This window comes from Schistocerca piceifrons, chromosome 9 (assembly GCF_021461385.2).
Source record: "Schistocerca piceifrons isolate TAMUIC-IGC-003096 chromosome 9, iqSchPice1.1, whole genome shotgun sequence".
Classification (NCBI taxonomy): domain Eukaryota; kingdom Metazoa; phylum Arthropoda; class Insecta; order Orthoptera; family Acrididae; genus Schistocerca; species Schistocerca piceifrons.
Genome location: NC_060146.1, coordinates 219713797 through 219857975, shown reverse-complemented (window position 1 = coordinate 219857975; position 144179 = coordinate 219713797). Strand labels below are relative to the sequence as shown.

Sequence of the window (144179 nt, the reverse complement as noted above, 5' to 3'; positions counted from 1 at the left end):
TCATTCCAGCTCTTCAACAGAGTGTATGTGTGGATGGGATCATTTTTATGCAAGATGGCGCACCTCCGCACATCGCAAATCCAGTTAAGCAGCTGCTGAAGCGCCATTTCCCTCCAGCCTGGCCGTCCCGGTCACCTGATCTTAATCAGTGTGACTTCTGGCTGTGGGGCTATCTGAAAGATGTTGTGTTCAATATTTTAACTGCAAACTTAGCTCCATTAAAGGCACACATTGCGCAACACATTCTGAACTTGACCCCGGAAACACTTCGTTAAGTTGTGGAATATACTGTCTCTCGATTTCAGCTTGTTGCACAAAACGGTGGACAACCTATTGAACATGTTTTGCGCCAGCCACACGTAAATTAATAATCCGATTTGATTTTGACTGATGCTTTTTTTGCGGTTTTTGGCCTCAGGACAATTAAAAGCCGATTCTCCCCCTTTCGATGTGATATGACTTTGTCGTCGTAGACCTGCTTACGTAACTAACAGTATCACACCTGTACACCCATGCACACTGGGCAGTATAGTTCGTTTAACGTCAAACGTACACCTTGGGCATTGTTGTAGGACTCGTTTATCATTTGTAGTCGACCACTATTAAATTATGATGCTTACAGCGCCATCTATTGCTTCATTTTGTAACTATTTGTTTTTCTTCTGCCATACGTTTTCCCCCCTCACGGTTAATATTCCGTTGCAATTTGACGCCATTCTGAGCTGTGGTGTTGTTTCTACAGCGGTTTGAAACTTTAATTATAATCACCCTGTATTTAGGGACGAAGGTCACTCATTTTTATCTTTTTGAGCCGTATGTTTCATCTTCGTTTGTCTTTATAGAAAGAATCGCACATACTCGGTCCTCTCGTGATAGGTAGGCGTACTGCAACTACTGTTTGCTATTGCAACCATTTCAAAACGAGCTCGTTTTTTTTAAATCTGGAGATAATCAATCAGTCTACGATAAACGAGTCTTATCTACAGGTGGGAATTGCATACAGTCAATCGGTTGACTGGAAGCAGACTAAAGAATTTATGTAGCACTTGTCCCATAAATTCGTAGCAAAACAGTCACATCCGTTAGGCCTCAGATATTAGCTTTTTATTACACTGTCTTTATATTTTTCAACACACAAAGTGTGTTACATTAGCGTGATAACTTTAAAACATTTGTGGTTCAGCTATTTATCTTCGAAAAAGTAACATTTCCTCCTTTGTCATATTTCATTCTGCATCTGTAGCAGCACTATTGCTGACACTATAAATAAATATGCAAAAACGGGACAAGTAAATATAATACTGAAGTTTTAATGTCAGCGTAAGATATGAACAAACAACATTATACTGTGATGACGTGACAATTCGGATTTGATGTCGGCGAAGTGTGACATGCGCAGCATGGGTTTTTGCTTCTGTTTTATGTATTTTTTAATGGTGTTTTTTTTTTTTTAATACGTAAAGCAACCTACAACAGAAATGATATATTAACGTTCCTTCCACAGCTCTAGGTGACACGCTCTTCAAGGAAGTGGAAAAAGTTAAAAATATTAATATATTTATTTCATTCACATGTTAATTAAATAGCTTACCACAACCACCAGACTGTAAGTGCATATCGTAATACCAAAGGCTACTGAAGCCAAAAGTCGCCAAAACCACGTACTTTACAACAATTAGTTACGAAGATTGCACTAATGCACTCGAGCCTACGGAAATAAGTATTACGTGGGAAGGTAGCGGCAGATGTGCAAAGTGGTCACGCTAAGGGACAATAAGTTTTCATCAAAATGATGGTTATTCATAAAAGCTTCTCGCCTAAACATTCTGACTCTGCATATATCACACAGAACTGTAGACATTATTCTCGAAGTTGACATAGTAACCATTTTTCACTATCTATGGGGGTAATGTGATCATTGCCGCCGCAACAGGATCCCACGTTTGTTGTTCTGATTTCCGAATATACTTTCGAGGCCTCTTTTGGGCACTTAGTATCTATAACAATGCCAAGCCGGTGCTTTCCTTCCATCCGGTAACCCAGTGCTTTTTTTCATCTGTTACTATTTCTAACACATTACTGTTTTCAGTGTCCATCCTCCTTTGTTTCTCTTATATCTTGTGTTCGACTTCCTTTCACAGCATTGTCATCATTCCATCCTGGATTTGCCATAGTCTTATTAATGATGTTTCCTTGAGTATCACCTGACATCATCAGACTGATGACAACCCACCAAGTCAACTCACCCTTGCCTCTACATTTTGGTGTCATACGTGGTATGTCTGTAGCTGGACCAGGAACATCGTATCCAGCTGCAACTGAAAGCAGCAACATGCAGTGGAGCAAGTGCAATGTTTTATTTTTATTTTTGTGTGGTTTTTTGTTTGACTTTGAGTGTCATGGTGACTCAGCATACATTTTACCAGAGGTGAAGTTGTATTTGTAGGTTCAGTACATGACCGATAACTCAGTGTTCTTGGGTTTGTAATTGAAAATGTTAGTTTTTTCTGCTTAATATAGGCAATAGGTCTTCTCATAAACAGGGGCTGTGCGCCATTGTCCAGAAGTGTGTCAGGTGTTAACCATGTGTAGTTAATCAGGAAGAGAAGCTGAGTTTCATTGCCAAGTATTCTGATAGTCCTGCATTTAAGTTTCCTTCCCATCATTTGATTTTGTTTTTGTTGTATTTATTGAAAAGAGTTTCCAACACATCAGAGTCTGAGACTTGTAGCAAATGTGCATTAGTTTGTGCCATTTCAATTGGGTGATGTATTTTGTTCTGAGCAAGGAATACGGTTCATTATGTTCGAGTATGACAGTAGTAATTATGAGCAGCCATTTAGGAGAGAAGTTAAGTTGCTATTTTGTTACTACTACATTTAAGTGATCTTGTTGTTGTTCTGTTTTGTTCTCATCATTTGTTGCATTTGTGTAACCAGTAAAGAGTTAATCGTGTCACTGTCAATGCCACACAGGGCTACCCTGACAGGAAGGTTGTGAATTACAGCAGCTGAAGTAGCTCAATTGCAAGCACAGAATGTATGTGTGTTTCAGGAAATAAAGGCTGATGAAAAGAACAGAACTTTGCTCAGAAGAGTTACTCGAGTGTACATAGAGAAAAGGTAGAAAAGGTTTTACAATTGGTGGGTTACAAACAGACTTCCAGGAGAAAGGAATGTGAGGAATCTGGAGAAGTTGGAAAGAAGGAAAAAGGATAGTGCTTGCACAGATGCAGAAAGTAGAAACATTATGAAAGGTAAGGAGGGTAACGTGGATGTATGAGCCCCAATATCTTGTGAAAATGCAAGTCTGAATCATCTGTAGTGGTGAAAGCAGTAAATAATGATATATATTGCAACATAGGTGGTTTAAGTGTAGTAGTTTCTACCCTATTGGCTGATAGCAGGTGTCCTTTAAGGGACTGTCAAGCCTGGGCCAGATGCATGTAGAATTACAAGTGCTGAAGAGTTTTGTTTAATGGAGTGTGGAACTGCAGACAGCAATTTTGCTGTAGATATTATGGAGGATGCACGGGAAGCTATCACTAAAGCTGACTGTGTTACAGCTATTGAGAATAAAGAAGTGGTACAAACACATTTATTTCCAAAGAATGCAGATTTGGTAGTACCCGTGGCAGTACCACCTCTTCAGAATCTGAGAGAAAAACTGGAAGTGCATTTGTAAGGTTAATGATCAGGGTGACAGGCTGATTCTTTGGAGGAGTGTGAGCCCGAGAGTTAGAGGGTTACAGTAGCACAAGCACTAGGTCACTGTCTCATGGAGTGACAGAAATTGCACACTGCTGACACAGGCTGTGGGCTGTTTACAAAACAGACACGGTTCGTTGCACACGATGGGTCTAATAATGGTGAAGGGTACGGTACTGCGGAATCCAGGGGTTAAACTTTTAGTCTGATTGTCATTCCCATACTGACATTCAGCAATGCACACTGTAACTCAGGGGATGTTTTTCAGGCTGGGGGAAACTTCACCAGTGAAATATTTTCATAATACACATTTAACTTAAGGGCCAAATCAGTTAAACAGTGAACAAAATCAGTGAGGCTTAATTCACATGATAGGCACCAGAAGTTACAACAAATGAGGATGGGGAACAAAATCAGTTGTTGTTGGAGACAAGATATATGGAATTTCCAGAATGAAATTTTCACTCTACAGTGGAGTGTGCACTGATATGAAACTTCCTGGCAGATTAAAACTGTGTGCCTCACCGAGACTCGAACCCGGGACCTTTGCCTTTCACAGGCAAGTGCTCTACCAACTGAGTTCTCCAAGCATGACTCACAACCTGATCACTTGCTCACGAAAGATGAAGGTCCTGAGTTCGAGTTACAGTTTTACTCTTCCAGGAAGTTTTATGTGGAATTTCTTAGTGGACATCTTTTGTCTAGTAAAACATTCATAGCACTTCTTGGAGTGGATCTATCCCTTGTTATACTTTTTCATACATTCTTGAAGTAGTCATTAAATGCTTGGTCTATAGTTTCGGGGCTTCCTTATAAACAATCATTCCATCTGATTTCCTTGAGGCTATTATTTTTACATGTTGCCTAAGCTTTTCTGAACTAATTATCTAACCTGTTTCTGAATTAATTATCACACATACTGCTTATTACCAGTTGTCTGGCAAGGGAACTGCAGCTACTCCTTGTCACCAAAGTCATCCAAATTTGTGATACATTCAGGGCTCGGCCAGAGTAGCATATTTGGCATGGACTGGGCAAAGCAAGAGACATTTACGTTAGAATAATTTAAAGGTAGTGGTTAGCACTGTGGAAAGAATACAAAACAGTAATCCAAGGGACATGTGGTCAAATCCCAACACGGAAATTTTTTTTGTCTTTTTTGTTTTCAATTTTTATGTTACTTACACTACAAACAAACTGAAATAATGCTGAATACATTGTATTTATTAATATTTTCATAAAAGGCAAGATAGGGGAAAGCAACAGAAAATTTCGGACTGCAAATAAATTTCCAGGAAGGGATTGTAATATGTGCCTGAAAACACAATATTCTCAAATAATTCATGTTACTCAGATTTGAGCTAGCAAGGAATAAAATCTGTAACCATAGCTATAGGCTTGGGGTAGCGTCTCTGATTCATAATCAAAACATCTTCAGTCCTGGGTTCAAATCCTGCCACTGCTTAAATTCTGATTAATAACCAAGCATTGGCAGCTGAAGATTTCTGGCATAAGAAGTCACCCTCATTCTGCCAACGGCATTGTAAAAGAGGATGGAGGAGTGGACAGAGGTTCAGGGCACTTTCTTGTCCTAGGGGTGGAAACTGCCCCTGAAGGCAGCAGGATCAACAAAGATCAATGGCATGAGGATGCAGAAGGCAATGGAAACCACTGCATTAAAGACATGTAATATGTATTCACAGGGCAAGTGGCCTGTAATTGAAGAAGTGTCATGATGATCTCTCCTTTAGCAAAAGATTCTGGAATAGTCCCCCATTTGGATGCCTGGTAGGCGACTGCCAAAGGGAAGGTTACCATGAGAACAAGATTGAATAATCAACGAAATAATAACATTCTACAAGTTGGGGCATCGAATGTCAGAAGCTTTAACATGCTAGGGAAACTAGAAAATCTGGAAAGGGAAATGCAACGGTTAGAACTAGATATAGTAGGGGTCAGTGAAGTGAAGTGCAAAGAAGACAAGGATTTCTGGTCAGGTGAGTATAGGGTAATATCAACAGCAGCAGAAAATGGTAGAACGGGAGTAGGATTCGTTATGAATAGGGAGGTAGGGCAGTTCAGTGATATGGTTATTCTCATCAGAATCAACAGCAAACCAACATCGACAACGATAGTTCAGGTATATATGCAAACGTCGCAAGCTGAAGATGAAAAGATCAGAAAATTATATGAGGATACTGAAAGGGTAATACAATACATAAAGGGAAATGAAAATCTATTAGTCTTGGGGGACTGGAATGCAGTTGTAGGGGAAGGGGTAGAAGAAAAGGTTGCAGGAGAATATGGGCTTGGGAAAAGAAATAAGAGGGGAGAAACACTAATTTAGTTCTGTAATAAATTTCAGCTTGTAATAAGTACTCTGTTCAAGAATCATAAGAGGAGGAGGTATACTTGGGAAGGTCTGGGTGATACAGGAAGATTTCAGTTAGATTACATCATGATCAGACACAGATTCCGAAATCAGATACTGGATTGTAAGACATACCCAGGAGCAGATATAGACTCAGAGTAGGCTGAAGTTCAAGACATTAGTCAGGAAGAATCAATACGCAAAGAAGTGGGATACAGAAGTACTAAGGAATGATGAGATACACTTGAAGTTCTCTAAGCCTATTGATACAGCAATAGGGAATAGCTCAGTAGGCAATACAGTTGAAGAGGAATGGACATCCCTAAAGAGGGTGATAAAAGAAGTTGAGAAGGAAAACATACGTACAAAGAAAGTAACTGCAAAGAAACCATGGGTAACAGAAGAAATACTTCAATTGATTGATGAAAGGAGGAAATACAAAAATGTTCTGGGAGACTCAGGAATATAGAAAGACAAGTCGCTGAGGAATGAAATAAATAGGAAGTGCAGTGAAGCTAAGATGAAATGGCTGTGTGAAAAATGTGAAGAAATAGAAAAAGAAATGATAGTCGGTAGGACTGACTCAGCATACAGGAAAGTCAAAACAACCTGCAGTGACATTAAAAGCAAGGATGGTAACATTAGCCGGCCGGAGTGCCTGTGCGGTTCTAGGCGCTACAGTCTGGAACCGAGCGACCGCTGTGGTCGCAGGTTCGAATCCTTCCTCGGGCATGGATGTGTGTGATGTCCTTAGGTTAGTTAGGTTTAATTAGTTCTAAGTTCTAGGCAACTGATGACCTCAGAAGTTAAGTCACATAGTGCTCAGAGCCATTTGATAACATTAAGAGTGCAACGGGAATTCCACTGTTAAATGCAGACGAGAGAGCAGATAGGTGGAAAGACTACATTGAAAGCCTCTATGAGGGGGAAGATTTGTCTGATGTGATAGAAGAAGAAACAGGAGCCGATTTAGAAGAGATAGCGGACCCAGTATTAGAAACAGAATTAAAAAGAGCTTTGGAGGACTTAAGATCGAATAAGGCAGAAGGGATAGATGACATTCCATCATAATTTCTGAAATCGTTGGGCAAGTGGCAACTAAATAACTATTCACGTTGGTGTGTAGAATGAATGAGTCTGGCGACATACCATCTGACTATTGGAAAAACATCATCCACACAATTCCATAGACGGCAAGTGCTGATAAGTGTGAGAATTATTGCACAATCAGCTTAACAGCTCATGCCTTCAAAGTGCTGACAAGAATAATATACAGAAGAATGGAAAGGAAAATTGAGGATATGCTAGATGACAATCAGTTTGGCTTCAGGGAAGGTAAAGGCATGAGAGAGAGGCAATGATGTTGCAGTTAATAATGGAAACAAGTTTAAAGAAAAATCCAGACAAATTCATAGGATTTGTCGACCCAGAAAAAGCGTTCCACAATGTAAAATGGTGCTAGATGTTCGAAATTCTGAGAAAAATAGGGGTAAGTTACAAGCAGGGGCAGGTCATATACAATATGTATAACAGCCAAGAGGGAATAATAAGAATGGACGACCAAGAACGAAGAGCTCATATTAAAAAGGGTGTAAGACAATGATGTAGTCTTTTGCCCCTACTGTTCAATCTGTTCATCGAGGAAGCAATGATGGAATTAAAAGGAATGTTCAGGAGTGGAATTAAAATTCAAGGTGAAAGGATATCAATGATACAATTCGCTGATGACATTGCTATCCTAAGTGAAGAAGAATTACATGATCTGCTGAATGAAATGAACAGTCTAATGAGTACAGAGTATAGACTGAGAGTAAATCGAGAAAGACGAAGATAATGAGAAGTAGTCGAAATGAGAACAGTGAGAAATTTAATATCAGGATTGATGACCCAGGCAGATTAGATTAGATTAGATTAATACTAGTTCCATGGATCATGAATACGATATTTCGTAATGATGTGGAACGAGTAAAATTTTCCAATATATGACATAATTAAGTTAATTTAACAACATACTTAAGTTAATATAACAACTTTTTTATTTTTTTTTTTGCGGCTTTTTTTAAATTTCTTTTTATAATTTTTTTTTCTTACTTTATATCTAAAAATTCCTCTATGGAGTAGAAGGAGTTGTCATTCAGAAATTCTTTTAATTTCTTCTTAAATACTTGTTGGTTATCTGCCAGACTTTTGATACTATTTGGTAAGTGACCAAAGACTTTAGTGGCAGTATAATTCACCCCTTTCTGTGCCAAAGTTAGATTTAATCTTGAATAGTGAAGATCATCCTTTCTCCTAGTATTGTAGTTATGCACACTGCTATTACTTTTGAATTGGGTTTGGTTGTTAATAACAAATTTCATAAGAGAGTATATATACTGAGAAGCTACTGTGAATATCCCAAGATCCTTAAATAAATGTCTGGAGGATGATCTTGGGTGGACTCCAGCTATTATTCTGATTACACGCTTTTGTGCAATAAATATTTTATTCCTCAGTGATGAATTACCCCAAAATATGATACCATATGAAAGCAATGAGTGAAAATAGGCGTAGTAAGCTAATTTAATAAGATGTTTATCACCAAAATTTGCAATGACCCTTATTGCATAAGTAGCTGAACTCAAACGTTTCAGCAGATCATCAATGTGTTTCTTCCAATTTAATCTCTCATCAATGGACACACCTAAAAATTTGGAATATTCTACCTTAGCTATATGCTTCTGATTAAGGTCTATATTTATTAATGGCGTCATATCATTCACTGTACAGAACTGTATATACTGTGTCTTATCAATATTCAGTGAGAGTCCGTTTACAAGGAACCACTTAGTAATTTTCTGAAAGACAGTATTGACAATTTCATCAGTTAATTCTTGTTTGTCAGGTGTGATTACTATACTTGTATCATCAGCAAAGAGAACTAACTTTGCCTCTTCATGAATACATAATGGCAAGTCATTAATATATATTAAGAACAACCAAGGACCCAAGACTGATCCTTGTGGATTCTTGATAGTTCCCCAGTTTGAGGAATGTGCAGATCTTTGCATATTATGAGAACTGCTTATTTCAACTTTCTGCACTCGTCCAGTTAGGTACGAATTGAACCATTTGTGACTGTCCCACTCATGCCACAATATTTGAGCTTGTCTAGCAGAATTTCATGATTTACACAATCAAAAGCCTTTGAGAGATCACAAAAAATCCCAATGGGTGGTGTTCGGTTATTCAGATCATTCAAAATTTGATTGGTGAAGGCATATATGGCATTTTCTGTTGAAAAACCTTTCTGGAAGCCAAACTGACATTTTGTTAGTACTTCATTTTTACAGATATGTGAAGCTACTCTTGAATACATTACTTTCTCAAAAATTTTGGATAAAGCTGTTAGAAGGGAGATTGGATGGTAATTGTTGACATCAGATCTATCCCCCTTTTTATGCAAAGGTATAACCATAGCATATTTCAGTCTATCAGGGAAAATGCCCTGTTCCAGAGAGCTATTACACAGGTGGCTGAGAATCTTACTTATCTCTTGAGAACAAGCTTTTAGTATTTTGCTGGAAATGCCATCAATTCCATGTGAGTTTTTGCTTTTAAGCAAGTTTATTATTTTCCTAATTTCAGAGGGAGAAGTGGGTGAGATTTCAATTGTATCAAATTGCATAGGTATGGCCTCTTCCATTAACAACCTAGCATCTTCTAATGAACACCTGGATCCTACTATATCCACAACATTTAGAAAATGATTATTAAAAATATTTTCAACTTCTGACTTTTTGTTCATAAAGTTTTCATTCAATTTGATGGTAATACTGTCTTCCTGTGCTCTTGGTTGACCTGTTTCTCTTTTAATAATATTCCAAATTGTTTTAATTTTATTATCATAGTTGCTGATTTCAGACATGATACACATACTTCTGGATTTTTTAATAACTTTTCTTAATATAACACAGTAGTTTTTATAATGTTTGTTAGTTTCTGGGTCACTACTCTTTCTTGCTGTCAGATACATTCCCCTTTTCCGGTTACAAGATATTTTTATACCCTTAGTAAGCCATGGTTTGTTACAAGGTTTCTTACGAGTATATTTAACTATTTTCTTGGGGAAGCAGTTTTCAAATGCATTTACAAAAATGTCATGAAATAAATTATATTTTAAATTGGCATCAGGTTCATGGTACACCTCATCCCAGTCTAACTGCTGTAGGCTTTCCCTGAAATTTGCAATTGTTAAATCGTTGACTGAATGTACTACTTTGGAGGACTGTTTAGTATTGCTGAATGGAGTTATGTCATATATTGTAACTAGCTGTGCACCATGATCAGAAAGACCATTCTCAACAGGCTGAGCATTTATCTGGTTAAACTTATCTTGGTCTATAAAGAAGTTATCTATCAGTGAGCTGCTATCCTTTACCACCCGAGTAGGAAAATCAATAACGGGTGTCAAATTGAAAGAACCGAGTAATACTTCAAGGTCATTTTTCCTATTACCCTCTTTCAGAGAATCTACATTGAAGTCCCCACAAATAATAATTTGCTTCCCCCCATCTGACAGATAGCACAACAAGGAGTCCAAATTTTTCAGAAATAGATGAAAATTTCCTGATGGGGACCTACATACAGTTACAATTATAAATGTGCCTTTATTTAATTTAAGCTCACAGGCACATGCTTCTATATGTTTCTCTACACAAAACTTTTTTGTTTCTATACTTTTTGCACAATGATAACTTTTGACATATATGGCAACTCCTCCTTTCTCCATATTTTCTCTCATTACATGTGTAGAGAGCTTATATCCACTTACATTTACCTTATCCATATCAGTAACAATGTGATGCTCAGACAGGCATAGTATATCTATTTCATCCTCAACTTCTAAATCTTCTATACAAACCAGAAGCTCATCTATTTTATTCTTTAAACTCCCAATATTTTGATGAAATATACTTACATTTTCCTCAGGGAGTCACACCTAGTGATACGTGGCTGGCGACCACGGGGCCCCGAGCTGAGTCCTGGCATTGCTTCCACTTACTTATGCCAGGCTCCTCACTTTTATCTTTCCTATCTGGCCACCCTCGGCCAGCTCTTGTTCTTTTCTGACCCTGATGCTATTAGGTTTCGAGGGCTAGGGGTCTTTCATTTTCCTACCTATACTTCTCATGCAGCGTCTGACCCGGGGCGGGCAGCTGCAGAAGGCGTCTGTATCCCATGTTAGGGGCGGCCTCCAGAACTGCGGAAGGCAACAGAATACCACCGCAGATTATCTTCCCTCATAATGCAGTCTCCATTTTATGCACAAAAAATGGCTTCCTCTCATGTTAAATCAGTGTCCGAAGGTAAAATAGTCCCCCATTCGGATCTCCGGGGGGGACAACTTGAAAGGAGGCAAAAAATCAAAACGAGAATTGGTACCTGGAATGTCAGAACTCTGCTATAAGCAGGAAAACTGGAAAACCTTAAAAGAGAGATGGAAAAGAATCATATGGACCTCATAGGAGTTGCTGAGGTAAGATGGAATGGACATGGAGAGTTGCAGTCAGATGAATATGTATTCTACTACTCAGGAGGAGAAGTAAAAGGAATTACTGGAGTAGGAATGATTATGACAAAGGAATTGGCTAAATGTGTGGAATATGTAGACTATGCAAATTACCGGGTTATTGGTGTGAGGCTGAAAGGAGCACAAAAAGATTTACTGATTGTCCAGGTGTATATGCCAACTTCAGAACATGATGACCACATTGTAGAGGAAACGTACACTGTAATAGAGAGAATAATGAACAAAAATAAAAAATGCTGCAAAATAGTAATGGGAGACTGGAACGCCATTGTGGGAGAAGGGAAAGAGGGAAACATAGTAGGCAGTCATGGTCTTGGAAAGAGAAATGACAGAGGTGAATGGTTAATTGACTTCTGCAGGGAAAGGCAGCTGATAGCGGCAAACACATGGTTCAAGAACCAAAAGAGGAGGCTCTACACTTGGAAATCACCAGGGGATAAATACAGAAACCAAATCGATTTTATACTGGTAGAAGAAAGATACAGGAATGGAATCAAGAAGGTGCACACATTACCAGGTGCAGATATTAATAGTGACCACAACTTACTTATGGCAGAAATAGAAATAAGAATGAAAAAACTGAAAAAGGCGACAATGGTGAAGAAGTGGGATCTAGAGAAGATAAGGTTCAACAAAGAACAAATTACAGAAATGCTGTCTCAGGACTTTCTAAACACATTACGAGACAAAGAAGCACCTGATAATGCCAACGAGTACTGGAATATGCTGAAAGAAGGGATCATTAAAGCAGGACAGCAAAATATAGGATATGTAAAAGGGAAAAGGTCAAAAAAACCATGGGTCACACAAGAAATGATTTCCAAGACGGAGGAGAGAAGAAAATTGAAAAACAAGAACACTGAAGATGCAAGAAAGATATACCGAAGGTTAAATAATGAACTGCGAAGAGAAACAGAGCAGGCTAGGAAAAAATGGCTAAAAGAGGAATGTGATGAAATTGAAGAACTGGACAGGAAGGGAAGATACGACTTACTATACAACAGTGTAAAGACTATGACATGGGAACAAAACAGAGCAGGAAGTGCTACTATGGAAATTTTGAGTAAAGACGAAGAGGCAGTGTACAAAGACCATGACGATGTCCTCCAGAGATGGGAAGAATATATAAAAGAGCTATATGACACAAATAGCAAACCAGAAACTCTGGAACTTGAATCACACAACAGTGTAAGTGATGATGAGAAAGGACCGGCCATCATAATGGAAGAAGTAAAGTCTGCCATTGCTGCAATGAAAAATGGGAAAGCAGTAGGTACAGATACCATACCGGGAGAAATACTAAAATGCTTGAACCACAATGGAATAAGAGAAATATTGAGGTTATGTAATAAAATATATGACAGTGGTGAATGACCTGAGGACTTTTTGACAACAGTAATGATTCCATTACCGAAAAAACAAGGAACCAAGAAATGCAGCGAGCACAGGACAATCAGCCTCATTTCACATGCAGCCAAAGTGATGTTAAGAATAATTAATAAAAGACTTGAAAAAGTAATAGAGGAGAATCTCGGTGAGGAGCAGTTTGGCTTTAGACGGAATACGGGCACCAGAGATGCAATAGGGCTCCTACAAATCTTGGGAGAAAGGTTTATTGAAAAAGGAAGAGACCTATATATGTGCTTCATCGATTTAGAAAAGGCATTTGACAATGTGGTTTGGGACAAGCTGGCGACTATTATGAGGGAAAAGAGAGTGGACTGGAAAACCAGAAGACTTATAAACTCATTATACCTTACTCAAAAAGTTTCAGTTAAAGTGAGAGGAGAAAGTACAAACTGGATCAGACCAGGGAAAGGAGTAAGACAAGGATGCTGTTTATCACCTACTCTTTTCAACCTGTACTTGGAAAATACGATTGACCAATGCTCATTAGATGACAAAGGAGTAGAAATTGGAGGAAGAAGAGTAGGGTGCTTGAGATTTGCTGATGACATGGTCCTTCTAGCCACAGGGGAAAAATAATTACAGGATTTGGTGGACACCATTGCAACTAACGGAAAAAAATATGGAATGAAAATTAACACAAATAAAACAAAAGTATTGGCAATAGGAGGAAACAAGGAAATAAAAATTGTGCTGAATGGAGAAACACTAGAACAGGTGCAAAATTTTAAGTATCTTGGAAGCAGGATAGACACCGACTGGAAGTGCACCACAGAAATTAAAACAAGGATAGCAATGGCAAAAGAGGCATTTTATAAGAAAAGGAGAATCTTCTGCAGCGGTCTGGACAGAGAACTCAGAAAGAGATTCATAAAATGTCTTGTATGGAGTGTTCTTCTATATGGCGCTGAAACATGGACTATGAGGAAAAAAGACAGAGAAAGACTGGAGGCTTTTGAGATCTGGACATGGCGGAAGAGGGAAAGAATAAGTTGGATGGACAGAGTAAAAAATGAAGAGGTACTGAGAAGAGTGGGAGAGAAAAGACAGTTACTAGATGTAATAAAGAGAAGAAAAAGAAATTGGATTGGGCATATATTAAGAAAGAATGACGGACTGATAAAAACAGTTTTAGAAGGTTATGTAGAAGGGAAAAGGAAGAGAGGAAGGAAGAGATTCCAGATACTGGATGACATGATGGATGGTACAACATACAGCAGCCTTAAGAAGGAAGCAATGGATTGCAGAAAATGGAGAGGCAAAGGACCTGCTAATATAGCAGATAACTGGTGATGATGATACTTACATTATTTTTAATTATACTTTTATGAGAACCTTTCCTTATTCTAACATTTGCAGTACTCTCCTGTCTGAGTTTCTCATTGTGCTTAGGCCTAGTTCCTATACCAGTGGTCACATGGTGTTCAGAGAGGCAGATTATGTCAACTGGGTTGGGTGACTTTAATTCATCAATGCAATTACCTAGGACTGAGATACAACTTGATGGAGATAAAATTTCTGGTGATTGGTGAAAATTTATAATTGATGGCTGTGATTGGTGATCCAATGTGCTAGAATTGTGCTGTTTAATTTCTTTCCTAAACTGAAGATTTGTTTCAATCCTGACCTCTCGTAGAACTTGACATCGTTCTGTCTTACCTATCCTAAAAAAGGTGCTGCTCCAACACCTGTAACCACTGGTATTTTACCATTCATGGCAGTGCCTCCCACCCTTAAATTTCCTGCTATTACCCCAGCCAGTTTCCCCTTCCCTTTCCTGTTGAGATGTAGGCCGTGCCTGGTATAGTCCCACCTACTGAGAGAATCAACAGGAACCACACCAATATGAGCCTCTGCACCCGACCCAAGCAGCTGTTCCAACTCCAAATTAACTCTCCCAACAGAAGAGTTCAAATGAGGCTGGTCATAGCGTCTCAGGACAGATACAAATTCAACATTGGTGTGTCTTGATGCCGACGCAATCTTTACCAGGTCACACTCTATACTGTATCCAGGATCTCTGTTGATGCTATTCCCTGGCCCTCCCACAATAACCACGGTGTCTTCCCTGGTAAATCCTTTACAGAGTGAACCTAAATCCTTTGTCACCTGATCCAGACTAGCACTTGGTTTGAAAAAATTTGTGACCTGGTATTCTGGTCCTAATTCCTCCTGCAGAAGTTGGCCTACACCTCTGGCATGAGAACTGCCTAACAACAAAACTTTCTTCCTTTTTGATGACTTTCCTACATTCTTTTTCAATTTCCTATTGAAAGTTTGTTGTGTCCTGTCTACACCTACCTCTGCTTGAGGCTCATCAGTTTCTAAATGAAGCAACAGGTCAATAAAAATAAAATAACGAGTGACAGACGGAGCAGGAAGGACATCCTAAGCAGACTAGGAATGGAAAAAGGGCATTACTGGCCAAGAGAAGTCTACTAATATCAAATATCAGCCTTAATTTGAGGAAGAAATTTCTGAGAATGTGCGTCTGGAGCATAGCATTGTATGGTAGTGAAACATGTAGTGTGGGAAAATCGGAACAGAAGAGAATCAAAGCATTTGAGATGTGGTGCTACAGATGAAAGTTGAAAATTAGTTGGACTAATAAGGCAAGGAATGAGGAGGTTCTGTGCAGAATCAGAGAGGAAAGGAATATTTGGAAAACACTGATAAGCAGAAGGGACAGGATGATAGGAAATCTGTTAAGACATGAGGGAATGACTTGCAGGGTACCAGAGGGATCTGTAGAAGGCAAAAACTGTAGGGGAAGACAGAGATTGATGCTCCTGAAAAACTTTCAGATGTCTTCACCACACTTCTTGTTAAATTTCCTCACACATTTTGAGATCTTCATTTCCAAAATAAAACACTGAGTAGAGTATTTTGGTTTTTCTATCTTACCAGTGCTACATAAATCATAGAAAATTATTCAGTAGATACATTGTACCTTATCAACAGAAATGGCAATGCATAGATGCTGCTTGTTCTTTAAAAGTGAATGCCACATGCCTCAACTGCATTTCTGTATTTTGTAAATGCTAAGCAATGCTTGTAAAAGTTTAACAATGATATTTATGAACTTTTACTGATGCTATTATTTAACTAACTGTAAGTTATCAAGAATTATGCTGATGGACAGATAATTTGTCACGTTTACCTTAGCACTGCCCAGTGACCTCTTCCACTGTACTATTCCTGACCATTCAGAAAAAGAACTGTTACATGTTGTTTTGTAAATGTAGTACCTTTTTGTAAAACATTGTCAAGCTACTTTCATTAACTCTTCACTGATGAAACTGTTTTATATAATGTAATGATGAAAAAAGGTAGCTGTGAACAAACAAAGGCATCATGTGCCATGTAACTAATGTCACTCAGCTGTTTAGTCCACTTGGTTTCTACTAATGTGTTCACTGGAAGTAGTTTGCACATGCCTCTTGGTTGAGTATGTTGACGTGTTACCAGTGGCAGCTCATGAGTGTACATTCTCGATGTTCACAAAACTTTAGATACAGACAAATGGGAGAGTGTAAAATTAATGGTATCTGCTGTATAACAGTTATGCTTATCAACAGATTTATTCAACTACAGCCACTGCCAATAATAATAATAATAATAATAATAATAATAATAATAATAATAATAATAATAACAATAACAATAATAATGTGTAAAACTTATCTGACAAAAGGAAGAATTGGTTTTGTGGAACTTTGTTGTTTTGTATGAAATAATGCATAACCTTTCGCAACTCTCCATTTTGCATTTCTGCATAAGTGGGAGTTTTTGAGCTTTTCCATTTTTTCAGAAAAATGTACATGATCTTCAACAGATGTATTAGTCCACAAATTTATCATGTTGCACCCACAACAAATCATGCTAACTGTACATTTACTTATTAAATGTTTGTTTGTAGTCACACTTATTTGATCTTGTCACTCTCTCAAATAATGGATCTTGTCTCAGGGACCCTATTTCCTTTCTGGCTAACTTTTCATGATAATTTACTTCTCAGTTCCCAGAAAGAGATTTTAACCCTGCAGCAGAATGTGCATCGATATGACACTTTCTGGCAGATTAAAATTGTGTCCCAGACTGAGACTCGAAATCGGGACCTTTGCCTTTCATTGGGCAAGTGCTCTACTGACAGAGCTACCCATCCTCACAGCTTTATTTTCCTGTTAACATTTAAAACAGATTCGACATAATTCGTGCTTACACTGCACACAAAAGCCAATTCCTACACAGTAAGCAACCAACTCCAAACACAAACTGTCATTCCTGGAAATGATCAAACTCAAGTAGTACTGCCTACAAACACAGTCACTTGACTAGACTAGAAGTGAGGCACTGATATCCCTTGATAAGGGTGTAAAGCACACTGTCGTCTCAATTCCACATGTAAATGAATATCAGAGAAACCAGTGATACAGCTTATCATTAATTTTCACATACAAAATGTGGGCCTACAGCACAGATAAACCTGACTCACCATAAGATCAACAGATTTCAGAAACATGAATAAATGCTACAATCTCACAATCAATGGTGATGTGCTTTAGGCCCTTATGATTCTCAGCACCTCACATGAATTAATGTATGATAAAATTCAAAATTTAACTCATTCAGAAACCCACACAAAAGGTTGTTCTGTCAGTATAACATATACTGATAGCTGATCTAATTTTATTGTGTAGTGAGTGAATTTGCATATCTGAGGAGGGTGCTATCATCTAGTGGGATTTATGCCAAGAAAATGGGGGAAAAAAGTCTGCCACAGTCTGCTAAAACTTGGTGGCACTGCTGTAAACTTGTAGTTGATTGTGCACATCGTGAACCATGCACTTTGTTTATCAAGTCCATATGTATTTTGCCCATAAGGTAATTATGTCACCCCAGTCGTGCATGCACAAGAGCTCCTTAAAACATGCACAACCAAAGGTTGTCCACACTACCCTGATGCCAAGTTTCATGGAGTCTACATGAGCAGTAGCGTAGAAGACTTAAGTGCCGCCATCTTTAAGATGGCAGCATTTATGCTATGTTTAACAGCATTCAAAGGAAAATAACCAATAAATCCACTATGTGTTGAACGTTAGGACGTTCACGTGCTTTTGTGCTCTTACACAGCAGCCACTACTGCATGATATAATGTATGTATTGCACAATTTTCTATGACTAACCTTTGTGAGCTAAAAACCATTTTCTACTCATTGTACTACGTCTCTAATCATTGGTGAAATGTAACTTACTTCCATATTCTTTTATACCACCTTTTTATTGTATTTTGAAAAATTACATCATGGTTGAGACATCTCAAAGTTATTAATCTGTACATTTTAACTACAGTCCCTTCTTGGAAAGGTACCTGCAGAGTCCTTGTGGATGTTATAGATGCAGTATTCCTCAGAAATTTATTTGCAATCCTGTATTTTCCTTTGCTTTTATGAAAAATGCAACATTCTGAGCATTATTTCAGTTTATTTGTAGTGAAAGTAACGTATGAATTAAAAATAAAGGGAAAAAAAAGATTCCGCATAGAGATTCAACCTTACAACCATTGAGTCACTATTCTCTACACCTTCTTCTGCATCAACTGCTACACTAACAAAAATGCTATTTTTAGCAAGTGCTTGGCCATCTGAAATTCCCACTTTTGTCACTTTGGTTTCTGGCTATGCCTTACAGCACCATAAATCTGGATGAATTCGGTGAAGACAAGTAAGTTTGATCCTCTTGTGAGTTGACAATGACGATTTAAACAGCCATTTCCTTTGCTCATTTTATGACTTTGGTGCACGTTCTTTTTTTCTTGTACAAGCATTTAAAATGTGAGCAGCTAGTTTTACATTTAACATTTTTCTGCAATACTTTTTGCTTTTCACATGAATCAATAATGCCATTTACAATGCAATTGTTTTGTCTTTCATTACTTGGTAGGCATCTATTCTTGGTGGGAAATGCCTTCTTAATATATTATAATGGTTATGCATAAGATAAAGCTGTTTCCACTGTATTTGTCACTTTGGATTTCAGTGCAGCCTTCACTAGCCAGATTCTGATTGAAGGCACTTACATTGTCAGGCATTTCTTGGTATTTAATACAGAGCTTCTTGCACTTCAAATTTTGTTCTACAGAGATTACTTGGTCTCTTTCATAAGATGGGGAATTTTCAGTTATTGTTACTGTACATTTATGTGCCTGTATGTTAGTTAAAATATAACCCCTAGTAGTAGCACTGTTTGTAGTGACTGTGAATATAGTGACATCACAGTCACTGCTGGTGGCTGCAGGGTCATGTGAAGTTGATCTTGCAATGTGAAACATTTTATCCGCAGCATTTGTTTTACCTCCTTCTATATTAGCTATTTATACCACCTCAAACAACTCCTTGCTGTCGTTATTACATTCTGCCTCAGATGTGGTAAGTATACCAGGTAGCTCATGCTTCATATGAACTCTATTTATGTGTTCCATAAACTGGGAACTAATACACTGACAAGCAGGAACATCTACTGACAGCTACTTGTGAAAAGTATACTAACAACAAATAATGTTTAGTGCAAATCTGATCAAGATGATGGTTATGGTAATTACTATTAGATTACTTTATATATGCTGCTGGGAGAAAAACAGCCACTGCTCCTCCTCCTGCAGAGCCCACCTGCTGTTATTATCTAATTCTTTCAATGAGGTGTTGAAAATGAAAGCATAGCCCCCCTCCTCCAAGCCAAAGTCATAAATAAGCCACTGCACATCTCAGTGTTTGGAGTTAAATGGCTATTCCCCAGTTTTATTGGCACTATAATGTCTGTGACGGCCAGTTTCAGTTTTCCAATACACAGTTTATTCAGGTAGGGGACCACAGTTCTTTCTTTTTTACTATATTCAGAAGAGAGTAATCCAGTTATAATCAATGACACACTGTTCTTTGCATCTCACAGTGGTAAAATGTGCAATGGTAGAAATGTAAAATTCACATAACATAGTTTTCAGTAAAGTCACCACAGTGATAAAATCAACTGCTAAAAACAACATTATACATATCCAGAAGTTGAATGATAGTTATCAGAAAACACGTTAGCTTGGATATGTGGACGTCTTACACATATAGATGTTGACATGTTAAGAGTGGTATGGAAACTTCTCCATATTGACATAGTTGTTACTCTCATGAGGGCTTGCTGAAAAATAATCCTCCAGATTTTTTATGTCAAATTTTATTGACATTTTACAGCTTGCTTCTTCATGTCTAGATGTTTTTTCTCTACATAGTGATGAATATATTTCTCCCAAAAAGAGACCAGTTTGTTGATACTGTCACTGTAGAATGTTTGACTTTGTTGATGCAATCACAACCACAACTCTGCTTGCACTGTTTCATCACTATCAAAGTGAAGTCCTCAAAGGTGTTCTTTAAGGTATGGAAACAGATGAAAAATGCCAAAGGAGATGGTGCTCCATGTTTGGATGAACTCTTCTGTGGTGACCAACTCAATTACAGCACACTGTTTGTCGTGCACCGACATAGTTTCGTTACACATCACTGAGTGACATGCTACATTTCGGAGCTCTGTTGTGGCAGAGGGTTGGAAACTGCATCAGTGAAGCAGGAAAGTTAACCAATTAATGTGCATGACTTGTAATACATCAACCAATATTGAGGACAGAGTAAAAGATTCAGAGGCATTACTTTTAAGGATACCCTGATACAATTCCCAGTCACAGACTTCCTTATCAAGAACTTTCCACGTAGCATTACATGAATACTGAGACTGGGCTCTTTCTTGAGCCGACATAGAAGTGTTAACATCATGACTGGACTCCACAGACTGGTGATTTAGGTGGTGGGGTGCGCTATTTAAAGACTGGCATAAGTACCACAGACTGGTGATTTAGGTGGCAGGGTGGGCTATTTAAAGATTGGCATAAGAACATACTGCGATCTCAGAAACAATGCAAAGTTTAAAAATGGCTAGATTAGACTTTCATATTTTGAATGGACTATGAGTCTTAAATATTACTTGTTATATGGGATACGTTGAAGTTTAGTAAATTATAAAAGTATGTAGAACCATATCATGCTTTCACATTGCAAATACCCTACTTATTAGTATGATTGCCATTCATAATTTTATATTATTATAAATTATACAGATTCTTACTTAGTGGATTAATCAGTTAATGCTGTATGTTATGCTGTGCATAAAAGTCAACTCAAGATAACAATAAAATCAAATATAATTGTGTAGGCTTCTGTGGCCACAGTCAGTTGACATAAAAGTATGTAAAAAAATAAATAAATAAAAAACAAAAAAATAAACTGAACTGGAGAAACCAGTGTTTCAGTCACAGTTACAGTGGCCTTTCTTTTGACTCAAAGTTAACAATGTAACAAGCTCATAAGCAAAACTGGCAACAGAAAATTGTGAATGTCCAAACTTTCAATGTCAGTTATCCCATAAGTTGTTTCCAGTAATTCAAGGTATAGTACTGTAAAACTGGGATGCCCACTTTTTAATGATATATGCCACTTTATCCAAGTACACTAGTTACCTCACTAGATATTGTACCTTATGAACTGTAGTATTAACTTCTATTAGCCATATTTTCTAGTTAACAGGATTCTAGTAAAACTAATTGTATCTTTGGAATCAGCATGTTTAATATAATCAACTCAATAATAAATTGAAGTGGAATGGGTTTATATTATAATTTGACATACCTAAGTATATGTGACCTCTTATGTAGATAATTGTATTAAAAATATGATACAATCAGGAAAAGGGAGTAGAAAACATAACAGGTGGTGAGTATCCCTCTTGTTGCTTTACTTTTATGTTGTGTGCTGTACACTTTGGCTATTGCATTTTACAGGTTTCTTCACTGTTGAGAAGGTGTTTTTTGTAGAAATAAGGATGATAGTGATAACAAACCAACATAAACAAAAGTTAGCAGGCATGTTTCTACACGTGAAAGATGATTCCTTTTCAGATTTCATGCCAGTCACATAAGAGTGGCGCTAGTAGAACCACTGTTTGCTTTCAATACACACTGTAATGGTCATGAGCGGTAGTTCCCTTTGAGACTGGAGACGGTGAGTTGATGTTAGACAAGAATGCCATCGATGTGACAGAGATGCCATTATCAGTACATCACTGAGTTTGAATGAGGTCATGTAGTAGGACAGTGAAAGGCTGGATGTCCCTTCTATGATATTGCAGGAACACTTGACAGGAATGTAGCCACTGTACGTGACTGTTGGCAGTGGTGGTCACGGGAATGTGTGGTCACAAGAAGATTGGGCCCTGGATGGCCATGTGCCATTACCAATAAGGGAGACCATCATGTTTGGTGTATGGCTCTGGTATATTGTACTGCATGTGCAGCAGCAATTTCAGCAGCAGCTGGCACTACAGTGGCCCAATGAACTGTTACAAATTGGTTACTTCAAAGACAGCTCTGAGCCTGTCACTCTGTAGTGTGCATTCCACTAACCCCAAGCCACCAGTATCTATGACTTCAGTGGTGTCAAGCAAGAGCTGATTGGAGGGCAGGGTGAAGGTCTGTTGTGTTTCCTGATGAAAGCTGGTTATGTCTTGGTGCCAGGATACTTTCCGGGACTGGATCAGACTCCGAATGTGGCTCTTCAGCAGGGATACGACTTCCTCAAATCCTGCCCTGAAATGAGATCCATCCTTCATGAAATCCTCCCCACTCCTCCAAGAGTGTCTTTCCGCCGTCCACCTAACCTTCGTAACCTCTTGGTTCATCCTTATGAAATCCCTACCCTCTGGGTCCTACCCTTGTAACCGTCACTGGTGTAAAGCCTGTCCCATGCACCCTCCCACCACCACCTACTCCAGTCCTGTAACCCAGAAGGTGTACACGATCAAAGGCAGAGCCACATGTGAAAGCACCCACGTGATTTACCAACTGACATGCCTACACTGTGAAGCCTTCTATGTGGGAATGACCAACAACAAACTGTCCATTCGCATGAATGGACACAGGCAGACAGTGTTTGTTGGTAATGAGAATCACCCTGTGGCTAAACATGCCTTGGTGCACGGCCAGCACATCTTGGCACAGTGTTACACCATCCAGGTTATCTGGATACTTCCCACTGACAGCAACCTATCAGAACTCCGGAGATGGAAACTTCCCCTTCAATATATTCTCTCTTCTCATTACCCACCAGGTCTCAACCTCTGCTAATTTCAAGTTGCCGCCCCTTGTACATCACCTGTCATTCAACAACATCTTTGCCTCCGTACTTCCACCTCGACTGACATCTCTGCCCAACTTCTTTGAATTTACATAAGTCTGCCTGTGTCTGTATATGTGCGGATGGATATGTGTGTGTGTGTGCGCGCGAGTGTATACATGGCTCTTTTTCCCCATAAGGTAAGTCTTTCCGCTCCTGGGATTGGAATGACTCCTTACCCTCTCCCTTAAAACCCACATCCTTTCATCTTTCCCTCTCCTTCCCTCATTCCTGATGAAGCAACCGTGGGTTGCAAAAGCTTGAATTTTGTGTATGTGTTTGTGTTTGTTAGTGTCTCTATCAACATACCAACACTTTCGTTTGGTAATTTAATGTCCAACATTATAAAAATAAAGTGTGTCAGTGGTTTACATTTATTTAATTAGAACACAAGTGACATTACGAACATGATTTATTGTGGTTATGTATCATATCTTGTAATCAGTTTTATAACATTATGAAGTTTGAATAATTTTATTAGAAGATAATCCTTTCGCTAAGAGAATTTTCTGCACTGATTCTATGAATTACCTATTTTTATCATGTAGGCCTGTGTTGATATACTTTGAAGTGTATAAAATCTGCTTTATTCATATGCCTTAGTACAGAACAAATGATTAAATAATTTACTAGAAATGTAAGATACAAAAGGGAGACAGCAGCCTTTTTATTTTGCCGTATCACTTACCACAGTTTGGACATTAACCACTTCTTCTCAATGAATTGTAATCATGGTGAGCCCATTCAGACATGCCTCATTAGCTGTATTCCTTAGCCGTGTCTTGATTCTCTCAAGGGTGACAAAACTGCCTCATTTGTAACCGTTGTCACTGGGAGAGTTGCCAAGAGCTACAGAAAGTGATACACACTAGGATAAATCTGACTGCCACATACAAAGCTTCTACTTTTAAGGCAACTGCTCCAGTTGATTCAGATGTGGTATAATTTGCCCTCAATGTGTCATTTTTACAAGGACAGGCTTTTCCATGTCAGGAAAAGCCTGTGGGGCTCATGCATTCAGACAACAGGACTATACTTTAGTTACGTATTCTCATTGTGCAACTCAATTTCAAGTTGGTAGTTAGTGACACTTGCAACATTACACTTACCAGGAATTCACTAGGAACACTGGAAATTGTGCATAATTTCTTTGGATAACCAAAACATATGCAAATATTAAATGATGCCCTTGAATCATTAACCGATGTTCAAGTCAGCAGTTTGTAATTTACTACACTCACTAAATGGACTGAGTGTCTTCACAGTGCACAAGACTTCAAGAAAGTATAAAGATGTGTTGTTTCAGCTCTGGGGAAAATACAAAAATTTGTCAATATGACATCCCATGCTGCCACGACTCTGTTAGCAGCAACAAACAAGGGAGATTTTGTCACATGCTTGGTTGTACTTGCTGAAATGTTCATACTGGATGAGTCCATCTGTTGTCAGCTCCAGTGCTGAGATATACATTTTGCAGAGTTAATTAACATTGTCAGGCATCTCAAAAGGGAACTGGTGGCAATGAGAGAAAATATGGATGATACTTTCAGCTGGATTTTCTTAGAAGCCAAAGAATTAGCTTCAGCCAATGGAGTTGAAATCAAGCAACTGTGTGTTTCTACCAAGCAAGCACATCATACAAATCAGAATACTGGTAATGATGTTGAGGGCTACTATGAGTACAAAGTGTCTTTCTGGATCTCACCATTAATTCACCAAAGGATCAGTTCTTGACGCATTATGCACTTTTTAACAGCTTTATTGGTCTTCTACCACAAAAAACTGGAGACATAGGTATCATTGATGCAGTTACAAAACTCCATTCCTTTTGTGCTTCAGATCCATTAATCGCTGATCTAACAATGACAATGACTGATTTGAAACTTTTTTATCAAGTTTTCAATTACACATAAAGCTAATCCTTTGTCAGTCACATCAAACTCTGGAACAAATTGCAGGAAATCTTCACAAATCTTGAGATCCACGGAAATATAATGGGCACAAAGACAGAGTTTTTCTATTCCAGCAAGAGCAATTAAATGTTTGGCAACATTGATGTGCTGAACAATCCTTCCCAGTAGTTGGTTATTGATGCAACTGATAATCTGATTTTGAATGGAGGTACTAACTTACTTGTCCCATTTACCAACTACTTCCCTACTTCCTCATAGGTTTTATTCACCTTCTGTGTGGTATTTTACAACACTGCAAAACTTATCCAAGTTCAGTAGGCCATATGGTCTCTTAATGCAGTCTCCTGATATCCACAGACAATCACCACCTCAATGATAGGGACCACGCATTTCCTATTTTTTTTCCAACAACTGCACCAAGTCCTGGTCCAGACAATGTTTTATATTATTTGTTTTGTTCATCACTATGTGAAAAAAGTTGTCACCATTGATTACAGCAGCCCTATGGCAAGCATTGCTTGCACAGATGTTGAAATATTCAAGAGCATGCTTCCAGTTCAAAAACCTGGAGGTTACCACAGCTCCAATATTTCAGTAACTACCTTTACCTAAAATTGTCTTAGCAAAAAATGCACAGTACTTACTGACAGCTCCGCAATCTTTGGAAGAGTATACTAAGCAAAAATATTTCTACATCCATCTTCATTGCACTTATGATACTAGCCACTTTGCAAAGTGAGGGGAAATTTGTAAGTTGTGTCCAGCACAAAAAGATTTTCCAAATGATGCAGCTTCATGTGGTCATCTTCTGTTGTTTGATAGCAAACAATCAAAAGTATGATACTTACTGTCTGGTGGTGGACTGTCAGAGTTTGATGTGTCAATGAAAGATATGGATTTTGATCAAGGCCCAACAAACGTGATTTTGAGTTAGTAATAATGCTTCTACTGTTTGAAACAGCAGCAGTGGCAACTGCAGTGGATCATACATTTTCCTGAACCGTTCTAGACATTCTGAATTTGGAGAAGTATTCAAAATCTTCCCACGTTTTGTTTTGTGATGCATTGTCTTAGCTCTCAAAATCATACTAGCATCAATAACACTGGTTTTCACAACATAGTCATATTAACAATTTAACAGCTGGTAACACAGAGAATCACTTACAAAACAAATTACAGCATCTCCCGGTCAGCGCATGTTCTGGCAATGTGTTCACCACCTCCATAATGTGCAATGTTTCTGTATTCATTAATGTTCTATTACAGATACTGTAATATGTTGAGAATGAGCTCATAAACTTCGTATTCAATTCTCCATCAATGTTAAATTGATATATGTTACTAAAACAAAATTTAAGACATGCAATGTCACTACGCAATGGAGCATAAATAAGCTTTAATCCTTAAAAAAATATTTGTTAGTAAACCAATCACAACATACAACCATATCAGTTATCAGCAATTCTCTTTTCTGTGGAGATACATTCAGAAACAGTCTGTTGTTGGCATATTGTAGCAGCATACATCCCATTTCTTCACATACTGAAATCAGAGGTCTTGTTAACCCTTCTTTTCTACCCCTACTATTATGACATTGTGTGTAGGTATGTAAGAAAAAACATGTCTACAGTTTCAAATTTTGGGGGAAAGGGGGGTAGGGTGGAGTATTAAGCCCTGAAGGTTCCTCCCCCCCCCCCCCCCCCCCCCCCCAAATCTTAAAATATGCCACTGGCGACATGTACATCATTTCGCAAGGACCTTTTCTTCTTAAATCCAGTTTTCAGCATAATTCAGCAAGCAAGTTATGAGACTTCAAGAATCAGAGTGCCAAGGACAGTACAGGTAATGGGAATGTCACAAACCTCCACAGAAAACACATACACTTATCACAGTGTTCAAACTGTTCTGTCAGCTTACAATATGGCACATAACAAGTGCATAACTGTACTCTTACAGGTATTGTTCACAATTTTGACCAACATGATCACATTAGAGAGTACAGCAATACACCATCCACTACTTTACACATTCAAGAAGTCTGGGAGAGAGAGCACTGAGCAGCACTGAATGTAAACTTCTTAGTAACGAGTTAAAGCAGGCATTACTGTTGTCACCTACAGTTACTGTGAGTGAATGGAAACAGGCCATACAGTGCATACCACTGAAATTTGTACTCTTGTGCACTTCATCCTTACCATCTCAGGACTGACGCTGTGATACTGCTTATCAGTGTACCATCTACTCCTGTCTCTGACACCTCCCTCCATCATCTTTGTCAGTCTCCACCCTCACTGCAGGTGGGTCTTCCTCATCCTGGGCTTTCAGGATCTGCCCTTCTTTTTATCCTGCCCCTACCCACACCCCTCTCCTCAATGAAGAAGGAATTATTAGTTGTGAAGGCTAGGCCAATGTCAACAATTTTTACTCTGATGTGGTTCTATCAGCAGTACTACACATGTTATGTCCTAAAGGTTAAGTGCTGGTCAGAAATTCTGCATCAATTTATTAGTAAATGCTTCAGCATTTCAAAATGTACCTGTACCTGCAACAGCAACTTACAATATTTCCTTCAAAATTTTCTCTCACACTGCAAAACTCAAATTTTTCAATTGAAAATAATATTTTGATTATTTTATTATCAGATAGTTCTCTTTGTGGGTCTGGTTTTATATCTTACAAACCTTTTTATTTTTCCATTTTTCTGTCCATCAGAACAATACTTAGCTCTACAATTTCAAATCTCAGTTCCCCATACTCTCAGCTGTCACTGCAAACTGCAGACTGCAGAGATGGGTCTTCTCTGTTTCCACTGGAGTGTCGATGCAGTGTCACGTGTCAGTTAACTGCATGTTGCTTCTTATTCACCTCACTGCATCAGTACTCTTCCTTCCATTTGTACACTCTGTTGGCTTGGGTTCCTGTGAAGTGCACATTATTTTCTAATGATAACTGAAAATTTTAATGTTAGGGAATCTGAATAATATTATTTGGAAAAAAATTATTAGTAACTACTAATGCTTCCAGGGGTCTAGCTGGAATGAAAATTCTACTCTTGTCCATCCAGAATGACTGTAGAACAGAAAGAGAAAGAGAGAGAGAGAGAGGAGAGAGAGAGCAAGAAAGCAATTGTAAGCTAATCAACCAGAGTGCTTGACTAAGATCTCTACATGATTCATCAAGTCAAAATATTGTTCAGAGAAATAGAATTACTAATCCATCTTGACAAATTTATTCAGCTAACATAAGGATAAATAGTTTCAAGCAGTATAGTGAAGTTTATTGTTACTAAAACGAACAGGGGAGGTTTTTAAGATAAGCTTCTCCTTTGTTAATGTGTACTTTAACTTGCTCTCCATCTCTGGAGGTTCTCCTTTTTAATAGGCTCTGTGATGTATGATAAATGAATGCAAAGTGATTGAAATCCCACATCTCTGACAGGAAACAAATGTTGTCATTAGGAAAGAGATATTTATTAAACCATAAGATATCATCCAACTATGAACTAATTACATATGGTGTACCAAGGTTCTGTCTTAGAGCCATTACTTTTCTTGTGTATATCTATGACCTCTCATCAGTAACATTACCAAATACAAAATCTGTTTTGTTTGTAGCTGATAGAAACATTGCAATAAATAGCAAATCAATTGTTCTTGTAGGAAGATGAGTTAACGAAATTTTCATGGACATTAACAAATGGTTCCCAGCCAATACTTTGTCAACAAACTTTGAAAAAACACACTACATGCAGTTCAGAATATTTAAGAGGTTTCACACCAGTGTACCCCCAAAATATGATGACAAACATGTAGAAAAGTTAAACAGCGTTAAATTCTTGGGATCACAATTTGATAATAAATGCATCTGGGAGGAGCACACCACAGAACTGCTGACACGCTTACACAAATTTCTATTTTCAATGTGGGTGATGTCAGACACAGAGGAGATAAAATGAAAAAGCTGGCATACTTTGCTTCGTTTCATTCCATAATGTCTTGTGGGACTTTTTTGAGTTATTCATGAAACCGAGCTGAAATTTTCTGGGTCCACAAATGTGTAATAAGAATTATTTGTGGTTTGAACTCAAAACATCCTTCAGAAGTGTGTTTAGAGAACTAGGGATGTTAACTACAGCTTCCCAATATACACTGATTATGTATACTGCGTATATTGATCAGTATCCTGTTGGAAAACACCCTGTGGACTGTTGTTTATGAACAGCAGCACAACAGGTTGCTTCAACAGGAACTGTAGTCAGGGTGCATGGGATAACCACAGATGTGCTGCTGCTATCATACGAAATCTCACCTGGGGCCGTCACTCCCGGTGTAGGTCCAGTGTGCCTAGTGTGCAGACAGGTTGGTTGCAGGCCCAAACTGGCCTCCTTCTAACCAACACACAACCATCCCTGGAACTGAGGGAAAACCAGCTTTCATCAGAGAACACAGACAGACCTCCACGCCGCCTACCAACAAGCTCTCACTCGACACCACTGAAGTCACAAATGGTGGTGGTGTGACCTCAGTGCAGTTCACACTACAGGGCATCTGGCTCAGACCTGTCCTCGAAGTAACCAATTTGTAACGGTTCACTGTGTCACTGTGATGCCAACTGCTGCTCAAATTGCTGCTGCAGACGCAGTACGGTGCACCAGAGCCCCATGCCGAACGTGACGGTCATCTCTCTCGCTAGTGCCGTGTGCCCGTCCAGAGCACGGTCTTCTCGTGACCGTACATTCTCGTGACTACTGCTTCCAGCAATCATCTACAGGACCTAAATTCCTGCCAAGTTTTTCTGCAATATCACAGAAGGAACATCCAGCTTCGAGTAGCCCTATTACACGACATTGTTCAAACTCCTTGAAGTGCTGATAAAGGCGTCTTTGTCACCTTAAAGGAATTCTCTACTAACATCATCACATCACATCCAATCTCAAAGGTAACTGATGCTCACGACTGTTACAGTGTATATTTGAAGCAAACCTGATTTGCATCCTCAGAGTGGTGCTGCTAGTGCCACTCTCGTGTGACTGGCATGAAATATGAATACCCGTCAGCTTTCAGGTGTAGAAACACACCTACCAACTTTTTTTCTATCAGTGTGTTTATTCCTTAATGCTCAATAAAATATATCTCTTTTCCAAACCAATGACTTGTAACGTGCACGTGGGGCACACAATACTCATTAATGCCTGTACTATGGTAAGTGAGTGGGGTTTACCTTACGAGACAGGATTTTTGTATAGATATTGACCGCGTGTACCTGAATGGAGGCAAATCGGACTTACACCCACTCTGTGATAACAATGATATGTCAAGTAAGTTCAAAATGCAACTACACGTCAGGACGGACAAAATAAAGCACAGCAGATGCTCCCAATTTGTTAATAATACGGTCGCCAGCCTAATTAGGCATTAACTGAGTTTCTTCCCTGTACAAGTTGGTGTACATTCATGCAAAACAACACATAGTAACACTGCATAATATAGTAAATTTTAGAACCAGAAAATCTATTGAACTGATAGTTTCATTTTCTGTACTGATCTGGAAAAACCATAAATACATAACACTACACTATAATGCATACTACAAAAATTAGTACTGTCTATTGATCTGATTAAAATCGGGCATAGGTTACCCCAGAAATAGCACTTTGGGGCCACACACAAAATATAAGTTTTGGTAAAGATAAAACACTGATAACTTTTGACATATATATTGACTTTAACTTTTGCTAGTCAAACCAATTTAGAACACTTCAGAATTCAAATGAATAAAAAAAAAGGGGGGGGGACCTGAAACTGTTATGATCACTGTATTAAAAAAATTAATTACTGAAACCGTTATGCGCTCAAGATTTCCAATATATGAGTTACTACTCTCTTTATCTTATTTCCTACTCATTTAAATACCTTTATATCTGTCTCAAAATAATTAAACTTCATTATTATATCAATATTAAAGTTATCTTCCAACTTTGTCAGACCTTCGTTATTCATTTACTGGTTCATTAACAAAACAGTTCTTTAAACACCATTCTAACATAGCTAGGCCTGCAGGTAATTATTATTAACACAAACTTTAATTTTTTCATCTCGGGACACTCGGATTGCACAACATTTGGAAAGGACCCTGTCTAGGTCATTTGTGAGGATAATTAAATGATAGGAAAGATCTGGTAAAATTTAAGTTGTTATTGAACAGTATGGAACAAAAGTAACACTGGTCCATACGAATACAGTACTAAAAGTTTCGACCTGTTTGTATCAATGCGGCGGTTGGCGGGCGGCGAGATGGCGAGGCACAGAGCACACATACAACCACAGTTATGGCTCTTAATGTATCGGTACTTTATTTCTTCATAGCGTCGCAATCCTTTTCCGTTTAGTGCCTATGGAATTTTGCCATGCTGTATGGGTGTTGGAATGACATACCCAAGGCTCAATGAAACTACGTCTTCCAGGAGAGTCTCCTCACTCCAGAACGTGTTGCTCAGACCAATGCCAAACTCCAACCACCACTGCTGAGCCCGTTGTGCCGTACAGTGCCCGCGTGCATTTTCCCGCGCTCGCCTACCATTCACCTTTTACCGCTCCCCTTCAGACAGGGTATTCACTCGAGGTTTTGCATTCTACATATCCTAACACATTGCCTACGTATGGACCAGATGCACAGTTACAATTTCAAACATGTTAAAACAGTTTCAACATTTGTTACCTTTCAATTCTATTACAATATTGCTTGACATTTGACATAAACATTAATATTAACATTGAAATTTGTTTACAGTTTTCTTAACACAATGACATGAAACAAAAAAAGAAATGAAATCAGAACATCGATTACACTAATTTATCGAAAAATCAGATGGGAAAAAATTTACTTATATGTACAATAGTACAGCATTGTTGTTATTACAGACTCACTTCATGGAATCAATACTACAAAGAAGGATAATCTTCACAAAGATTTAAAGTCCCTTACTTTGATCCAAAAAGGAGTCCATTACTCAGGAACACATATTTTCAATAATTTGCCATCAGCCATAAAAAGTTTAACTAGCAATAATGTTCAGTTTATGTGGAGCCTAAGGGATTTATAGGTGGTCAAGCCATTCTACTCAATTGGTACAATCTGACTTCTGTACAAATTCAGTGCAGTAATGTGACAGTTGTAAATAAGTGTTGTAAAATGATTTTTCTATTTAGTGTTTATTACTTCAAAAATGAAAATATGTTACAATTATTTGGATTCATTTGAAATCCATGCTGACCATTCCCACTGGGAGTGGGATTAGCACGTTTTTCATTGAAAATATTTATCACCTATTCTTGTTTTTCTGATACATACTACATCCTAGAAGATCTCTTCACTATGGATCAACTGGAATGAAAACTACATCTAATCTAATATCACCATTAGCACTCAGAAACAATGATTTTTAATCAGGTAAAGGAATAAAGTTACCTAGAACTGAATACAGAATAGCCAGTGTTATGCGTTATAGAAACAACAAGTTTACTGTTGCCAGTCACAGCTTATTTATTTCCACAATACATATTAAATGTTTAAACATCCATCAGGTGGATATATGTGGATTAATATGGAGTGCATGTGTTGTGCTATGAGGTGTGGGGTAAACTGTGGTGCTGTTTCCAGCAGTCAGCATCCTTTCCTTATCCCGTTAAATCACATATGAGGCCTGGCTAAAAAGTATCCGACCTCTGGCCAGAAAATATATTTTGAGTATCTGACAGGATTTGGACCCTAATCCCCTTCAAAGTAGGCCCCTTGTGCTTGCAAAAACTTAGCCCACCAGTCCTTCCACTGCTGGAAACACCTCTGGAAGCCTTATTTTGGCATGGTGTTCAGCTCCGTCATCCTGTTCCACATTATCTCTTCTCTACTCTCAAAACAGGATCCTAAACAACCAGAAGTCGCAAGGAGCCATGTCCGGAGAGTAGGGAGGTTGGTGAACGGCTGCATTTCCATGTTTGGCCTAGAAATTTTGGGTCAAGTGGGATGAATGTGTGGGGGCATTGTCGTGATGCAGTTGTCAGTTTTTTGCTGTCCCCATGTCTGATCTTTTGCACCGAACTGCAGCACGGAGTCACCGGAGAACATCTTCATAGTACTCCTTTGTCACTGTTTGCCCTTCCAGTGTGTATTCATGATGCACAATTCCATGGACATCAAAGAAGACAGTCAGCACCATCTTGACTTTGCTCCACACCTGTCACACTTTCTTTGGCCTTGGAGACTAGGGATACTTTCATTGCAATGACTGTCTTTTTGTTTGTGGGTCATACCTGTACACCTATGACTCATATCCAGTTATCATGGTGTTCAGAAACTCATGATCAGTGTCGAAGGTGTCCAGAAGATCCTGTGCAACATCAAAACAGAGGTCTTTTTGTTCCAGTGACAACAACTCGGGCACGAATTTCGCAGCCACTCAGTGCGTGTTCAAATCGTCACACAAAATTGAATGTGCAGAATCTTTAATCACTCCAACCTGTTGGGCAATCTCCCACACAGTCAAATGACGATCTGCCGTCACCAAATTTTGCACCCTCTCAACAACAGCTGCACTCTAAGCATATTGGGGCCTGCCAGAATGCTGGTCACTCTCCACAGATGAGTGGCCATTTCTGAATTGGTTGAACCACTTCGTAATTTGTGTTACACACATTGCGTCTTCTCCAAACATCTGCTGTTATCTTATGAATTGTTTCACTCTGAGAATCGCCAAACTGCTGACAAAATTTGATGCAATATCTTCGCTCAACCCATTCAATCATCTTGAGAGAATAAATAATCCGACAAACATGTTGTGTAGCACCTTACTCAGACTGACAGGCAGTGACTGGCGTGCTGGAAGGAGGGGACAAAATTCACGTATGCACATAAAGGTCTCTTCCTTTACTGTGTACAGTGGCGCTGTGCTATCGTCTCTGTTTTGCATGGGAAAATCAAAAGTTGGATATTTTTTAGACAGGCCTCATATACCACCTACACCTACAACCACATCTATGTCAACATCTACAACTACAACTACATCTACATCAATGCTCACCAAACCAACGTGAAGGGCTTGGCAGAGGGTATGACTAATTGCACCAGTCATTAGGGTTTCTTCCCAATTCATTCACATATGGAGTGTGAGAAGAATGAATGTCTCTGTGCATCTGATCTTTACGACCCCTGTGTGAGTGACATTTAGGAGGTTGTAGTATATTCCTCCATCCCATGAACCATGGACCTTGCCGTTGGTGGGGAGGCTTGCGTGCCTCAGTGATACAGATGGCCATACCATAGGTGCAACCACAACAGAGGGGTATCTGTTGAGAGGCCAGAGAAACGTGTGGTTCCTGAAGAGGGGCAGCAGCCTTTTCAGTAGTTTCAGGAGCAACAGTCTGGATGATTGACTGATCTGGCCTTCTAACACTAACCAAAACGGCCTTGCTGTGCTGGTACTGTGAATGGTTGAAAGCAAGGGGAAACTACAGCCGTAATTTTTCCCGAGGGCCTGCAGCTTTACTGTATGGTTAAATGATGATGGCGTCCTCTTGGGTAAAATATTCCGGAGGTAAAATAGTCCCCCATGTGGATCTCTGGGCGGGGACTAGTCAAGAGGACGTCGTTATCAGGAGAATGAAAACTGGCGTTCTACGGAGCGGAGCGTGGAATGTCAGATCCCTTAATCGGGCAGGTAGGTTAGAGAATTTAAAAAGGGAAATGGATAGGTTAAAGTTAGATATAGTGGGAATTAGTGATGTTCGGTGGCAGGAGCAACAAGACTTTTGGTCAGGTGAATACTGGGATATAAATACAAAATTAAATAGGGGTAATGCAGGAGTAGGTTTAATAATGAATAAAAAAATAGGAGTGCGGGTAAGCTACTACAGATAGCAGTGAACGCGTTGTTGTGGCCAAGATAGACACGCCTATTACAGTAGTACAAGTTTATATGCCAACTAGTTCTGCAGATGATGAAGAAATTGATGAAATGTACAATGAGATAAAAGAAATTATTCAGGTAGTGAAGGGAGACAAAAATTTAATAGTCATGGGTGACTGGAATTCGAGAGTAGGAAAAGGGAGAGAAGGAAACATAGTAGGTGAATATGGAATGGGGCTAAGAAATGAAATAGGAAGCCGCCTGGTAGAGTTTTGCACAGAGCATAACTTAATCATAGCTAACACTTGGTTCAAGAATCATGAAAGAAGGTTGTATACATGGAACAAGCCTGGAGATACTGTGAGGTCTCAGACAGATTATATAATGGTAAGACAAAGATTTAGGAACCACGTTTTAAATTGTAAGACATTTCCAGGGGCAGGGTAGACTGACCACAATTTATTGGTTATGAACTGTAGATTAAAACTGAAGAAACTGCAAAAAGGTGGGAATATAAGGAGATGGGACCTGGATAAACTGACTAAATCAGAGGTTGTACAGAGTTTCAGGGAGAGCATAAGGGAACAATTGACAGGAATGGGGGAAAGAAGTGCAGTAGAAGAAGAATGGGTAGCTCAGAGGGATGAAGTAGGGAAGGCAGCAGAGGATCAAGTAGCTAAAAAGACGAGGGCTAGTACAAATCCTTGGGTAACAGGAGAAATATTGAATTTAATTGATGAAAGGAGAAAATATAAAAATGCAGTAAGCGAAACAGGCAAAAAGGAATACAAACGTCTCAAGAATGAGATCGACAGGAAGTGGAAAATGGTTAAGCAGGGATGGCTAGAGGACAAATGTAAGGATGTAGAGGTTAATCTCACTAGGGGTAAGATAGATACTGCCTACAGGAAAATTAAGGAGACCTTTGGAGGAAAGAGAAACACTTGTATGAATATCAAGAGCTCAGATGGAAACCCAGTTCTAAGCAAATAAGTGAAAGCAGAAAGGTGGAAGGAGTATATAAAGGGTTTATGAAAGGACGATGTACCTGAGGACAATATTATGGAAATGGAAGAGGATGTAGATGAAGATAAAATGGGAGATATGATACTGCGTGAAGAGTTTGATAGAGCAGTGATACACCTTAGTTGAAACAAGGCCCCGGGAGTAGACAACATTCCATTAGAACTATTGACGGCCTCCGGAGAGCCAGTCCTGACAAAACTCTACCATCTGGTAAGCAAGATGTATGAGACAGGCAAAATACCCTCACACTTCAAGAAGAATATAATAATTCCAATCCCAAAGAAAACAGGTATTGACAAATGTGAAAATTACTGAACTATCAGTTTAATAAGTCATGGCTGCAAAATACTAACATGAATTCTTTACAGACAAATGGAAAAACTGGTAGAAGCTGACCTCGGGGAAGATCAGTTTGGATTCTGTAGAAATATTGGAACACGTGAGGCAATACTGACCCTACGACTTATCTTAGAACATAGATTAAGGAAAGGCAAACCTACGTTTCCAATGTTTGTAGACTTAGAGAAAGCTTTTGACAATGTTGACTAGAATACTCTCTTTCAAATTCATAAGGTGGCAGGGATAAAATACAGGGAGTGAATAGCTATTTACAATTTGTACAGAAACCAGATGGCAGTCATAAGAATCGAGGGGCGTGAAAGGGAAGCAGTGGTTGGGAAGGGAGTGAGACAGGGTTGTAGCCTCTCCCCGATGTTATTCAATCTGTATATTTAGCAAGCAGTAAAGGAAACAAAAGAAAAATTCAGAGTAGGTATTAAAATCCATGGAGAAGAAATAAAAACTTTGAGGTTCGCCGATGATATTGTAATTCTGTCAGAGACAGCAAAGGACTTGCAAGAGCAGTTGAACGGAATGTAGTCGAATTAAGGCTGGTGATGCTGAGGGAATTAGATTAGGAAATGAGTCACTTAAAGTAGTAAAGGAGTTTTGCTATTTGGGGAGCAAAATAACTGATGATGGCCGAAGTAGAGAGGATATAAAATGTAGACTGGCAATGGCAAGGAAATCGTTTCTGAAGAAGAGAAATTTGTTAACATCGAGTATAGATTTAAGTGTCAGGAAGTCGTTTCTGAAAGTATTTGTATGGAGTGTAGCCATTTATGGAAATGAAACATGGATGATAAATAGTTTGGACAAGAAGAGAATAGAAGCTTTCGAAATGTGGTGCTACAAAAGAATGCCAAAGATTAGATGGGTAGATCACATAACTAATGAGGAGGTATTGATTAGAATTGGGGAGGAGTTTGTGGCACAGCTTGACGAGAAGAAGGGATCGGTTGGTAGGACATGTTCTGAGGCATCAATGGATCACCAATTTAGTATTGGAGGGCAGCGTGGAGGATAAAAATCATAGAGGGAGACCAAGAGATGAATACACTAAGCAGATTCAGAAGGATGTAGGCTGCAGGTAGGTACTGGGAGATGAAGAAGCTTGCACAGGATAGAGTAGCATGGAGAGCAACTCCAAGTAAGTTCGACAGCCAAGGGGGGAGTGTTAGTCTTGCACAGCAGTACCCGGATTCCACCTGAATTTCATTGGGTGTTAAGCTTTTTATGGCTGCTGCCAAGTTATTAAAAATGTGTGTTGTTGAATAATGCACATCTGTTTGTACTAGAGTAAGTGACTTTAAACCCTTGTGAAGAATATTCTTATTTCTTGTACTGATTCCATGAATTGAGCTATTAGTTTGAATAAGTGATATATTTTTAATGACAAATTTCATTAAGGAATAAATATATTGGAAGTAGTAGTTAGTATCCCTAGTTCTCTAAAGAGGCTTCTGCAGGATGTATTTGAATTCACACCACATATAATTCTTATTGCATGTTTTTGTGCCTGGGAAACTTTAGCTTGGCTTGATGAATTACCCCAAAAAATAATCCCCTATGACATTAAGGAATGAAAGTAAGCATAGTATGCCAGCTTTTTCACTTTTATATCCCCTATGTCTGACACAATTTGCATTGCAAACAGAGATTTATTAAGATGCTTCAGCAGTTCTGTGATGTGCTCCTCCCAGTTAAATTTATTATCAGGCTATAATCCCAAGAATTTAACACTGTCCACTTCTTCTATCTGCTTGTCATCGTATGTTAGGCATATACTTGTGAGCAGGGTGCGATTTGTGCTTTTACCAGTGGGGGGGATGTCTTTGGAGTTATTAGAATTATATATGTTACTAGCTTGGACCGTGGTGTTATGCATGGTTAAACAGCTATTTATAAATAGATGTTAATGCCGAAACTCACTATTCACGCGTATGCACTATCAGAAAAGCCATCACTTGTTATATCTTTAAAAGTACATTATAGGTAAAGCTTATTTACAAAATCCTCTACCTACAGATATACAAGGGGAATTCAAAACGTAGAGGCACATTTGTAAAAAGCTGTACTTATTTTGATGATAGAAAACTCAAACATATTAATAGTGTTAATAGTAAGACTTATTAAAAACTTTCAGTGTTCAGGTCCACAACTTTAAATTATATGTAAAGTTTTACTCCAGTGCTTGGGAAATAAACATCCCAGGTTGGGACGCATAAACTAAAACCAGAGGAGGGGATGGTCTGATGCAGAGGGGGGAAATCCCCCCCATCCCCCCCCATCCCCCCCCCCCCCCCCTGCAAATCGCACACTGCTTGTGAGACACCCCTTACAAGTTCTGAACTGCACGTAGTATGTTTTTCCAAAGTTTAGTGACAAAGAATTGGCTAGGAATCAGTGATTAATGTCCACAAATATTTTATTAGCAGATCTTTCTAAGACTACACTTGATTTGCTATTTATTGCAATGTTTGTATCATTGACAAACAAAACAAACTGGGCATCTGGTAATGTTACTGATGAAAGGTCATTGATAAACATGAGAAAAAGTAAGGGGCCCAAAATGGAACGTTGTGGGACCCCACATGTAATTAGTTCCCAGTTGGATGGTGCGTGATAGCTTGATACATGTCTCTTTCCTAGTAACACCCTTTGTTTCCTGCCAGAGATATAAGATTTGAACCATTTTGCAACATTTCCTGTTACACCATAATATTCTAATTTACTTAAAAAGTTATTGTGATTTAGACAGTCAAATATCTTTGACAGATCACAAAATATGCCAGATGCCAGCAATTTTTTGTCTAATGAGTTAAGTACATTTTCACTGTAAGTGTAGATAGCCTTCTCAATATCAGAACCCTTTAGAAATTCGAACTGCCACTTTGACAGTATGTTATTTGTGATACGATGGTTGTAAAGCCAATTGTACATTACCTGTCATAAAACTTTTGAAAATTCTGGCAAGAGTGAAATTGGACAGAAATTTGATACTATTTCTTTATCTCCCTTCTTAAACAGTGGCCTAACTTCAGCATATTTCAACCATTCAGGAAATATTCCACTGATAAATGACTGGTTACACAGATAGCTTAATATGTTACTTAACTCAGAATCACATTCTTTAATTGACTTTGTTGATATTTCATCATACCCACTAGATGTTTTTGATTTTGAAGATTTTATGTTCAAAATGTTCAAATGTGTGTGAATTTCTAAGGGACCAAAGTGCTGAGATCATTGGTCCCTAAACTTACACATTATTTAAACTAACTTATACTAAGAACAACACACACACACACACACACACACACACACACACACACACACATTCCCGAGGGACGACTCAAACCTCTGGCAGGACGGGCTGTGCAGTCAGTGATATCAGTGACATGGCATCTCTAACCGCGTGGCCAAAGATTTTATGATGGACAATATTTCTGCTAGGGTAGTGAGGGTCAAATTCATATTATTGAAGTCACTTGAAATGTCTGGTCTGAGGTATTCCATAGCAGCATCTACAGAACCTGACAATCCTATCTTTTCAGCAACAGTTATAAAATGTTTGTTAAAAAGTTCTGGAACACTATATACATCTGTCACCAATGTATCATTTACTCTTAATGCTATTTTCCCCTCTTGATTTCTGGTTCTACTGGTCTCCTCCTTCACTATATCCCACATTGTCTTTATTTTGTTATCTGATATGACTATCTTTTCCTTGTAATATATTTGCTTTGATGTTCGTATTCCAGTCTTTAATATTTTGCAGTATTTCTTGTAAGGTGCTATAGCATCAACACCAAAACTGTTTCGGATTGACAGATACAGTTTTCTTTTTGTTTTACAAGATACCCCTATTCGTTGAGTAATCCATAGTTTCGTTGCAGACTTTGCTCTAACCTTGGTTAGTTGTAGGGTCAAACAGTGGTCAAATAAGGTAAGCACTTTATTAGCAAAAGTGTTACATTTTTCATTCATGCCATGAGCACTGTAAACATCACTCCAGTGAATTTCTTGGAGGAGTGTCCTAAAATAATCAATTTTTGGCTTATTGATTACCCTCTTGAGCTTAGATTTAACAGATTTTATATCCTGTTCATTATTAACATTTAATGGAAGGAACTGCATGTAATGGTCTGAGAGGCCATTGACTATTGATTTTGTAATACAATTTTGTTCATTGGACTTTTCTATAAGATGTTATCAATGGCTGTTTGTGAACAATTTGCTACCCTAGTGGGGAACTTTACAGTGGGAACTAAGTTGAATGATAGTGCTACTAACTCAGATAAGTTCTTATTGGGAGAGTCTTCAAGGAAATCTACATTGAAGTCATCAGCAACTACTATTTTTTTGTTTTTGGTTGTTAAATGGGCCAGTACAGCTTCAACGTGGTTGATGAACAGATTAAAGTTACCTGCAGGTACTCAATATACACTTAATATTATGAAGGATTTTTTGTGAAATTCTACTTTGGTTGCATATACTTCCATATGCTGTTCTAGGCAAAATTTATGAATGTCTATCTTCTTAAATTTATGACAGTTCCTGATGAATGTGGCAACTTCTCTATTTCTGCTCTACAAAAGTGAGATGCCAACCTAAATCCTGTAACACTTAAAAGTCCTATACCAGTGGTCACGTGAGGTTCAGAGAGACAGATTATGTCAGCTGGGTTTGAGGATTCTAATTCATCTATGCAGATAATTAATTGATTAATTTTATTTCTCAGTCCTCAAATATTTTGATGCAATAATGATAGCTGACATTTCACATTAAGTGATTTAAAATTGGGTATAGTTGAAATTTCTGCTGATTTTAAAATTCTTAACCAACAGCTGTATCTGCTGATGCAATAAGCTACAATTATGTTTTTTTGTTTCTTTCTCAAACTGAAGGTTTGTTTCAATCCTAACCTCTCTTAAAACTTGATTTCTTTTTGTCCTTCCCACCCTAAAGTGAGATGGCATTCACTGGAGAACGTCACTCTGGACCACTGTTGCTGACCCCAACCAACATGTCTCTGCACCAATAAATTCTTTCTTGGCAATGATGTGGTTGAAGTTGGATGAATTCAACAGGCTTCTGAGCATAAAAGCAGCCTGATTTTATAGCTGTGAAACAGTTCTGGCAGAGACAAATGTACTGGTAGCAGATGCGAGGTCTGCAGCGATCTGCCTAGAAGGGAGATATCTGTTTCTCTTTGCCACTTGGGCTACTTATTGATCCTCTTGCAGTGTGTTGGTCCATTTATGACAAACAATACGCTTTCACATAGTATTTCCACCTTCAGCAGCATTTTTTAATTGCAAGATGACACTTTTAGACACATCCTTTACTGTGGCCATAGTAGTGACAACTTCACTGGCTTCAAGCATCCAACTGCTCATCAACGATCACACACTAAAATGATGTCTTGCAGACATGTTGCCATACCACATGAAATGTCTCACTAATCAGCTCCACATCAACCTTCACCAAACACCACCTGCATCAACTGTTGAACACATACAGAGTGTTCGTGTGCAAGTGTCGCTGCAGAAAACACATCTCACCCTCTAAATTTCCTTTTACTATCAATGTAAAACCACCTCAAGATGGCATTTCAAGCCTTTGAAGCACATTGTCAAAATAAATGAACAGTGACTGGTAACAGTTAACTTGTATCATTCAATGTAGGTTACAGTCATAGTAAAGTACAACTAATTTTAATAAGTTACATTCAGTGAGTGTAGTGGTAGTTCATTTACAATACTGTGTCCAGATTAGATTTCTGTGACTTGCTTTGTTTTGATGTGTTTTAATTTTTTAATGCATACCTCTATTCATGCATATCTCTGGAGGTGATTGAATGAAAATGAGCACCAGCAATTTGTATCTTTCTATGTCAAGTATTTCAGCACAACACTCAAAATATCTTTAAAAATTGTGCGCGCGCGCCCACACACACACACACACACACACACACACACACACACACACACACACACACACAGAGAGAGAGAGAGAGAGAGAGAGAACCCTCTTCAAGTTACCTGAGAAATAAAGTACTGATGACTGATATTTAACTAAAGAAATAAATAAAATACAATATATTACACTCTAATTGCAGTGGTAGTAGTTTTTTTTAACTTTATGCTTTCTGAGTGGCTTGTATGTTAAATGCTATTAAAATTCTGAGTTTGAGTAGAAGTAATAAGCTAATTAGAATGAATTTATACTGTTAACAAATGATCAAGGTGTAGAAATCACATTTTTTGTAGATGGTTTGGATATCTCCATAGGACAAGATGTAGTACACATTTTTTAAAATATTCGTGTCCATACAGGCTGTACAAAATTTCTTCACTTTATATCTTGTATTATATACAAGGACATCATGTTTTTTATTTAAGTGCTTTCATGTTTTCAAATTTCTGCTGGTAATATATAAATGCAGAGAAGTGAGATGAGCAACATCTTTTGAAAGAGTTGTGAGGGTTTTTTTTTCTTTTTTTTTTTTAAATCTCTTGTATGCTTTTCATCTGCAGTAAAATGCCTAAAAGCTTAGTTTCCAGTGAGGATGTAATTCTGACATAGTTTGTCTTTCACTGAGTAAAGGAAAAAGTATGAAAAAAGATTTTATAATAAACATAATTAACAACAAACATTATACTTACTGGAAAAATTGCACAGACTTCCCTCCAAAAATCATTAAGTATGGCAGTCTGGTTACCTTGGCTCTGGAAGACAACATATATCATCATTTTTCTTTAAGAAACAACACGTAAGGAGATACACACACACACACACACACACTCACACACACACACACACACACACACACACACACACACACACACACACACACACACACACACGCGTAAGGAGCTGGGGAGGGGGCAGGATTTGGGCCAGGAAATGAAGGGGGGGGGGGCATATAGGGAAGGATAATATATATCTGTAAATCATCAAATGAAATAACTATCACATACAATCTATGTGCTGTGTACTATCTTACTAATATCTCAGTGTGTTACTGTTCACTACTCTCAGCTTCCAAGACAGTTGATGCTCTCCAGTAAGGTGAAAGGGTAAAGGTGTCCTCAACCTGAAGGATGATTAGGAGGAATGCTACAGGGCTTTTTGGGGCTCCTTTTACTTTTGCTACTGGATGCAGTGATGCTCCTGCTAGCTTGCTGGACATATCGCTAGAGAGGCTTTTCCCTCGTACTTCGACAGGCCCCTACCAAACCTGTTAGTCAGGAGGCCCAGTCATATGGTGGGCAAACAACATCATTCCTGGAGCTAACAAGTGAAAGTTATTGTCAGATGTAGACCAGTCTGCACAATGCGATTAATTCCCTTAGCCCTCAACCTTCACTAGTCCCCGTCCTTCATTCACCTATCATCTCCCCTGCTCCCACTCCAACCTCACACATGCCTCCTGTCCCCCCAGCACACCTCCACACTCCCTTATGCTTCTCTCCTCTCCCCTTTACCTCCACCATAGCTTCCTGACACAGCACCTAGGAGATCACCGTCCCACCCTGCAGTGACCCTCCACATTCTGACAGGCAGCACTACCTTCCTCCACCCCTACCTGTCTTCCACACCTCTTCTGTAACCCCAACAACCACCCCAAGCATGGTTACTACACTCCCCCGTGTGGCCACAGTGGCCATGTGTGCATTTACATTGTGCATGTATCAATGTCTTTCCATCTCATCCCATCTGGTAAGTTTTGGTCGCCCGAGGTGCTGTGTGACTCTTCCATAAGTCTCGCCATTTCCTAAACCTCATCAGTCCTTTGCTTTCATCCCTGTTTCTTTCCCTTCAACCCTTAGGTGAGAAGAAGGAGCCACTGACTCTGGAGGTTAGCACATTTCCATATCTACTATATTAGGAAAAGGACAGACTGCTGCTCATAATAGGCAATGTGTTGAGTTGCAGACAGGCACAATGGAAAGATTGTTACACATTTAACTTTTGGCATAAACCTTCTTTAGAAAAGAAAACACACACACACACACACACACACACATCCACACAAATAATCATGCCTCATACCCACATGACCAGCAGTGATGCTGGTCATGTGGCTCAAGCCATTTCATTGTGTGTAGCTGCAACTGAAAGTCTCATATTTACAGTGAGTAGCAATCTATCCATTTCCTAATATTGTGGAAACTGCTACCTGGAGTTTCCATTGTCTGATTTGTGGCTCAAGCCATTTCATTGTGTGTAGCTGCAACTGAAAGTCTCATATTTACAGTGAGTAGCAATCTATCCATTTCCTAATATTGTGAAAATTGCTACCTGGAGTTTCCATTGTCTGATTTTTGCATTTCTATATCTTTTATATCTGTTTTCTCTCGATTTCCTGTCTATCCAATTATATTATAATTTCAAATATTTATTAGTTTCACTAACATTCATACTGTGATTTTATCATGGATTTTCCACTGTTTGACTAGCTTTAAAGATACAGTGATACCTTCATTCTGTATGTCATAGCCTTAAAATGTGGCATCTCTCAAGCAGTATCTTGGATATTAAGTTTTTTGTACACACAAATGGTAAAAATCCTGAGAGCAAACTGACTGCCACAGAGAAATATTTAAAGCTCTTGACACCACTAAAATTTACTATCCTATTTACATAACAGCTTCGGTACCCACATGTGCACAAAATCATCAGGATGTGAGGGAAGAGCATTTCTGTGATCATACTTCTCTTATAGATCATTTTCAGTTCTTTTACAAACTACTAACAGGGTTTCAATATTATTTTTTGAACAACAAAGGTAGTTGGAGTGCTTATTATGAAAGTTACATAATCCACATGCTTAATTAGCTACAATTACAATATATTAGAATATATCCAAGGTATGTAAATTTCAGTTAACACAGATGGTCATATGAAGCAGATTTTAACTTTTCCATTACTTTAGAATCATCTAGGCTTATCTGGGGGTCTTGATTCAATCACTATGGACACTTTCTAAATGTGTGTATTTATGCCAATGTAATTAGTTACTAGACATCTCTGCTGGCTTCTAGCTGACTGATAAAATTTCTACGTTGACCTCACAAGGGTATGCGAAACAATCTATGAGTTGTTGTTACCAACAGCAGAAGTAGTAAAAGAAATAATGTGTTAAACATTATTATTTTTTTTGGTCACCAGTCTTCTGACTGGTTTGATGCAGCTGCTGCAAATCCCTCCCCTATGCCAACCTCTTCATCTCAGAGTAGCACTTGCAAACTACATCTTCAATTATTTGCTGAATGTATTCCAAACTCTGTTGTCCTCCACAGTTTCTCTCCAATCCTGTGCAGAACCTCCTCATTGCTTACCTTATCAGTTCACCAAATTTTCCAACATTCTTCTGTAGCAACCACATCTCAAATGCTTCAATTCTCTTCTGTTCTGATTTCCCCAGTCCATGTTTCACTACAATACAATGCAATGCTGTGCTCCAAACATATATTCTCAGAAATTTCTTCCTCAAATTAAGGCCTTTGTTTGTTACTACTAAACTTCTCCTGACCAGGCATGCCCTTCTTCCTAGTCTGCTTTTGATAACCTCCTCGCTCCATCTGTCACTAGTTATTTTGAAACCTAGGTAGTAGAGTTCCTTAACTATGTCTACTTTGTGACCTTCAACCCTAATGTTAAGTTCCTTGCTGTTCTCATTTTTGCTGCTTCTCACTACTTTTGTCTTTCTTCATTTTACTCTCAATCCATATTCTGTACTCATTAGATTGTTCATTTGATCCAGCAGATCTTATAATCCTTTTTCATTTTCACACAGGGTAGCAATGTCATCAGTGAATTGTATCAGTGATATCCTTTCACCTTGAATTTTAATCCCACTCCTGAAACTTTCTTTTGTTTCCATCATTGCTTCTTCAATGTATAGATTGAACAGTAGGGGTAAAAGACTACATCCCTGTCTTACAACCATTTTTAATCTGAGGACTTCATTCTTGGTTGTCCACTCTTGTTATTCTCTCTTAGCTCTTGTAAGTACTGTATATTAACCATCTCTCCCTATAACTTACCACTATTTTCCTCAGAATTTAAAACATTTTGCACCATTTTACATTATCAAATGCTTTTTCCAGTTGGACAAATCCTATGAAGGTGTCCTGATTTTTCTTTAGTCTTGCTTCTATTATCAATTGCAATGGCAGAATTCCCTCTCTGGTGACTTTAGCTTTCCTAAAGCCAAACTGATCGACATCTAACACATCCTCAGTTTTCTTTTCCATTCTTCTGTGTATTATTCTTTTCAGTAACTTGGACGCATGACCTGTTAAGCTCATCATGTGATAATTCTTACACTTGTCAGCTCTTGCAGTCATTGGAACTGTGTGAATGACATTTTTCTCTGAAAGCAGATGGTATGTTGCCAGACTCATACATTCTACATACCAACATTAATAGTAGTTTTGTTGCCACTTTCCCCAATGACTTTAAAAATTCTGATGGAATGTTAGCTATCCCTTCTGCCATATTTGATCTTAAGTCCTCCATAAAGCTCTTTTAAATTCTGATTCTAATACTTGATCCTCTTTCTCTTCTAAACGGACTCCTCCTTCTTCCATCACATCAGACAAATGTTCCCCCTCATAGCGGCCTTCAACGTACTCTTCCCACCTATCCACTCTCTCCACTTCATTTAACAGTGGAATTCCCATTGCACTCTTAATGTTACCACCGTTGCTTGTCCTTCTGACAATCACTTCTTTTTATTTTGTTCACATTTTACATGCAGCAATTTCACTTTAGCTTCCATGCACTTCCTGTTTATTTCATTCCTAAATGACTTGTTCAAATGTTCAAATGTGTGTGAATTCCTAAGGCACCAAACTGCTAAGGTCATCAGTCCCTACTTAAACTAACTTACGCTAAGGACAATACACACACCCATCCCCGAGGGAGGACTCTAACCTCCGGCAGGAGGGGCCGCGCAATTCGTGATGTGACGCCTCTAACCGCACAGCCACTCAACACGGCTTAATGACTTGTATGTCTCTATTCCTTAGTGTCCCTGATCATTTTTGTACTTCCTTCTTTCGTATTTCTTTTGCTACCAATGGTTTCTTTGCAGTTACCTCCCCTGTACCCATGTTTTTCTTTCCAACTTCTATGGTTGTCATTCTTAGAGATGTCCATCCCTCCTCAATTGTACTGCCTACTGTGCTGTTCCTTATTGCTGAATATATAGCCACAGAGAACTTCAAGCATACCTCATCATTCCTTAGTACTTCTGTATCCCACTTCTTTGCATATTGATTCTTCCCGACTAATCTCTTAAACTTCAGTCTACTCTTCATCACTACTACATCATGATCTGAGTCTATATCTGCTCCTGGGTATGCTTTACAATCCAGTATCTGATTTCGGAATCTCTGTCTGATCATGATGTAATGTAACAGAAATATTCCTGTATCACCCATCCTTTTTCAAGTATACCTCCTCCTCTCGTGATTCTTGAACAGGGTATTCACTATTACTACCTGAAATTTATTAGAGAACTCAATTAGTCTCTCTTCTCTCTCATTCCTTGTCCCAAGCCCATATTCTCCTATACCTTTTCTTCTACTTTTCTCCCTACAACTTCATTCCATCCCCCATGACTATTTCGTTTTCATCTCCCTTTACATACTGTATAACCCTTTCAATATCCTCATATGCTTGCTCTATCGCTTCATCTTCAGCTTGCTACATTGACATGTATTTGAACAATCATTGTCTGTGTTGGTTGCTGTCAATTCTGATAAGAATAACCCCTGTCACTGAACAGCTCACCAAAACACGCTCTCTGTCCTACCTTCCTATTCATAACAAATCCTACTCCTGTTATACAATTCTCTGCTGCTGTTGATATTATGGTATAACCATTTGATCAGGAATCCTTGTCTTCTTTCCATGTCTTCTTTCCATTTCACTTCAATGACCCCTACTATTTTTAGAATGAGGCTTTATGTTTTCCTTTGCAGATTTTCTAGCTTCCCTACCACGTTCAAACTTCTGACATGCCATGCCCCGACCCATAGAATGTTATACGTTCATTGGTTATTCAATCTTTTTGTTATGGTCATCTCCCCTTGACACTCCCCTCCCAGAGATCTCCCAGAAATGGGGCAGTATTTCTGACTCTTTTGCCAATGGAGAGATCATCATGTCACTTTTTCAGTTACAGGTCATATGTACTGTGGATACACATTATGGGTATTTTCCATTGCCTTCTGAATCCTCATGCCATTAATCATTGTTGTTTCTTCAATCTTTAGGGGCAGTTTACCCACCCCAAAGACGAGAGAGTACCTGAACCTCTGTCTGCTCCCGCGCCCTCTTTGATGAGGCCGTTGGCAGAATGAGGGAGACTTCCTACGCCAGAAGCCCTTTATCAATTTAACCCTTTTAAATATATGTGGTGTTTGTACTTTCTGACATGTCCAAAAGAACAGACATTGTTTTGATGCAGCAGCCACTACGAATTAAGACACATAGGAATTACAGACATTGGCTGCGACCAGGTACTGATTGAATCAATAGTTTCAATTCCGGCCCTGTTCAACTTTCTCCTTCCATGTAATCAGTGCTCACTTGTAACCAATATCTGTAATTCCTTTGTGTCTTAGCCCTTTTAAGCTGTGCTGTAATATAAAATAACAGTATTTCTATAATCATGATTTCCATTCTAACAAAATATTACAACAAAAATATTTTTTTCAAGTTACTGAAACACGTCGCAAGCTGAAATAGTATTCAATTACGGAGATGACAAGGCATCTGACAAGGCACAACAGCTGCACTGGTTATGGTGCGATTTCATTCTGCTACGAAAACCACTGCTGCCTTGCTGTGCTTTCTTTATTTTCATTGTCAGTCTGCTCGTAGTGCAGTAGGTGATGGACATCTCTCCTAAATACCCACCTTTTGCTAAAGTTATTAAAGATATAAAGTCAAATCCATTACAGCTAGAAATTTTGCAAAAAAGTATGGAATTACATGAACAATGGTCAAATAGAAAGAAAACTAAGTGCTCCTGTCCCTCTGGAGAAATGGGGAGTTTTAAAATTTGCTGTAAATATCTGGAGCATTGGTATTAATTTGGAATTTGCAAAGACGTAAACCAATATTACATTTTCAGCACCATTGCATTATTTCATTAATAATAATGATGATATTACATGTAGGTTTGCTGTTATGTTTTCTATTATATTCATGAACATGAACCTAATGTGTGCACTTAACAAAACGTATTAAATTTCACTTTTTCTGATCCTAAAATTTCTATTAAAAAATAAATAAATACAACTCAGTAACAAATTAATCCAGTAGGGAGACTCATATCAACCAGCATGTGTACAAATGTTCATTTAGGTGGGCTGGAAGTTGGCTACACCACACAGTACACAGCATGGTATCAGCTACAGTGTCTGCATTGACTTTTCTGTGCAAGTACCTATGATATTGTGCTGCTTTTCTGTCACATATATCTTCTTATGGTATGACATGCCGCATGCACTCTTCTTCTTAGGCAGAAACCACTCCAAAGTAATTCGGCCTTGAGTTTGTCTTAGGAATGTCACTCAGGAAGTGCAGCTATTACATATTCGACTTTAGCCACATAATGATGATCCAGCTGGATCACCGCTAAGGCAAATTTAGGCAAATTCCAGTTATTCCAGTGAATTGAAAGCACACTTCTGCATATCTGAACCACAATGCAGGATTACGAGGCCAGCATGGAGGCAGTCCCACAGTGAGTCACAATAATGAGGGTACTTCAGCAGCTGGTATGGGTTACATTTCATGAAAATACTGTATTGGTTTTTGAAAGTTAGTCTTGCTCCTTATGGTTACATAGACTGAACATGCAGGTTGATCACATCAGGGTCACCAATGTTGGTCCAAGTAGGTATGAGCTGTCTGAACAACTATAATTTTGTGTTCAACATACTCCCAGCTGTATGAAACATGATCCTCCAGTATTCCAGGAATGAATAAAACTTATTCACCAATAAACACAGAAGGTACATGATAATATTTGAGACTAGTTAGTGTTATAGAAGAGTCTGACAGGAGCTGTTTACCACTGCGAAGAAACTAGTGTCCTTTGTAACAGTCATGGAACACTGTGCTGCACACAGAGAACAAACCAAAACCCAGTACCTCTGGCAGCTGGAGTGAGAACTCTTAAACAGCTTACATAAACACAGCAGCCAACAGTAACTGGTGATCACTACAGATCTATGAAACAGTATTCCTTTTCTTCTTCCTTATGTTTTATTGTCATGTTCCAAGAGAAGCAATCTACCATTTTAATAATATTGCCTTTTTTCATCCAGGACTTTCCACTGTTTGCATAACAAATTGCAGTGCATTGGGAAGAAAGCATTAGTTCTAGCAACCACTGATGAAATTATTCACACTAAAACTATTAGGGTCCTTGGAGAATGCTATAAGTATGTTTTATCATCTCTCTTATTGATGCATAACAAGCCTAGAGTCCAAGGAAAATTTAAAATGTGATATGCTGAAAGTATGGAAGTAGTAGTCCAATTAATGTACAGGGCTATTACAAATGATTGAAGCGATTTCATAAATTCACTGTAGCTCCATTCATTGACATATGGTCACGACACACTACAGATACGTAGAAAAACTCATAAAGTTTTGTTCGGCTGAAGCCGCACTTCAGGTTTCTGTCGCCAGAGCGCTCGAGAGTGCAGTGAGACAAAATGGAGACAGGAGTCGAGAAAGCGTATGTTGTGCTTGAAATGCAATCACATCAGTCAGTCATAACAGTGCAACGACACTTCAGGACGAAGTTCAACAAAGATCCACCAACTGCTAATGCCATTCGGTGATGGTATGGGCAGTTTAAAGCTTCTGGATGCCTCTGTAAGGGGAAATCAACGGGTCGTCCTGCAGTGAGCGAAGAAACGGTTGAACGCGTGTGGGCAAGTTTCACGGGTAGCCCACGGAAATTGACGAATAAAGCAAGTAGGGAGCTAAACGTACCACAGCTGACGGTTTGGAAAATCTTATGGAAAAGGCTAAAGCAGAAGCCTTACCGTTTACAATTGCTAGAAGCCCTGACACCCGATGACAAAGTCAAATGATTTGGATTTTCGGCGTGGTTACAACAGCTCATGGAAGAGGATGCGTTCAGTGCAAAACTTGTTTTCAGTGATGAAGCAACATTTTTTCTTAATGGTGAAGTGAACAGACACAATGTGCGAATCTGGGCGGTAGAGAATCCTCACGCATTCGTGCAGCAAATTCGCAATTCACCAAAAGTTAATGTGTTTTGTGTAATCTCACGGTTTAAAGTTTACGGCCCCTTTTTCTTCTGCATAAAAATTTTTACAGGACACGTGTATCTGGACATGCTGGAAAATTGGCTCATGCCACAACTGGAGACCGACAGCGCCGACTTCATCTTTCAACATGATGTTCGGCATTTCTTAAACAGGAGATTGGAAAACCGATGGATCGGTCGTGGTGGAGATCATGATCAGCAATTTATGTCATGGCCTCCATGCTCTCCCAACTTAACCCCATGCGATTTCTTTCTGTGGGGTTATATGAAAGATTCAGTGTTTAAACCTCCTCTACCAAGAAACGTGCCAGAACTGCGAGCTCGCATCAACGATGCTTTCGAACTCATTGATGGGGACATGCTGTGCCGAGTGTGGGAGGAACTTGATTATCGGCTTGATGTCTGCCAAATCACTAAAGGGGCACATATCGAACATTTGTGAATGCCTAAACACACTTTTTGAGTTTTTGTATGTGTGTGCAAAGCATTGTGAAAATATCTCATATAATAAAGTTATTGTAGAGCTGTGAAATCGCTTCAATCATTTGTAATAACCCTGTAATAAGTCACCAACTGAAATGTTTCCTGGATATCTCTTTGACAGTTTTTGGCCAAGTAATGCAATACATTAGCTGGAAGGTAGGAATGTAACACCTCGGTTCAGTTTACAGTGATAAAAGCTATAGAAAGAATAATTTAAAATTAAGAATACAATTTTTAGAGGGGAAAATAGTGTAGAATCAGAGTTTGGTAATTGCAGATCAAAATTATAGTATATCAGCAAGTGGTTTAACATCTAAGTACAGCAAAGCCACAGAAGCTCCGTCATGGAGAAGGCAGTGACGTTAAACTCTTGTGACGAAAAACCTATAAAAAGGCGTGATTGTCATTATTGCCGCCTTTTTTCCTTGATTGTTTCATTAAAGGGTGGGGAACCCATGTCAGTCAGTGAGACAATAATTAGATTGGACTTTATCGTGTTAAGATTCACGATAAACTGTTAGAATATTATGGAGATTAAAAGTGATGTAGTGTACGATCTCTGACTGTTGGTAGCAACGGAGTATTAAGGGGATTTTAGGACTTTAGTGCTAGATTGGAACTTTACGGACATATAGATGACAGAAACTCAAATTATCTGCTGATACAAGTGAATTCAGAGGCACCGGTATTCAGATATTAACATGTGAAAGTGTCGTGTGCCATTAGTTGCGAATCTGGACGTAGAGTGCGTGCATATTGGCATTTGCAGACTATTTAGATTCCTCCAGGCTAGGAACCTTTTAAATAGACCATCATTCATCACCATCTTAATCCTTGAATATAGAGTGAAAGTGAAATACGAGAGTGTTGTACTTATTTCATTTACCTAGTACTAATCAGTGAAGGTTTTACGGAACCAAAGCTATTCAGCAGTAAGTCACCACCATCTAGCGGAAAGCGCAGGCATTAACTAACACACTAACTGTAGTGAACATTTATGTGTTCTACAGACTGCTTAATATGAACTTTTGTGACTCTTTGACGTCCCCACTCCCTCTGAAAGGTGGCACAGGCTGTCTTAATCATAAGAGGGGAGAGTTTTAGCCGGGCAAATTACTAAATAAAAGCGATATTTACAAGACTCACAGTAATAGCAAAACACAAGGCCCGCACCTCATCGGAGAGTCATCACTGCCATGTCGGGAAGTAAAGCCAGAAAACCTACTGATGATATGTATCTACGAGCAGACGTCGACGTGGAGTACCTAAAAAGGGAACCACAAGAGAGTTGGGGATGCTTCAGCTGCTAATGTCAAAATGCCTCTTTGTTGTTACCTATGTCTTAAGTTGAAAATCTCTATCTCTCTCTCTCTCTCTCTCTCCCCCCCCCCCCCCCCCCTCCTCTCTCTATTTCTCTTCCTCTCTCTTTCTCCCCAAATCAGTATCCACCTATACCATGCATGCCTCAAATCGTTGACTTCTTATGCTTTTCAGCAAGCTGCTGATTGCTGAAAACCTGACAACATACTCCTTCTCTGCACGCTACTAAATGACATGTTTCTCTTCTTTTGTAAACCACATAAAAAACTTTTTACACTCAGAAAACAACTTCACACAGTACCCTGTCTGCTTGACAAGTACAGTTCAAATACATTCACAATAAACAGGGTCACAATTCACAGCAGACCCTCTTATGTCGAACTTAATTTTGTTCCGTGACTTCCTTATGCAATGTCATGGCCATCTTCCTCCACAGAGGCCAGTGCAACTCTGATGACCCATCAGCTGAAGGAAACACTAAGAACAAATATCACCAAACATTAGCTGCTGCCAGCATTGGCCTGTTCAGTAACAACATTGTCTCCATTACTATTCAATCAATGCGCACATTCCGAGAAACCCCATGCTCGATGCACATTCTCCACATTCCAATCTACATTAAATAAATTTTCTTCAGCAGTCAATGATCATCACTCATCAGTGCTAAATACACTGTGCAACACATCACTTTAACAAAGTGATATGTCACAATATACAGCTCAAGTAAAAACTAAACTGAGTGCAAGATTGTCTCCCACAAAAATGTGTCCAATTGATCTTTCGCTGTGTGATCATAACTGAGTTTACAGCATTTCGTCTTAAATAATAGTAATATTTACAGTGTGTTAATGTATCTAAGTCTTAAAATACATACCCCATTTAATGTCACTGTTGGTACGAATGTTAAACTAGGATCCAATGAATGGGTAGCATCTCCACATCTTTTCAGCAGCCCTGTTCCTTCCAGTCCTCTAGAACACTGCAGGATTGGTCTCCATGTAATGTTGAGCTTACTGGCACACTGAAACAAGTACCGATATAATCTCACAGTGAGGAGAGAAGATTATCTGAGCATGAAAAGTAGAATTAGCAACTAAACAGATTCAAAAGACCTTGCTTTAAAAACTTAAGAGATACATTTGAACATCCGCAATATTTGCCATGTTTGACATAGCATTTCATGGTTTCAGAGACATGGAAATGCATCTGTCAGTTCTGCAACACAGTGAAGCATACATCAAGTCCAAACATTGATTAAGACGAGCTGTAAAATATTTTCCAGCTGATTACTCTAGCATTACCATTATAGTTTCTTTGTCTCCTTTGGTGTGCCAGTTTCTTTAACATTAGTTTTGTTGTGTTTGGTTTACACATTTATTTTATCACTTTTTACTGTACAATTTTTCATACTTCTACTTTCTTGGTGTTTAGTACCTAGAAAAATAATTTCAAAATAAAAATAGACTGCAACCAAATATACAGGGGAAGACAAAACTTTGCCAACGGAGGTTCAGAGAGTGATCAAAATCATTTGCCAAATGTTTTGACGTGAAGAAGTAAACCAGAATTTAGATTTTGTAGTTGAACAATTGAACTACAGTCAGTGGCATATGGGTCTTTTTCCCCTTCAAAATATCCAGCATCTTAATTTAGGAACAGAAAGTCAACTTTGGTCATTCATTCATTCATGATGTTCCATAGATCATATCTAGATGAAGAGGCTTCAGAGATATGGAACTAGTCAAGATGAACATTGCGAAATTACAAGAAACTTGTATAAACTTCATTTGTTCATTACATTGACAATAAACTGCCATTGCACCAATTCATATTATTTATGATTTTGCTGGCTAAATGTAGCCTATTAAATTAGTATGAAAGCCACTACTAAGAAAAAACTTCTGGTTCCTCAGTTATTTTCCTTAACGTTTACACACACACACACACACACTGGCCATTTTCAAACAAAAGTGTAACCTTCATCCGGGGCCTATTTACAAAATAGAACTAAGTCATCATGAAGTATTGCAATGCACAATGCTTCATTGCATGTAGTTAACAATAATTTTAGTCTGCAAATATATGTAAAAGATAATTTGTAGTAGTGTTGTAGTGGCTGCTGAAGTTTCTTTTTTTTCCTGCCAGCAATATCTTGCTTTGTGCTAGATGGGAACTGGTTGAAGACATTTGAACTGAGTATGTAACCCTTGAATATAGATGTAAACTGCCCTGAGAAGGCCTGCTTACAAAGTTTCAAGTACTGGCTTTCAACGATGACTGTAGGAAATACTGCTATCTCCTACATGTCACTCACATAGGGATCATGAAGACAAGATTAGATTCACTACAGCATGCACAGAAACATATAAACAGTCATTCTTCCTGCACTCCATACATGAACGGAACAGGAAGAAACCCTACTAACTGGTACTTTGGGATGTACTCCCTGCCATGCACTTCATGGTGGTATGCAGGGTATATGGGCTGAATCACCTAAAACTTGCATTGCAGATATTGTGGAATTGGAAAGAGCTATTGATGTGCAGTTTTTATAGAACAGTTTCGTAGTCAGGGACTCATATTGTTAACAAATCAACAGATTTTAATAACACTGAGAAAGTGTATTTTTTCTGCAATTTTTTAAATGGAAAAATGCCTGTTGGCATTAACAAAAAACTAAAGGTACAGTAAATTAAAATGTCAGTGGTGTTTTTTGGAGGATTCTAGTGTGACTCATTAACGAGATATCCTATTTTTTTAAAGTTTTCACACCAACACTTGCTTGTGCCATTCAACCCACCTAGTTGCTCGGTTCAATGTTGTTACGTTTGCTTACAGTGTGCTTGTGTGTTCCTTGAGTGGATTACGACTTAACAGACGGTTAGTTTATGACAGTCCAAGCAGTAGGTCACGAGTGGACAACAGGATTTACCGATGCAGATAAGGCCAACTTACTCACAGTGTATGGAGAGTCTAGGAAGAATTCAATTCATTCTCGTACATGTATGCGGCAAGATATACCACCAGACATCACCCATCTCAGCAATTATTTATTAATCTCTTCAACCAGGTATGTGATAGAAATTGTAGTGTAACACCTAGACAACATAACAGAAGGAAACAAGTGGTGATAGAAGAAGCAAAAATTACTATTCTTCCTGCTGTTGCAGTTAACCCACATGTTAGCTCCTGTGCAATAGCACAAGGAAGTGGCATGAGTCAGGCAAGGATCCTATGAATTCTCCAGTGACATAGGGTCCAGCCTTACCACATCTCTCTGCATAAAGAGCTGCATGGAAAGGATTATGAGAATCATGTTAACTTCTGCACATTGGCATTAAGACAGATACTCCAGATGTATCACTTGCCTTGGTTAGTGAGAAAGCCACATTTATCAATTACAGGCTGGTAAACCACAAAAATATGCACTATTAGTCTGCTTAAAATACCCGTTGGCTTTGCCATGTGTAATGTCAGCACCCACAGAGTCTAAATGTCTGGTGTGGGATAGTGTACCATCAACTCACAGGCCTGTTTTTCATAGACGGAACACCGAACTGACAAAAGTATCGCAGTGTCCTAACAGACCATTTTCCACAGATGCTAGAAGTCATTCCTCTGCAGACTAGGAGGGAGCTGTGGTACGAACATGACGGCCGTCCGGTACCTAGTACACAAAGCAAAGAACTAGCCGTGTCTTCACGAATTGTTTCCAAATTGTTGGATTGGACACAGAGGACCTGCTCCTTGGCCAGCCCATTCACCAGATTTAATGCCAGTAGACTTTTTTTCTGTGGGAAAAGTCGAAAGACACTGTCTACGAGGACATGCCGACTACACCCGACGATGTGCGATGACGTATTATTGCAGCTTGCTCAGACATCTCCGCCGTAATGCTAGGGGGTGTGCAGCAGTCTTTCTGTACTGGCACGAGTTGCCACTGCCAGTGGTTGTTTTGGACACAACCTATGACGGTGAATTGTCTCGTTTCTGGTCAGAATCCACAGAAACAAGGGATGCAATTGTGCAGTTCTTTGCTGTGAGCTACTGCAGATTTTGTACAAGTGTCACTGTGTGAACTTTTCAAAACACAATATCTCATACATGACTTGCACTAGAATCCTTCAGAAAACACCACTAACACACTATTTACGCTACTGTACTTAACTTTCCAGGATTTCTTAACCTCAAACCTTGCCTCACCATAATTCCCCAAATCCCTCAATGTGCGAGGTAATTTTACATCTGCAGAAAGAACCGCAATCCACCACCTAAAATCTGATCCCGAGCTTATTATCATACCAGCTGACAAAGGCTGAACCACTGATGTTTTGAACCACAAGGATTGCCTGGCAGAAGGACTCCACCAGCTGTCAGGGACATCCACCTACAAATCCTGCCACAGTGACCCCATTCCAGAAATCCAGCAGGATCTCCAGTCTCTCCTCAAATTCATAGATCCATACCAGAACCTCATCCCAGAGACTATCTCTCTCCTCACCTCTACCACTCCTTGCTCTCCTACCGTCTACATGCTTCCTGAAGTCCATAAACCCAACCACCCAGGATTCCCCATTGTGCCTGGTTACTGTGTCCCTACTGAAAGGATCTCTACCCCCGTAGACCAACACTTTTAGCTTATTACCCACAGCCTACTGTCCTACATACAAGGGTAATACCAATAGTAAGGTCACCTATTTATAAGTACATGGACCTGTTTATTTCTACAATGGTTTACACCAGTTTACAGCTTGAACACTTAGCTATTTTTCGACACAATCACAATTTCTGTCAATGCATTTTTGTAGACGCTGTGGCATTTTTTGTATGCCCATGTAATACCAGCTCGCCACCATGCTATTCAGAAAGTTATGAACCTCTTCTTTCACCTCGTCACTGGAGCTGAATCACTGGGACCACAATTAATGCTGACAGGTACTGTGAGACTCTGAAAAAACTCAAACAGGTAATTCAGAACCAGAGAAGAGGAATGTTGAGTAAGGGCGTACACATTCTCCATGACAACGCTCGCCACACATCGCTTGGCAAACCGTTGCTCTCCTGAAACAGTTTCAGTGGAACATAGGGTGGGTGCACCTTATACCCTGACTTGGCACCCAGTTTCCTAGGTTAAAAGAACATTTGGCCAGAAAGTGATTCAGCTCTGATGATGAGGTGAAAGAAGAGGTTCATATCTTTCTGAACAGCATGACGGCAAGCTGGTATGACACGAGCATACAAAAACTGCCACAGCGTCTACAAAAATGCATTGACAGAAGTGGTGATTATGTTGAAAAATAGCTAAATGTTCAACCTGTAAACTGATGTAAACCATTGTAAAAATAAATATGTCTATGTACTTATAAAAAAATAGGAGACCTTACCTTTGGGATTACCCTTGTAAAATACACTGTCTTCTCCACTGACTCTTTGCAACTCCTGTTCCTATACCACACAGTACCCTGCTCATCACAATTGATGTCACCTCCATTTATATGAACATCCCTGTTGCCCATGGCCTAGCTGCTGTTGGAAACTATCATTCCCAATGCCCAACAGATTCCAAACCTACAACCTTCAGTCATCATGACAAACTACCCACAATTACTTCTCCTTTGAAGTCATCACCTACAAACAAATCTCGGGTATGGCAATGGGCACCAGCATGACACCATCCTTTGCCAACCTACTCATAGGCCATGTAGAGTAATACTTCCTAACCACCCAGAATTGCAAACTCCCACCTGGTTCAGATTCACTGAGTACATCTTCATGATCTGGACTTAGGGTGAGTACACCCTATCCATCAATATTCCTCCAGAACCTCAATACCTTCTCCTCCATTCGCTTCACATGATCCTCCTCAACCTAACAAGCCACCTTTCTGAATGTTGGCATTCACATCAAAGATGGATACATCAGTACCTCCATGCATATCAAACCTACCAACCACCAGCAATACCTCCACATCAACAGCTGCCACCCATTCCGCACCAAGAAGTCCCTTCCATACAGTATAGCCAGCCACGGCCATTGCATCTGAAGTAATGAGCAGGCCCTCTTGAAATATACCAAGGGTCTCACACAGGCCTTCGTAGACCATAATTCAACTCTCAATTTGTACAGAAACAGACCTCCTCTTCCTTGTCCCTTCAGTCTCCCATTACCTCCCACAGTACCATCATCCTCATGAATCTGTACCACCCAAGACCAGAGTAACTGAATCACATTCTCCGCCAGGGTTTCGACTGCCTCTTGTCATGGCCCGAAGTGAGGAATGCCCTACACATTAACCTCCCCATCTCTCACACAGAGGTATTCCACCACCCACCAAATGTTCACAATATCCTTTTCCATTCCTTCACTACCCTTGCTTCCAATCCCTTACCTCATGGCTTGTATCCATGTAATAGACCTAGATGCAACACCTGTTCCACACATCCTCCGACCACCACCACCTACTACACTCCGCTCATAAGCATCACCTATCCCAACAAAGGCAGGGCTACCTGTGAAACCAGCCATGTGATCTTCAAGCTAACCTGCAACCACTGTGCTGCATTCCATGTGAACATGACAACCAACAAGCTGTCTGTCTGTACGAATGGCCACCGACAAACTGTGCCCAAGAAACAGCTGGACCACCCTGTTGCTGAGCTCACTGTCCAACACAATATTCTTCATTTTAATGACTGGTTCACAACAGGGTGTGACATCTGAATCCTTCCTATCAATGTCAGCTTTTCTGAATAGCACAGGTGGGAACTCTCCTCACAATACATCCTATGTTCCCATATGCTTCCTGGCCTCAGCCATCATTAGTCACTGTCCTACACCCACCTCTTTACTTTTCTCATCCCCCCCCCCCCCCCCACCCTCCCACAATCCAGTGTTTAACTATCCAACTGCATCTAGCTATCACAAACATCACTACATGCTCTAAAGAGCTGCACTTTAATGTCCCCCACCTGTACTCTGCTCTCTCTCCCACTCCTTGCCCCACAATCAGACTGGTTCTCCCACCAAGTGCAGCTGTTTACAGTATGGCCTTGGTAGCCAGAGATCGTGCTGAAATGTGCATGAGCTGCATTTGTGTGAATGTTATCTATTTCAGAAGAAGGCATTTTGGCCAAAAGCTTACATGTTTAGTAGTCTTTCTGTAGTGCTTGTCTGTGACTTAACATCTCTGCACTATGGTAAGTAGCAATTTATCCTTTTCATAAAACTTCCATTATTCCACCTTGCATTTTTCATCGTTCGGTTCCACCCTACTTTTGTATGTCTGCACAAAAGCAAAGTATTTCTACAATCTGTTTATTGGCTAACGATACGAGCCCTTGACTACAAATCCATTCTGTGAAAACTGCACATCAATAGTAACTTCCATTCCCACGATATCTGTGGTGCAAATTTTAGATGATTTACCATGTATATTAATTTGGGTGAAGACATAACTGGAATCTGAATCCTAGATAATGAGGTAAAGTCTATAGAACAATATTTTTGAGCAATTGACAGCCACATTAAAAAGTAGACTTCTGGATAAGCTATCAAGGTCTTTTGTCAGATGAAGGAAAAAACACACACACGCAGCCATTGTTGTCTTCAGGTGCTTGGGCAAGCAGCATTCTTTGCTGGGGGCTGAGGCAGATAATGGTGCTACCAGAGAGTTGTCAGACAGAGAGTGGGAGGGGGGATTGATAGCACATTAGGGGTGGGGGAAGATGCTGAATGGTACCCACGGGAGTGTGCAGGGATGTGGAGGGAGAGGGATGACAGGCTGTTAGGTGCAGAGTTGGGAGGCTGTGCTGAGGGTGGAAATGGGGGAGAGGAGGGAAGCAGAGAAGTGGAAGGGACTATGCAGGCGCACTGGTGGCAGAAAGGAGGGCGGAGGGGGGGGGGGGAGGGGGGGTAGAGGGTAGCCAGCATGTGTGAGGGTGGAGTGGTAGTAGGGAAGGGGTAGAAGACACATGGAGGAGGGGGACTAGAAAAGATTGAGGCTGATGGAAGGTGGCTTATGGGAATGAAGGATATGTTGCAAGGAGAAATTCCACTTGCATAATTCAGAAAATCTGGTGTTGCTAGGAAGAATCCTAATGGCATGGGCTGTGAAGCAGTCATAGAAGTCATCATACCATTTCAGGTGGCATACTTGGCAACTGGACGGTGCAGTTATCTCTCAGTCACAGTTTGGTTGTGGTCATTCACGCGGACAGACAGATGTCAGTGGTAATGCCTACGTAGGATGCTCCACAGTGGTTACTGTCGAGTCGGTAGACCCGTGGCTGCTTACGCAGGTGGCTCTGCTTTTCATGGGGTAGAAGATGCCTGTGAGATGACTGTAGTATGTGATGGTGCTGGGATGTATGGTACACACTTTTCATCAAAATCTTTGATAGTGAACACCAACAAGCCTTGATTGTGAAAGGAGACTGGAGATTAGGATAGAACATCTGTTTTTAATGTATTATCTGTGTTTATGTCCATTTATGTACTTTTATGTATTCTTGATTGTATTTCATCTGTATTGGTATATGCTAAACAAATACATTGATATAAGCCATGGGGAAGAGTGAAGTAGGGACAGACAATGATATTGTATAAGTTGGGTGGACAGCAGAATACAACTATAGGAGTGGCAGTGGGGAGGAGGAGGGGAGGTTAGTGGGTAGGATATTCCTCACATCCTCAGGCACAATGAGATGTAGTCAAAATTCTGTCATGAAACATGATTTTATTGCTACAATCCTGGATGGTAGTGACTCATGAAAGGGGTAATGATTTGTTACGGGTAGAGGATATGTAGGTGATAGTAGGGGACTGGGGAGACCAGGCGCAGGAGATCAGTTTCCGGACAAGGTGAGGAGGGTAATTTCTGCCTGTGAAGGCAGATTCAGAGGGGACTGCTAGTCCCTGAAGATGCGATGACCACAGGTAGCTAGAGGACTTTCCAGTGTGAAATGGGGGCAACTGACAAAGTGGAGGTATTTTGGGTGGTTGGTAGGTTTGATGTGGACAGTGGCTTCAGATGTAGCCATGTGTGAGGTCGATGTTGGCATCAAGGAAGGTGGCTCGCTGGGCTGAGGTGGACCAGCTGAAGTGAATGTGAGAGAAGGTGTTGAGGTTCTGGGGGAATGTGGATAGGGTGGGTGTACTCACCTTGATCCAGACCACGAAGAGGTTATCAATGAATCTGAACAAGGTGAGGATTTGGGACCCTGGGCAGCTAGGAAGGATGCCCTAGACTGGCCACAAATAGGCTAGCATAGTGTTTTATTTATTTATTCTTGTTAGTGCCATGTGGGTGCCTGTGCCTGTTCCACAGATATTTTTGTAGATGATGGTTTCAAAAGAGAAGTAATTAGGGGTGACAGTACAGTTGGTTACCTACTTGTATGTGTGGCTACATGGTGAGTAGCAATATATCATCATTCATAGTGTTTTTCCATCACAGATTCTATATTTTTTGAACATTATTTTTGGACCTTGCATTGCACTTGTACAAACAATAATTCAGCTGAACTGAATTTTATTATCAGAAACAAAAACAATTAAGGCGAAAAGGTAGAGGAAATTGAGTAAGAATTCAGAGACCATTAAAGAGATCTCTGCAAGATGACAATCTACTTCATAAAATTTCTTCTTGCTGACTTCCACTGAATAAATATTTGATGTGCTTTAGGTGTCCTGCCCTAGACGATAATTCCTTATGACAACAGGCAGTGAAAATGTGCACAATAAGCTAATCTATCAGCCTAGTTTTTGGCTCAACACAGTGAGAGGAGGGGCCTGCCACTAGCTGAGCAGAGGACAAGTAGGGCCACACAGCCCAAGTGTCAGGTTGAGGAGGCACGAGGGCGTTTAACTGCCTTACTGACCTAAATCATTTACATAATTTTTTCGTACAATATTGATTCTTTGTACCAGTAATTAAGCTATAAACTGACATTCCAACTACTTCACATAGAATATAAGGACATGTAAGATATTTCATATTCAAAAATATACATGTCAAGTTGTATTTTCTGACTTTGCAAATGTCATTGTGATCATAAATGATTCAGATTCTTTACCCATCATTTGACATCAGTACAAGCAATAGACTTTATCAGTATACTTTTTAATTACTTGCGATGTGAAACTAAAAAGAAAAACACATTTTTACAGAGTAATGTTCACATTGGGCATTTGTAAGGATTCTTCCACTGACTGCTCGTATGTCATTCAGCTTTTTCTTAAGCAGTTTGACTGGCACATTTTGAGTGTGTTTAGAACATTTGGTATACACTTTGATTTCCCCATAAACATGGCTATTATGAGTTTCCTCTACTTTGTTACATTATAATACCAGAGATGTTCTACAAGTTCTAGTATTACTTTGATTGTATTAGGTAGTTCAGATAGTATGTGATTAATACTCTCAACAACATTTAAATTTATTTCTGTTAAGCTCCTATATTTAATGAACAAAGGCTTGCAATTTGTTGTCTTATGTACCCCTGGCATTATTCTGTTTACCTTTTCCTGCATTACAAAAATGTCATCTACTCTTTTGCTCTCTGCCCCCCCCCCCCCCCCCGCCCCCCTCCCCCCAGTGTAATAATCCACACTTTAAACAAATTTAAAAATGCCTAATATTGTATTATTCCTTGTTAAGTTTCACAGGCCATCTGTCTCTTCAGCAGATGTCACTCTGCCAACTTGAGAGTTCGAAGTTAGTTTCTTATCATGTATAGTTCCACAATATTTTACATTTATTTTGTCCATATTGGCAATCTTTGCTACACTGAACCATATATTACAGGTCTTTTTGTGTTTAACAGCAAACCATTTGCATCAAACTAAGATACTGGACTCTCTTTCACCAAATTCATATTGTTTATAATGTCCTTTGATACAGTGATCTGAAAAAGAGAAGTTGTACCATTTGCACATGTCTTTACATCAGTATTTTCAGGGAAGTCATTTATTTATACAAAGAACGAATGTGGTCCTAATATTGGTGTGTGTGTGTGTGTGTGTGTGTGTGTGTGTGTGTGTGTGTGTGTGTGTGTTTATGCAATCATCTATAGGAGAGTGGTGTACCTTCTTTGTTTTTGTTTATTGTTTCAATCCTTCAATCCTAGAGCATACCCAGAGCACAATGTACCCCATAAATCCAAATAAAAATCAAATCAGATCAATAGACAAATAACCCTGATTAGCCCCTGAAAGTTCATCAGGAAAGATCAAACTCACTATGAAGATTGTTTTCTTGCTAACAGACAGCAGTCAAAAATCAGATAAAATATTTGTGCAAATACTTGATTTCGGTAGCTGATGTACCTTCATGTGGAAATAGAAAATAAATTGGGGGGCACAGGGGAAAACAGGACTGTTCAGGGATGTTCATGGATCAGGTAAGTCACTCAACTAAGACCTCAAATCTTTGGAGGTAACAGTAGATATTGTTTAATCAGAGAGAAGTTGTGAATGTGCTCAGTTAGACAGAGACAAAGAAGATCAGAGAATACAAGCTCACATAACACAGAAATTGGCAGCAAGGAAAGTTAAAGTATACAGCTAAGGAGATTCTTTCATTCATTGTACAGCACTGGTTTATTTTCCACAACATCACTGCTCAACTGTTTGTCAGTTTGGCTTTTATAAAGCATTCTCCTCAAAGCAACCACACATCAGCTTGAAAACATAGTCATACAACAGCTAAACAGCCAAAACTATCATTTTTATATTTTGGATGCTGCCAAAGACTACTTGGGTATCTAAAATGATATTGTATTACTGGGATTCCTCTTGTATGGACTCAGAATGGAACACAACGGTAAGCGAAAGGCCACACTGACAGCACACTACAAAGAGTTAAAATACTCAAACTCAGGATACGTAATTCCACAAGGTTTGATACTGGCTCTCTTCCTGTTCCCAGACTACATAATTACATCTCAATCACTTTAACATACTGTTCAATAAATGTAATACTTGCTGACGACAAGTACACTAATTGAGGGTCAAAACAACCATACATAACACAATCCAAATGAAACGTGAACAGACATATGGCTGCTTTATAGCAAACAGTTTAAGTCTTAACCTCATAAAAACATATCATGCAATTTCAAACAAACAGAAAAAGCACCTGAAGTAGACAGTAAAGTGCTGAATGAAATAAGAATTTAAAAATTTCCTTGTGACTCAACTGGGTAACAAGTTAAACTGCTTTTCAACAATAATACTATGCACTGATCATTTAAAGTTTATTATCACATTGTGTATCATGGGAAAATTCAGTTGCAAAAACTAATAATATATGAGACAGAACTTATATCATAGTGTCAATGTCCTTCAGGAGGCAAAATGTGTATTACTGTCGAGCAGAATGTGACAATATTATGAAAAGGAAAGTTGCTACTCACCATATAGTGGCAATGCTGAGTTGCAGACAGGCACAAAAAAAGGTAGGCACAACAAAAAGACTGCCCCTTTTGTGACAGTCTTTTTGTTGTGCCCATCTGTGACTCAGCATCTCCACTATATCGTGAGTGGCAACTTTCCTTTTCATAGTATTATTGATTCAGAAAGTGACTTCTTTTTAGGCATAACATCAGCCTCCATGAGTTTTAAGATCTTTGTATTGACTCACTTCTTGTCCAGCTGCCTCTGGAACTGTGTCATTTCTGATCATACACTCCACAAACCTAAGCTGCTGCTCTTTGTCCTGAACTATCACAGCTGCACATGCATGGATCTTGTTTCCTTGACATTCAGTCGGTCCATGCTGGCAGGTAAACACATAACCCCATGGTGTCAGCCGAGTCTGCAAACAGTAAAAGAAAACATCACAATGTTGAGGAGCAAGATTTTGGGACACCATTCCACACTGTGGCTGACTGATCTGCACGATATGAGAATATCTGTTTGGAAGAATAAAGATGCATCAGAGAAATTTCTATTCTGAAAAAGGGATTATAGGCTTGAGCTATAAAGTAATGCACTCAGACCTGGTACAGAAGCAAATAACCAGAGCCACTTCCTCATTCCCTCAAACCCAGAACCTCCCTCAGAAGAACCCCGAAAGTGCCCCACTTGTGACAGCATACTTTCCGGGACTGGATCAGACTCTAAATGTGGCTCTCCAGCAGGTACACAACTTCCTCAAATCCTGCCCTGAAATGAGATCCATCCTTCATGAAATCCTCCTCACTCCACTAAGAGTGTCTTTCCGCTGTCCACCTAACCTTCATAACCTCTTAGTTCATCCCTATGAAATCCCCAAACCACCTTCCCTACCCTCTGGCTCCTACCCTTGTAACTGCCCCCAGTGTAAAACCTGTCCCATGCACCCTCCCACCACCACCTACTCCAGTCCTGTAACCTGGAAGGTGTACACGATCAAAGGCAGAGCCACGTGTGACAGCACCCACATGATTTACCAACTGACCTGCCTACACTGTGAAGCCTACTATGTAGGAATGACCAGCAACAAACTGTCCATTCACATCAACAGACACAGGCAGACAGTGTTGGTTGGTAATGAGGATCACCCTGTGGTTAAACATGCCTTGGTGCACAGCCAGCACATCTTGGCACAGTGTTACGCCGTCCGGGTTATCTGGATACTTCCCATTGACACCAACCTATCAGAAATCCGGAGATGGTAACTTGCCCTTCAATATATCCTCTCTTCCTGTTACCCACCAGGCCTCAACCTCCGCTAATTTCAAGTTGCCACCCCTCGTACATCACTTGTCACTCAACAACATCTTTGCCTCTGTACTTCTGCCTCGACTGGCATCTCTGCCCAACCTCTTTGAATCTTTGAATTTACATATGTCTGCCTGTGTCTGTGTATGTGTGTGTGTGTGTGTGTGTGTGTGTGTGTGGTTCAAATGGCTCTGAGCACTATGGGACTCAACTGCTGAGGTCATTAGTCCCCTAGAACTTAGAACTAGTTAAACCTAACTAACCTAAGGACATCACAAACATCCATGCCCGAGGCAGGATTCGAACCTGTGACCGTAGCGGTCTTGCGGTTCCAGACTGCAGCGCCTTTAACCGCACGGCCACTTTGGCCGGCTGTGTGTGTGTGTGTGTGTGTGTGTGTGTGTGTGTGTGTGTGTGTGTTTTTTGTGTCTATCTACCAGCGCTTTCTCGTTTGGTAAGTTACAGCATCTTCATTTTCTATATATATTTTTCCCACGTGGAATGTTTCCCTATATATATATATGAGGGAAACATTCCACGTAGGAAAAATATATCTAATATCTAAATATATCTAAAAACAAAGATGATGTGTCTTACCAAATGAAAGTGCTGGCAGGTCAACAGACACACAAACAAACACAAACATACACACAAAATTCAAGCTTTCGCAACAAACTGTTGCCTCATCAGGAAAGAGGGAAGGAGAGGGAAAGACGAAAGGATGTGGGTTTTAAGGGAGAGGGTAAGGAGTCATTCCAATCCCAGGAGCGGAAAGACTTACCTTAGGGGGGAAAAAGGACGGGTATACACTCGCGCACACACACACACACATATACAGACACAAGCAGACATATTGGAAGACCAATATATAAATAATACATAAATATAATATAATATAATATAATATATAAATAATACATAAATATAATATAATATAATATATAAATAATACATAAATATAATATAATATAATATAATATAATATAATATAATATATATGTCTGCTTGTGTCTGTATATGTGTGGATGGATATGTGTGTGTGTGCGCGAGTGTATACCCATCCTTTTTTCCCCCTAAGGTAAGTCTTTCCGCTCCCGGGATTGGAATGACTCCTTACCCTCTCCCTTAAAACCCACATCCTTTCATCTTTCCCTCTCCTTCCCTCTTTCCTGATGAGGCAACAGTTTGTTGCGAAAGCTTGAATTTTGTGTGTATGTTTGTGTGTCTGTCGACCTGCTACCACTTTCATTTGGTAAGTCACATCATCTTTGTTTTTTTTATATATATATATATATATATATATATAGACACACACACACACACACACACACACACACACACACACCGGGTGATCAAAAAATCAGTAAAAATTTGAAAACTTAATAAACCATGGAATAATGTATATAGAGAGGTAAAAATTGACACACATGCTTGGAATGACATGGGGTTTTATTAAAACAAAACAAAAAAAACCATATTGGTAGATACGTGAAAGATCTATTGCCCACATCGTTTGGTGATGATCATGTGCTCAGCCGCAACTTTCGTCATGCTTGGCCTCCCAGGCCCCCAGACCTCAGTCCGTGCGATTATTGGCTTTGGGGTTACCTGAAGTCGCAAGTGTATCATGATCGACCGAGATGTCTAGGGATGCTGAAAGACAACATCCAACGCCAATGCCTCACCATAACTCCGGACATGCTTTACAGTGCTGTTCACAACATTATTCCTTGACCACAGCTATTGTTGAGGAATGATGGTGGATATATTGAGGATTTCCTGTAAAGAACATCATCTTTGCTTTGTCTTACTTTGTTATGCTAATTATTGCTATTCTGATCAGATGAAGCGCCATCTGTCAGACATTATTTGAATATTTTATTTTTTTGGTTCTAATAAAACCCCATGTCTTTCCAAGCATGTGTGTCAATTTGTACCTCTCTATCTACATTATTCTGTGATTTATTCAGTTTTCAAATTTATACTGGCTTTTGGATCACCCGGTATATACATATATATACATTAAAAACGAAGATTCCATGACTTACCAAACGGGAAAGCACTAGTAGATAGACACAATAAAAAAAACACACACACATAATTTCAAGCTTTCGCAACCTAAGGTTGCGTGTGTGTGTGTGTGTGTTTGTGTGTGTGTGTGTGTGTGTGTGTGTGTGTGTGTGTGTGTGTGTGTGTGTGTGTGTGTTTTTTTTTCCTAATTCGGAAAGAGGTCTTTTGGCTGAAAGCTTACTTCTTTAGCAAGTTTTTGTTGTGCCTGTCAGCGACTCAGAGTCTTTACTATATAGTGAATACACTGATCCCATTGAACAGAGTTAGTAACAAAGAAATGACAAATTTAGATGTCATACACAATGCGGAAGCTCTTCAAGCATCACAGTGTTTGTGACATCGTATCTCCTTGACTATATTTTATCTTGTAATGTAATTTTTTAGGTTTATTTAGCAAAATATGTGGATACTGTCAGTCAAATTTATTGCAAATGGAGTTAGTAGCACAGAAGTAATAAATTTAAACACTATGCATGATGAGGCAAGTTTTTCTCGCACCTCACTGCTCATATTCTTATATACGTATGGATTTATTGCAATGTATATACCAGTGTGTGTGCGGGGGGGAGGGGGGGGAGTAGTTGGCATGTTGTAACATTACCCACAAAAGGTCATGGACACACACAGACACACACATACACACAAGAAAAAGTAAGGGCCCAAAGATGGAACCTTTTGGGACATGACATGTACTTAGTTACATGTTGAATGATATGCTATAGCTTAATACGGGACTCTTTCCTACTGCCATCCATTCTTTCCTTTCTGAGAGGTAGGATTTGAACTGTTTTGCAGCATTTCATGTTACACCATAATATTGCTGTTTACTTAAAAGAACACTGATCTACACTGTGAAATGCATTTGAAAGGATGCAGTAATTAATTATTGTCTAACGAATTAAGTTATTGTAACTGTACATGTAAATAAGATAATGTGCTAATCTACTGACACTTATAATTTACCTCTATGTGCACAGTTTGAAAATAACTTTATAGTGAATACTAGCTGTTACACATGGCTGTGCTCACATAGCAGTAGTTTTGTTGTGATAGTTGATTGTGAGAAAGTAAGATGTTGTACATGTGATAACATCAGCTGTCCTCACGTGTGTGACTGACTGGTTGAGTACACAGTGAGATGTGCCCCTGCGCACACCCAACTGCTCCAGCACACGACAGGGCAGCTCGTGCAGTGTCACTGCCGAGCCGTGTGTGTGGAGGGACACTGGCAGGAGGGTGCATCAGTGTGTCAAACTATTCAAGTAGCCATAAATTGTACAGTGTGTACACTATGCAACAAATTTAATAATTTTAACGTTATGCAAAACATCAACCAATAATAGCATTTTAACACATATGATAAATTTCAAAAGTCAAACAGTAAATAGCTTTTTAAGATGGTAAATATTTTTCTATAATTCATGTAATATTGTTAAAATCAACAAACATCTTGTACTAGACACTTTCTAAATTATATCTCAGTACCAAACTTCATCAAAATCAGTTCAGTGGTTTAGTCATGAAAAAGTAGCAGACAAACACTCTTTCACATTTATGATATTAGTATGGGTACAGAAGTACGAATGAACAGAAAAATAGCTACTTTGAAAAAATTACTGCTCTTTCTCTTATACTTCTCAGTTGATATTTTTGCAGTCAATACAGGTACTAGCTTTTTGTCTGCATGTTCTCCTGCATACACAAGTCACACAAACCTCACACTTATGAGCTTTTAATCTGAAACCCTGAGAAAATGCTGCTGTGCTCATTTTTGCAATCTGGCTGACATATTGACAAACATGAATGAGAGACAAAATGTACATCATATTTTTAAAGTATTCCAAGACAACTAAAGACGGCAATGAAATACCAAGAAGTTACTTTAAAGCTTTTCGCGTCAACTCTCCTCATTCCTATCCCTACCACTATGGGTAGTAGGAGTGTATCACTCCCACAGTATTTTTATGCAGATAATGATTCATGTGAATATAAAGTTTGGGTGAAATTGGTCCAAGCATTCCCGAGTTATTCTTCCATGTTATTGCCCTTCAACCCTCATCATTATGGAAGATAGTTGGTTCCTACACTCACAGTGATTCTTCCAGACAGTAAGTGATACCACACCAAGATTGGTTGAAATTGATTCAGTGATTTAGAAGGAGACATGGACTGTACGTTGCACATACATACAAGGAGTTTTATAAATGTAATACTGTGTAGTTGACATTTAGTTACATATATAATTAGTCTCTTGGTATGAGACTAGACTGTACTTTTTCTGGATGAACTAAGGAACTGCCAATTACTCCTGCTGACTTTTAAAACAACCTTTCACGAGTGACTGAAAAGAGAATGTTGAGAGGGGGAAGACGCTGGTTGGTTGGTTGGTTTGAGAATTAAAGGGACCAAACTGCATAGGTCATCGGTCCCTTGTTTCATAAACACACAGAGCACTGTGAAACCATCCATCAGTCATTCGAAGCACAAGATAAAAATTCTAGGGGAAGAAAATCCCCAAGGTCAATAATAAAGAAACATGGAAAACGGAGCACAGCAATAAAAACAACAAAGAGAAGAAAGGCAGAAAGAATTAAAACTGTACAGCAGAGGATCGTGGCTGGCTGATCACGAAAATAATAGGATGAGCCAGCCACTCTGCAACACGTTAAAACCTCCATCCTAAAAGATTAGGGTGGAGTTGAATTAAAACACAAAACTAAGTAAAAGATACAGCTCAAAAGAGGGTGATGTAATAAAATTAAATGGACCTATAAAAGCCGGTTGCGCGAATAAAACTTAAAACCCGATCTGCCATAGAGACATTGTCATCTAAAAGAGATGATAAATCACCCTGGAGATTAAAAGCATGCCTGAGAGCAGTTAAAAGAGGACATTCCAACAACAGATGGGCCACCGTCATGGTTGCACCACAGCGACAATGAGGGGGGTCCTCTCGACGCAGCAGATGACCATGCGTCAGCCAAGAGTGACCAATGCGGAGCCTACAGAGAACAACAGAATCCCTGCGAGAGGCCCGCGTGGAGGAAACCCACACGGTCGTGGCCTCCTTTACTCGCCGCAGCTTGTTGGGTGCAGACAGGGTGCGCCATTCGTCTGCCCACATCCCAAAGACCCGACGGCGTAACACCGATTGGAGATCAGTTGCCGGGAGGCCGATCTCCAACGGCAGTTTGCGGGTGGCTTCTTTAGCTAACTTGTCGGCGTGTTCGTTTCCCGCTATCAAACGTGTCCCGGGGTCCATATGAACACCACTGAACGTCCACGCTGGTCAAGAGCGTGAACGGAATCCTGGATGGCAACAACAATGGGATGGCGTGGGTAGCACTGGTCAAGAGCCTGCAGACTACTGAGCGAGTCACTGCAAATGACAAAGGACTCTCCAGTGCGGGTATGAATATGCTCAAGGGCACAAAAAAGGGCTGTCAGTTCGGCGGTGTAAACACTGCAGCCATCCGGCAAAGAGCGCTGGTCGACATAGTCCGCATGAGCATAAGCGTACCCCACATGGCCATCAACCATCGAGCCATCGGTACAGATAACCTCTGAGGCATGGTAGGTGCCTAGGAGAGCAAGGAACTGGCGGTGCAAGACTGCAGGAGGAACTGTTTTGATCAATTCAGCCTGTATAGTTGACACACGCACTTGGTCCAAAGTTACTTAAGACATTGCTTGCATGTAATAAAAGACTTTTGGCTCAGAAAAGTGTGAAAGTGATGTTTTAAGAAGTCTAAACATCCCCTGGATGGTATCAGAACCTCTTTTTTTTAAACTCATACCGACAGTAAGTACTGGGTCAATGCCTATGTCTGTGCGATTCTTCATAAGGGTAGCACCACTGCATGGTGAAGCCTATGTATTTTTTTTTTTATATATATTCAACTGCTTTGCTTCAGTTTGGAGTTTGACTGCTGCAAACAGGTGCTTGTATTTTGTTAACAGCTCATTTGGCCATTTACAGACCTAATAAGTCAGGAATTTCAAGTAGAACTCCTCCAAGCTGTGTAACTCTTTGAGTGTTTCAATAATCCAGCACTGAAGCAGCTACAAGCAGAATTGCTAGTGTATACCAAAGGGAAGCATTTGCTGAAAGGATGGCACAGAAATTGTTTTCTCATTTATGAGAAGGAAAATTCAAGTTGTGTGATGAACCACATTCTGGAAGATGTTCTCTTTTTGACGAAATTCCCCTACAGCAATTGTTTCACAATAGCTCTCAACAGACATCATCAGAATTGGCACAAATTACGGAATGCCATCGCATTACCTTTGTTCCTCTTGTGCGTTCACTGGATAAAAAGCTAAAATTGGGCACATGGGTTCCACATGATAAGTCACACTAACAAAAGCCAGTGAATTACTTTGTGCTCATCTTTGCTGGACCATTACTTTTGGCTTTTTAGTATCCAGCAGCAATTCAGATTCCCCACTTGCCTGAGAACTGATGTGCAAAACACATGAGAGATACTCGGGCTCCAGCCTACTGCTGCATATGGTGCCCACACATGGAGCATCCACCACTGTGAACACATTAGGTGGTGCCGCCATCTGACGAGTGTGAGCTGCTAAATACTGAGGCCCAGCTCGGCTAGCCAGTCTCTCAATAGTCTCTGAAGCCTTTAGTTACACCTCATAGAATAACAGACTTTTAACTGATTTATGTTTGTGATATGGATCATTCCTTGGACCATTGTATATGCTTGAGACCACTTTGCTACACTCTAGACACATTCAGGTTATCCATTCACTATCTGAACTCTACTGTCAGTGACCTCAGGAACCGCCCGTTTCATTCTGCCAGTATTTGCACTGCCATCCAACCAAATGATTGTAAACTGTTTTCTACACGTGCAGAGCAGGATGGAAAAGGCTTGTTGCAGGAACAAGCCATTCCTTTGGAACATTGTTAAATGTGACAAGAAATTTTGTGTGTGTGATTCAGCCCATCAAAAAAAGCAAAATCTTTAAAAAAATCATGTGGTTTCTTTGGTGGAACCAAACCGGCATTCTTCACCATGCATGGATACCCAGGAATGAAATGACAATGGCTGCCGCATATACTGAACAGCTAAGATGATTCCTTGTATCTATTGAAAACAAAACACCTGGTGGAACAGTCTTGTCAGTCTATGATAATGCATACAGCAAGAATCACCACATATGCAAGTGCTGAACTTTGCTGGGAACCACTTCCATATTCACCAGACTTAGTCCCTTCTCATTATCTTTTCTGGTCTCTCTCTAGCAACATTTAGGGAGAAGTATTTCATGGTGAAGCTCTCCTCCAGCAAATGGCTAACAGATTTCTTCAACTCAAAACCATAAAAATTCCACGGGAGAGGCATAGGACTGCTACCTGAAAACTGGCAAGCAGTCACTAATGATGATTGTGATCATATTACTGAGCAGTGTGTCAGTCCTGTTATTGTTTACTGTATTGTGACATAATGTAGTGTACTTTACACTAACAAAATAAAACCATAGCATGGTAAAAGCTGCATTAAGCTACACATTGACTCAATATAAATGTAACTTTACATAGAATACAATCTGTTGTCTGTGCGCTGGTAATTTATAGACTGTTTAATGCCAACATTAGTATTAATTGGAATTTACATCCCTGAACCCAGATACTCTGATAAGCTGCACTAGGGGTGGGTAATAAGGGACTGGTAATCTTACTTTGGCTTTGAATATTTTGCAGCAGAATATAAAAATTCTTTTTGAATCCTACATGGGCACAGATTGCATGGAAATTGTTCCTACCTTTAGTATTGTCTTTGTGAATTTCGTACTTCATCCTGACTTCACTCTTACTACCAACCTAAATACCATTAGGAGGCACATATAATGATATGTAGATTTAATATCACAAAAGAAGCTTTTGCAAGGCATCTGGTTATGAACTCTACACATTTTCCCAGAATATTTTGTCACAGATGATACGCTACCAGTCCCACATGCAGGTCAGTGCAGTTATGAATTTGGAAGTATTACATGTATGTCTCAAGTTCAGTTGCTAATGGGTGTGCTTTGAGCAATGGATTTAGCCAACATTTGCAGTTAGTGGTCCTCATTGTGTTTTTTATTGGGTGGTGCTCAGACATCAAGAAAGATTTGCAAATTATAAACTGCATTGATAAATTTAATACAGACATGGGTTATGCATTAAGAAAGCTGTAGAATTTAGTACTTGATACAGAAGCACCAAAGAGAAGCAACAGGACAAAACTTTTTAAATGGCTACTGCCACTGCTCCTCATAAATGAGGGAGGCAGGACCCACCAGTGAAGAGAAACTGAGTGAGGAATTTGTTGAAAATCACTTCAGAGACAAAAGAAGTGATGGTTTGGATACGACAAGAGCAACCAGAGCATGTCATAACAGTGTCAAAGAGTGAGAAGGCTCCAGGTCCTGACAAAATGCACACTGCAGTACTAAAGCTGCTTAATGTTGAATGATCTCTGTCTTGCTTGTTTACTTTAACATATTTATCAAAGCAGAATCATTCCATATGACTGGCTCTAATAAGCATTTGTACCACTTCTCAAAGGGCCCAATGCAAAGTGCTACAGTGGCTTCAGAATGGCCATTTAATGTGTCCTCAAATTGTTCTTTAAAATATAGCATCTGAGAATATACTGTAACTGTGAAGACAGCATTGGAGCCTCTCAATTTGGATTCAGGAGTGGTTTCAGGACTTTGGAGGCATTACTCAGTATTCATGTATTGTATCAACAACATTGCGATGTTTATGAGGTCTGTTCAAAAAATTCCCGAACATTTGTAATTTCACACTAGTGGTGTGTTGGAGTGAAATCACAGTTTTTAATGTGTAATTGCCAGAAAACCTCTATGGGGCTAAAAGAAGTTTTGAAAGCATGGCAAGAACACTTCCACAAACTACATGAAGGGCAGGATGAAACAAATACCCATGATGAAAGATATCACCGTTACAGTGGAAATAGAAAGAGAAGACCTGCAGATGTTGGATGTGGAGAAAGCTGTGTTAGAAATGATAAATGGCAAAGCTCCTGGAATAGATGATGTCACAGTGAAAATGATCAAAGCCACAGGTCCTATTGGAATTCAGTGGCTGTACAGAATAATGAGGACAGTATGGACATATGGAAAGATTCCTGGTGACTGGACAAAGGCAATTACTGGACCTATCTTTAAGAAAAGTGTCAAGGCACTCTGTGAGAGTTACAGAGGAATAGCACTACTGCGCCACTGCATTAATATTTATGAAAAGATAATTAAGTAAATATAATTAATTAACTAAGGGAGGAACAACAAGGATTTCAATTTGCAAGGTCGACTATAGATGCCACATTTACAGTCAGACAGTTGCAGGAAAGAAATGGGAATTTTGGGAAAGACATTGTAGTTGCATTCATAGATATGAATGACACTCTTAGAAAGGAAGAGATATATCAAGATTTGAATACACTGGAACCATGAAAAGGAATGCAGCTGAGAATAGTAAACATATAGCCTACAAAAATGTTTGAATTATATTATAATAGAAGGCAAAAAATCAGAATTGTTTATAACAGACAGAGGGGTCTAGCAGGGAAGTGTGCTCTCATCAGGGCTTTTTAATATAGTCAAGGACAACATCACAAGGAAAGTTTACGAAAGGTCAACAGCAGACAATATAAAAACCATAGGATATGAAAATGATGTGATGACTAGTGAAGAAAATGAGCAGAAATTGGAAGGACAACTAAACACCTGCAGAGAATAATAGAAGAAACAAGCATGGAAACAAGCTTAACAAAAAGTGAAATAATGAAAATCAGTAGGAAAAATTTTAAAAAATGAAGGATGTAACTTGTAAAGGAAAAATTATCAAAGAAATAGATGCTTTCAAGTTGCTAGCAAGTAAATTAACCAAGAAAAGAAACATTAAGGATGAAATTTCTGAGAGAATAGAAAATTTCTCAAAATTTAATTATCACGTATTAGACATACTCAGAAATTGGAAAATAACTACCAAAGCAAAGACGAATATGTATATGTCATATTATCCGCTAATTTTGGACAATGAATCAGATTGTTGGACTTTGACAAAGAAGTACAAGCAACAGAGTACAAGCAGAGTACAAGCAGGGTACAAGCAACAGAGACACACTCTCTACAAGGGAACCTCAGTAAGACAAGAAGGAACAGGATAAGGAATGAAGCAATATGAAACACACTGAATGCCAAGAATCTAAAAGAAACTATGGGGGGTAGTAGGCTTAAATGGTTTGGCCACATTAAAAGAATGGGACCAGAAAGATTTCCCATGAACAAAGTGGAGATGAAGTTACTAATAAATTGCTGAAATAATGCAGAACTTCTTGAGAGTGTTACTTGGCTTTTATTGTTTGACTGCACCCACAAAACACAATTAAATTAGCAATCACACAAAAACTGACAAAATAATTCCAGAAACCAATATGAAGTGGTCAAATACAAAAACTAAGAATAATCGAGGAACCAAAGGGGATCCATGTGCAGTCATACTTGTCTACGTTGGATGTCTCTGCTTTCAGCGCAACCACTCAAAATCACTGTTGTTCGCCCCAAAGCCTCCCTGCTGTAAGTGTGAAGCACCCGGGACATATGGGTACTTGAAGCGTAACCACTGACCTGCTCGTGTATGTCTATGCAGTACTTTCTTGGGTGATGTCTGCTGTCTGGACAGTGGAGGCACAAGAGAGATTGTTTTCTCCAATATCCTCGGTGCTAGTTTGTTTGCCGGGTGAGGTTCTTCGTTACCATTAGCAGGCATGTAAGCTGGCTTGACTATTTCTATTGACACCACTGTTGACTTCTCATTGTAGGAGATTTCCATCGTATGCGTGTTTCGGCGCAAAACGTCATAAGGCCCCGAATACAGTTGTTGCAATGGTGGTTTTATGATGTCTGATCTCAACATAATGTGAGTACAATTGCTCAAGTCTTTGTGCACGAAAGTTGGTTGATGCCGATGCCTAGTGTCTAGAATTGTGCCCAGACGTGACACTTGTCATAGCTGCGCTATGAATGTAGGTGATGTATCAAATTCTCCTGCCATAGGACTCCTGTCTTCAATGAAGTCCACTGGGACGTGGATATTCTGGCCATACACCATTTCTGCGGTAGACATGCCTGTCAGGCTTGCAAGCAGTACACAAACCAAGTAATACCATAGGCAGAGCCTGTGTCCATATATCTTCATGACACATAAAAGCCGCTTTTAAAGTCCGATGCCATCTTCCAACCATACCATTACTCTTGGGATGATAACTGGTAGTCTTGTGGTGGTTTGTTCCACACAGCTTGGCTAACTGTTGAAACAAAGTTGACTCAAACTGTTCCCCTCTATCCATGTTTACATGTACAGGACATCCAAAACGCGCTTTCCAAACGCCCATGAAGGTCTTTGCTGTCGTGTCTGCTGAAATGTCCGGTATCGGCACGGCTTCTGCCCAACGGGTATATCGATCAATTACCCTAAGAAGGTAGCAGAAGCCATCTGAGGGCGGTAATGGTTCTATCAAGTCAAAATGGACATGAGTGAATCTTTCGCAACTGTCAGGAGAAGTCCCTAATGGAGGATGAGGGTGACGACCCACTTTGCTTCTTTGGCAGGCCAAACCTTCTTGCGCCCCTCTCCTGCATTCTTTGTTTACCCCGGGCCATATGAAACGCTCTGTCACCAGGCGGACCATGCTCCTGATGCCACGATGGGCCAGATCGTGAACACTATGAAATGCTCGTCTGCTATAATTTGTTGGCATAAATGGGCACTTTCTACCTGTAGAGACGTCGCACCAAACTTTGAGACTCGAGCTCGGTAATCTAATTTGCACTAGATGGACACCTGTATTCACGTTCAAGAGGAAATGCTGCAACTCTGCATCCTTCTCTTGTGCCACTGCCAACTCGTGAAAGGTTGGGATATGCAATTTAATAGGGAAAAATAATCTGCAGCAAAATTGTCTGCTCCTGCTATATGCCGTACGTTGGTTATGAATTGAGCTACAAATTCAACCTGTCTGTGTTGCCTCAGAGAACTGTGTTTGCCTGGCTGTTTGAAAATAAACTTTAAGGGTTTGTGGTCCATGAAAACGGTGAAGTCTTTGGCCTCTACTGACGTTCTGAAATATTTTACTGCCTCTAAGACTGCCAGCAACTCACGATCATATGTGCTCCAATTTCTTCGCCGCGCATTTAATTTTTTGGAAAAAAAGTGGCAAAGGCTGCCATGCGAAAGTAAGATATTGTTGCAGGACTGCGCGTATGGTTGCCTGACTTGCATCGACAATTGCCAAAGGTGCAGTCGGATCAGGGTGTGCTAGAAGCATTGCGTCAACTACACTTGGTTTCACTGCCTCGAACGAGCGTTGCATTTCCACAGACCACTGAATTCTGCGCTTACCTTTAGCCTTGGTACATGCGAGTGCTGCTGTCAACGGCTCCTGTTTCTCCGCCGTCCCTGGTAAGTGCGCCTGTAGAAATTTACCAGTGCAAGGAATCATTGTCATTCTTGGTATGTGGTCGGGGGTAATGCTTGCTGTAATGCTTGCACCTTCTCCGGCGTTGGAGTAATTCCTGCTGCCTTAATTAAATACCCTAAAAAGTCACTTGGTTTTGTCTTAGGACACACTTCTTGAAATTAATGGTCACACCATAATCACTGAGACGTTGAAAAACCTGTGTCAGGTGATCCTTATTCTCGGTTGTAGTTTTAGAAAATACTAGAATGTCGTCATTGTAAGCGAAACAAAAATGAAGGCCACGCAAAACCTCGTCGATAAGCCTTTGCCATTTCTGGGTGGCATTTTTAAGTCCAAAAGGCATACACGTGTTCGAAAAGGCCAAACGGGGGAGTTACAGCTGTCTTTGGGACGTCTTCTGCCGCCACTGGAATTTGCATATAAGATCTCGCACAATCCACTACACTCAACACATGTGATCCTGCTAGCAAATTGTTTAACTCCTGTAAATTCGGAACCCGGTACTTATCTGGTATTGTCCTTGCACTTAGTGCCCGGAAATCGCCACAAGGTCTCCACGTTTAATCTTTCTTGGGAACTAAATGTAATGGCAAAGCCAACGGGCTGTCAGATGGATGGATAATGTTTTCCTTCAACAATTTCTAAAATTCTTGTTTTGCTGTTACAAGGCAGTCAGGTGGTAATTTCTGTGGCCGTGCAGACACATGGACTGGTGCGGGTTTGATGAAATGTTGCGTATTATGTTTCACGTCTTTCTTCTCGTATTGTGGGAAAAGTGTTGAAACAGCTGTGTAAACTCATTTGTGATGAATGCTTCTCGCACTTGTTTCATGGGATGAGGTGCCTTGATGCCTCTTGTACTGCAACCAGAAGTATTGTCGATTAGACAGCCATTCCTGACATCAGGCAGCAAGCTGAAATTCGCCAGGAAGTCTGCTCCTATTATCGGTTCTGCTACATTAGCTGCAAAAAACTGCCACAGATTTCTCTTCCCCAGTCCGAAATCTAATGGCAGAGTTATTTCACCAAATGTCTTAATCACTGAATCATTTGCTGCAGAAAGCTGTAAGGGTATAGGCTGCACACGAACACGTAACATCTTGTGCGGGTGTAAGGAAGCATCCGACCCTCTGTCTATGAGGAACTTGCACCGCGAAAAGTTTGCCACAGAGAGTCTGTGCGAGAATGAATTGTTTTGTTGGAGCTGTAAGTAACTCACCGCCAGCTGCGCCTATTGCCTGCTGCTTGAGAAGTCTGGGTAATTGAACGGTGGTGAGAATCGTGTTGCACGTTCACCAAAACGCTCGTGATACCAACAAAACTGACGTTGATGTGGGCTCAGGCTGTTGCTCCTAGCTGGTGATTGAGAAAACGTTTTCTGATGCCTCTGAATATTTTTCTCTTTATCATCAACTTCCGTCTGCTCATGCTGCACTGCTGAAACCTGCCCTGTACATCTATATGGTATTCCGCTGTGTTGCTGCGGCCATCTCTGTTGACGCTGCTGTATAGTGTCGTGGAAGCTCTGCGATTGGTGGCAGCGGAAGTGAAATTGTTTCCTGTACTCGATCAGCCATCTCTGCCAGCTTATCTAAATTCAATTCCACGTGTGAATGTACGACGGTTTGCATTGATACAGGTAGGCGACTTGTCCACAGCACTCGCAGCACAGAGTCTGGATTCCCGGCGGGGTCAGAGATTTTCTCTGCCTCGTGATGACTGGGTGCTGTGTGAGGTCCTTAGGTTAGTTAGGTTTAAGTAGTTCTAAGTTCTAGGGGACTGATGACCTAAGATGTTAAGTCCCATAGTGCTCAGAGCCATTTTAACCATTTTGAACAGAGTCTGGCATTCCCGTGTCCGCCTTCGAGGCTTCTCAGGTGTCGGAGAAATTGCAAAGGCGTCTTGACTCCCACCTCTTAATGATGCAATAAATGTAGGATTTGTTGCTCAACCAACTTGGAAACCCGTTGCATTAACGCTGACTTCAGGTGTTGGTAACAGTTTTCAGATGATGGGCTGACAATTACATCTTCCACCAAAGATGTGTAGTTTTGGTCCAACTGGTTTACCACATAGGCGAACTTCGTTTTCTCGTTTGTTATTCCACTATACATGGAATTTGCTTCTGCCTGTGCAAACCAAATTTTTGGGCTCAGTGGCCAAATCGGCGGTAAACGTAAAGCCACCCATGAGATTAAACCTGTATCAGATTCGCCACTGTTACGAAACAGCGCGGATTAATTTTCAATTGGAGTTGCTTGAACTCTGCTGCTTTCGGCTTCCTGCTGTCCAATTTCTGTACGTGATTGAGTCCCTTCCATTCTTGTGGTCACTTTTTCTTGTGACCTAATTTTCGTGTTCGTAATATCGGGGTCACCACTGAAGTTACTAATATATATTGCTGAAATATTGCAGAACTTCTTGAGAATGTTACTTAGCTTTTATTGTTTGACTTTATCCACAAAACACAATAAAATTAGCAATCACACAGAAACTCATAAAATAACTCCAGAAACCAACATGAAGCGGTCAATTACAAAAAATAAGAATAATCACGGAACCAAAGGGGTTCCGTGTGCAGTCATACTCCACTGCGATGGACGTCTCTACTTTTAGCGCGACCACTCAAAATCACTGTCGTTCTCCACAGAGATACCACATGCAAAATGATGTAAATCAAAGAGGACTGGAAAGGAAGGAGATGCTAAATTCTAGACTGTGGGAGGAAAGAGAAGCTTGGAAGAGGCATTGACCTGCATAGGCACAAACATTCCAGAAAGAAGAAGAAGAAGAAGAAGGAGAAGACTATATTGGTTGAATTTCTAAGTACAACCTCCTGCTTTCTTTTGGTTATATGTGACATTGTCTACTGGTTGACTATATCATCAATCGTATAAACGTTCAATTCATCTAGGAGAATGCTGTGATTCACACAGTCAAATGTCTTAGAGAGGTCATAAAAAATTCCAGCTTGTGTTATTTTATTATACAATGCTTGTAAAATTTGGTGAGTGAACACATAAACGGCATTCTCAGTAGAGCCACCCCTTCTGAAACCCAAACTATGATTTGTTGAGGATGTTAATGTCGCTAATGTGAGGTACTATTCCAGAATATGTTACCTTCTCAAAAATTTTGAAAAATGATGTCTGCAATGAAACAGGTCAGGAGTTATTGACATGTCTCTGATCACCTTTCTTAAAGAGTTAGTTAGTTAGTTAGTTTAGAGTTGCATTGATGAATAGCATGGAAAACTGTTCTGATGTGGAACATGTCAAATGCACAAGAAATGCGCACAGGAAACAAGGTTTTTTTTTTTTTTTTTTTTTTTCTTCATTGTAGTGTTATTCCCAAATATTTCTATTACCTATCCCATTCCCTTAAATGGCACAAAATGCATATATTATATCTCCAGATTTATTTACTCATATTCAATAATTCATCTATGGTATAGAAGGAGTTGTCAAGGAGGTATGATTTCAGTTTTTTTTTTTTTTTTTAAATCTATTACTGATGTCTGTCAGACATTTTATTTCATCTGGTAATTTATCAAAAAGTTTTATAGCAGCATATTTTACCCCTTTCTGTGCGAAAGATGGTTAAGTAAAGGATAGTGTAGGTCTTACTTTTTTCTGGTATTGTAATCATGAATGTCGCTGTTGATTTTAAACTGGCCCATGTTGTTGAGAAAAAATTTCATTACTGAGTAAATGTACTGTGAAGCAATTTTAAGAATTCCTAACCCTTTAAACAGATGCCTACAAGATGTGCAACTACGAACCCCACACATTATTCCAACTACTTTCTTTTGACCAGTGAATACCTTTTGAAGTGTAGAGTTGCCCCATAATATTACTCTGTATGACATCAGAGTGTGGAAGTATGCAAAGTATGTTAGCTTACTAATTTCTACATCCTCAAAATTGGCAATTATTCTGATGGCAAAAGTTGCTGAACCTAGTCGCTTTAGGAGATCCAAAATATGACTTTTCCAATTAAGATTCTCATCTATATGTATACCCAAAAACTTAGTATGCTCTACCCTGTCTACTGACTTCTTTTGATGTGTTATATTTATTGAAGGAATTTTACTTTTTCCAGCAGAAAATTGGATGTACTGCGTTTTTTCAAAGTTCAGAGCAAGCCCATTCGCAGAAAACCAATTAATAACTTTCCAAAAGACCTTATTTGTATCATTTCCTATTGGACTTTCTCTTATGGGATTAATAATTATGCTTGTATCATCAGCAAACAGTGTCAGTTCAGCATCTTGTTTCACATAAGAAGGCAGGTCATTCACATCTCTCAAGATTAGATTGGATTAGTTTTTCGTTCCATAGATCCATGCTGAGGAGATCCTCGTAGATGTGGAACACGTCAATTTTTTTAAGCTGAAATAACAGTACTAATAGTATGGATATATACATCATTTGTTTCTATTAAAAAATTCGTCAATGGATTAGAAGGAGTTGGCCACTAGTAAGTCTTTCAGGCTCCTTTTAAACTGATCTTTATTTGTAACTAAATTTTTTATGTTTGCTGGCAAATTATTGAAGATAAGTGTTCCTGAGTAGTGGACCCCTTTTTAAACTAAATTAAAAGCTTTTAAGTGCCTGTGCAGATCATTTTTGTTCCTGGTATTGTATGTATGAACTGAGCTGTTTGTTGGAAAAAGAGATATATTATTTAGGAGGGGACCCATGATCAAACCTTGTGGAATACCTAATGTAATTTCACCCCAGTTAGATGAAGTGGCAAACTCCTTTGAATCACTTGAACCATATAGAGAGACTTTTTGCTTCCTGTTCTGTAGATATGACTTAAACCACTCATATGCTGTTCCATTTATAACATAGAATTGTAATTTCTCTAACATTATGTCATGGTTCACACAATTAAATGCTTTGGATAAGTCACAGAATATTCCTACTGGTGACATTTTACTATTTAAAGACTCTATTATGTGAACAGTGAAATTGTATATTGCTGTATCAGTGGAACAGCATTTCTGAAATCCGAACTGTGATTTACTAAGTATCCCATTACTGCTGAGATGGCTAACCACTCTTGAGTACATTACTTTCTCAAAATTTTTTGAAAATGCTGTAAGCAAGGATACTGGCCAGTAATTGACATCTGTGGTTTCCCCCTTTTTGTAGAGAGGCCTGACAATGGCATATTTTAACCTCTCTGGAAAAATACCCTGAGTCAGTGATGCATTACATATGTGACTCAAAACATCAGCTGTAATCACTCCACATTGTTTTAATAACTTGTTAGATATGGCATCTACTCCAACAGAACATTTATTTTTCAGAGATGTAATAATTTTTCTTATTTCACAAGAGGTTGTTACATGAAACTTAATCTGATTAAATTTTTTCAAAACAGACTCTTCCATGTAGTGCCTGGCTTTTTCTTTTGAACTATTATCGCCAATTTTTTCTCCTACACTTAAGAAGTGATTGTTAAATACATTGGCTACCTATGTACTGTTAGTTAAGCTGATCTCATTCTCTTTAACAGTAATATTACCTACCCCAGTGGTTACTTTTCTTCTCTCCCTTTTAACAACATTCCATATTTATTTGATTTTATTGCTGGAGTTGTTAATTTCTCCTCTAACATATATATTTCTTGATTTCCTTACAACTTTTCTCAGTATGCTACAATAATTTTTATAGTGTAAAACTACTTCTGGATCTTTACTAGTTCTTGCTGTCTCATACAGTTTTCTTTTTCTTTCTGAAGACACTTTAATACCTCTAGTAATCCAAGATTTCTTTGAAAAGTTTGTGATGTTACATTTGGTAATTTTCTTTGGAAAACTATGTTCAAAAAGGGATATAAATTTAGCAAGAAATATGCTGCATTTATCATTAGCATTTGGCTCATTATCTACATCTTCCCACTTTACATTTCCTAAACTTTCTCTGAAGTGATCTATAGATACCGGGTTGAGCACCCTCACACTTTTACTTAATGGTTTCTGAAGTGTACGCCCTGTTACGTTTTGTAAGTTAATCAGGTGTGCATCATGGTCAGATAATCCATATACCACAGGGAAAGCATGTGTTTGTTCTACATCCTCTTGCTGTACAAATACATTATCTATTAGAGTACTACTGTGCTGAGCTATAGGTGTAGGGAAATTGATCACTGATTCTAAGTTATATGTTGTTAACAAGACTTCTAGTTCACTTTTCCTATCAGAATTGCTTAGAAAGTTAACATTGAAATCATCACAGATTAATAACTACTTCTTTTTGTCTGAAAGACAGCATAATAGGGAGTCAAACTTTTTTATGAATAGCTCCCAATCTCCTAGTGGTGACCTATACACTGTTGCTAATATCAACACAACATTATCTACCTGAAGTTCACATGCACAAACCTCAAAGTGCTTATCAACACAAAATATGCTTACTTCAACAGTTCTGTATTTATTCCCTTGTTTTATGAAAATGGCAACTCCTCCTTTATCCATTCTAGATCTACAAGTGTAAGATGCTAAATTATACCCATTTATACTGACATTTTCCATCCCTACAGTTACATGGTGCTCAGACAGTCAAAGTATATCAGTCTCGTTCTAATTTCTGAGACCATCTAATCACATTACCAGCTCATCTACTTTATTTTTTATTCCCCTGATATTTTGGTGAACTAAGTTGATACCACCCTTAGCTTTATCCCTATTTGCTGTGTATGAAGTTTCTTTTCTTCTATTTTCGTCGGTTGTTGTCTGTCTGGAATTTGGCTTTAACCTACAAAAAAGCCTGTCTGCCTGGTCCTAATATCCACAGGTATCTCCTGTTGTGTGACTGTGGCCCCCCTTACAGTGTCTGCTAATAGAGAAGCTAACCTATCTTTCCCCTTCCTATTAAGGTGCAGGCCATGTGTAGTGTAACCCCACCTATCAATAGCATCAACTGAAACAACACTCATGTTAGACTTTCCCGGTGTCTGGAGCATCCCGTTCAGCTCAGTGTTAACACACCCTACAGCAGTTTTTACCCAAGGCTGATCATGGCGCTGAAAGACCTCCACACACAAGAGAGGTGCAACAAAGCATATTTCTGTGTCTCTGAAAAATTCTGTGAATTAGTGATGCATTACATATTTCAGATAAGACTGGACTTATTATATGGGAACAAATATTTAGTACACTAATTGAAACACCTTCAAAACCAGATGAGCTTTTATCTTTGAGTGAATGTATAATTTTCTTAATTCCAGAAGGAGAAGTCAGTGATACCTTCAAATGACTGAATTTTATGCCAGTCTTTCAGCATACTGCTGCGATTTTGCTCTTGAACCTATTTTCTCTATGCTTTCTACTATATTTATGAAATGATTATTAAATGAATTTGTTACCTGTGACTCGTCATTTATAGCCCTTTCATTCAGTTCAATAGATGTTATCCTATTCTGTGGCTTACATTAGATGTATTCGCAATTGCGAATAATGACAACTACTAGTTGTAGAATGGAATGATAACAATCAAAATTTGTAAATTTGTGCCAGTTGAGGATGTGAACCCAGATTTCCCACTCATCACGAGCAGTCACCTTACCATTCGGTTATCCGTGCACAACTCACAGCCAGATCCAAACTTCCATATGTTTTCAACCCTGTCATATTCTGTGGCTGGTCGTCCTGCCTCTTGTTTCACTACATTCCACTAACCTTATGTCTGTTGTTGGAATTACTGATTTCTGACATTATATATTCGTTTCTTGATTTTTTAATAATCTTTCTCCATAGTTTTGAGTAGTTTTTGTAGTGTGCAACTACTGTACAATCTCTACGTCTTCTTGCCGACAGATGCATGTTGACAGTCAGCTGACACGCTCCATGTGTCCTCACAGCTCCACTTGTTAAATTCAGAACAGCAATGTGAGTAATATCAACTGTGAAAGGAGTTTGCAGGACTGCTTAATCTCCCCATTGCTTTTCAGTATCTATCCTGAAAACATTTTCTGAGATGGTATCGATGAAAAGTGTCAAGGAGTGATGATTAATGGAGTTATCATGAATAACACTCATATGCTGATGACACCATCTTACTTTCACAAGGCTGGAAGCCCTGTAACAACTACTAAACACTGTTACTGATGACAGCACTGACAGGGGGGTTAGGTTTAAATGTCAAGAAGACAAAAGCGGATGATTGTAGAAAGGAACAGAGATGAAATTCAGGCCACTCTTGCACTCGTTATGATAAGATCCAAAGGATTCCACCATACAAATATTGGGGGTTTCAAATCAACTATGACTGCAACTTCTCTCAACAAATTCCCATTATATTTCACCCTTAAGTACTTAAATGCTATGTTTTCAGTATTCTACTCTATGAAACTGAGTCGTGGACACATGCCACGGTATGAGTATTAGGTAAGAAATGGAGGCATCTGAAATGTGGGCAAATTGAAGTATATCAATGATAACATGACAGATGAAGTCACAAAAGTGGCTTACAAGCAAAGATTTAGAAATTCTCAATACCAGCAGGAGAGAAAACTTGAATACTTTGGCTATATAATACACAACAACAAAAATCACCTGTTGCAATTAATACTTCTAGGAAAGATTGATGGCAGATGTAGTCCAGAACATAGAACATTATCCTGGCTAAAGAACTGGAATCTATGGTTTGGAGTGAGCACAAAATCACTGTTCAGAAAAGCCATGGAAGAACAGCAGAGATATGCTAGTGATTGCTAGTGTTCTTGCAGGATGAAACGCTTAAAGAAGATTACAGATCTGGTACCAATAAACTGGTTACAACCATTTATTTACTTATTTAATCAATAAGTCACAGTTTGTTATTTAATTGCCTATGAGGACCATAATGGTTTATGTAGTGCATTGCTACTGGTAGCAGGCTGCCATATGTGCATTTATGAGTTCCTGTGTTGCTAAAGCTCCATGTGTCCTCACAACTGAACTTGTTACGTATCAGAACAGCAAGCCAAAAATCCAATTATCTCAGCTCAGTTGGATCTTTTAACTTTGTTGACACTTCTTTTCTCTCTCTCTCTCTCTCTCTCTCTCTCTCTCTCTCTGAGTTTGGTCTGTCACTCACCTGTGCTTTTCCGTAAGGAATCAGAGTAACGTTGAGCAGCTGAGGTCCTTTTAAGTAAGATGGAAGTAGCTGCTGGATGATAAAGTTACGTGAATCTGAGCACAAAGTTTCGTAGTAGACAGCAACATCCACTGGGGTGAAGTTTGCCACCACAGGGAGAATACTTTCATGACTTTCTGTAATTCGCTGAGGATTTTCAGGTTCCTAAAACAAATGACATCATTTCTTATTGGCTTATAAGCTTACAGCTCCAGAGGTGAGCAATTCACATTATGTATCAAGTGACAATCACAATGTACGTGTCATACAGACAGCAGTTGTCAAATTAACCTAAACCGTAAGTAAGCCAAAGGTTTATTTTGAAGAACTGACTGGTATTGTCAAACCAAAGGCTAATGTAACCGACAATCGAATATTCAATGATGCATTACACAACGTGAATTACGTAAATTCACTAGTCTTAATGCACACTATTTGTAATATCGATACAAAACATATACTCATTTTCACAGAAACATTTGTAGGATTATTTACAGGCTTCAGAATGGGTTCTCGACACCCGTAGCTGACTCTAAAGGAACAAAAATATGATAATGTACCATTTACAAGAGTACCAGTAATAATAATAATAACAACACTATACAGCACCAATGATTTGATATATGCCCAAAAGTGGCAAATACTTCAGTTTTCAGCAAACTTAATTTCTCTGAATACTGTTACTTCAAGTATTAATATTACTTTTAAGTTTGCATGAAACTTCACTGCTCAGCTCTTACAGAGAAATACATTCCATGTTTGAATGACACCTCCACGTAGACAAGCATGGGGCATGTGTGTGTGTGTGTGTGTGTGGGGGGGGGGGGGAGGGTGGGGGGGGGGGGGTTTGGACTTCATGGGTACTCAATGGCAAGGTTATCAATGCTGTAACACTCATTAAAACAAATAAATGTGAATAAAATCTCATGCACCAAATTGACCACACAATCTCTCTACCTCATACGCACTAAACAATGGAGAAAGAGTAGAAGTGGCTATATATGAGATTTAAACATAAGTAAAAAGAGCTAAAAGAAAGGCACAATGAAACGTAACTGGTTGACCACTTACAAAAATCATTGGTGAGTAAGTCATCCTGTTAACACTTTACAGCCATCTCCCTACAATCTTGAGAAAAACGTTGGTCAATTCACAAAACTTTAAAACTCAAACTACATTGGTCTGAAAGTTACTTAGAGCTGAGAGTAGATCTGTCGGCACAAGCATGGATTCTGGGAACATTTCTCAAGCAAAACCCAACTTAACCTTGCTTCACATTAGATTCTGAAAGCTGTTGATCAAGGAAATCAGGTAGACATAGTATTTCTTGTTTTCTTAAAAGCATTTCACTCAGTGCTACACCTACACTTGTTAACAACAGTACAACCTCATAGAGTATCAAGTAAAATTTGGGACTGGACTGAGGGCTTTCTGGTAGGGAGGACACAGCATGTTATCTTCGGTGGATAGTCACCAACAGGTGTACAAGTAACTTAAAATGTGAGCAAAGGAAGTGCATCAGATCCTTGTTGTTCTTGTTTTATACTAGTGACCTGACAGACAATATTAATAGTAATCTCAGAATTTTGCAGATAATGCAGTTATCCATAGTGAAGTACTGTCTGGAACAAGGTACACAAATATTCTTTTAAATCTTGATAAAAGATAAATCTTGATAAAAGCAAAGGACTTGGAAGAGCAGCTGAACGGAATGGACAGTGTCCTGAAAGGAGGATATAAGATGAACATCAAAAAAAGCAAAACAAGGATAATGGAATGTAGTCAAATTAAATCTGGTGATGCTGAGGGGATTAGATTAGGAAATGAGACACTTAAAGTAGTAAAGGAGTTTTGCTATTTAGGGAGTAAAATAACTGATGATGGTCGAAGTAGAGAGGATATAAAATGTAGACTGGCAATGGCAAGGAAATCGTTTCTGAAGAAGAGAAATTTGTTAACATCGCGTATAGATTTAAGTGTCAGGAAGTCATTTCTGAAAGTATTTGTGTGGAGTGTAGCCATGTATGGAAGTGAAACATGGACGATAACCAGTTTGGACAAGAAGAGAATAGAAGCTTTCGAAATGTGGTGCTACAGAAGAATGCTGAAGATAAGGTGGGTAGATCACGTAACTAATGAGGAGGTATTGAATAGGATTGTGGAGAAGAGAAGTTTGTGGCACAACTTGAGTAGAAGAAGGGATCGGTTGGTAGGGCATGTTTTGAGGCATCAAGGGATCACCAATTTAGTACTGGAGGGCAGCGTGGAGGGTAAAAATCGTAGAGGTCGACCAAGAGATGAATACACTAAGCAGATTCAGAAGGATGTAGGCTGCAGTAGGTACTGGGAGATGAAGAAGCTTGCACAGGATAGAGTAGCATGGAGAGCTGCATCAAACCAGTCTCAGGACTGAAGACCAAAACAACAACAAAAGTGGTGCAAAGTTTAGTAATTTGCTGAAAATGTTCAGAAATGTAGAACTGTGAACTTCACATTAACAAATAAAAAATGTAGAGTCCTGTAACTAAAATATCAATGAGTCGTGGCTGGAATCAGTCAAAATATAAAATAACAGTTTTTAGGGATATGAAGTGCAATGATAATCTAGGTCAAAGCTGAACATACAGGTGGCAGACTTTAGTCCAATGGTAGAACAGTAGGGAAATGTAGTCAGTGTACAAATGTGATTGATTACAAGACGCAGTTGCAACTTATCTCAAAATTTTGCTCAAGTGTTAGGTATTGTACCAAATAGGACTAACAGAAGGTATTGAACATGTACAGAGAAAGGTGGCACAATTTCACATGTTTCTTTCACCGGTCAGAGAATATTGCACAGATGCTGCAAAACCTAAAATTTCTGATGCTTCAAGACAAACATAGATTATCCTTTGAAAACCTATTTACAAATTTGCAAGAACTAGATGGTAGTGCACTTCTAGGAATATATGACAACCTCATACATACTACAGAGACAAGAATAGACTAATTGGAGCATGCTAAGAGGCACTTAAGTAATCATTCTTCGTGCACTGCATATGTGAATGGAATGGGGAGGAAACCCTAACAACAGGTATAATGTGAAGTACCCTCTGCGACGCACTTCACAGTAGTTTTCAGAGCATAAATGTAGATACAGTAAGATAAAACATGTAATTTAATATTCACCAGGCCACAGTAAAATAAAAAAAATCTCACTTATAACTAAGTGGCACACTTTTTACCAACATAATATAATATGTCCTACACTCTTTCAGGGTGCAAAAAGCGTTCCTGGTAAGTATTACATTGGTGTACAAATTTGTAACATTTTTGTTTTGCATGTTGGTATTCTAGTTGTTATGAATTTATTTACCTGCTGTCATGTTTTATTTGTAGTTCACTATTGCTGCTTGAGTTTACATATTGCAATTTTGTGATTTGTAGATACAGATTGGAGCTGTGAGCGCTAGGAAATGGAGTGTCCAGTGGAGAAAACATAACATTTTTGACATATTCTCCTCTCCGAGTTCAATAGGGGTGTGGCACCAGTGGAGACAGCCAGAAACATTTGTGCCATGTATGAAGATAATGTCTTTGGACAGAGCACAGCAAGAATATTATTTTCTCATTTTAAGGAGGATCGTTTTGACATTATCAGCTCTCCACATTCAGGAACTCCTTCAGGGTTTGATGAGGATGATTTACTTATACACATTGATCCACAATGATCCATGTTAGTGTATCTAGGACTGGCAAATGTGACGGACTGTGATCATTCCACCATTGTGCGCCTTGCATGCAATGGAGAAGGCCCAAAAACTGTGTGTATGCTCTAAGCTAAAAATCACAAAAATTAGTGAGTGGTCATATGTGTATCTCTGCTTGCCTTTCATCAATTGGCTCATGAACAACACTGACAGTACGTATCCTGTATCATTGCTGGTGACAAAAATGGAGTCTTTGTGCTAACATAACGGAAAGAAAGGAATAAATCAGCCCAAACAAAGCAGCAACTTTCCATACAAAGCCCCGTGTGCATCTACAAAAGACTACGATATGCATCTGGTGGAACAGCAATGGTGCAGTATACAACAAACTGCTACCCCGAGATGTAACCATCACTGCTGATATTTATTGTCAACAATTGGGATGTCTTGCAGATGTAATCCAAGACCAGCAATGAAGAAGACTGTGAAGTGATGCTACTCCACGACAGCGGCTGCCCACAGTCAGCAAGAGTGAAAAAAACCATTATACAGGTGTCTGGTTCGGAAGTCATTCTGCACCTACCTTATTCACCTGATCTTGTGCCCACACATTTTCACCTTTTCCACTCTCTATTGAACAACCTGCAAGGAACTTACCTTCTGGATTAAAATGTGATCCGAAAGTGGTTCTTCACATCAAAACCACACAATTTCCACAGTCACAGAACTGAAAATTAACCTCAGCATTGACAGACTGTTGTAAACAGTCTATGTTTTGTGTATCTGTTGTGTTTACTGAACTTACGGAAAAATGCTACAAACTTATGCACCAACCCTATAGTTTTGTAAAGCAAACTTTCAGTTTCAATGTTGGAAGTCGTAAAACAATACCAATGCATATGCTAATCTGATCCTTGTATGCAGTGAGTTCTTCCCATACAGTCTACCGTTTATATGTTATTTATTGTTGGTTCAAAATTGAATTTTTCAAATGGCTCTGAGCACTATGGGACTTAACATCTATGGTCATCAGTCCCCTAGAACTTAGAACTACTTAAACCTAACTAACCTAAGGACAGCACACAACACCCAGTCATCACGAGGCAGAGAAAATCCCTGACCCAGCCGGGAATCGAACCCGGGAGTGGGAAGCGAGAACGCTACCGCACGACCACGAGCTGCAGACTATCGTTGGTTCATATCTCACGTTATTTCTAGGAAAGTCCTATTTTGGATTGTCTTGAAAATACTACTGCAAAAAGACTAATTTCACTTATAGAGACAAATGACGTAGTGTAACCTGCCAGGATAGACAAGCACATACTTCCAGGACTCTGGGAGGTGTGCTAATCCCACACTGTATCTGACCAGCAGATTAATGAAGAGTGCCGGTGTGTCGACCAGCCTGGATGTGGTTTTTAGGCAGCTTCCTACATCTGACTAGGTGAATACTGGGATGCTACCCACATGCCGCCTCACTTACACAATTCGCAAACATTTATAAAACACTCTCCCTCTTCCCTGTGGGATGACACTGGTTACAGACAGATGATGTACACAATTCCATACCAGGTGGAAGCTGTGGCATCAGGAAAGGGTATGCACCCAGCCACCCCTACGACTAACAATCCCAAATCCAAAATAACATGCCGACCCCATGGAGACAAAGAATGATATACAGAGTCCACCAGAAAAAGGTACACACTCTTTGTCAGGCTCTATCGATTTGAGTTAGGAGTGTATTGTAGTGTGGTCTTTGGCTCAACAGATGTTTGTTAGTACTTTCATCTCGGTACTGAGAAAACAAGATGGCTGGAACACGCTTGACATTCGAGCAATGAAAATGTATTGAGAAGTGGTTTTTTAAGTTTGATAATGCCATTGAAGTGGAACATCAATGGAGGCAGGAGTCTGAAACAGAAACGCCAACTCGCCTAACAATTAAACACAACATAGACAAGGTTGAACTCCATGGAACGATTTGTGATGTTCGCAACGGAAGATCAGGTAGACAGCGTACAGCTACAAGTTCCGCTTCGTCGACTCTCGTGTTGGAAACGTTTGTTAATTCTCCACAGAAGTCTGCTACGCAATGTGCATGTGAAGTGGGGGTTAGTAGTACAAGTGCACAAAGTATTCTGAAAGCTGCAAAGTGGAAAGTTTACGTTCCACGATTAGCGCAGGTGATTAATTACGATGACCCTGACCGCCGAATGCAATTTTGCGAATGGTATCAGCAAATGGTAACTGATGACGAACAATTTGTGACGAAGGCAGTATGGAGCGACGAGGCACAATTTAAACTTAATGGAATCGTGAATCGGCATAGCAGTGTGTGCTGGGCACCAGAAAATCCGCATGTTTATGTGTATGATGCCGTCAATCTAACAGGGGTTCATGTGTGGTGTGGACTATCATCTAGGGGCTTAGTAGGACCTTTTCCTTTGCTGCTACTGTCAGTGGAGAAGTGAACCTGGAAATGTTACGCACATTTATTTTGCCAGGTGTACGTGTGCTTTACGGAGCTGATGAAGAGGTCTTCCACCAACAGGACGGGGTGCCACCACACTACCACCTAGCTGTACGAGCTTTCCTGGATGACAGTTTTCTGGGGCATCGGATTGGACGAAGAGAACCCGTCGAGTTCCCTTCACGGTCGTCAGATCTAACATCTATAGGCTTTTACTTGTGCGGAAGTGTGAAAGATAACGTCTATCGACGTAAGCCACGCACGCTGGAGGAACTTCGCCAGGAGATTACAGCGACACGTGCCGCGATCTCCACTGTAACATTGACTGACGTACTTACGGCGACCGCTCGTCGTTCTGTTATGTGAAAAGCCGCCAACGGTGAACAGTCTGAACATTTAAAGTAACCATGTGCTAAACTGAAGGTTGTACAACATGTGTGATCAATTATTAAATGTGAAATAAACACATAAAAAATACTTTTCGTTTCTTAAAGTGTGTATACATTTTCCTGGCGGACTCTGTATTATCTATATCTCAGGGTAAAATCAATGCAGATGCATTGTGTCAGTGGTTTAATAATATCAACAATATTTCTTGTAAAGGAAAGGATAGGTTGCTACTCATGAATCAGGTACTGAGCTGCAGACAGGCACGATGAAAAGAATGGTAGAACTGTTCAGCTTCAGACTATGTCCTTCATCAGAAAGAGAAAAAGCACACATGTTCACACAAGCAGAACTCATGTACATGTGCCCACCGTCATCTCCAGGTGCTGAGGCCTTAACAACTCTAGACAGCAGTGACCACATGTGAGTAAGTTCTGCTTGTGTGAACATGTATGTGTTTCTCTTTCTGATGAAGGACATAGTCCAAAAGCCGAACAGTTCTAGCATTCCTTTTTATTGTCTGTCTGCGACTCAACGTCTGTTCTACATGATGAGCTACAATCCATATTGTCCATACTACTTCTGTTCCTTCCAGGACAAACATATTTGTCCTGCCAATGATCATTCAAAAATTTGTCTTTGATATAAGTGCATGTACAATCTTAACACGGTTTGCATGCTATTACGGAACACACCAGTTTCGATGATTTGAAAATCGGTCCACATACCACAAAACTACACATCAATTATGTAACAAAAACTTGTAAATCTGGCTGTTTTGTACATCATGTCTTCTTAGTAAAGGAACATTCAGAAACAGAGTTCAGCATTGTTACCCTCAATTTCACTTCATTTTCAATATGGACACTAAGGCTTTGGCATTACTGACAGCTTTTACATATGAGCAGAATTTCTTTGGATTTTGTAAGAGATTCTGTTACAGTAGTCATTGCAGGCTTCACACAGTGCCCTCTTGACACATTTCACTCAGCATCTTTCTACCCATAAGCTCACACTTTGTCTGGCACCTACACTATGCGTTTAAAATAGCTACACCACGAAGATGACGCGCTACAGACGCGAAATTTAACCGACACGAAGAAGATGCTGTGATATGCAAATGGTTAGCTTTTCAGAGCATTCACACAAGGTTGGCGCCGCTGGCGACACCTACAACGTACTGACATGAGGAACGTTTCCAACCGATTTCTCACACACAAACAGCAGTTGACCGAAGTTGCCTGGTGAAACGTTGTCGTGATGCCTCGTGTAAGGAGGAGAAATGCGTTCCATCACGCTTCCGACTTTGATAAAGGTCGGATTGTAGACTATCGCGATTGGTTGAGATCCAATGACTGTTAGCAGAATATGGAATCGGTGGGTTCAGGAGGGTAATACGGAACGCCGTGCTGGATCCCAACGGCCTCGTATCACTAGCAGTCGAGATGACTGGCATATTATCCACATGGCTGTAACGGATCGCGCAGCCACGTCTCGATCCCTGAGTCAACGGATGGGGACGTTTGCAAGACAACAACCATCTGCACGAACAGTTCGACGACGTTTGCAGCAGCATGGACTATCAGCTCGGAGACCATGGCTGCGGTTATCCTTGACACTGCATCATAGACAGGAGCGCCTGCGATGGTGTACTCAACGACGAACCTGGGTGCACGAATGGCAAAACGTAATTTTTTCGGATGAATCCAGGTTCTGTTTACAGCACCGTGATGGTCGCGTCCGTGTTTGGCGACATCGCGGTCAACGCACATTGGAAGCGTGTATTCGTCTTCGCCATACTGGCGTATCACCCGGCGTAATGGTATGTGGTGCCATTGGTTACACGTCTCGGTCACCTCTTGTTCGCAGTGACGACACTTTGAACAGTGGAAGTTACATTTCAGATGTGTTACGACCCGTGGCTCTACCCTTCATTCGATCCCTGCGAAACCCTACATTTCAGCATGATAATGCACGACCGTATGTTGCAGGTCCTGTGCGGGCCTTTCTGGACACAGAAAATGTTCGACTGTTGCCCTGGCCAGCACATTCTCCAGATCTCTCACCAATTGAAAACGTCTTGTCAACGGTGGCCGAGCAACTGGCTCGTCACAATACGCCAGTCACTACTCTTGATGAACTGTGGTATCGTGTTGAAGCTGCATGGGCAGCTGTACCTGTACAAGCCATCCAAGCTCTGTTTGACTCAATGCCCAAGCGTATCAAGGCCGTTATTACGGCCAGAGGTGGTTGTTCTGGGTACTGATTTCTCAGGATCTATGCACCCAAATTGCGTGAAAATGTAATCACGTGTCAGTTCTAGTATAATATATTTGTCCAACAAATACCCGTATATCATCTGCATTTCTTCTTGGTGTAGCAATTTAAATGGCCAGTAGTGTATATTATCCATACTGTTCTTGTTCCTTCCTGGACAAACATATTTGTCCTGCCAATGTTCATACAAAACTTTGTCTTTGATATAAGTGTATGTACAATCTTAACGTGGTTTGCATAGTATTACGGAATACACCATTTTGTCAGTTTCGATTATTTGAAAATCGGTTCACATAGCCCAAAATTACACATCAGTTACGTAACAAAACCCGAATCTTGTAAATCTGGCTGTGTTATACATCAAATCAATATTAAATCAATAGTAAAGAAACATTCAAAAACAGAGTTCAGCATTGTTACCCTCAATTTCACGTAATTTTCAATCCATGAGTATCTGGACACTAAGGCTTTGGCATCACTGACAGCTTTTACATATGAGCAGAATTTCTTTGGATTTTGCAAGAGGGTCTGCTACAGTAGTCATTGAAGGCTTCACACAGTGCCCTATTGGCACATTTCATTCAACATCTTTCTACCCATGAGCCCACACTTTGTTTGGCACCTGCTACCCAGAAGTCTCAGTTTCTTATGAAGTTTCCTTACTGTGACTGTATAACACATAAGGTCCCTTCCATCACAGACTATTCTACTACGTACGCATCTGTCCAGTGCATGGTTAACTACTCTTTTAAACTTGAGTCAAAGTTCCTCTAAATGTTTAGAGTTCCTCTTTGAAATATGGCATGAGTTTCTTTATCTAGATCACCGATCATTTACATGTTCTACAAGTTTTAGTTGCTCTTTGTACTTTTTAATCATTGTTGCTGCAACCGCCTCATCGTCACCGAGGCCAACATAGCAATAAATAATCCTGACTTCTTTGAACATGACCCTAAGTATTAAATGTAATATATTTCCATCACGAGCAGACTTCTAAGCTATGTATTCCATGTAGTTTTCAAAGGACGGATTTAGTAGCATTTCATAGGATATCTTGTTACATCCACCATTTACAAAACTGTAATTATCCCAATCAACTGGACCGACGACCTAGCTGTTTGGTCCCCTCTCAAACCAACCAATCCAGTCAATTGTTGGATGATAAAAGTTTCCTCCAACGACGATAGAATGATTATGGAACATATGTTTAAATGAGCACAAGATTCCTCTAAAGTTTTTGGTTACATCGGGGGTTAAATCTCGTGGTTGATAGGAAGATCCAGGAAGTATTGATTTGCCAACTTCGAAGGATTTGAATGTAGCTGCAGCGGAAGACACATGAGAGTACCACACGGCGCAAGGAAACCACAGCTTTCGTTCAACTGACTGTGCTTCTAATTTAATTCGAACATGTTCTGAGAAAAAATTTAGATGTGCTTGTACAAAATCCCAGGCTGTTGTAAATGTGCTGGGACCTATGGTGATGGATGATTTGAAAGAGTTTTTTTGTGAACCCCGCTGCATATTTTTAATAATGAATTCTTTAATTCGGTATCAGTAAAATTATTCCCTGTTTTGTTTCGATATTTTTTACCTTATGAAGATGTGAAAATCAGTATTTTATATTTTAGAGTTTCAAGAGCAGCCTGTTGAAACATCGGACACTGTTGTCGATTATTTGAAAAAGATATTATCGTGCAATGTTTTAAGGAAGGGAATTGTGGCATTTTATTAAGGAATTTTACAGGTAACGATAGAAAAGGGACTAATACTGTTCAAGCAAAACTGAACCTATCACTTGGAAGGCAACTTATTGGGATCGGGTATGGAGCCCACGTAGTTCATAAAGCGATCAAAACATCATCCCCCCGTCGGAGGTTCGAGTGCTCCCTCGGGCATGGATGTGTGTGATGTCCTCAGAGAAAGTTAGTTTAAGTGAGACTAAGTAGTGTGTAAGCCTTGGGCCCACTGACCTCAGGAGTTTGACCCATAGGAATTTACCACCAAATACAGCTTCAAATTGTTTCCCTGAGGAGTTTGAATTTATCATTGTGAACATTTACTCATTTTTTTACAACTACAGCGTTCTAATGGAAGCTCTCACAAGAGTTCTGTGATTTCAGTGATATCAAACTGCTGGGCTACAACAAAACCAGGTGGTTCGCTTTAATGCCGACGCTTGACGAGATTTTAATAATATTTCAGCCCTTAAAAAGCTATTTTCTGAGAACCGATAAATGAAAGCATTGTTCGAAAATCCATCCCATCTCTGAATTATGGTTATACTTTTTGCGTACACAGGCAACGATTATCCACCAAACGGTTTTAAAAACTGAAGCACAATGTGTGTCTCGTGTAGAATCTACGAAGGAAAGGGCCTCCGGGATAACTTGGCAGGTAAAGACAGCTTACTTTTTCTTCCTCACACCGTCCGTAATCTAATAACAAAGCAACAAGAAGCTGATGGTGTCGTCCAGGGTGTAGAAACTGCGGCGGCTGGATTTTATAAGACTAGCAAAGAATGCTTGGATCAGTGGTGCCAATTAATTGAAGACTTGGAAGTGTTGGTATGAGTAGCTTTGACAAAAGTACATACGTGGGAAGACATAAAGAATGTCACGGATTTACTGATTACACAAGGATTTCTTAGCAGCGACCAAGATATGACCGTATTCGATGAGTTTTTGTTTACTTCCATCTACGTCACAGATGAAAACATATCAAGCTGGAACGCTAAAAGTGTTGCTACTGAAGACCGCTGGCTGGAGTTGTTCACACATCTTCGTGGCAACAATCTGGGCCGTACGAAATTTCATATAATTATTGAATACTTTTTATTTTTGCCTGGCGAAAGTCTTTCTCTAATGAATAAAATATGGGCAAGTGACAAAACACTGTTCACTGTTGCAGTTTTGAAAGCCATTTTGATTACCACGACGAACATCAACAAATCATGTGATAAGGTACATTCCTACTTGAAAACTACAGCCGACATTTTGAAACTGATTTCCTCCGCCAACAAATAAAAACAAATGCATCTGCAACTGCAACCTAATGTTGATTAATTCAAATTATATATAATTAATACATTGTTATCACGTCGTTGCTTTTGAATAAAATATAAATAGTAAAATAAGTATTTTCCTAAATTCTGCAAGCGACCCAGCGACACAAAAAAAATAAACGGTCACGTTATGTATGCGTACAGCGTGCTCTAAGGGAAAATAACAAAAAGCAGCGGATCGTCGTATGTGCATCTCTGCTTGCTCGTGAACAACGTCTACCATTCCTATCCTGCGTCGTTACTGCTCACGAGAAATGTTGTCTTTACACTAACGTAAGGAAAAGCAAGGGATGGCTGAGCCCAAACAAAGCAGGAACTCCCCGTACAAAAGCCTAAGCGCATCCACTAAAAATAGCACGTCTTTCTTACTTAGCTGAATTGGTGACACCTACACCAGCGTGCCAAAGGCGTATGCTGCAGCGTCAGTTCATCGCACTCAAAACAGCGCAATACCAACAAAGCATTGCTTCCGCTCGGGGCGCGTAACAATGGTCTCTTGTAACGGCTTACTGTGGAGTTTGTTGAGCGTTTCTGAGCGCCCTCGCGCGTTTGCTAAACGAATCCTCCACTGGTTCTTCTCTGCCCCTTCGGTTAATCCTAGCAAGTAAGGAACCCATCGTGACGAGCAGTGCTAAAGAATCGGTCAAACAATAATTTTGTGTATGTTTGTCTGCATGAGCATCATCCGCTGCAAGCACAGAAATATTCGTTTCGTAAATAAAAACCGCCTTTTCCTTGCTCCAATGTATTTTATGCCTTTCGTCTTCTTAAGGTGTCTTCAGTGGAATCTAGAACGCTGCAGTTTTGTTTTGATATGCGATATTTGCAGAGTATGAAACAGTAACTACTCAACTCACGCCTTGTTTTTTTACGCAAATAAGTGATTACTTACAGTTATTCGAGCTTTTATCTGGCCTCTGTGTTTCCTCTCATCTTCTCACATATTGGAGGTCGCACTGTAACTTAGATTAGGAAATACGAGCACATTTTCACCTTACGAACTTTTTTCTTCACAATTTTAGTGTTCGTAACGTGAAAATGTGCTTCTGCTTCATAAGTGAAGTTATAGTCCGACCTCCAGCATGTGAGCAGATGAGAGGAAACGCAGATGCCAACCAAAAACTGGAATAACTGTCAGTTATCACTTATTTGCGTAAAAAACGAGACGTGAAGATATCGCATACAAAAACAAAACTGTATCATTCTAAATTCTACTCAAGATGACCAAGTAAGAGGCGAAACGCGTCTGAAATAAATAAAATAGATTCCCGCAAGGGAAAGACGGTTTTTATAAAGAAAACGATTATCTACGGGTATTTTGCGTGTGAAATGCGCTACAGTTTTCTGGTGTTGAGAGTTTCCAGTGTAAACAGTTTAGTTGGAAAACAGCCTAATGGAGCTTCCCATGTTATCCACATCACCATCCATATCCCAAAAGGCATATCTAACGGCTACTACGGGGCAACAAGGATTTGGTTTTCACTCTCTCGTACAATTGCTGATCGAATCTAAAAATGTAAGTACTTATTAAGAAGTATAGTCTTATGCTAAAGGTTTAGCAGAGTACAGATCCTGTCAAAACATACCTACAACTTTCATGTGATACAGTATCCTAAATAATTAAGATATTCACCCTAATTTTGGCTTAGGTGACAAACTCACAGAGTTTTGTTTGAGTCCCGGGCTGTCATGAGTGAACCATATTGACAACGATCATAGAATGGAGGCTTTCACGGCCGGTATTGTCTTCACTTAAAACTTCCGGGCTGATGGGCCGTGGTCGAAGTATAAAACTGTCTCCCGACGTTTCGTCTCCGACTGCGGGAGACATCGTCTGAGGTAAAGCGACGAACTGCAAAGACAAGTCGAGGAAGCGCTGATTACATAGGCAGTGCAGGGGGCGCCACTGTCCATCACGTGGAGTCTGCTATGAGATTGTCTCTGGTGATGCCAACATTATGGATTGAAAGCAATCGATCGTCATGCTTCCGATGCAACGCTGATATCTAAATTTCATCCAGTTTATCACCTTCCTCTTCCCTGTTAAAATTATTACGGTAATTATCAATCTCGATAGCCTCTCGGTACAAGCGCGCACAATAATGCGAGGTTTTAGATATAACGCTCGTCTCACTGTATTTCACGATTACCTTCCTGGTAAACATGTTCTGCTTCGGCAGATTTATCCGTGTGACCCAGGCCGTAATTCCTCTTACGTTCAAAAGACACGCGTGTTAACGTTTCTCTTTATGGTACAACTACAAGAAATTTTATACCCCCCCCCCCCCCGGTGTAGCCAAAGGATGTCGTGCATCTTTTGCCGATCTTAAATATTCTTTTATTTTCCTGGTTGGTCTGAAAATAGTTTCCACATCATATTATCATATTTGCTTAACATTTTCCCAATGCGATCTGTGACCTTACAAATGAAAGGAAGAAAAACCTTGCGGTTGGGCGGCTGTTCGTCGTTGCTCCTGATTCTCTGCCTAGAGCGAAGTGCTCGGATCTATCTCCTCGCTAGAATAGCCATTCTTCGCGAAATTCGACCGTAGATGTTCAGTCTCATATTGTAAATAAACGGGTTCACAAATCCATAAACAAGTTAGCCACAGCAGGACAAAGAGGACTGCCCATAGCCACCCCGTGAATCTGTTCATAAAAATCACTATTGTATTGAAAGTAGGTTGTGGTGAGGCAGTGTCGGAACAATGCCACAATATCGTAGCAAGTATTGAGGCAGGTATCCGTCAGCTGCTACAACAGTCCGCTGATGTAATTAGAATGGAAACTGCTAGGATTTTACGTACACGCAAGTCACCTAACAGCAATTTGTCGGAGGCACAAAGAAAGGCGCAGAGGGATATGAACGCAGATAAAAATATTATTGTTCTTTCTGCAGATAAGGGTACTGCCACCGTCATATTGAAGACTGAGGACTATCATGGAAAGATCAATGATATTTCGGTTCCCTCCAATTTCAAAAGACTTCAGAATGATTCGACTATGAAGATTTTAAAAATGACCAATCGACTGGTGAAAGGGTCGTCATTCTCCTCCGACGACAAGAAGCTGCTTTGCAAAACAGAAGCGTGCCCAACTAGACTCTATGGATTACCCAAAGTGCATAAAGCTGAGGTTCCTTTGAGGCCAATTGTCAGCGCTGTAGGCGGTTCCACCCACAATTTAGCTAGACGCCTTGCCACACTGCTGCAACCTTATGTTGGTAGGACGGACAGTCATATTAAAAATTCAGCTCATTTCATTGATAAGTTAGAGTAAATGAGCGTGGGCCCGGATGATATCCTCGTTTGTTTTGATATTGTGTCGCTGTTTACCATGAAATCGGTAAACGAAGCTATCTCATGCATAGCGGATATTTTTCCTACCGATACTGTGGCATTATTCCGACACTGCCACACCACAACCTACTTCAAATATAATAGTGACTTCCACGAATAGACTGACGGGGTAGCTATGGGCAGTCCTTTTAGTCCTGCTGTGGCTAACTTGTTTATGGAGACTTTTGAACAACGGGCTTGGCAGACTACCAGTAAGAGACGAGCCAGATGGTATAGCTATGTCGATGACACTTTCGTAGTATGGAGACACGGAGCAGAGGAGTTGGATGCCTTCCTGGTACATCTAAACAGCAGTAATCCGAAAATCCAATTTACTATGGAGATGGATAGTAATGGGCAACTGAATTATCTGGATGTGTCTGTGATTAAACGACGGGACGGAACGTTGATCTACAAGGCGTATGGAAAGGCCACATATACTGATCGTTATCTGCATAAAGATTCAAACCACCACCCTAGACAAAAAAGAAGTGTAATAAAAACCTTGGTAGACAGGGCGCACAAAATTTGTGAACCTGTTTATTTAAAAGATGAGACTGAACATCTAAAGTCGACTTTCGCGAAGAATGGCAATTCTATGGAGGAGATAGATATGAGCACTTCGCTCCAGGCAGAGAATTGGGAGCAACGACGAACAACAGTCGCCCAATGGAGAGGTTTATCTTCTGTTCATTAGTAAGGTCACAGATCGCATTGGGAAAGCGCTAAGCAAATATGGTGTGGAAACTATTTTCAGACCCACCAGGAAAATAAAAGAATATTTAAGATCGGCAAAAGATGCACGACATCCTTTGGCTACACCGGCGGTATATAACATTCCTTGTAGTTGTACCACAAAGAGAAGCGTTAACACGCATCTTTTGAACATTAGAGGAATTACGGCCAGGGTCACACGGATAAATCGGCCGTAGCAGAACATGTTTACCAGGAAGGTGATCATGAAATAAAATTCAACGAGACGAGCGTTATATCTAAAACCTCGCATTATTATGCGCGCGTGCACAGAGAAGCTATCGAGATTGATAATTACCGTAATAATTTTAACAGGGTAGAGGAAGGTGTTAAACTGGATAAAATTTGGATGTCAGCGTTGCATCGGAAGCTTGACGATCGATTACTTTCAACCGAGAATGTTGGCATTACCAGAGACATTCTCATAGCAGACTCCACGTGTTGGACAGTGGCGGCCCCTGCACTGCCTATATAATCAGCGCTTCCTCGACTTCTCTTCGCAGTTCGCCGCTTTACCTCCGAGGATGTCTCCCGCAGTCGGAGACGAAACGTCAGGAGAGAGTTTCATACATCGAGCACGGCCTATCAGCCCGGAAGTTTTAAGTGAAGACATAATGACAACGGCTCCGGAAAAGATTCAGTGTCTGGAATGGTATATTCAGACCAAATCGGATTCGCGGGTTCAAAGGAATTCCAGGCGCAGTACAGGAAGCACCCTCTCTGGCAGACGACGATACGCAAGTCGTACCGGAGTTTTAAGCTGACAGGGTGTGTCGATGTGAAGCAATGAACTGGGCGATCTGGAAGTACTGAAGCCGGCACAGAACGGATACGGTTGGCTTTTCAACGTTCACTGCAGAAGTCTGTTCGGAGGGCGTCCCTGGAACTGAAAATCCCTAGGATGACGGCGCAACAGATGCTTCGGAAACGTTTAGAGATAAATCTATACCAACCGCAACTGTTGAACACATTGAAGCCACACTACCAGGCACAACCTATGCAACTCACTGTGGACGTTGTTCACCGTTTAGAGGAGGATGGACATTTCTTGAACAGCCCGGTATTTCTGATAAAGTAACGTTCTGCATGTGTGGTAACGTAAACGAACACAATGTTCGCATATGTGGCACAACCAGTCCTCATCCTGTGACGGAAAGAGGTACGTGATAGCGCGAAAGTAAATGTCTGGTGGTGTTCCATGCCTGATCGCATTGTTGGAACTTTTTTTTTCTCAGAAAACCAATAGTTAATTCTAACAGTTACCTTGATATGCTGGTGTTGTTTGTGTTACCAGAACTGGCTGACCGCCAAGACACTGTCGTCTTCCACCAGGATGATGAACTGCCACATCGGACTCAAGACTGTGAAATGTTCTAGATCAGGTGTTTTCAGATCGCTGGATTGGTAGGAGCGGTATAATTCCCTGGCCTTCTAGATCGCCTGGTGTTACACCCATGGATTTATTTTTAAGGGGGTACGTCAAGGACAAAGGATACCGAACTGCTGTCAATCACATCAATACTTTAATGAACTGAATCGTTGCTCGCATTGCCACAGCTGATGCGGATATGGTGCGCCGAGTCTAGATAGTGCTCGAACACTAACTGGATGTCGTGCGGGCCACCAAAGGCGCACGTGTGGATATTGACTGAATGGCATAAAAACTTTTTGAGATATATTTTGTACAAGCCAAACATGATGTGAGTATCTTAACTGGTTTAGACGCTATAACAAAATTGCGCCGTATCTTCTGAGACGCCGCATATTACAGTTAGAAACTGTGACATGTCTTCAAGCGGCGTAACTGACGGCGAGCAAATATCCAACTATACTCATCCAGTATTTGAGAATGACAACTGTCAGCAACTTCCGACAAATTTTATACATAATTTCAAGCCTTTATGAAATTTCTTCTCGCTGACATCACCCGCAAAAGAAGAAAGTTAAAAGGTTTATCGCTTGCTACGTTTTTTGCTGTTCTTGCAGTAAAACTACCGCATAAGGTATAACATTTTAATTAATGACTTCTTTGCTACTAACTCTCTTCGCGACATTTCCCGTACAGTGCGCACATGTAGCACAGAATGTATGTGCAAAATTACATCATTGTACGGCACACAATTGAGGAGATGTGACATCATAAATACTGAGAAGTGTGAGAAACTAGCTTTTGCTTAAAACAAGGCGTAGATTTTCCTCATCCAGTATTTGGTAATGACATCACTCAGCGATTTCGAACGAAGTTGAAATCTTTTCTCTCTTACACGCTTAAAGTCAAATACTTAACACATTAATACAGCCCTAATAACATGTTCGTATTTGTTTTCTACAGGGGAGTTTCATTCTTTAACCTTCTGTCGGGCGCGACGTTTTTCGCAAAGATGAGAGTTGGCAATACTCTCAGGATTTAAAGGTTGGCTACAGTGCGCATATACAAGCTCTGGAATGTAAGATATTGTTGTCGCGCCTCGCAGTGCACGGATTAACTGGTGGCAGTTTGGAGGCCAGTGTAGGAGCCCGCCTGCCCGCCCGCTGTGGTGCGCACGTGTGTTGGGCGAGGGGTAGTCGCCGAGCTGCCGTACTGCTGTGTCCGACAGCAGCGACACAGGATTTGGTATTTTGCTGATGCTTTTTATAATTTGCAGAGTGCTTATTAATTTAAAGAAAATGGTTTGTGTATGTGCGTAGCAGTAGACGGTAATTTTGATAATAATAGGAGTTGAATTCTTAAGGGGGAAACCATTGTTAGGCGAATAGATTAAGTATTGATTTTTGTCATTGATTTCTTTTGTAATTGCCAGGCAATTGTTTCACTATGTATTAGACTGAAATACTTTTCAATTAATCTCAAGAGTTTGATTAATTTGTAATATTGCTTTAATGCCACTGGAGGCAGATTTACAAAAATGGTTCAAATGGCTCTGAGCACTATGGGACTCAACTGCTGAGGTCATTAGTCCCCTAGAACTTAGAACTAGTTAAACCTAACTAACCTAAGAACATCACAAACATCCATGCCCGAGGCAGGATTCGAACCTGCGACCGTAGCGGTCTTGCGGTTCCAGACTGCAGCGCCTTTAACCGCACGGCCACTTCGGCCGGCACAGATTTACATACGAAGCGATTGCTCCAAGAACTTCTAGCGTTTTGTTAATTGAATGAGAAATAATCGCTTTCAGAATATAGTTTTTGAAAAAAGGAATTACTTGTTTGGGTTATCATTTATCGGGTTTAGATTTGACCAAAGCCTTTCTCTTGAATTATGTGTAGTTGTAGTTAGCAGCAGCAGCCGCAGCAACAGCAGGAGCCGCCATACACAACATGCATTGCACTCAGCACGAATAATAGGTTTTTGTATGTTTTTGTTAAATAATGGAATGGAGCAGATCAAGCAGTGGCAGCAGAAAGACCAAGTAAGTTATTTGTTGCGCACAGGACCAATTAAAAAAATAATAAAGTTTAGGCGATCTCTGTAATAGTAAAGTTAACAAGAGTACAAGCACGAGATTTTCAGTAGAAAGAAAACACGAGATAAGAAGACAGAGCTCGCGACTTTCAAAGAGATCGAGGGCGGTGTATCAAATTGATCATATCTCTTATTCACGTGATTACTTTTTAAATTTCATTGACAAAACCTACAATAAATTAAAAAATATCTTTAAAGAAAGACAAACAAGACATAAGAGCACAACAGCAATAGAAATATCATTCATTCAGATTTCTTTTCCTCAGTGTTGGATTGTGGTAACAAATGATAACATCGCCTTTTTTTCACTTGCTTCTTTATTACATTTCACTAATTAAACTCATTATAAATGACAAATATCTTTACAGAAACGCAAAGATGATATTATAGCACAATAACAATGGTAACATTACTTATTCAGTTGTATCATCGTCACTTTTGGACTGCGGTACGATATGAGGAATTTTACCACAGTCAGAACAAAATGGTTCAATGTGCATCAAACAGATTGGCTTTTGACACATTTTGCAACAATATTTTGTCAGTTTTTTATTTACTGTGCAGGTATTACACCTATTACTCTTGCTTTCAGTTGTTTTTTCTCCTTTTCTGCTTTCGTCTTCTGCTTCATCTTCACACGTTGGCCTATAATGTTGCAGCCTCAGTTGAAGATTCCTGTGAACTCCTTGTCGTGTCTTAACTTCTTCGAACCAAGTGAGGTAGAATTAATGTACGAGATAGTCGTTTCAGAAATCCTTTTCTTCTGATACAATTCTCATTGTTCCCACAATAGATTACTTGTGCACTGATTCCACTCATATTGATCACTGCAAAAAATATAACCATGGGCCAACGGCTCACGCTTCTTGCAACATTGTACGAAGAGGTCAACTTATCCGTAGTATCGACTTCACCTTTGATGCTATTATACACTCCTGGAAATTGAAATAAGAACACCGTGAATTCATTGTCCCAGGAAGGGGAAACTTTATTGACACATTCCTGGGGTCAGATACATCACATGATCACACTGACAGAACCACAGGCACATAGACACAGGCAACAGAGCATGCACAATGTCGGCACTAGTACAGTGTATATCCACCTTTCGCAGCAATGCAGGCTGCTATTCTCCCATGGAGACGATCGTAGAGATGCTGGATGTAGTCCTGTGGAACGGCTTGCCATGCCATTTCCACCTGGCGCCTCAGTTGGACGAGCGTTCGTGCTGGACGTGCAGACCGCGTGAGACGACGCTTCATCCAGTCCCAAACATGCTCAATGGGGGACAGATCCGGAGATCTTGCTGGCCAGGGTAGTTGACTTACACCTTCTAGAGCACGTTGGGTGGCACGGGATACATGCGGACGTGCATTGTCCTGTTGGAACAGCAAGTTCCCTTGCCGGTCTAGGAATGGTAGAACGATGGGTTCGATGACGGTTTGGATGTACCGTGTACTATTCAGTGTCCCCTCGACGATCACCAGTGGTGTACGGCCAGTGTAGGAGATCGCTCCCCACACCATGATGCCGGGTGTTGGCCCTGTGTGCCTCGGTCGTATGCAGTCCTGATTGTGGCGCTCACCTGCACGGCGCCAAACACGCATACGACCATCATTGGCACCAAGGCAGAAGCGACTCTCATCGCTGAAGACGACACGTCTCCATTCGTCCCTCCATTCACGCCTGTCGCGACACCACTGGAGGCGGGCTGCACGATGTTGGGGCGTGAGCGCAAGACGGCCTAACGGTGTGCGGGACCGTAGGCCAGCTTCATGGAGACGGTTGCGAATGGTCCTCGCCGATACCCCAGGAGCAACAGTGTCCCTAATTTGCTGGGAAGTGGCGGTGCGGTCCCCTACGGCACTGCGTAGGATCCTACGGTCTTGGCGTGCATCCGTGCGTCGCTGCGGTCCGGTCCCAGGTCGACGGGCACGTGCACCTTCCGCCGACCACTGGCGACAACATCGATGTACTGTGGAGACCTCACGCCCCACGTGTTGAGCAATTCGGCGGTACGTCCACCTGGCCTCCCGCATGCCCACTATACGCCCTCGCTCAAAGTCCGTCAACTGCACATACGGTTCACGTCCACGCTGTCGCGGCATGCTACCAGTGTTAAAGACTGCGATGGAGCTCCGTATGCCACGGCAAACTGGCTGACACTGACGGCGGCGGTGCACAAATGCTGCGCAGCTAGCGCCATTCGACGGCCAACACCGCGGTTCCTGGTGTGTCCGCTGTGCCGTGCGTGTGAACATTGCTTGTACAGCCCTCTCGCAGTGTCCGGAGCAAGTATGGTGGGTCTGACACACCGGTGTCAATGTGTTCTTTTTTCCATTTCCAGGAGTGTAGAATGTTACAATCGATGATTTTAGTTTATCTCCATTGTCAGCATCTACTGAATTATCATGTAAACTTGATGCTAGGATCACACACTTCCCCTTTCTAGGAACATAGGGATTTAGAATACAACCTTTCTTGAAGCCAAAACGTGAACTGTTGGAAGCCCTACTTTTACAGGTAGCAAACTCCTGAGGAACCTCACGCTTGTCTTTCTTCATAGTTCCAACAAAAGAAACATTTTTCCTTCGTAACTCTTCTATCAAGCCAATACTAGCAAACCAGTTGCCTGCAGTCACATTTCGACCTGACTGAACAGAACAACATCGGAAGGTTTATTGATTACGCGATATAATTTTTCTGGCAGCAACCCAGCATATATTTCCAAATTACATGGATAAAATACTTGGGAATCCACAAGAGCATGTATCTTAATTCCATATTTGTTTGGTTTACTAGGTATATATTGGCGAAAACCGCACCTTCAACAGAATCCTTCCAGTTACTCATCTACTGTAGCATTTTCTCCGAGGGTATAGGATTTCTGGCAGTTCTCTACAAATATAGAAAATATTTCCGAATCGCTGTTATCTTGTCTAATCGTCTCCTTTCATCCCGAGTTGCACGATTGTCAAATCACCACATAGTAAATTTGAAACGTTTTATGGTCATTACGAGGTGAAATTTCTCCATGTCTCCCCATCAGCTCCCCACAGATCCTCTAAGCTTCGTCTGTTGCTTTTGTTTACTCCAGCTAAAACTAAGAGACCGATGAAGGCTTTCAATTCAATTATGTCTATTTGTTTTACGTCTCTCTCACGTTGGAATGAAGCTTTGACGCTCTCAGTTTACTGATTTGTACACAAAATTATAACAGACGAAATTTCGTCATCTGTGAGGCAATTCCAGCATTACAAAGACGTTCTCGCTGCTTTTGCCACACCTATTGGTCCAGGTAACTTCCGAATAATATTCAGAGCTCTGCGAAACGGCATGAAAATCATAAAACAAACGTCGTCCGAAGATGCCGAAATTTAAGCGAACGGCAACGCGCCAGTGCAGTGTTGGCAGAACTGAACTCCACGTTGTAAACCATTTGTCTGCAGTGCTAGTAGACATTGTGTATGGCAGGGTGTGACTTCACTCCAGCATTACTCTTCACATACTTTTCTTCCAAACGAACGTTTCACGGGCAAGCTGACGGGTGGTTACTGACGAATCTTCTCCCACACGATGCTACACCATCTCATCAAACTCTACTGTGCGAACAATTCTTTGTCGAGAGTACTGGCCAGCTATCCGTGGCTTAAACGAGTCGGTGTCTCGGAAGTTTCTGCTCACAGTGACCAAAGAGACGGAATGCCACAGAGACGCAGTACCACATTGCCGTGGCAGTGGACCAAACTGGGCAGCAATCCGAAACGTTTTATACCGTCGAAAGAGTCCCACACAGTCTATTTCGTGACATTCGAAATAAGAAGGCGTGGTCTAGAAAACTCAGATTAGGACCAGTCTTCACGTAGTTTAATACACCCATTACTGAACATAAGACGATCCGATGCAGAAATATTCCAACATCAGTTGGAGATACATGCTACCTACAAATTTCGAAGAACTGATTTAAGAGATGAAAAGTTGCTTTTTCATAAATTGTACGTAGCTTATTGTTAAATCTGAAATAATTAAACGGAAACTCCGACTCATGGATCAGGTACATTACGACGTACACAGCCAGCCAATAAAACATATCGCTAAGTTGCTATCAAATTAGTACTTGAAATGCTACCTACCTTTCTCCTGACTTAGGTTATCATCCCGTAATTATACAGCTCCAAAGTTTGCAAAATGACTACGTATGTACAAAACGATAACATGGGTGTTTCATAGAGTAATATCCACTGTTTATTTTGTACACAAATGATTTCTATTGTAATTTGAAGTTATAATTCAGAACAAATAAGTATCTACTCACAGGAAATTACAGAGATTTCTCTCTGTGATCCATATATTCTTCTGTAAAAGCTTAAAACTTTCAGAGATAAATGAAAAGAATTATTTGAGTAACGCATATTGCAACTGTAAAAAAACTGAATCGCATAGTTTATAATACTCAATAAAAAAAGACGTAATTCACCTTACCTTCTACCCAGCAATTAAGTTTTCTGTCACAACAAAAACTTACTATCTTATGCTCCTGAGGTTTCGGACAGATTAAAAAGTAGGTGCAAGACTCTGTCAATATTTTCTGTCGTCATTAAATTCTCGGAATATGAGATAGATGAAACAAGTAAATAAATATATTGATATAAACGCAGTGTAGTTACAGAACACAATTATGTAAAAACTGAATAACGTACCACAGCCTCTCTACGTGCGGTCGAATTTCTCCCCATTAGGATGCCGGCTGCTGCGAAACTCTTCTCTTTACGTTCAGTCTTCTCCTTGCTGCCGTACCCTGTTCATTAAATGCATGTCTGCAAGTTCGTGTAACAGCTAATGCTCCCTGTCGCACTACAGAAAGCAGTGGCAAACAGCTGCGTGCATTCGTCAGAGGCGACTGTGTATTGTTTTCCAACGTGGGGTCACCAAAGTCGATGCGACATGCAGCTGTCAAGTTTTTTTTTTTTTTTTTAATGTTCAAATGTGTGTGAAATCTTATGGGACATAACTGCTAAGGTCATCAGTCCCTAAGCTTACACACTACTTAACCTAAATTATCCTAAGGACAAACACACACACCCATGCCCGAGGGAGGACTCGAACCTCCGCCGGGACCAAGCTGTCAAGTCACGTGTAGCTTATATTACATACTGATACATATTTCTGTTTCATGTTATTTAACCATAAAATATGTAGGGCTAAGCCTACTATGATCAAGAACATTTAGTCGTCGTACTTTTCTCAACTGAATTTTCCCGTGTCCTGCAGTACCCTGAACGAGACATGACGTACGAGGATCAGTTACGTAGAGAAGAGCACATTACTTATCGAGATACGGAAAGTGGCAGTCAGAAACGTTCTGAGTGTCAAATCTCACATTTATCAGGAGAATAAAAAAAACACAATGCATGCCTTTTTCTACATTACTGAGTTGCATCCAAAAAAATTGAGAAGATAGCACAGAATTATGCTGTACACCTCATCACTCCAAATATAATGAGACAAATTAGAAAATAAATAATTTATTGAGGACGTTGTAAGTCAGTGGCTCCAAACGCCAATGAGAAAGTTTTTGTCACGTCTGTCAGTAAAATAGAGGCATTATGTTTTCTGGCAATACAAGCACGGAAATACCACCGCAGCACAAATATTTTAACTATAGTAGAAATTTGCCAACAAAAGTATGTCTCATTTCTTTTACATTTTTTACCAGAAAGTAACGAAATTAAATCTTTCAATATTGTCTTCTGTTTCTTACGTAAGTCTCCATTGTCGGGATCAGGCGTTGCGAACCTTACTGTAAGACTCTGTGTGCCGTTTTGCAACTGATAAACATGGCTGATCTTTCAGAAGTACGGCATGGTATACATCTGCCACGATCTTTCCTCTGTTGAATGCATTGACTTTTTCCATAGCTGTGTGTCAGAGTGAGAATTTATAATAGGAATTTGAGATGAATGGGCATGTGATCACACTGCATTTGGACAACTTACAAGCCTGCATTGACAACAATGTTTCAGCAGCATCTTTAAAATCAAAGAAGTCACTTGAATCCATTGGAATTACATGAAACGGGTTCATAGCTTTAGACGATGGAACTCCAGGCTTGGCACAAAGATCATGCACCTAATAGTAATGAAAGTTTGAAATATTTTCTCTACGATTTTACACGTGGAACAAGTCTAGAAGTGGAAACGTGTTTCTGGAAAAAAATGAAGATGTATTCTAGCATCTGATTTGAGCAATGACCTCATACCTATGCCAAACTTGCTACATAGAGGCGACGTCTGAAGACAACGAGGCTTATTTGTAAACAATGAAATTTGTCACAAAAAGAAGGTAGTACACATACATACGACAAAATACCATCGCAGTTCACGCGATTGATTACATAGCCCCGAGTTATATCGCAAAGAAACTGAGGTATCGTAAAAGAAAGTAACAACAGAAAAAAATGAAACATACATCCTTGAAATAAATTATCATATTTTACGCGAGTAAGTGAAAGAACCACAAGCGACCTTTAAAGTGCACTACAATATCACGCATAGTAAAATCGAAATACCACGGACTGCATTTATTCTTAGTAATAAGTACTGATTCTAAGGGGCTAAGCGGGAAAGTGAAGATTTTGGGTGGGGACGAAATAAAATTTGACGCAGTAACAACAAAATGAAATAAATAGTAATGAAAGGAAACATAAGAAGGACATAAGCAGAAAATAAGGGAAAAGCAACACAGAATTCGTGAAATAAAATGCGCTACACAAGTATCGAAAGTCCACGAGTAAATACCAGATATTGGGCACGGTAACTGGAATTGAGCTCTATACGTCATTTGTAGTTATCGATTCCAAAATTCATAATTTTTATCTTTTTCCAGTATTGTGTGCAGTTCTTTGTTACAGGATTTCTATTTTTGGTTTTGCTTTCTGCACTACAGCGATAAACAAGAAACCTTCGAACTGGTTCCAAGGTTTATTATTTACAACATTTTTGCAGCAGTAGAGGAAGCGTTACAATACAATTACGAAATTAACAACTTAATGAACATAACATAATGAAGGAACGTGAAAATGAAAATCAGAACGATACCACATATTAAAATTCCAAAACAGTGCACAGTAGGTTTGTGTATTGGTTTTTGCTTTTGCACTCTGCACTACTTCGAGAAATAAAAACATTTTCTGTTTTTGCAGTAGATATATGCAATTCTTTTCAATATAATTTCTGTTTCTCTGCAGCTTTCTGTACTATTGCGACAAATAACAGACCCTGGAATCTATGACTAGAATTTAAGTACACATGGTGCTCTAAAATGCCCCTTACGAACTTCTAGGACTTGCAGAGGACAGTGAGTAGATAATATTTTGAACTGGAACCATGTCCAAAAACGTATCGTTTCCGTGCTACAACAACTTGAAAACATGTTGGTAACGCAACCACTTTTAAAAGTAATTTATTAGGTGCGACTTAGTACATCACTTGTTTTACAATTGCACTCATTAACAAACAAAGAAACAAAAATGGAACTTAATCGGTTTCCACAAACACTGTTGTTTCCAGTTAAAACGTTTTTGTGCTTTACAAAGGAGGGTGAGCATTGCGACCTACCACAAGTAAGGTTCGATGCGGCTACCACCAAGTTCGGTGCACGAATTGTACCTACAAATGACGATGTGGTACACACGCTCTGCCACGCCTGGTGCGTCTGCAGTGCGTGCTGCACCGACCACAACTCGTGCCCCGAGATCTTCTTCTGTCTCTACAGCAGTCTCCAAACCAAATCATGCATACTGCAGCAGAGGAGAAAGTACAGTGCAGTCAAATCCAGTGATCGCTGAGGCCACACGATTGGACCACTTCGGCCCATCCATCTGTGTCCGAATCTTTGGTCCATATGCTCCCAAACATGACCTGAAAAATGAGCGGATACGCCGGCGTGCTGAAACCACATATCTTGACGGATGTTAAATGCCACAGCAAACAGAAACACTTGCTATAGGAATGTTAAGTAGACAGGGCTCGAGAGCTTGGGTGGAAGCGTGTGTGATTCTATAACATTACCATCCAGAATACCTGCCCACACGTTGATACAAAACCCGTGTTGGAATCCATGGACAAGCGTGGCATGCGTCTGTGGTGGCCGAGCGGTTCTAGGTGCTTCAGTCCGGAACCGCCCGAATGTTACAGTCGCAGGTTCGAGTCCTGCCTCGGGCATGGAAGTGTGTGATGTCCTTAGGTTAGTTAGGTTAAGTTGTTTTAAGTTCTAGGCGACTGATGACCTCAGATGTTAGGTCCCATAGTGCTCAGAGCCAAGCGTGGCATGTGGGTTTTCGTCTGCCCAAACATGGTTGTTTAGAGAATTGAGAATACAATCGCTAGTCAATTTACATTCATCTGCGAAGAGAATGCGCCGCGGAAATGCTAGGGGCTCGTTGATGCAGCGGTGCAGAAACTGCGTACAGAATGAATGATGCATAATCGGCTGGCATCAGTGACTGTACCCTTTCGAGGCGGTATGGATGTAGTTGTTGGTCTTGCAGAACATATTAGGCGGCGCTGGGACCAACATCCATTGGGTGCGCAATCACTCGTGTACCCTTGACGGGTTCTCTTCAACGTGAGGCAGTACGGCCCCTTCCCATTCGGGTGTGCGGCGTCTCTTTGGAGCACCATGGCCACGCATGGTTACGGCGAAGGAGCCCCTTTCTTGAAGCTGTTGGGTAACTGTGGCGAAAAGCGTATGCGATGGAGTCGAACGTTGTGGATAACGATCTTGATAAAGGCGACGAGCAGCTATTCCATTACCGCGAGCTTCGCCCATACATAAGTATCGTGTCGGTGTATTCTGCAAACATGTACTCTACCGTGTTGCTCTAACACTCAGACACCTCAGTGAGGCTCGAACCAGGCGAGAGAGGCAGGACAGACGTCAAATGACATCGGCCGATCTGATGTAAGCACCCCTCCACCAAGGCAACCCTGTTGCATACCTAACTAGCAAACAAGTTTTCAAACGGCTGCAGCAAGGAAACGGTTCGTTCCCGTCCTACAAACTTGGAACTGGAATTTTACAGCACCCTGTATATATCAATTCCAGTTACCTACTTCATGGTCCATTGTTTTTCACGTTTTGGCTGTAGGTGTGTGCAATGGTTTGTTACAATATTTGTATTCCTGGTGCCACTTTTTGTACTACTCACAAGGGAACCTCCCCATCGCACCCCCCTCAGATTTAGTTATAAGTTGGCACAGTGGATAGGCCTTGAAAAACTGAACACAGATCAATCGAGAAAACAGGAAGAAGTTGTACGGAACTATGAAAAAAATTAGTAAAATATACAAACTGAGTAGTCCATGCGAAGATATGCAACATCAAGGAGAACGCGTGTCAAGGAGTGCCGTGGTCCCGTGGTTAGCGAGAGCAGCTACGGAACGAGAGGTCCTAGGTTCAAGTCTTCCCTCGAGTGAAAAGTTTAATTTTTTGTTTTCAGTTTATGTGACAAACTCTTATGTTTACATCATTTTTTTGGGAGTGATTATCACATCCACAAGAAAACCTAAATCGGACAAGGTAGAAGAATCTTTTTACCCATTCGCTAAGTGTACAAGTTAGCTGGGTCGACAACATATTTCTGTCATGTGATGCACATGCCGTCACCAGTGTCGTATAGAATATATCAGACGTGTTTTCCTGTGGATGAATCGGTTGACCTATGACCTTGCGATCAAATGTTTTCGGTTCCCATTGGAGAGGCACGTCCTTTCGTCTACTAATCGCACGGTTTTGCGGTGCGGTCGCAAAACACAGACACTAAACTTATTACAGTGAACAGAGACATCAATGAACAAACGGACAGATCATAACTTTGCGAAAATAAAGAAAGTAAAGTTTTCAGCGGAGGGAAGACTTGAACCAAGGACTTCTCGTTCCGCATTTACTCACGCTAACCACGGGACCACGGCGCTCCGAAGCTAACATCCACCTTGATGTTGCTTACCTTCGCATGGACTGCTCAGTTTGTATATTTTACTAATTTTTTTCACAGTTTCACACAACTTCATTCTGTTTTCTCGATTGATCTGTGTTCAGTTTTTCAAGGCCTACCCACTGTGCCAACTTATAACTAAATCTGACGGGGGTGCGATGGGGAGGTTCCCTTGTCAGTTGGTGCATAGTGTGCGTTCTGTAAGTATTGTCATGCACCGTCTCAATGTAACCGTCGATTTCACGTTTCGTTATTTCTGGTGATTTTTACTGGCTTTGAATTGTTTCGTTAGCGATTTAACTCTTTCGTATCACTCTCTATGCTACTCCAAAAACGCGAAAATAACAAACGTTGGAATCGACAACTACAGATGACTCATGTAGCATAAGTACAGGGACGAGAATCAACAAAATCTACATCTACATCCATACTCCGCAAGCCACCTAACGGTGTGTGACGGAGGGTACCTTGAGTGCCTCTATCGGTTCTCCCTTCTATTCCAGTCTCGTATTGTTCGCGGGAAGAAGGATTGTCGGTATGCCTCTGTGTGGGCTCTAATCTCTCTGATTTTATCCTCATGGTCTCTTCGAGAGATATACGTAGGAGGGAGCAATGTACTGCATTACTCCTCCGTGAAGATATGTTCTCGAAACTTCAACAAAAGCCCGTACCGAGCTACTGAGCGTCTCTCATGCAGAGTCTTCCACTGGAGTTTATCTATCATCTCCGAAACGTTTTCCCGATTAATAAATGATCCTGTAACGAAGCGCGCTGCTCTCCGTTGGATCTTCTCTATCTCTTCTATCAACCCTATCTGGTAATAATCCCACACTGCTGAGCAATATTCAATCAGTGGGCGAACAAGTGTACTGTAACCTACTTCCTTTGTTTTGGGACTGCATTTACTTAGGATTCTTCCAATGAATCTCAGTATGGCATCTGCTTTACCAACGATTAATTTTATTTGGTCATTCCATTTTAAATCACTCCTAATGCCTACTCCCAGATAATTTATGGGATTAACTGCTTCCAGTTGCTGAGCTGCTATATTGTAGCTAAATGATAAAGGATCTTTCTTTCTACGTATTCGCAGCACATTACACTTGTCGACACTGAGATTCAATTGCCATCCCCTGCACCTTGCGTCAATTCGTTGCAGATCCTCCTCCATTTCAGTACAATTTTCCATTGTTACAACCTCTCGATATACTACAGCATCACCCGCAAAAAGCCTCAGTGAACTCCCGATGTCATCCACTAGGTCATTTATATATATTGTGAATAGCAACGGTCCTACGACATTCCCATGCGGCACACCTGAAATCACTCTTACTTCGGAAGACTTCTCTCCATTGAGAATATCATACTGCGTTCTGTTATCTAGGAACTCTTCAATCCTATCACACAACTGGTCTGACAGTCCATATGTTCTTACTTTGTACATTAAACGACTGTGGGGGAACTGTATCAAACGCCTTGCGGAAGTCAAGAAACACGGCATCTCCATGGGAACCCGTGTCTACGGCCCTCTGAGTCTCGTGGAGGAATAGCGCGAGCTGAGTTTCACACGATCGTATTTTTCGAAACCCATGCTGATTCCTGCAGATTTCTAGTCCCCAGAAAAGTCATTATACTCGAAATAATACGTGTTCCAAAATTCTACAACTGATCGACGTTAGAGATATAGGCCTGTAGTTCTGCACATCTGTTCGACGTCCCTTCTCAGAAACGGGGATGACCTGTGCCCTTTTCCAATCTTTTGGAACGCTACGATCTTCTAGAGACCTACGGTACGCCACTGCAAGAAGGGGGCCAAGTTCCTTCGCGTACTCTGTGTAAAATCGAACTGGTGTCCCATCAGGTCCTCTTTTGAGCGATTTTAATTGTTTTTCTGTCCCTCTGTCATCTACCATTTTGTCATCTGTGCGACAATTAAGAGAAGGAACTACGAGGTGCATTCAAGTTCTAATGCCTCCGATTTTTTTTCTCCGGACTCGAAAGAGATAGAAACATGCGCATTGTTTTAAAATGAGGCCGCGTTCATTGTCAATACGTCCCAGAGATGGCAGCACCGTACGGCAGATGGAATTTTACCGCCAGCGTCGAGAATGAGAACTGTTTTAAATACTTAAAATGACGACGTTTTCCTTACTTGAACAGCGTGCAATCATTCGTTTTCTGAATTTGCGTGGTGTGAAACCAATTGAAATTAATCGACAGTTGAAAGAGACATGTGGTGATGGAGTTATGGATGTGTCGAAAGTGCGTTCGCGGGTGCGACAGTTTAATGAAGGCAGAACATCGTGTGACAACAAACTGAAACAACCTCGGGCTCGCACAAGCCGGTCTGACGACACGATCGAGAAAGTGGAGAGAATTGTTTTGGGGGATCGCCGAATGACTGTTGAAAAGATCGCCTCCAGAGTTGGCATTTCTGTGGGTTCTGTGCACACAATCCTGCATGACGACCTGAAAATGCGAAAAGTGTCATCCAGGTGGGTGCCACGAATGCTGACGGATGACCACACGGCTGCCCGTGTGGCATGTTGCCAAGCAATGTTGACGCGCAACGACAGCATGAATGGGACTTTCTTTTCATCGGTTGTGACAATGGATGAGACGTGGATGCCATTTTTCAATCCAGAAACAAAGCGCCAGTCAGCTCAATGGAAGCACACAGATTCACCGCCACCAAAAAAATTTTGGGTAACTGCCAGTGCTGAAAAAATGATGGTGTCCATGTTCTGGGACAGCGAGGGCGTAATACTTACCCATTGCGTTCCAAAGGGCACTACGGTAACAGGTGCATCCTACGAAAATGTTTTGAAGAACAAATTCCTTCCTGCACTGCAACAAAAACGTCCGGGAAGGGCTGCGCATGTGCTGTTTCACCAAGACAACGCACCCGCACATCGAGCTAATGTTACGCAACAGTTTCTTCGTGATAACAACTTTGAAGTGATTCCTCATGCTCCCTACTCACCTGACCTGGCTCCTAGTGACTTTCGGCTTTTTCCAACAATGGCCGCACATTCACCAGCCGTGCTGCTATTGCCTCAGCGATTTTCCAGTGGTCAAAACAGACTCCTAAAGAAGCCTTCGCCGCTGCCATGGATTCATGGCGTCAGCGTTGTGAAAAATGTGTACGTCTGTAGGGCGATTACGTCGAGAAGTAACGCCAGCTTCATCGATTTCGGGTGAGTAGTTAATTAGAAAAAAAATCGGAGGCCTTAGAACTTGAATGCACCTCGTACAGTCCTCAAAGTAAGAAGAATACACACATAATGAAAAGTCACCAAAAATAACGAACCGTGGGATGGAAAACTACAATCGACCTACACAGCTGTCTTCTTAGGTTCCTATCCCACCTCATCGTTGGAAGTCGTGCCACATTCGAAAAGAAAAAAGAAATATTTGTGGGAACATAGATTACGATTGTAGATCGTTGCTCTCGGAGCTATGTAAGCTGTTCTCTTAGGTTCCTATCAACTTCACCTTCGAAAATTATGCCACATTTGGAAGTAAGTAGCCAAATATTTTTTAGGACGAAGATTATAAATACGATTGTTAATCGTTACGGTCGGAGCAAATTTATCTGTCCTCTCAGATTCGTGCCTAACCGCTGTCACTGAAATAGCGAGACGTATCTGTAATAAACAACACAATTTCCGCCAGTTACTAACACAACCACAGATAGCATTTAATAAGAGGCCACTTACATCCTTCGCATCGGAAAATTACGTTACACAGGACGTCAGTGGTCAAAGCTGAAGGGTGGTATCGGACGCTAGAATTGAATGCTTGAAACATTTTTCTCTACGGTTTTACGCTTTTAGAGCAAATCCAGAACTGGAAAGCCGTTTAGAGCATTTCCACTCTCCGTACGCTTCTGTGCAAAGAATTAAATCGGAGAGTTGTAGCACTGGCGCAGACTTGCACTGTGCTAGATTCCCTAGTGGGACGTGACGGTACGGAAAGAGGCGGTCAGCCGCCTCCCCTCTGGGAGAGAAGCAGCATCTGCAGCAAAGCAACTAAGGCCTACCTGGGCGCTGAGCAGCCGCACCACACACGCGGAAACCAGCAGCCAAGGAGTCAACATGGCGGCTCCGGCTTCTGCTGCCCGCCCGTCCGCAGAAGACACTGGCGCGGCGCGTGCGGTCCAGATCCCCGCCTTGTGTGTGTTTACATCACCTCTGTGACCCGGGCCTGCGATAACGCGCCAAGCAGCCGGCACTGGCTCCTCCCGCGTCCGTCGGCCGTCGTAATTTAATATATCATTATTATTATTTTGATTGTTGGCGACTTACGTGGTGGGCCTTAATAAAAATGATATTTCATTCAATTTTGATTTACGATTAAATGTTTTCCCGAAGTTCTCCTTTTTAACAATATTAATCTCAAATTATTTGTTACGTTAATGAACGTTAGACTCACTGAATCTTAAAACATGAGCATATAAGCTGAACAATGTAATAAACTTTTCATATTAATTTCCTCGGCTAGTCAGCTCACTTTAAAGCAAAAGATCTTTAGTTATTAATTACAACTGCGGCCCACACATGCGCGAGAATTTTTTTTCTTACCTCCGTTAACCATTGCATTGTAGTCGGAGTCCTGGCTCTGGCTCTCGGCTGTGGTACTGAAAATAAGTACCTTAAAGCTACGTATTTTCTGCAACGTCGGGCGGCTGTGGAGAAAAATGAATATTATGTTAATAGTGGGCGAGTTTTTCGCTTCCGCTAAATTTTTATAAGTTAATATCGCCACGTAATGGCGTCGTTAGCTGCATCGGCCGCTGCGATTGTTGAATTGTAAATTACTCGAATGCAGGTTAATTCAAGGAAGGCGGGCATGAAATCGGGATCACCTCTTACAAATTAAAAGTGCACAATAATATTAAATCAATATATTATCTGCTTAATTCATACAAATATACTTACATTTGCCAGCACTCGCAAGATGTCCGTCTACACGCAATCAAGACAAGAGAAGAAGTGAAGACGACTGAAAAATTAACAAAAGAGCGTATCTTGTCGTCTCTTTAGATCATTTTGTTATATTTCTTTGCCCTCGAAACTTACACAGAGAAATGATAAAAATACATATTATTCAATTTTTAAATGTCTCTTCTTTATAAATACTATTTTTTTTAATATTTTCGTATTATTTCGCTGGGGACGCTATACTCCGAAAGGAGCGATTTTTCCGTAGCCTCAGCTACCGCGGTATTTCAGCTACTGGTCCTTTCCAGGGATGTTTGCCTACATCTACATCATACTCCACACGCCACCTACTGGTGTGTGGTGGAGGGTACTTATTGTGCCACTAACTGAGAGCTCCGACTATGTTCCACTCACGAATGGCACGTTTGGAAGAAAGACTGCCGGAAAGCTTCGCTATTGGCTCTAATTTCTCGAATTTTCTCCACATGGTTATTACGTGAGACGTGTATAGGGCGAAGCTCACGCTCTATAACGCCGCTTCCTTCGGACGAAAAATGAAGAATATAAAAATAGTACCCAAAGCCCAAAAGTCCCAAAAATCAAGTTCCAAATTTCATAAAAAAAAGTAAAAAAACAAAGACCCTTTTGGAATAATGTTGCTTGAATAATAGCACGTAGATAGGAAAGAATGAAATTAAAAAGATAGAATCCCATTAGTTTCAAAATAAAATCATAGTAGATCGGAAAGTACCATAATTAGAAATCACGGAGTAGGACGAACGATTTTAAAAAATACTCCTTATGATTACTCTTTGAGAATCGTGTGTAATACCTAAGAAAGAGCCCTGCACTGTTACTGTGTTACGAGAGTTTGCCGGAGCAAGTCGTACATCAGCGTGTGCTCGTATGCGTGAGCGCGACGAGATTGTTTTTTTAACGCTAAAGATTTGCGAACTACAACGACGCACTGAACTTGCAAGAAGTAAATCAGTAACTTCAAATAGGATATCACGTAGAATACAGACAGTGAAAGATTCGAAATTGTCTTAAATCGAATATTTTCAGTAAAGACTGGACATTACCAAAAGTTAGAAACAATTAATGATGGACCAATATAGGGACTAAACTTTGAAACCGAATTGTGAGAAAAGAATTAACTTCCGTAAAATTAGTTAATGGACTCTGGAAATTGCATAATACCTTGGACTGAAGTATACGTCATTAATTCCACCTAGATAGGAAAAGCTACTTCCTTACGGCAATGTTAGGATGTGAAAATAGTGCAATAAACCAGCACCCAATGTTATTATTGCGTTAATAACTTCTTTCAGTCAATTCAATATTGTGTATTCAATAAATAATTATCTGTGCGACGACATTGATTGTCCAAGGAACGCGACGTGCATTAGTACTCTCTGCCGCGTTAACAAATTATCGCTCTGTTACGAACTATTAGGCTCTAGTAAACTGAAAATCTTTAGTGGAGATATTAGTGTTGTGTATGTACTGAAGCTATGATTAATACCGGAATAGGAACTGATGTGTCTCTACGTGTAGCTGTGTTTAAATACGCCGAGCAGCACTTAATTGCTTGACGTGATCGAGACAAATAATACGCACTCGGTGGAATTTCAGCGCAGGCAAATGGATTTTTTATATAACGTCAATATATACAGCTCTACCGCTAGTTAGCCAGTCTGCGACGTTATAGCTCCCAAACCATAGATATCGAACGTGCCACTGTAAATCGATCAGGCAACTGCGGTGGTGGGAGTTATGATAAATTGTCTGTGCGTTGTTACGGAAACCCATAGGATTTATACAGACGCGCGAAAGAAACTGGTGTGGGTACGCGTATTCAGATACAAAGATATGTACACAGGTAGAATACGACGCTGCGGTCGACAAAAGTATCTGGCGCAGTTGTTAGATCGGTTACTCCAGCCACAATGGCACGTTATCAAGATTTAAGTGAGTTTGAACGTAGTGTTATAGTCGGTGCACGAGCGATGGGACACAGCATCTCTGAGGTAGCGGTGAAGTGGAGATTTTACCGTACAACCATCTCACGAGTGTACCGCGAATATCAGGACTCGGGTAAAACATCAAATCTCCGACATTGCTGCAAGAATGGGACCAACGGCGAGTGAAGAGAATCGTGGAACGTGACAGAAGTACAACAGATTGGGTCCAGGAATACTCTTCTGAGTTGAAACACTTCCGCTGGCCACCAAACTCCCAAAGCATGTTTGAGATGCCTTGGAACGTGCCGTTCAAAGGAGATCTCAACACGCTCGTACTCTTACGGACAGCCCTGCAGGATTCAAGGAATCAATTCTTTCCAGCACTACCTCAGACATCAGTCGAGCCCATGCCATGTCGTGTGACGGCACTTCTGCGCGTTCGAGGGGGAGCCTACACCATATTAGGCAGATTTATCAGTTTCTTTGTCTGCTCAGTGTATATTGGTAGTGAGCTGGCATGTGTGTTATCGTAGACGTTTCGTCGGCCGACTGTCTGACGTCTAATTCCAAGTTTAACTAATGTAGAGAATTGTCTCAATTTTTGCCGGAAATATGAACTAATACCGGATGGCGAAAGCAGAGATTGTGTAGTTTACGGTGGGGGCGAAGTCTATTAAAGTTCGTAAGAAGAGTTCTGATAGTGAAATGCCTTTACAATAACATTGTGAAAACAGTGGTGCAATAACGACTATCAGGAAAAATACATGGTTTGACTGCTCAAAAATATCGATCCAGACGAGCATAATTGCATTAGAGAGTACACACGCGACAGCATCAGAAACTGACTTACAAGGAAAAGTTGACTCATGTTTCGCTCTGCCCATATTTTCACGTGACGTAGGCAGAGTCTACCCATTTTACGGCAAAAAACGCAATGCTTCAGTGGCACACACATCAAATGGACTTTTTGGTGAGGACAACGTCAATGACGAGCTACGTAAGTCATTTCCTTTGTAATCACAAGTATTTTAGTCAACGTAACTGCGTAGGCTTCCGCGGCCAGAGTCAGTCGACATTAAATTTTTCTGGGTTTGGTACCAAAGCCAGAAAACTTTTATGTCGATTTTAGTCAACGTTGTTCTTTCGTCGTCGCTTTAGTGATCATTGTAAGCGCTGCTCACAACTCCCGACTCAACAGTGTCGCGGTCGATTTAGAATCTCTCGTTCGATATCTATCGAATATGCGGCATCGACAGGCAACATTCTCGGAAATCAGTCGGCAAGTGATGAGAGAAACCATTCGTTTTAACTATCAACTGGGGAGTCAACTGTTTCTTCGTGCAGACATTTTTTTTTCTGTCGATTGAAAAACGTCTCTGACGCTTCGTCAGCTGTTAACAGTATTTTCACCCACTGTCCGGGTTTGAGTGATTCCACTTAATGTGAGACATCAGAATGACGTAGGTCTCTGACAGTTATTGCAGTTATACTGCATGAATGTTTTCACCCAGAATCCGGGTTCGAGTGATTTAATTTACATGCTTTTCGGTCATACATGAACCGTGAGTAATGTTGCAAACTGTTCTGGATACGGATGACGTATCTTAATTCAAGGAGAGACGAATAAATAGCATATTTCTAAAATCGAATTTTTCTTGGAAGTTGCATGTATTTACTTGCTTAAATACGATTTTTGTTGTACTTGTTGCAATAAATATGGGTTTTTGATCGGTGTTAAAATGTTGACTACTGGTGGTACATTATTCATTTACGTTTAAATACATGAACAATTACTTTCTTATTTACATAATTCTATTTCGGTAAACGCTGAGGTGGTGTGAACAGAAAGCACATTTTATACAATTTGTTTAGTTGTTTGGTGAGTTAATTACTTGCTTTGGAAGAATATATTGTCATTTACCGGAAAAATATTTTTTTTGAGATAAACATTTGTCTTTTTCTGTCAATATATAAATTATACAGTTTATTGTAAAAACCTTGACTAAGGTTCAGTACCAGAAAGGGTATCATCTGTATAAGAAAACTCACCCATAATATTACAAACACATTATAAAAAAACGTCTAAAATACTTTATACTTTACAACATTGAAATGGAGTATGCGGAATAAAACTGGACTTACATAATCTAAATGACGTTAAAATTGTAAACTTACATGATGAGCGAAGGCGCTCAAGCAGAACAGTAGAAAATGTGGAATGAAGTACTCCAAGAAAACAGCAAAAATTATTAAAAGAGCAGACACTGGAGTGAACGTGTGGCAGCAGCTTGCGATGCCAGCTAAACATGGTGCAAAGCGCGCCACTTAACTTGGAATAGAAGCGTGATAAACGCTTAACCGTGGAAGCACGCAATTGTTACAATAACACATTTACACATTCAGATGTTTTAAACAAAGTAAATTGTATGTAGTAGAAAAGAAAGCATGTATGAAAGATACAAAAGGAATAAAATATTTTTTTTAAAAAAGTGACAGTACAATACAGTGTATAAAATGAATAACGTCGTTAATTTCAAATACATTATGATAATAAAGAACGTACTGTAGCAGATTTTATCAATGTGTTACCATTAGCAAACAGGGGGAAGTAAAGGGGGAAATATGCTTTAAATCAAATCTGCAAACAGATCATGGCATACAGTGCCGACTGTCTTATTGCTCAGTAAGAAAATACAAATTCCACAAAGAAAAGGGTGGAACAACGTTTATGCAATGGAACTGAATGGAAACATGAATATTCGCGAGCAATGGCTTAAAGGTTTTTGTTTCTAACCTGTACTTGCTCGTTTGAAATGAGGCCATCATTACTTCACTATAAATCTAAAGACCTCAAATTCTTCCATGACATCAAGTTCCCACGTTTCCTTCTCTCTATGTAGAATCGTCACTCCATCTAATCCTTTTGGATTGCGTCCGATATTAATAAATCCTCCGCAAAAGTAGAATTATGAACATTAGTACTCTTCTTCCCTAGCAAGCGTTCCTTATATATTATGTTAAAAGCTCCACGGATTTGTCCGATATAAAATACAGGCCACATATCGCAAGTAATTTTTGAAACAGTGACGTTTCTTAGCCACCAAGGTTCCCGGAACCTACCCCTATAGATTTCCATCTATGGGGATAACTGAAACACGAAGCCTACAAGGAAAAAGTAAACACAAGAAACGAACTGATTGCTGGGATTGTGAACAGTGCTGCGCTCGTAAAAGAACGTCAGGATGGCTCCGGGAGAACTACAGGTGGTGTTGTAAGCGAATCCGAAAGTGCCTAAAGTCGGAGGTGGAATTTATGAAAATCAACAATGAATTTAATCATTTGGCTTCTTTTAATACCTTCGGTGAGTGTATGTTTGGGTAACCTTCCAAGAACTGAAATTTGACATGCCCTATTATTGTAATTTGTCTGTAGTACCACTTCCTAAAATATTTACTGCTGGTCCTGAAGCGCACTGTATACACACAAAATAAAAATAAAATGTCGCAGTGCTAGCGTAACGCCGTTTTACGGAGAGGAGACAGTCTCTCAGGTGTACTGTGAAACTGCGCCCAGGGACAGAACCGAGATCTTCACGTGGTGTATTGTTGAAGAAGACTGGAGGCTCTCAAACAAGAACTGTAATGCCAAAATTTTTACAACCGGAAGTGATTATTATTTTTATTAGTTTTCTGTCAGATGGAATTACAACACATTTACTTAGGACGGGATCCTAAGAAACTACAATGGAAAACATAAAAACAAAATGTTGAACATGGAATTTGGAATACTTTAAAATAAATCTTTGTACACACGATGAAATGTCGCGATTGACTGACTCAATGACTCATCAACGACAAACCAAAACCGCTAAAGGTACCAACTTGAAATTGGGGGAGGGTGTTCATCTTATAATCAAGGCGTGATTTAAGAAGGGAGCCGGCGACGGTGGCCTAGCGGTTCTAGGCGCTTCCGTCCGGAACCGCATGACTGCTACGGTCGCTGGTTCGAATCCTGCCTCGGGAATGGATGTGTGTGATGTCCTTAGGCTAGTTAGGTTCTAAGTTCTAGGGGACTGATGACCTCATAAGTTAAGTCCCATAATGCTCAGAGTCATTTGAACCGCTTTTTAAGAAGGGACTTTTCGAAATTCCACTACGAAGGGGTAAAACAGGGGCTGAAAGGTTTTTTGAAAATGTCTCACTATTAAGGCAATTTTGAAGCTAGACCTAGGAAAACTGGTGTTTGGTTTCTCAGTCAGTAATAGAAAATGTGTGTTTCATCGTTTCTGGAAATTTAACCTCTATGGGGGTGAAATTGTGGGCGAAAGTTTTTTTTTTTAAATAAATCATTATTAAAGACCTACTAATGTATTTTTAAAGATACGTCTGTGAAAATTGCTGTTTCATTTCTCGGTTACAATTAAAAACACGTGTTTCAGTGTTTTTGGGTATTCAACCCATAAGGGCGTGAAGTAGGGGATGAAATATTTTGTGGAAGTTTTTCAGGATGAATGCATTTTTAAAGCTAAATCTATTACGATATGAATTTGGCTTTTTGGCTACAAATTAAAAAAAAAGCACGTTACTCTTTTCGGAAATTCAACCCATTCGGTGGTGCGATAGGGGTGAAATGTTTTATGAAAATATTTCATTAGACAGCATTTTTAAAAGTAAACCTTTGAAAATTGATGTTTGGTTTCTTGGTTAGAAATTAAAAAAAGTATCTCACTATTTTTAGAAATTCAACCCCTAAGGGGGGAAAATTGGTCCACTAAGGACAGAAACTTGAAATATGGAGTGGATGTGGATCTTTTTCTGTAGGTGTCCTTTAAGAAGGGGCTGTTCGAAATTCCACTCCTAAGGGACGGGGGGGGGGGGTGCAGGGGGGGGAGGGGTGCAGGAGGGGGGAGGTTAGGTTAGGTTAGGTTGTTTGGGGGAGGGGACCAGACAGCGAGGTTATCGGTCTCATAGGATTAGGGAAGGATGGGGAAGGAAGTCGGTCGTGCCCTAACAAAGGAACCATCCCGGCATTTGCCTGGAGCGATTTTAGGGAAATCACGGAAAACCTAAATCAGGATAGCCGGACGCGGGATTGAACCGTCGTCCTCCCAAATGCGAGTGCGGCGGGAGAAAAGGCTTTTTGAAAATATGTCGGCATTAAGGAAATTTTGAAGCCAGAACTACGAAATCTGGTATTTGGTTTCTGTCATAAATAAAAAAGTACATGTTTCAGCATTTTTGGAAATTGCACCACTAAGAGGGTCGAATAGGGGACGAAAATTTTTAAGAAAATATTTCGTTATATTAAAATTTTTTTAAAGTCAAATCTATGGAAATTGGTATTTCACTTCTGCGTTAGATGTATACAGAAATAAGCGTCGGGGGGGGGGGGGGGGGATGTTCGTGTGGAAACATCACCACAAGGACGCAAAATGCATGATTAACTGGATCCTTCGACTGCAGCTACCAAAACTGCTTTTTGATCAGAAGTACATTCGGAAAGGACCGTGCTTCTTTGTCATTAATTAGCGTGAAACGTTTAGAGTGTGTTGCAATTAGTAAACAACATATAAATTCAATTAAAGAAAAAGAATCTACGGAAACTATGCAGTCTTCGCGAGCGAAACAGTGGCTTACACTAGTATAAAATAAAATTGTTCAGAACCAATCCATAAGGAAACTCTTATAGAAATCGTGGCTACTAATTGAAAAATTAATTAAAATCTAAAGAAACACTAAATCTATCCGAGAAGGCTCTATTACAGCGGAATCAAAAACCTAAAAATGAGCTAAAATTAATCTGTGAAGTCATTTGGAAAGCAGAAAGAAACACAGGAGAGTTGAAGGTCACCTTGATACATCCTGTACATAAGGAAGGCAATATACATGAGGCGACAACTACAGAGAATTTTTTTTCCTACTAGTTGTATATAAAATATTTTCCGAGACTTTACTAAACAGGGTGGTATTTCAATTTCCTTGCATTTTCATCACTCGCAAGATTGCTTTCTGTACAGGTATCTTTCCCTGATTTTCTTCTTGGCAAAGTTGTACAACTTGAGTATAAGCTCTTTTTAACGAGGGTATCACCATTTTCACGACATCTTCCTTTGTTTTCCACTTCCACGGATACTCATCGTAGTGAATAACACCGCACTGCATTACTGACGGTATTTCACGCGAGCACGCGGAACCACTTGATAATGCTCTGTCGAAGTGCACCAAAAGGTCACCGGAACTTAACGCCCCCATGCGACGACAAGAGTCCGCGTGCGCCTTACGGAAACTGCGGAGAGATTCGCGATTTACATCAGGACATTGGGGCAAAGACTGGCGCTGAGGTACGTTACGCCACAAGCCCTACTCTCCCCTCTTTCATGACGGGAACGGGAAAATTGTTAACGGTGTGCTGCGTACCCGGACCGACTGGCCACGATGCTGAACTTCGGTGATCTGAAGGAACCGACGTATCCACCTTTATTTACTTTTTTATTATTTATTTACCTCTGTAGGGCAGCTGACTGCTGAAATGAAAAGATATTGTTGTGGTGCGCTGATTTCGGGAGCCTTTTCATTCCTCCTACAGGCAAACTATAGATAAGGGAATCCAAAAATTTGGCGTAAGGCCGTGAGTGACAGAAGCGACCGACAGTGGGCGACTTCTGGAAACGCGACACTCCAGCGACGGGCAGCAGCATCAAGCGGAAAGCTGCGTGCGAGCGGCCATGTCGCGCTACAAGATGGCTGCTTAGAGCCGACCAGTTGTTTCTATAAAACGGCGCCCCTTAACTGTAGAATACTGTAGCTGGAGAGTGAGGATACAGAATTAGACTTTTTATAGAAAACAAATCGAAAAGGAATGCTGTGCATGAAATTTAAAAAGGGAGGAATCTCCACGGAGAATTTCGTAAATATCATTAATTACGAAGACAAATTCTTGGATTACGCGTGAATGAGCAGAGGACCATTCGACTATCTCATCAATAAATTAAATATGAATGTTTTTTACATTATCAAGAACTTTTAACAGCCAATAAATGCGGAAGAATGACTGACTATAGGGTCAACTATCGTAAATAAACATATAAATAGATTGTGTGGGAATACGTTCCTGTGGTGTAGAGGTAGCGTTACGTCCATCTACATGTTTTGCGAAAAGGTCCTGGGTTCGATGTCAAGTTCGTCTTATATTTTATGTATATTGTTTACACTTTATTTATTTATTTAATCGTGTCTGAGCTACATCTGTAATTAATTAACACGCTATATATACTAGATTAAAAATACAAGTAAATGATAGTTATTCATTCATATATACACTCCTGGAAATGGAAAAAAGAACACATTGACACCGGTGTGTCAGACCCACCATACTTGCTCCGGACACTGCGAGAGGGCTGTACAAGCAATGATCACACGCATGGCACAGCGGACACACCAGGAACCGCGGTGTTGGCCGTCGAATGGCGCTAGCTGCGCAGCATTTGTGCACCGCCGCCGTCAGTGTCAGCCAGTTTGCCGTGGCATACGGAGTTCCATCGCAGTCTTTAACACTGGTAGCATGCCGCGACAGCGTGGACGTGAACCGTATGTGCAGCTGACGGACTTTGAGCGAGGGCATATAGTGGGCATGCGGGAGGCCGGGTGGACGTACCGCCGAATTGCTCAACACGTGGGGCGTGAGGTCTCCACAGTACATCGATGTTGTCGCCAGTGGTCGGCGGAAGGTGCACGTGCCCGTCGACCTGGGACCGGACCGCAGCGACGCACGGATGCACGCCAAGACCGTAGGATCCTACGCAGTGCCGTAGGGGACCGCACCGCCACTTCCCAGCAAATTAGGGACACTGTTGCTCCTGGGGTATCGGCGAGGACCATTCGCAACCGTCTCCATGAAGCTGGCCTACGGTCCCGCACACCGTTAGGCCGTCTTCCGCTCACGCCCCAACATCGTGCAGCCCGCCTCCAGTGGTGTCGCGACAGGCGTGAATGGAGGGACGAATGGAGACGTGTCGTCTTCAGCGATGAGAGTCGCTTCTGCCTTGGTGCCAATGATGGTCGTATGCGTGTTTGGCGCCGTGCAGGTGAGCGCCACAATCAGGACTGCATACGACCGAGGCACACAGGGCCAACACCCGGCATCATGGTGTGGGGAGCGATCTCCTACACTGGCGGTACACCACTGGTGATCGTCGAGGGAACACTGAATAGTGCACGGTACATCCAAACCGTCATCGAACCCATCGTTCTACCATTCCTAGACCGGCAAGGGAACTTGCTGTTCCAACAGGACAATGCACGTCCGCATGTATCCCGTGCCACCCAACGTGCTCTAGAAGGTGTAAGTCAACTACCCTGGCCAGCAAGATCTCCGGATCTGTCCCCCATTGAGCATGTTTGGGACTGAATGAAGCGTCGTCTCACGCGGTCTGCACGTCCAGCACGAACGCTGGTCCAACTGAGGCGCCAGGTGGAAATGGCATGGCAAGCCGTTCCACAGGACTACATCCAGCATCTCTACGATCGTCTCCATGGGAAAATAGCAGCCTGCATTGCTGCGAAAGGTGGATATACATTGTACTAGTGCCGACATTGTGCATGCTCTGTTGCCTGTGTCTATGTGCCTGTGGTTCTGTCAGTGTGATCATGTGATGTATCTGACCCCAGGAATGTGTCAATAAAGTTTCCCCTTCCTGGGACAATGAATTCACGGTGTTCTTATTTCAATTTCCAGGAGTGTACATTCATGATCTTCACATATTGTAAGTCGTCATTATTGTCTAAAGCAAGGCTCATATCTCTCTCCAGTGTTCGGCACACTTCACTGCAGCGTCGTTGGCCAACCACAGGTCTTGGAAAGTGCATGGGGCCAGCAAAGATGGACAGGTCAGCAGGTGTGTCATGGTTTGTTTTCCTCCACATTGGCAGGGCTCTTCTTCGGTGTATCCCCACTTGATCAGGTTATCCTGTGATCTTCCCATTTGACATCTAAGTCTATTTAGGCTCTTCCAGACTCTCCATTCCAATTGTGATCAAGCAGGAAGTTTTTCTTTAATGTTCCAACTTTTCAGACTGCCTTTATCCAATTTCTGTTTCCAAATTGATTCTCTAGTTGTAGACTGACTTTCGGTTAGTGGACGTTCAACTTTTATGAAGTCTTTCCTAGATTTCTCTCCTCCGCTGGCTGATGTGCGTACAGGGGATGTCTTCTATCTTCGCACTGTCTGCTTCGTTCGGCCATCGCCAACGTTTGCCGTCTGATCTGTGGGGAGGGGGGGCTATTCCAGAACACATATAAAGGAGATCACGGTTTGTAGGCTTCAGGCATCCCGTGATTAATCGACATGAGGCATTCAGTGCTGCGTCTAGCTTCTGAGCATGTGTCGATCTTCTCCAGACGGGGTGTGCATATTCAGCTGGAGCAAAGCACAATGCCAGGGATGATGCACGTAGAATTTCAGGGTTCGCTCCCCAGTGTGAGTTGGTAAGTTTACGGATTATGCCGTTCCGTGTGTTGACTTTCGCTCTAGTTTTTTCTACGTGTTTCTTGTAAGACAATGTTCGATCTAACGTGACTCCAAGATAAACTGGGTTTGGGCAGTGTTGAAGTTTAACTGAGTTCCATTCCAATTGTAATTCCCTGTTTGCTTCCTTGTTGTTTAGATGAAATAAACAAGTCTGCGTCTTTGCTGGATTAGGTTGAAGCTGGTTCCCGTTGTAATATTCAGTTAGTTCTTCTAAGTCATCTGTTAGGTTTTTCTCAATCTGTTTGATTAATCTAGATTGGCATGCAATGGCTACATCATCAGCATAGATAAAGCTTCTTGTCGTCGGTCCAACTGGTTGGTCATTTGTATACAGATTAAAAAGTAGGGGGGACAAAACACTACCTTGTGGGAGCCCGTTCTTCTGGTTCCTCCAGCGACTTCTTTGTTCTTCAAATTCCACATAGTATCTTCTGTTGGAGATCAGTGATCTCACAACTTCAGTAAGGTGGTAGTTTCCCGTCATTTTGAAAATTTTTCCCAGGAGGATTTTGTGGTTTATCGTGTCGTAAGCTGCTGATAAGTCGACAAACACCACGCCAGTTTTTTCTCCCATGTATTGTTTACACTGCATCTCTAAGTATATTTTAAGCTCTTGCCAAAGAACTTGATCTTTAAGTGTATACACACCTATTCCAGTATATCACAAACTTTATAATTTCTGATAAATTACGAAGAACCATGAAATTTTACAGATATTTGATGTTGCAAACGTAATTCATCAGCAGTCGGTGTTACGGGCAAGCGTTTCAATTAATCTAAACAGTCTGTAAAAGTAAAGCATACAAAATTTTTGAAAAGAAAGTCAATCGTTTTGTGTAACGATTTGTCTAAAAGTACGAAATAAAAAATTAGTAGCGAACCGCTTGATGCACCTCATTTTCTGCTCACGATATCGAGCATCATTCAAAGGGACGTAGAACGTTTCTCTGATCTGCTTATTTCTTTTATACAAATCATTTCATAAAATATTTGATTACTTTCATTTTTTATTTTCAAGTTTTATTCAGAAAGTATGATCTTTCTGGCTCCTCATTTGCCTTCGTAACGTACTTGATTCGAAGGAAGTCTTTTTGACATTTAAATACCGCACCAATGTATTTTTTTATGTGCAAAATAGCTAGGCCTTGAATAGATGAAATTTTTGACACTTCATTTACATAGTTTGGCAGCAGCTTTTCGTGAAATATTTCAATTTTTCCTCAACTCATTAAGTTTTCGTTAATTACCCTGATCACTTTAGAGCAGTTACATATTTTCATCCAAAACTAGATCTCACGTTGGTCACTTTACGTTTACCTGTTTCTCTCTCTTTGTTTGGCTATGAAAATTCGGACAAAACCTCGTAGTGTAATTTACAGGGAGTCTTGTTTTACGACCACTTGATTCCCGAAGCGCAGGAAAGGTACGGACGCGCCGCGAGCTACCCGTCAGTGGATATAACAGCCAATATCTGAAGAATAAAAAGAGATATCGTTCAGATCTCAACTTTATATACAATTTAGATATACTGGTTACATTCCATATGTAATAATGAATGGCCTTAAATGAACTATACGAAAAGTCCACGCAATGTCATTGTTATCTCTGCTAATTGTTAAAAATTTCGTGCAGCCATGTATTCAATTTCGTGCAGCACAGTAACTATGAAGAATAAAGAATACAAATTCATACCTGTATCGTTTAAAGATAACAAGCTATAAGATGCGTAAGAATCAAATTTGTTCACCGAATACTTTTCTTAAAATCGCATGATAAGTATTTCATAGCTGCCGTCGCGTCCGCTCCACTGCTTTGCCGAGGAGACACGTGGCCGTCGCTCTCTGTCGCGCGAGTTGCAGCGACAAGGTTCAAACACGTTTGAATTCAAACGTCGCCAGTTGCAGCAGGAGACAGGCAGCGACACACATGTCGCTCACGTAGGACACTTCCGTAACTATACCTGCTGTTGTGTTTTGTCGCCTGAAGCTGTCGCGCGCTGTCGGTCTCTTCTGTCCCTTACTTAGGACGCGGCCTAAACTTTAAATTAGCAAATACAATACGTAAGATACTTGCAGACAGAGAAGGTGAAATTTATGAGAGAAATCTCTTAACCCTTCTAAATAAACACAGATGTAAGGCAAGGTCAAGGCGTGCCCCAAATACTTTTTAATAGTTGTAACGTGGCTATAATTTCCCATCTTACATGCACTCATCCACATACTTTGCCGTGATCTACGAACAATTAGGTATCATGTGACAGCCGGCCGCGGTGGTCTCGCGGTTCTAGGCGCGCAGTCCGGAACCGCGCGACTGCTACGGTCGTAGGTTCGAATCCTGCCTCGGGCATGGATGTGTGTGATGTCCTTAGGTTAGTTAGGTTTAAGTAGTTCTAAGTTCTAGGGGACTGATGACCACAGATGTTAAGTCCCATAGTGCTCAGAGCCATCATGTGACAGGTTGTACATCGTATATATGAATATATAAAGGAGACTGACATTATCACGTACGTCTTGCAAATAAATGTTAACGCTCATTGCATGAAAGGTGACGGAGTGTTTTTATTATAAAAACGGCGTAATGAATTATTGCCTATAGTAGTAGAGGTTGGAACGCCAGTGGAAATGAAACGGATGGTGGAACTGAAGCCCTGGGGGAAGGCCCAAACAGGTGTGTTGGTCCTGCGTAAACACAGGAAATAGCAAGACGGACGTCCTAGCACCTAAGCGCTGGTGCACAATGGAGTCGCGATCGGCCGGTTGGAGCAGAACCGGAAGGATTATATTTCGGAAACGCTGAAAATCTTGGACGCAGGTGAGAGGAACGAAGAAGCAGCACCTCGGAAACCACGCAGGCTGGGTTATTTCCAAAGAGTTTTACCCAGAAGCATACCATTGTACGAGTATAGGTTTTTCCTCTCAAACTTCCCGCGCTGGACGATAAAAGACTAGAATATGGTTGGTCGGCGTTTGGAAGAATCTGTAGGGAGGGAGAATATTCCGTGGTTTCTGGAATATGATTCGTTTTCGGAATTACGAGGGTGGGGAGCCAAGCCTTGGTGGGAAGCCAGTGCTGGAGAGACGCAGTCTTCAGTTTTGAGCTCCCGTGTGTGACGGTCGCTCGATATCAGCTTCTTGTTGGTATGGCCGGACTTGCTGTCTTTCCTCTCACGAGATTTTATAGCAAGAACGGTTAGGCACTGTACTGTTGTGAACTTATACGATTCTGAACTTTGCCTCTGGGTTGCAAGTCGTCATTGAGTACGCAGCGTTCAGTGATTGAGAGCACTTCCTCTGCCTATACTTACGTTGAAACGTTATCTGAACTCCGTCCTTCTGGCTGGGTGTTCGCATTTCTCGTCTGTAGAACACAGAGAGGAGAAGACAGTATTAGCGTATATTAGAGGGCCACCTTCTGCCGTCCTAGTGTTCGAAAAAGTTTTATTTTATGACCGGAGTTCTTCCATTGTAGCAGACGTGTACGAGAAACATCACTCCGACACACCGGATGCAGTACATACGGTGATATTGCTAATTGCTTTGGCTTATTAGGGGCTATAAGGCTAAACAGCTGTGATCACGTAGGATTCATTTCCGCTGACGTTGCACTCCATCGTAGATCATCTTTAAAAGTAGTGTCTTCTTGCATTTGGTACATAGACGATGTCAGTCAGGAAATATAAACATCTGTAATAAAGATTGTTTTTAATGTACAATCAATGTATAAGCAGCAACAACGTTTATCATTTAGTATAATTAGTTCCCATAATCATTCATTTCTGTTTAGGTTGGAATTCATATGTCAGGGAGCATTAAGAAATCCTAAGGTCTGCTTCAGGGGTAGTGAGACAGGGCCAAATCTTCATTTTAGCGTTTATTGTTTTCCGTTGCGCACATTCATTTTACACCCGAATGGAGTGGCATCTTGGATAGTCTTCTAGAAAAAAAGAAGTGAGAAATTGAAACGAAAAACTGAATAAATGTAAGATTTTATCAGTAAAGTTCAGAAGAGTACGTAGACAAAAACATTGGAATAAACTGCCTCGCATTTGCAGATGATTTTGCTTCAGTTTCTGTAAATGTGAGATCTGCTGTAACAAGTCAATATTTTAGAACAAATAGACAGAAGGGTCGGATTAAAAATTTCTGCAGAAAAACTGAACTTTTTACACACTTCAAAAAAGTGCCAACATTTCTGAAAACAGATATTGGCCAAAATGAAAAGGTTAAAAAATTTAAATCTCTTGGTGAGATGATCCAAGAAAATGGTTTGGAAAAAAACTGATGTAGAGGAAAGGATAGACAAATTGGGAAAAGTGCATGGTATAACTAAAGGCATCCACAAAAAAATGCTTCTCTAAAAATTCAAAATAAGGCATTACAATATAGTACTGAAGACAGAATGTGTACACGCAACCAAATGTCTAGCATTAAACTATTATTCAGACAAATTAGAAAAACTAAAAAGGCGAATTATTGAAAAATATTTGGGCCACGAGACACTATGGAAGGTTGAAAATTACTCTGTAATGACTAAATTTATCGAAACATGGAGAGAATATCAGGAATAGTGAGAAAAAGAGGACTGGATATTTATATCGGATGCTAGAAAGTACATTAAGCAAAACGGATTTCCAATATTCGTGGGATAAGGAGTCAACAACAATTTGTATCCACGAAATGAAGAATTTCGAAAAAACATTATAAAAGCTGAAGAAATAACTGACAGAGCAGTGTTTAGGAAAAAAGTATTAAACATGAAAGGATTTGGAGGAGAGTGAAGAAAACTGGCCAGAAATGGGCGGAAGGAAGCAAGAAAAAACGTAGGGAACAGATGAAAAGAGTACTGGAAGAAAATAAGAGGAAAAACGAATAAGAAATTGAAATCGCCACGTCGTCCTAAGTTGGCGTATTCGCGGAAGTTCCATGCCTGTGCATCATCGTATGATACGTGTAATTTAGGCTACGTATCTATGCTGCGTTGTCATACTAATTAAAATGCCAGGATTTAGCAAATATAAAGGTGACATAAGCGGCATATAGCTTTTCCTCCTACTCGTATGACGCATGAGCGCGTCCTCTGTGTGTGACTTAAAAACATGAAAACAATTTTCTTTACACTTATGTATTGAGATGACAAAAGACATGTGATATCTCCTAATAACGCGTCGGATTTCCTTTTGTCTGGTGTAGTGCAGCAAAAATGGTTCAAATGGCTCTGAGCACTATGGGACTTAACATCTGAGGTCATCAGTCCCCTAGAACTTAGAACTACTTAAACCTAACTAACCTAAGGACACCACACACATCCATGCCCGTGGCAGGATTCGAACCTTCGACCGTAGCAGTCGCGCGGTTCCAGACTGAGCGCCTAGAACCGCTAGACCACCGCGGCCGTCGTAGTGCAGCAAATGGACGTGGTAGGGACTCACCGATTCGTTGAGTATAATACTGGGCCATGCTGCCTCTATAGCAGTCCATAATCGCGAAGGTGTTGCCGGTGCAGGATTTCGAGAGCACAAACCGGCCTCTCGATTATGTCCCATAAATTTTTGATGGAACTCGTGTCGGGCGATCTGTGCGGCCAAATCATTCGCTCAAAATGTCCAGAAGTCCAGAATGTGCTTAAAACCTTAAAACAAATCGCGTACGACTGTGGCCCAGTGGCATGGAGTACTGTCATCCATAGTTTTTCGGGACACCCCCCCTACCACCCCCCCCCCCCCCCACCACGCCCACCCCCCGCCGGCGAACGGCGAATGGCTGCAAATGGTCTGGCCCTGGTCCAGTCTATTCATTGTAAACACAGAGCACACTTTTATTGCAGCCACCATCAGCTTGCACAGTGCCTTGTTGACAACTTGGGTTCATGGCTTCGTTGGGTTCTCGCCACACTCGTATTCTAGCAGCAACTCTTACCAACTAAAGTCGTGTGACTCATCTGTCCAGGCCACTGTTTTCTAGCCTTCTAGGATCCATCCGGTATAGTCACGAGTCCAGGAGAGGCGCTGCAGGCGAATTCGTGCTGTTAGCAAAGGCACTCGCTTCGGTCCTCTGTTGCCATCGCCCATTAACGCCACAGCTCGACGCACTGTTCTAACGATACGTTAGTTGTGCATCCCACATTGATTTCTGCGGCTACCTCATGCAGTGTTGCTTGTCTGCTGGCACTGACAACGCTCCAAAACGCCGCTGCTCTCGACCGTTACATGAAGGCCGCCGGCGACTCCGTTCTCCGCGGTGAGAGATAATGTGTGAAATTTGGCATTGTCGGCAACACTGTTGACATGGTGGATGTTGAGGAATTGAATTCCTTAACGATTTCCGAAAGGGAGTGTCCTATGCGGCTATCTCCAACCACCAAAACGTGTTCAAAGTGTGTTAAACCCCGTTGTACGGCCATCATCACGCTGGAAACCTTTTCACAGGAACGACCTGAGTAAAAATGACGGCTCCGCTAAAACACTGCCCTTTTCCAGCTTGGTACGCGATACTATAGCTATTTCTATACGTGAATATCGCTGTCGCACGACTCTTGTCACCTCAGTGTAAGTTACGTAACAAAAAAAAAACCAAATTTTAAAGTGACCTTGCATAAGATGATTTTTCATAATATGTTGTTGTTGTGGTCTTCAGTCCTGAGACTGGTTTGATGCAGCTCTCCATGCTACTCTATCCTGTGCAAGCTTCTTCATCTCCCAGTACCTACTGCAACCTACATCCTTCTGAATCTGCTTAGTGTATTCATCTCTTGGTCTCCCTCTACGATTTTTACCCTCCACGCTGCCCTCCAGTACTAAATTGGTGATCCCTTGATGCCTCAGAACATGTCCTACCAACCGATCCCTTCTTCTGGTCAAGTTGTGCCACAAACTTCTCTTCTCCCCAATCCTATTCAATACCTCCTCATTAGTTACGTGGTCTACCCATCTAATCGTCAGCATTCTTCTGTAGCACCACTTTTCGAAAGCTTCTATTCTCTTCTTGTCCAAACTATTTATCGTCCATGTTTCACTTCCATACATGGCTACACTCCATACAAATACTTTCAGAAATGACTTCCTGACACTTAAATCTATACTCGATGTTAACAAATTTCTCTTCTTCAGAAACGCTTTCCTTGCCATTGCCAGTCTACATTTTATATCCTCTCTACTTCGACCATCATCAGTTATTTTGCTCCCCAAATAGCAAAACTCCTTTACTACTTTAAGTGTCTCATTTCCTAATCTAATTCCCTCAGCATCACCCGACTTAATTCGACTACATTCCATTATCCTCGTTTTGCTTTTGTTGATGTTCATCTTATATCCTCCATTCAAGACACTATCCATTCCGTTCAACTGCTCTTCCAAGTCCTTTGCTGTCTGTGACAGAATTACAATGTCATCGGCGAACCTCAGAATTACAATGTCATCGGCGAACCTCAAAGTTTTTACTTCTTCTCCATGGATTTTAATACCTACTCCGAATTTTTCTTTTGTTTCCTTTACTGCTTGCTCAATATACAGATTGAATAACATCGGGGAGAGGCTACAACCCTGTCTTACTCCCTTCCCAACAACTGCTTCCCTTTCATGTCCCTCGACTCTTATAACTGCCATCTGGTTTCTGTACAAATTGTAAATAGCCTTTCGCTCCCTGTATTTTACCCCTGGCACCTTCAGAATCTGAAAGAGAGTATTCATAATATGACCACTATTGAAGAAGGAAAGGCAATATTTAAACGTTAAAACAGCTAGAACCAACACAGTGTGATAGGACGCTGTGTCGTAGCACTGGTGTCCCGGCAGCAGGTGTTTTGCTGACGCTGTTGTGATTTGTGTGGTGGCGTCGACGCGGCTCGGACAGCGCGTCACCGCGGGAATACGGAGTTTTCCCGGTGGACAAGGAGCCTAGGGGTGCAGGTAGGCCGTCACTTAAGCCGTCGGCACCGGGACCGTGTATCGGAACGTTGAGCGTTGAGCGTGCCAAGTTTCTGACGTCACAGCATGGAATAGCACGCTCGGGAGTCTTTCCGAACGTGCAGAGCAATATCTGGCATGTCAGATATTCTGAGCGTGCGTCTGAGCGTTGACCAATGAGATGGCACAACGCCACCTACGTCACACGCACGCCGTCTCCCTTCAGTACAGAGTTGTGACGCGCCATATTGGCATCCATTTCAAGCCTATATGTATATATGCCGTTCCGCGCACCAGCAAATTGAGAATCACTGCAAAACGCGTTATTAACTGTGTGATTCGTTCCAATAAAGTAATGAGATACATCATATTCGTGGCAAAAGAATTATTGTAACTTGCGTATAATGAGAGTAGGCTATTTGAAGGCAGCGTCACACTGAAGATCCACCCAAAACGCATCGTTCTTGGTACAATTTGTTATAATTAAATTTCAGTTAGTAACATATCTACGATTAAGGTTTTTAGCGAGCGGTAAGATACTATGTTTAGGTACAAGAGGTGCGATGTTAATTCAGCGTAATGAATAGCGTCACTGTACAACAAGGAAGTTTTTTTTGTTGTTGTTGTTGTTCGGGCGGTGGTTCGCGTCCTGACATAAGCATTTTTTTCTAACATTCGCGTTTTTATTACGTTCTGATACTTTATTATTAGTTTAATATAAGTATAGCCTATAATATTTGATGTTATGTAAATACAAGTTCACTTTTTTTTTTAGGGCTGACTTTGTTCTATTGGCTTAATCTAAAGCACAGCTTGCGCTACTTGTATAAAGATATTTTGCTCCTTCTTGGGGGGTTGGGTTGTTTGGGGGAGGAGACCAGACAGCGAGGTCATCGGTCTCATCAGATTAGGGAAGGATGTCGGCCGTGCCCTTTCAAAGGAACCATCCCGGCATTTGCCTGGAGCGATTTACGGAAATCACGGAAAACCTAAATCAGGATGGCCGGACGCGGGATTGAACCATCGTCCTCCCGAATGCGAGTCCAGTGTGCTAACCACTGCGCCACCTCGCTCGGTTGCTCCTTCTTCATTTACGCTTCGTAATTTACATGTTGCAAAGATTTTGCTACTGGGTAGGAACAGTGATCAAGTAAGACTGACCTTTAGGTTTTACTAAAATGTGGGAATGATGAAATAATATTTATCTTATGCGGAGAAGTATTCAAAATTTGTAACGCACTGTTTGTAATGGAACTTTTATAAGCCTGTGTCCTTATTGATTGGACATGGTACTTTCCTTTTTGTGGACGATGGAAGAAATGTGCTAACGTGGGAATTTTACGCGCACCCG

At 40.5% G+C, this 144179-nt stretch overlaps 1 protein-coding gene across 1 annotated transcript; it reads right to left on the bottom strand.

Annotated features, from left to right (window-relative positions):
• Window positions 1-27850: 27850 nt before the first annotated feature.
• Window positions 27851-122654, bottom strand: LOC124717192 (gamma-interferon-inducible lysosomal thiol reductase-like). The gene is made up of 6 exons (XM_047243970.1): window positions 122538-122654; window positions 89019-89222; window positions 66288-66461; window positions 54522-54668; window positions 43179-43241; window positions 27851-28159 (listed from the first exon to the last, which is right to left on the bottom strand). The coding sequence occupies exons 1-6, from the start codon at window positions 122592-122594 to the stop codon at window positions 28103-28105; spliced, it is 702 nt and encodes a 233-aa protein (XP_047099926.1). The 5' UTR covers window positions 122595-122654; the 3' UTR covers window positions 27851-28102.
• Window positions 122655-144179: the final 21525 nt, after the last annotated feature.

Excerpts from the sequence above, each read along its gene's own strand:
- LOC124717192 (XM_047243970.1), bottom strand. The coding sequence starts at position 122,594 with ATGTTGACTCCTTGGCTGCTGGTTTCCGCGTGTGTGGTGCGGCTGCTC. Across the intron at positions 43,242-54,521 it reads CAACAGTGACATTAAATGGG|AGCCAAGGTAACCAGACTGC; the intron begins GTATGTATTTTA and ends GTTGTCTTCCAG. Across the intron at positions 28,160-43,178 it reads AAGTCTGTGCAATTTTTCCA|GAACCCAAGCCAACAGAGTG; the intron begins GTAAGTATAATG and ends TGCACTTCACAG.